Below are 124,840 nucleotides of genomic sequence, written 5' to 3' on the forward strand. Positions count from 1 at the left end.
CGAGAAGAATCTTTTTTTGAACATTGGAGTTAAAAATTGATCAATATTCGTCCATCTCTATTTTCGATCACTCCGATTGAACAAACATCACCACTCATTCAACATACTTTCGATTTTTCTTCATCGCGAATTTCAAAATAAATTATTGATGTCCATTTATTTTCACAAAAATCTCAAAATAAATAGAGAATAACGGATGATATGAGAATGAATTTGAGCCGAAAATTTTTATTTTTGTTATGTTCGTTATCAATGGAGAAATTGATGGCTGCTGACAGGGTTCACAGGGTAAAGGAAGAAGAAAGGTCAAAGGGTTAGGTGGGGGAGATTTTATTTTTTAGTCCTTTTTGTGATTATTAAATAAAGTCGGGAAAGTATTTTTCATTTTTTAAAATTGAAAAATTATATTTTATTGCTAGACTGGGTCCATGTGCATGTGTCGGAATTTTATTTGTGCTTGTTTTAAGACAATGCGTGTGAATTACACGCAGAACATTTTTTTTAAAAGTTTTCATTTCATGTTCAATAAATACATATCAACTTTAAAAGGACGTTGATGACTTAAACCTACTAATTATAATATTCATATATTAATGGATATATAATTAAATAATTTTGAAATATAAATTATTAATATCAAAAATAAAATAAAGAAAATAATCCTTGTTACAAACATATTTATACTATATAATGAGGATGTTAGCTGACCTTATTAGTAAGAATTCAATCCCACATTGTAATCTCGTTTCTATTTCGTCTTCCCTACCCCCATTATTTTTTATTTTTTTTTATAGTGAATGTTTATTTGGTAGATTTCTTTAAAAAAAAGTCAATTTGCCCCCTTAATAAAGAGGTTTCCTTATCATAAAAAATCTCTCGATTACTAATCTTTTAAAGAAATAAGAAGTTTTCTCTCTACTTTCTCTTTCTCGTTTTTAACTGGAGAAAGAGAAGTAAAAATCTACTGTACTTTTATTTTTTCTAGAGTAACTTGCAGTAAAAGTGGACTTACTAACCCAACTGGCCACGTCCCATCACGTCCCATTTTTTTGTGAAAAAGGTTTATATTTTTCTCCTTTTTTTACGGTCAAAATAGAACTTTTCATATCTATATAATATAATAAATATAATAAATAATATAGTACTATTTGTTTATTAGTAGAAATTAAATATAAATACTTACTCCAATGATGTTCATACCTTCTCCATTCTTTAATCTGAGTAACAGAATCAGTAGGGGCGTGCGCAAGTTAGCAACGATGAGTTTGACGTCTCATTCTTCTACTTTCCTCCTGCCAAATCTTCCCACCGACGACGGACCTGCTCTAACGTACGCTCTCGTTATCCTTAACCAAAGCCTCCCGAAATTCACTCCTCTGCTTTGGAAGCACGGTAATGGACTTGCGCTCTTCGTTTTTTCAACGTTTTTCGCAGTTTTCTATATTGTTATAGTCTAAATATGGTATATGTGAAGTGGTGGTCTCTTCGTAAAATCGGATATTTTATGTATATATTTGGCGAAGGCTAATTGGTGAAGTTGATTGAATAATAAGTTATTTAGCTTGAGGACTAGGTATCAATTTCCTCTTGATATATTTTTTTTGTACTTTTTTTTAAGTAGTTCATTTGGCCCTGGGATTTGTGTTTTTTTTTTTTTTGCCTAATATGTTGAATATGTTGTTGTGTAGAACAGCAAAGGTTCATATTTGTGCTGACGGTGGAGCGAATAGGGTGTTTGATGAATTGCCTGGCATGTTTCCTCATGAGGAGGCTTCTGAAATTCGTAAGAGGTGAGTTTGAATTTATTGAGTGATTTTTAAGGTTAATGAGTTTTGTAGTGGCTTATTGATTTAATTTGATCTGTTTTTTTTAATGAGTTTTGTAGTAGTTTATTGCTACAAAAGAAATTTTATAAGCTTTGAACTGTTTAGAGAGGAACAACTTCTTTTGTAGAGAAAAAGACTAGACATTGTTCTGTGATTGTGATCTCATGGATCGTTTTCCCTATCAATAATTTCACTCTTTTCTCTTTTCCTTTCTGTGTTTTCAATGTGTGAAATCTGTTTTTGATTCCATTGTTTTCTCCATCTTTTTTCTGTTTGCCTTTGTTGTTGTTGTTGTTTGAATTGTTTGAAATACCTTGCGCAAAGTTTTAGCTCCTAGAGAGATTTTATTCTTAATCTATGTTGCTCAAACTCTCCAAAAATGCACTACTTTGGGAGTATGTGACATGCACCCATAGACATCTTTGAAGAATCCAAGCAAAAATGCAACGAAAAATCAACAAGGGTTATGTTGGAATGGTAACTACTCTTTCATCCTTAATCGGAGGTCTCAAGTTCAAATCCTCTTCGTTATGAAATCGCCTTTGCTAGGGATCGGAGCTTTAGTCTTGGAATTCCAATTCATAATGAACGCATCTATAAAAATAAAAGATGTTCGTCGATTAGTTACGTTTACTACACTTCCTCATGTGCGAGCCTCATTTATTTTTCCTTGGACCAAGATGGACTAAACGAAAGCTTAACTTGGATTTCTACATTAGGGAAGAATATTAGTCACTATTTGAGTTCCCTGCTAGCGCGGATGCTTTGTGCACCGGGTTGCCTTTTTCTAATAGGATTGAACTTTAAATTAGCTAAAACACAATCTGACTATATATAAAAGCATTCATATTTTATCTTTTTGTTTGGCCAAAGCACATTTTCTTTATGTTTGGAAAAGTTTAGTCTGTTATCATAGATAGATTGAATTAGACTAAATCATGATCTTATTGCAGGTACAAGCCATATGCTATAAAAGGAGATATGGATTCAATCAGAACTGATGTTCTTGATTATTATAGAGGCCTGGTAAGTGCTTATGGTGGTCCTGTAGTTGCTCAGCAAATTTCTTTTCGAATGGGATATTTAAAAAAAAAAATTGTGTAGGGATAAGTCTAAAATTTAGAGAACATCTAGTTTTAGAGAAACCCTAGTTTGCCTTAAAGGAAAAATTATTTAGTATTGAAATTAAATGGAGCCTGAATAGTGTGGCTGAAAGGATACAGAGGATTGATGTAGCTGGTCTCAACTAATTTGGGATATGAGACCTAGTTGATTGGTATATATATTTCAAAATTTGTCCCTTAAGACTAGTAGGATTTATCCTACTTTAATTGAATCATCACTTTGGGTTAAATGCTTCCCTCCTGGGAGGATCTCAAAGAATTTGATGTTGAAAATTGCCTTGTATCTTTTTAGAGAAAGGTAACACAGTGAGTCTTTTTTCCATGTGGTGGATCAAATTGGATATATTATGGAGTGGGACACCATGTGACAGGTTACTAGTGTATTATGTGTTAAGGGCTTCCCTGTTGGTCTCAGAGTTAAATGATGCGATAACATTAAATTACAACCCAGTTAGGAAAATCAGAAATCCAAGTAGCTTTTATGTAGTAACAAAATGAAAAACTTTGCTAAATTGTGTGCCAGAGTGAGAAATTTGCTTACAGCACAGTGACAGTCTGGTAGAGAGATGCCTACTTTGTTAACACCATGAAGTTCCCAAATTTATTGTTGAGTTCAAGCTTTTGAGCTGCATAACGACCGTTGTTATACTTTTAGTTACTAGTTTTTGTGTGATGATTACATCAAATGTATGTGCTCTTGTCTAAATGTCTTTCTAGCCTATTAAACAATTATACATGTGCATTTTTCTCATTTTGAATCATGTTAGATCTCCAATTTTGGGGATGATTAGCTAGCTGTCTACATGTGTATTTCATTTTCCAGCATTTCATTACAAAGCATGTTTGAATCACATTTTGAAGATCCAACGATTTGGGAAAAAACATATTTTGAAGATTTGCTTGCTAACCACATGCAGGGAACCATGATAATTGATGAATCTCAAGATCAAGATACTACAGATCTTAATAAATGTGTTACATATATCCGTGACTCACTAAACCCGGAACATCCAAATGTAAGTTAAGCTTTTCAGCATAGCTCTGTAAATTTTCAACCTTTTTCCATTCGTTATAAATATGTGGTATTCTAGTTTATATCTGTTAAAAATGTCATTTCACTATATAGTTTCTCAACCAATATCTCCATCATCTCCTTGTGGATATTTGTGATCTAATTCTTTCGCAGTTATAGTTACTCCAAATAATTAAGATATTATTCTTTTAGAATGGATGCTTGAAATAGTAAAAATTTTGAGCTTTGCCCTAAATGGATCATCATGCAATGTCAAATTTTGGAGTTGACACATTGGGTTTTGGTGATATACATTTTACAGTATGGCATAGTCATTATAAACATGAAAATGTATTAAATGGTGCAATATATATTATATATTTTTTGAGAGTAAATGGAGCAATATATTTGTTGTCTTTTTATTATTATTTTGAGTTCATTACTGCATCTACTGACATTGGAACTATTGTGAAACTTAAAAGTCCAATGCAGTATTACAAGTCAACATATTGACTTGAATATAGGCTTCCATCACTGGAAAGAATGTCCTAATGGAGTTTCAGTGGGATTAACTTTATCTCTGTGTAATTACAGTTGTGTATTCTAGTCACTGGAGCACTTGGGGGAAGGTTTGACCATGAGATGGGAAATATTAATGTCATATGCTGTTTCCCCTCCATGCGGATTATTCTTCTCTCTGATGATAGCCTAATCCAACTTCTTCCAAGTAAGCATCATCACAAGATTCATATACACTCCTCAGTTGAGGGCCCACATTGCGGACTCATACCCATTGGAATGGTTGCCGGAAGAACCAGTACTACGGGTCTCCAATGGAATCTGGGTGAGTAGCTCCATCTACTCTTTCCTTATAAAATTTTATGTGTGGTTTAGATGCCTACCTACTTCATTTTGTTATGGGCTAATGCTTTATGCCCGGAACATCTCTGTTTAGCTATTGGTTCATTTACAAGAGGGATACAATTCTCGCCAGATAGCCAATGCTAACATTTTTTCTGGTAACCAACTTTAGTTTCATTACTTAAGTGATGCTTTACAAACCATCTGAAGGGGGAGTACTTGTTGGACACAGTCCCCTCAAGTACTCCGTCAAAAATACATAAGCTAACATCAAGAGCAATAGAGTCAATCTAACTACCAGAGCCTATAATAACAAGTCATAGGCAGTTATGGATAAAAGTTGTGATCTGTCAACCATCCTCCGAGCTTTGCAACTTTTCCTGCTTTAATATGGATTTCATGGACCACTTGCTTGATCATCATTGTTGTGGACTGTTTCTTGTTTTGGAAAATCCCTGAGTTCCTTTCTCTCCATAAAATATAAACTCCTGCAGCCAGCATCATCCTGTATATCTCAGTTTTGTGACTTCTGCCTTTTGCATATGCTTCAGCTCAAAGTAATTCTTCATTCCACCCCATGGTGGCTCTGTTAATATCAATCCATATTAAGAGTTTTATACCTGAGTTGATATTGTTCAAGCAAAGAGCAGGTGGTTTATAGACTCATTTTCCAGCTCACACAGTGCACATTGTTGTTGTGTTGTCACTCCCCATTTAAATAATCTGTCTCTTGTGTTCAGCCTTCCCAAGGCAGCCAGTTTGAGTATGAAGATCCATCTAGGTAGCCCAAAGTTTTTACGCTCCATCTTCCTCCAAGTTACTTTGTGGAATTGCCCTCTAGGTCTCAACTACATTTACTTGATTGAGGAGGAGAGTGCATCTGCAATATCTCAGCAGCCACAAAGTATCTACTAGCCTTCAGGATATTTTGAATAATCCAAGAAGCTTGCTTAGGTACCTCAACAAAAATATTCCTGTTTCTCCCATAGTAACAATGAAACTGTTTGACTCATAGTTGATGTCGTTGTACTTGTGATTATCTAGTTTTCATGCTTGACTCTGATTTACCTTTACTTGACTTTTATTCAGATAATACCGAAATGAGATTTGGTGGCTTAGTCAGTACATCTAATATTGTGAAAGAAAACATAGTTACAGTGCAATCCGATTCTGACCTCCTATGGACAATTTCTATCAAAAAAGATTGAATGATGCAGTTTGCAGATGACATGATTGAGAGACGATCAACGAAACTTTGTTGGATGAATTGTGGACGCTAACCTCCATTTTCTGAAACAATGGGGTTATTCTTTACTACTTTTTTTTTTCTTTAGGAAAAAAGCATCCCTTTAGTCTATTTTGTGCTGCACAAACAGATCTCTTTGACATCAGGTGCCTGCATTGCAGTAAAGTCTTATGGAAAAAAATAACACGGAGGCTAAGAGTGAGAGTACGCTCATTGTGGGTTGACTTTGATCGTCAACTTCTGCTTATGTGCTATAGGAATTTAGTAGCGCGTTTTCTAATGTTTTGCATACGTTATTCTTTATCCAATGTAATGAAATAAGGAGGAGATTTTACTATTAATTAGTATTATTAGAGAGCATTTATTTATACTTCCACTGTCAAAGTTTAACATTTCGCAGTGATACAATAGTTATAGTATGTCTGCAGTTGGTTGTTGGTTAATACGGAAGAAGATTTTCAATATAAATGAGCAAAAGTGTTCACTCCTTCAATGTCTACGTTTAACTTGCCGCATCAATCACAACGTACAAGTGATCTTTTGAAAGATTGTTTGTAATTGCGTTTATACATCTGCCTGACCCATGTATATCAGCATGCATAAGAAACAATTAATCTATTGTAATCCCACAAATGGGTTGCGAGAGGATGATATATGTGCAAATTTTACCGGCTATGTACTCTTCTCGAATAGGATCTTGGCTCTGTAGTGTCATTGAAGGGACACCCTCGTTCACTGCACCATGACCACCAATCGCCCATAGATCCTTGGCTGAACAAATAACATGTTTAAGAGGAACGACTAAATAAAAGAATTCTTCTTCTTTGACTTTAAGTTCCAACCCTTTAAAAAGTAAAAAAATAAATAAAACATGTATGGTATGGCGTTGCCCGGACTCGAACCATAGATCCTTGGCTGAACAAACAACATGCTTTAAAGGAACGTCTAAATAAAGGATTTTTCTGACTTTCAGTTTCAACCCTTTAAAAAAGTGAAAAGAATAAAAAAATAAAAAATAAAAACTTTAAATGTATATGTCTGGCGTCGCCCGGACTCGAACCGGAGACCTTCAGTGTGTTAGACTGACGTGATAACCAACTACACCACGACACCGTTGTGTCCATTTTGCTCCCAACTATTAACCTATATCTTCAAAAACGGCTTTGTTTTGGCGGCAAGCAAGTGATTTTTCTGAAATCTGAACAGCAATCGAATTGAAACCATAGGGTTTTCGTTTTTTTTCAGAGTGAATCATTCTTGTTTTGTTGAAGCTCCACTAGCGCACATAAATCCCTGAATTTCTCAGCATGAAGTAGTAAACTTAATACCTTACAGTTACCGGCATTTCCCCTACAATCGAGCGAGCGCCATTGAAATGGACGGAGCAGCTTCTTCACCGTCGACTATTAAACCCATAAACAAGAGCGTAGTGCATAGAATTTGTGCGGGTCAAGTTATTCTGGACCTTCCCTCTGCCGTCAAGGAATTGGTTGAGAATAGCTTGGACGCCGGAGCTACCAGCATCGAAGTCTCCCTCAAAGACTATGGTGCTGAATCCTTCCAGGTCATTGATAACGGTTGTGGCATCTCGCCTCAAAATTTCAAGGTGTTTTCCTTTCTGTTTTCTGCTCAATTTCTTTGTGGATGCAAAAAGGTGTGCATGTGGGATAATAACTATAGTTGAGTGATCGACCCTAAGTCTTATTGTTGATTGTTGCAAGTGAAGAAGCTAGTAATATTGTGTGTGTGTGTGTGTAAGCTTTCCATATATATATTTGTATATGTATGTGTAATATGTATGCACAGACAGACACACACACACACACACACACACTTATACATGTGTAATGGGTTTGTAAGCTTTCTCTGTACTACTTTATTTTCAATCAAAGTTGTGTCCATGTGTATATAGATGTGTTAATGTGCACATGTAGACTAATCTCTATTTTCAATAGCCACTTGATGCTAATTTCTACTGTTTGTTTATGTTTCTTCGTTTCTGTTGATTAATTAATTAGTCCATAGTAAATTGGTCTAATTTGTTACTAAGTGGTGTGGGTGTTTTTGTATTGAAGGTACTGGCGCTAAAACATCATACCTCAAAACTATCAGATTTTCCTGATCTTCAGTCATTAGTGACTTTTGGATTTAGAGGGGAGGCTTTGAGTTCACTTTGTACTTTAGGGGATTTGACGGTTGAAACAAGAACGAAGAATGAGCAAATTGCGACACACTTGACTTTTGATCATTCGGGCCTTCTGATAGCTGAAAGGAACACAGCTCGCCAAGTTGGTACCACTGTCACTGTTAAGAAGTTGTTCTCTACTTTACCGGTGAGAAGTAAAGAGTTCCACCGCAACATCCGGAAGGAATATGGAAAGCTTATAACATTGCTGAATGTATGATCCCTTTAGTCTGTATTATCTTACTCGTGTTTGGCTAGTGATTTCTTAAGATGGTTTGATTGTAATGAATCTTAAGAATTGAGATGGGAATGTCAACTGGTGCTGTCAAATCTATAGGGCTCTTTGTGATGATATAATCCAATTCAGTTCAAGTTGGTTCGAACTTCAAGCATCAATTTGTGTTACAGTAGCTATCTTGTTCTTTGTCCTTTTGGAGGAAATTGTTTTCTAAATTTAGAAATTTGTTGATCACTATTGCTACCTAAAGGAAAAAGAAAGAGGTAAAAACGAGAATTTCTTCACCATATTGAAATTTTCATTTTATGATTCTACTTGGAGTATCTCGGTTATGAATATATCACCTAAAAGACACTGTTGCACATGAATTTGTAAGTCATAGCAGTTATGCTGTATTGGTGCTGTAGTGTCTTGTAGGAGATTCTTTAATATCTGTTAATTCATTTTTTATTCAATTGGAAAAGCTTAAAGTAAGTTGGAAACCTACCTGACTGAATTTGAGCCCCTTTATAAACTCAAGCATTACAAGGGGTGAAAAATACAAAATCTTCCTAGGAAAGTGAGGTTTCTATCTAAATTGTAGTTGGCGCAAATTGTGGACCAATATGTAGAGAATCATACTTTTATGTAGGCTCTCCACTTTTTTTTTTGGGTATACTTTTTGTATAGGGGAGATTTCCCTCTTTAATGAAATTGATTAACTTCCTCAAAAAATATTTTTGCTTCTGGTGATTCTGAATTGCATTGTGCTATAGTTAGGTGACCTTATCATCCATGTTAGACTGCTTTATAATTTGTTCTTGTCAAGATTCTTAATCTTAAGTGAGTATATGCATGGTTTCTGCTGAAGAAGTATTTTAATGCTTTTGTTGTTTAAGTTATTTAGTTTCCTTTTCTTTTGTTGGTTGCACTTCTAGGCCTATGCTCTTATTTCTAAGGGAGTCAGACTAGTTTGTACCAACTCAGCTCTAAAAAATGCAAAATCTGTAGTTCTGAAGACTCAGGGAAGTGGATCTCTGAAAGATAACATTATAACAGTATTTGGTATGAGTACCTTTACTTGTCTGGAGCCTCTGAAAGTATGTATGTCCGATGGTTGCACTGTTGAAGGATTCATTTCCAAGTCTGGCTATGGTAGTGGACGCAACTTAGGAGATCGACAATATTTTTTTGTGAATGGACGGCCGGTGGATATGCCAAAAGTTGGCAAGCTTGTCAATGAGTTGTATAGAGGTGCAAACTCTCGGCAATATCCCATTGCAATCATGAATTTTGCGATCCCACCAAGAGAATTTGATGTCAATGTAACTCCAGATAAAAGAAAAATATTTTTGTCTGACGAAAGGTCCATATTGCACTCTTTGAGAGAAGCTTTAGAAAAGATATATTCATCTAATCATGCTAGTTATGCTGTTAATAGTTTCCAAGAGGTTGAAGAAAAACATACATCCACTCCTTCCCATCTTGAGGCCTTTCAGTTTCAACCCAAGCAATTACTGTCAGATATCAATGATGCTCAGGAAGGTGACTGCGTTGGAGAACTACATAAAGACGGTCATTTTCTCAAAAAAGCCCAGGAATTAAAAGATATGTCTGTCACAGAGGTGATGCTAAATGAGGGAAACAGGTCAACAGAGAAAGACTTCAGTCTTCGATTCCATGGAAAAAAGAAAGACAATAACAGTTCCAGAAGTTCCCTGCAAGAGGTCGGTGGTCTGCCTACTGCTATAACCGACAGACATGCACTCACCCCATGCTCAAAAGATAAAAGCTGTATTGATAATGCACGTTATGTCGATCGTGCAAGCATTGTCCAGTCATCACTCACCAAATTTGTTACGGTAAATAAGAGAAAGCACGAGAGTTTGAGTACTACATTATCTGAGGTACCTATCCTGAGAAATGGATCGACTGTCCACCCATCAGGAGAAGACAATACTTTGAAGAATATTGCATCTTTAAGATCTCCAGATAATCCAGTTAAGGCTGATAAGTGTGATGAAGTGACCATTAATGACTCTGGATCTTCCGAGATCTCAAAGATAGACAGATTTCTTCATCAAATGAAGCACTCAAGAATGGGTAGAGTCCTTGATCAAACAAATGATTTTTCTCTACCTGGAAATAGTATACAAAATGGAAGATTTGAACAGGTAAGATAAATTTAATAGAAATCACCTTTATGAACGGTTTTACTCTCCTTGCTTTGTTGTTCAGTTGAATTTGATAAGGAATGATAGTTGCCATTGAAAATTTCAATTCGTTCTCTATACTATTTTGGTCAGTCCTTTTAGGTTTGAACCATTTCATTTTCAGGAGCATGAAGTTCAAATGAATGAATTATGTGTAACTGAACCAGTGCCTCTTGATTCTACTTGCAACAACATCCATGATGTGTCAGAAAATATGGTAGATGCTTCTTCTTCTGAACAGCCTGCTAGTCTGACTCTGGATGCTCCTAAGGCTTCATCTAATTCAGAGATTGCTTCAACATTGCAATTTAGTGTGAAAGAACTTATATCAAGAAGGAACCGGAGGCTGTCAAGATTGCACCTCCTTAATCATACATCTCAAAGAATGAAAACAAAGAGGTACACGTGGTAATTTCTATTGGCTTGGCAGAAAGAGCTTTTGGTCTTTGAATTAGTTAATAAAAGTTCTATAATGTTTTCTGAAGGGATTATGCTGCAGCAACCCTGGAGCTCTCCGGATCAGAAAATGAAGAGGCGAAGGCAAAGGCATTGATTGATGCTACCAATGAGTTGGAGAGACTTTTCAAGAAAGAAGATTTTACTAGAATGAAGGTCCAAACTCGTCCATTTATTAGCATTCCAAATCAAACCTGTTTTATGATTTTGATTTGCCAATAATTTTATTTCCTGATTCTGGCTGGAAGGTAAGATTGTCTTAGGATCTCCTTGGGGATTCTTTTCTTTTATCCCTACCCCTATCTTAATAGACCTTGTCTCTAATCCAAAATTTTTAGTTTTCTGATTTTTGTTGGCATGTGAGTTTTACTCTTAGATCGTCTGTAGTTGGTTTGGTTGAGGATCTTGTGGTACTGGAGATGTTCCGATGCTTCATTATCTTTTTCCAGTCAACAATACTTATAAACTCCCCAGTGAAATTCTTAGCATTCTTTGGTCCCAAATTGAATTTGTCCTCCTACTTCTGTGTGATAAATATTGACATCTACTTCTTTAAAGGTACACTTTGATTGTACCTTATATACCCACTTCTTCTTTTTGAGAAATGCCTTATATACCCACTTTAACTGAACTTCTCCACTTCTTAATGCAACTTTTTCTTTTCTCTTTTATGAAGTTCAGTCTGAACATGTTCCTCATTTAACGCTTGATAATACTCATTCTCAGCTATTCTTTTGAGACTATCCAATTCATGACATGACAGGAGTCACTATTTGCATTGTGATTTTTTTAACTGCAGCATTTTTATGTTCTCTTCTTTACTCTCCTTACACCATGAAACCTTAGTATTCTGACTTAAAATATTGTTGTGAGAAATATAGGAAAAGAATATTATTGAATTGTTGTTGTTTACATTATTACATTGAGACCCTATTTATAGACCCTAGAGTACAATCCTTTACCAAGTAGGATACTATTTAGTATTCCTATTTCTATTTCTATTCCTATTCCTGTTCTAATAGGATTGTATAAACTTATTCTTATTCTAATAGGATTGTATAAACCTATTCCTATTCTAATAGGATTGTATAAACCTATTCCTATTCTAACACTCCCCCTCAAGCTAGTGCATACAATTCATGTACCTAGCTTGTTACAAATGTAATTAACACGAGGACCGATGAGGGGCTTGGTGAGATATCTGCAAGTTGATCACTCGACTTCACAAATTTGACAATCAATCTCAATGGGCTTGGTCTTCTCATGAAATACTGAATTTGATGCATAATGCCGATAAAACAGAGAGTGATAAAATTACAGTGTTGAACTTCCCAAACCAAGCTTGCAAAAACTATTTCAGACCATAGAGTGACTTACGTAATCAACATACAAGGCTACTAAACTCCCCCTGAGCAACAAATTAGGTGGTTGCTCCATATAGACTTCTTCACAATGCAACGGTCGCCGGAAGTGCTCAAAATCTAGTATAAAGTGTATGGATCATGTTGGAATCAATAGACGTGTCAATATTTAACAAGAAAGTCACCGAAAAATTGGCCGGAACATGCTTATATGCCGGAGTATTGATTTGATGGATAAAAGTGGTCACAATCTAAGAAATAAAATTATATGGGTAGGGTTGGAATGATGTCACGACCCAACTAGAAAATAGAAATTATATAGGATAGTTCGAATTGATGGAATGACCCCCATTGAAAAAGAGAAATAATATGGGTAGGGTCGGAATGATGGCACAACCCTAATGAAAAAGAGAAATTATATAGGTATGGTTGGAATGATGGCACAACCCTACGCAAATCAGATTTGGGGAGTCACCGGAAAGACGAATGGAACTATGCAAATCAAATCTGAGGAGTCACTAAAAAGACATGATGCTATGCAACTCAGATATGAGAAAGTAGTTCGGTAAAATCCACGGTACTACACAAATTAATTATGAAAAGTAGTCCGGAGAGATGCACGGTGCTACGCAAATAAGATATGCAAAAAAAGGTAGTCACCGGAAGGATGTCACGGTGCTACACAAATTATATATGAAAAAGTAGTCACTGGAATGATGGCACAGTGCTACACAAATTAAATATGAAAAAGTAGTCACCGGAATGATGACACGGTGCTACAAAAATTAGATATAAAAAAGTAGTCACTGAAAAGATGGCACGGTGCTACAAGTTAGATATAAGAAAGTAGTCACCGGAATGATGGCACAGTGCTTAAATAAATCAAATATGAGAAAATAGTCACCGGAAAGATACATGGTGACCCAACTTTTGCTAACATAATTGTTGGCCAGACGGGCGGCATATATGAGTAATAGCCGCCCGCCGGCAGCGGAATCACTTTGATCGTTTACCAAGATCGTAGAGGCTCTGATACCATGTGAGAAATATAGGAAAAGAATATTATTGAATTGTTGTTGTTTACATTATTACATTGAGACCCTATTTATAGACCCTAGAATACAATCCTTTACCAAGTAGGATACTATTTAGTATTCCTATTTCTATTTCTATTCCTATTCCTGTTCTAATAGGATTGTATAAACTTATTCTTATTCTAATAGGATTGTATAAACCTATTCCTATTCTAATAGGATTGTATAAACCTATTCCTATTCTAACAATTGTGACAGATTCTTTAGTCCATAATAAGTGATTTTTCTCGTCCTCTCTTGGATATGCCGATATAAACTCACTCTTTTGAACTTCTGAGTATTTCCAGAGCTGAATTTGTGCTATACATCTGCAATATGTGAGTTTTATTTGTATGCTATTTGGTTGTCATACTTCTAATGCTAAATTTAGTCAAGCACTAGTTTATTTACATGCAATTGGTAATTTACTTCTTGTCCATGTTTAGTTTTGTCATCAGCAGTTTCAGCAGAAATGTAGAGTTGTGTGTGTTTGGTATGGAGGAAAATGTTTTTCAATTTTCTCATGTTTCATTGGTCAAAATTTTGGAAACATTTTTCTCTGGGAAAACAAGTTCCTTGAAATGAGGAAAATGACTTCCCTAGAGGAAGCAGGGAAAGCATTCCATAAGTGACATTCCACACTATTTTACGAATATCCACCCTCCAGAACACCCCACCCATAATCCCATAGCTCCCATCCCAACCACCCCTAGCCTCCCATGCCAATACCAATAGTGTATGCCTAAATTTTATGCAATTTCTTTTGCAATAATATTTTTCTGCTTATTTACCAAACACAAGAAAATAAGTAAGAATTCCACTTACTTTCCAGAAAAACAAAATTCCTTCATAACAAACATACTCCTTGTATCAGCTTTCGAAAATTCTCAACTTCTATTTTTGTTCTGCAGGTGATTGGGCAATTCAATCTTGGATTCATTATAGGCAGGTTGGATCAAGACCTTTTTATCGTTGATCAGGTATCATTCCTTTGTTGTTGTGTACTGATCTGTCTGTAGTCAATAGTAAACTAATCTTTCATTTTATTTTGGTTTTTGAAAGTTGCTTATGTGATTTGCATTGGACTCTCTCTCTCTCTCTCTCTCTCTCTCTCTCCCTCCCTCTCTCTCTCTCATTTTGCTTTGGTTGGTCAGCATGCCGCAGACGAGAAGTATAATTTTGAGCGCCTGTCGCAATCAACTATCTTGAATCAGCAACCTTTACTTCGGTGAGGGTCTTCATTCTCCTGCTATGTGCTTTGTCTAAGGTTTTTTGAATTTATTATGTATCAAGATAGGTGCAAACTGCAAATTAGCTGGAAAGTGAAATGTTTTGTTAAGGTAAATCTATACTGATGTTACTTAATTCGATCAAAAGAATAAAGGGAATACCTCCTCTTTTTCCTTCTAAATAAGTTAACACACAGCAAAAAAGAGTAACATAATTGTTAAAAGCAAGGATTAGGAGAAGACTTAAGTTTTGCGCCTTTAACATGTGTTTGGTTTCATATTGATTTGTATGGGATTTGAGCTACTTTTACTCCAAGTGACTAAGTCAAATCCCATCTTGACCTTAGAGTAGTTGTTACTGGTTTGAGTTGGTGCAGCAAGTGCTGAATGATTTTATGATTATCTCGGCTTTTACCTTTCTCCTGTAGCGTGGGGAAGTCATGAGATGTTAAAACCAAGAAAAACTAAGAGATTATTAAAATTCTCTTCCTGGTGCCAAATGGCTAGAGGCTGATTTTGTTGATGTATGTCTTAAATTGGCCCATATAGATGCTAGGTCAAAATTAAAGTCCTTGTGATTCAATTTTCTCCATGTTTATCTAGGGCGAGAACTTAAGATCTAACTGGTCCTATTTTTTATCATCTAAAAATGATAAATTAGCATTTCAATTGGCCTCTCAAAATTGAGTACATAACCCTCAATTTCATTTTGGAAGGAAGGCTCAAGACTCTTATCTCTATTATTGGTCATGCAAGTTCTCTATATGACATACTCCATTGATATGGTGATCAATTTAGAGTCATGCAATCTGTTTGAACATTGCATGTTTATAAGTTATTAATGCATGATAATTAATTGCTGTGATTACAGAACCCTTATCTTTCTCCCATATCAGATGTTTTCTTCTTCTGGTGATACGGGTGAGTTGTGGGTGTGTTGTGGGTGTAAATAATATCAGTTATCTATGAAGGTGTGAGGCTATTAGAATTGTTGTGGATTGGACTACTATTGTTAGGTAGACACATTCCAGAATTTTTGTGCATTTTGCTATCGTTATGTAAACATATTTAATGAACCAAAAACGTGGAAAATTGAAGGGGTGATGAAGTTATAATATTTCTCTTCTGCATTACGCGAGAATTTTGTTCCTGGCTTTAAGTTTATTCTTTTTCTTTCTTAAATTTAGGCCCTTGAAGTTGGAACTATCTCCTGAAGAAGAAATAGTTATTTCCATCCACAGTGATACTTTCAGGTGCTTGAGAATCCTTTTTGTTCTTGTTTATTGTGAATTCTCTTATTGACATTTCTTTTCATTATTTGGTTTGTTTCTTCTTATATTCAACTTATGAGGTTAAGATGACATATTTTCAACCTTTGCATGTTTTTCTTAACCTTATCGATCTATTTGTGAAGTCAAAATCATGACTGCACTGATTCTTAAGCCAATCATTTAGTTGTCAGTGTTGGTAGTCCTTTACTTTCTATGATAATTAGTTGTCTGATGTTATGATTATCGTCTCTTCCTATTCTTTGCACCCCTCACTCACATTAATACACTTCTGAGATGTCTGTTGTCTTCACTTTTTTTTTTCTTTCCCCAACCCCCCCCCCAAAAAAAAAAAGAAGGAATAATTATGGGGGCATTCCGAGAATTGAACTCCTGTTGTCTTCACACTTTCACCAAAGTAGTCTATAAAATGTGAAGAATTTGGAGAACTGTACTTTTGGTTCTTTTTCTATATTATAGATTTAACTTCATTGTTTTTTCTGTTATCATGCCGTTAAAGTATGAAATGAGATAGCTGCCGCCCTCTTCTGCCTTAGTGCCCCTATACCAGCTTTGTAACCCCTAGCTAGTATGTCCTCCTCCCCCCTTACCGATGGATCCCTGTGTTCTAAACCTCATCAACCCCCCCACCCCCTTACCGATAGATCCCTGTGTTCTAAACCTCATCAACCCCAACCCCCCCCCCCCCCCTTACCGATAGATCCCTGTGTTCTAAACCTCATCAACCCCCCCCCCCCCCCCCCTAGCCCCCTGCAATCACCCTCCCCTAGGAAAGATTGAGCTATGACTACTCTCCGAACTCCCAGATTCCACCATCTTAAGTTCTTAACATTGGAAAAGCAATAGAAAGTAAAATCCTGTATACTCTCCATGGTGAATAAGGAAACCCGAAAAAAGGAGAGCAGAACATTTCAACTGAGAAAAGGAGTAAAAAAAGTCTGTTAAGGTTTAGTCAAATAGAAGTGCCAAAAACAAATAAACAGGTTCTTTATCTGCTTAATCAAATACTTTGACAACAAAATAAAATTAGCTCGTAATATAGTAGCAAGTGCAGTCTACAAAAACATCTTGCCATCTTGCACTTTTTCTGTTTGATGAACTACTAGTCTTATTAGCTTTAAACTATTTGGTAACATGTGTACTCTCTTAGATTGATGACTATATCATTTCTATCTTTGGCTTCACAGGAAAAATGGATTTCTCTTGGAAGAGGATCTGTGTGCTCCTCCAGGGCATCGTTTTAAGCTAAAAGCAGTTCCCTTCAGCAAAAATCTAACTTTTGGAATTGCAGGTAATCAGTCACTCAGATGCATTCCATATTTCTACAAACTTGAAGGTCCATAGGACATAGGTCATTGTTTCATCTTTGGGTCGCTACTTCAGAAATGACCACACAAGTTGCTAATCGTTGATTCAGGTCATCTACAAGTAGGTAGTTAGAGTCGGTATATCAGATCTGAACGTGATAAGATAGCTAGAGAAAAGCCTCATAGAAAAATAACTAAAGAGAAAACTTCATTATGTGGAATGCGCTTTGCATTACTGGACAAATTTCCCTTTGGTCATTCTATTGGTGGTTAGTTGGGCGGATGTGAGCTACAGAATGTAAGGGAGGATAAGTCGTGTTAACTCTTGCATCTGCACTGCTTTATTGCATTAAGGATCTTTGACTCGTATATTTTCATTTTGCTTTATTGTTCTTGCAGATGTGAAAGAACTCATTTCCATTCTTGCCGATAGTGAGGAAGAATGTTCCATAATGGGTGCTTATAAGAATGATACAGCCGATTCCTTGTGTCCTCCTAGAGTTCGTGCAATGTTGGCATCGCGTGCGTGCAAATCATCTGTTGTTATTGGAGATCCACTTGGAAGAAATGAGATGCAAAAGGTATTTTTGTTCATTTTTCTGTGTTCTTGGATGTATATTCATATCATATGGTATCTGAGATTTCATCCTCTCTACTTGGTACTTCAGCAATTGTCTAGTTTAATGTAGAATTTCTGCAGCCTCTGGCTTGCTTTATGATCCGAGTTTCTTTGTTTCAGATACTTGATAATCTCTCACGCCTCAAGTCTCCGTGGAATTGTCCACATGGTAGACCAACAATGCGTCACTTGGTTGATCTGAGGACTGTACATAGAAGATTAAATGCGGATGAAACCACCTTATGAACTCCAGTTGGCAACATCACCTAACTGAATCGAAGCAGGACTTCTTTTTGTAAATTATTAGACACCTGTAGATTAAAACTGCATTTTGTCTATGGAAATAGAATTATTATATGATTCATTGTGGTTAATTTAACATTCTTGTTTTCTGTTCGTGACATTTGTGCTATGCTCTAACCCTCCTTCCATCCACGGAGCTGAGCCTACATATACTCAGAGTACAATAAAAAATTCAGTAGCTGGAAATTACTGGCTTCCATCAGGGTATTCCAAAGACTAAGCTCTTGTGTGCCCTCACAATCTTATAAGAGCTCAAGACGGCATTTTAAATGAAGCAATGAATTAAGACACAACATTGATATAAGACACGAAGACGATATAAGGAATTAATAATAATATACAACATAATCTTCCATCCAAAGGAAAAATTGTTAATACGGAGAATGTCTGCCTTTTCTGCAAGTCTTGTCAGATTTCAGAGCAAGAGTAGAGATCCATGATTGGCTTGTAGCAGAACCATCAGACAACCAGCAACAAAGACGACCATCTTCACCACCAGTCCATCCAAAGATACCGTGGTTATCCATGGTCTGACCTGGTACGCCAGACAAGACACTCCTAATGATGCCTTCATGTCCACCGCATAACACTGCTTCTGGAGGGCCAATAGCTCGTGTCTCTTTATAAGTTACAGGGAAATAGCCCAAGGAACCACCATTCGTCCCACCAATTACCCAGAAACGGTCTTCCTCCACTGAATAGTGGCAATCAACAAAATAGTCAACCTGCCATCAAAATTTAAGCCGAAGTAGTCAGTTTATGCTCTATCTAACTCTGAATTATTGCCTTAAATAGCACTGCACCTCGAATACAACAGATTTTCCAAGTTATATGATAAATCTTTAATTTATTGTTTTAAAGAAAAATTGTAAGTGCAGAACATTGCAGTTGCCAAGTCTCAAAGATCACTGCCAACTGCAAAGCAGAAGTATGTCTTCCTTTGAACGCGTACACATATTAGATATTTAACAAGAACAGAGTAATGAGTTTCCCTGCATAGAGAAAATGAACAGATGTACAAGTCACATACGTTGTCCGCCATCCAGCTCTTGGAGGCCAAGGATCTAGCATCCTCAAAACGGACCTCAGTTCTTTCCTCTTTCCAGTCCCAGACACTGAACCAGAAAAAGACAAACAAAAAAAAAGGTGAGGATCAGATTTTTCCTCCAAAAGTAAAAAAGAAATAGCTTAAATCATGTTCAGAGATATCTACAACAAGGAGGGATGCACAAATCAGTATGGAGCTATGGAGCATATTAGGATGATCTAGGTATTATAAAACCTTATAGTTTCAATGTGTGTCAAACACCAAAGCTTCTGATTCTTCTCCCCAAGAAATCCCACTTTTCCAATAGAGGTTCCCACATTGAGTACCTGCAATTACATCTTGGTATAAGTAGCATACAATAAAAAAATACAGAAATCTACTTTATGGTAGATAGAAATATTGAAATATGAAAACACTAGAGTGCTCATTAATCAATAAAACTGCAATATGCCAGACTTTTTCTTCAAAGTTTAGCTAAACATCTGTACTGTACTGATGTCAGAACTAGCAACTTCAGATGTAAAGAAAAAAGAAATTCAAAATCATTGTGAGAACTGAGAAGAAGACAAGGTGTCGTATACTGAGCATGGATGGAAGTCGTGCTCTCATAACATGAGATGACGAAAATTTACTACTAGCATACACATGAACTACCTTTTTGTCTTTTTTGAGTACAAGTTAACTAAGATCAAGAAAGTTTTCAGTAGCAGTCTGATGTATCTCTATAGATATAACAGCATGGATTTCAGTAAAAGCATTAACAGTATGAAAAGACATAGGATTGATCTATAGTTAGTGTTTTTTCCATCCTAAGTGATCAGTGGGACTGCACCTTCTCAAAGTACTTGCAGTTATAATTTTTAAATGAAATAAACAGAAAATATGGACTGCATAAGTTCTTTTTGACATACCGATACCATTTGATCATCATCGTTGATATCTCCACCAGTATCAAATAGACACATCAATCCATCAACCGATGCGGAAATGAGTCTATCATCATAGCCTGGAATAAAGTGCACCTAAAAGTGACCACAAGCAACAAAAGAGACTTCAAGACACAATATTGCAGTATTTCTAAACAACAAAAAAAAAAAGTACTTCAGAAGGGCATGCATTTGGGAAATCATTAAAAGCATAACGAACTCTGCATCGCAACTAGGTCAGTCATTATATTTTCTCCTGTTGCTCAGATAGTTAAGGAAACATGAAATGAACACCACAATCTCATCTGTGAATGGTAGAGGAGCAGTAATCAGATCACTGAAAACCATAGCAGGTTCAGCACAACATCCAACTGCTTTAACGGAGTTGGAAAATTAGCAATTAAAAGTATAACTAAGTCCCACGCACTCAAACTTCAAAACAAGCTAATAATCTACAGTAAGATAATACCTAGTATGCCTATATGTTACGTTTCTTTTGTGTCATCATTAGAATACAAAACATACTATTAGAAATCAGAAAATACTCAAAGAACACCTCCAGTATTAAATAATAATTCAGAAAACTTGACCATAATAAAATTTTCTCTACAATCATGCGACTAGGAAAGAAATTTCAGATTATTCAGCTCTTAGAAAAACAATTTGAAATGTTGTACTAAAAAGGTTAAAAACTATTATTAACTTATAGAACATTGCTTTACACAATAAACTCAATGGTTTACAACCAACAATGCATGGGAAATGAGTCAATAAACTAGTAGAGTAACACACCTGAGTAACATCTTCCGTATGAGATTCCTCCAAGCATGCAACCTGACGCTTGGTCCTCCAATCCCAAAAGAGTATCTGTAGAAAGATAACCACAATGCAATGTCATTTGCCACATATCTCATACAACTAAATAGAGCCAAGTAATTTCATGTGCCTCGGTTAAAAGAATAAGCCAAAACACAACTATCATGTAATATGAGAATTCTTAGGAATTATATCTGGCATATTGGAATTCTTTTGTAGTTTCAAACAATTTGAAGGCTGGAGCAAGCAGAAAGTTGTTCACGACAGACCAAACTAACTACTTTCCAGGGTCAGATGTAGCATTGGGGCACCAACCAGCAGGTGTCAATCACTGTCCTTGCCTTGAACCATTATACCATGCATAGAAACACGAAGTTCACACGCGCTGCTGCTTCAGTGAGGTACAGAGGGCACCCACGAACTAAGATTCAACTAAATTTACCACTACTAACTTGCAACCACAAGGCTTCGTACCTGAGAATTACACCCGGCAGCAAGCAGATTATGACTAGCTCCACCAAAGGAGAAACTAAATATCTCTTGAGAAGGGCCAGCATTTACGGAAAACACCTGCATTCCATCTATTTGAAATCAAAACAAAATACAGCTCAACTCCTAAAGAAAGCACATTGAAGTTAAAAGCTGGAACCTGCTGAAAAGACCTGGTATCCCAAGCTCTGAGAGTTCCATCAGAAGAACAAGAATGCAGCACATGTGGCGATGAAGGATCCGGAAAGGAAATTTGATTAATCGTCGAAGAATGACCATTACATTCCCCAATGTACTGTGCAGTAGCTAAAGAGTACAACTTAATCGCATTAGTTGAGAGTGATACCGCCATTGATGTCCAATCATTCCTATAAACACGAACATTCAGTGAGAATTTTAGGACCAAAAATTACTACTAATACACAAAAATCAATGAAGAAATTGAAAGGAAAAACGGAGAGAATTACTTGGGAACAATTTGGAAAACGTAATCGTCGGCGAAGTTAGTCTGAATAGAGTTTCTGATACCAAATCGCTTAGAATTGTTGGATATTGGGAGCGCCTGCGATTGTCCTTCTATGTCCATCTCCTCTGCGCCCTCCATTTCCTTCTTCTGTGAAGAAACTGAAACTCCGGCCCGCAGGGTTTAGGGTTTGGACTATTTTTTATTATTTTACTTTTTTGTTGTTGTTGTTGATTTATTTAGGAATTAGGGTTATACTCTCTCACAAAATACAACCACCTTGATTCTGACTTGAGTTTTTTTTTAAAAATAAGGTGGTGAAATTTGTCATCTTAAATAGTTAAATGTATATTAGTAGAGTAGTTATACAAGCTTTTAATTGATGAAATGAGCAAGAACCATTTGATGGAAGACGGATGAACTTGTTACTTGTATGGCATTCTTCTTCATGATCTTTATATCTATTATTATTCCCCACACATTCTTCTTCGTGATCTTTATAGCTATTATTCTTCGAGATCATCTTCAATGCAATGTGGTACTCTGACTAACTGAATTACAATCCCAGGTTAATTAGATATAGAACCTAATAATTAACTTAGGTTTGAATTATTTAGTTTCATCCTGCCCTGCTGTGGGCATCCGACTGAGATTCTTTTAAGAGAACTAACTTTGATGATTATCTCGTTGTATCTAAACAAGTTAGATAACAAAGTTCGACGAATACATTCTTTTCTAGCCAGAGATGGAGGAAAATAGAATGATATGGACTTTCAACCAACGATGTGATAATCTGTGCTAGCCTACTCGACAGAGCTTATGTTTTGTAAGACTTCACACCAAAAAATTAACATTAACCCCAAGTAAATTAGTGGTTATGAACATAAGAGGAAAAATATGTTCAGCACTGATGCATGCATTTGTCAACCCCCTGAACCTGATATATAAAGCAATTTGAAACTAAGCAGACTGCTTGTTCACGACTAATTTCATCCACCTAGATAAATATTTTCGAATAATGAAACTTAGAAATGAATTGGAAATACGGGATCAGTCATCAAACATGTTTTTTCTAGTCTAGAATGTCAAACTAGTTCCGAAACAACCAGATAATTTAAGCAGAACCATCTAAAAGAGATACGCCAGGTCAGGAAGATACAGATATTTGATGCAAGTTGTGCAAACACCATTATCAGTCGAACTAAAACAATAGTACAAAAGTCAAACAATCTGAAGCATATAAAGGTATGTTTTTCGGCTCAGGTGGATGAAAATGATAATAATGTCCCTCATAACAAACTCCCATGGGCCATAAACTTCTTTACTTTCATGAACTGAAAAGGGACAACTTATAACCATGCCACTCTAGTGCATTGCTGAAAGCAAGCCAACAGGTCTTCAGCAACAGCGTCTACTTATGCACCCGAGCTTCTGCTTCTTGCCTATGCAGCTTCACCTTCTGCCTTAGGTTTCGCATCTACCACCTCAGCAGCTTTAGCGGAAGGCTTTATCACTTCTTGCTCTGCAGAAGAGAACAAAATTGGGTTTTTTACAGGCAGCAAACTAGGAGGGAAAATCTCACAACATTAATAAAACTCGGACATAATCCAAACGGTATTACACATGTGGGCACTCTTTTAAAGTTCAAATACAAATTGCCTATGGCATAACGATATATCAGGTGTAGTCACACAATGTTTGGGTCTAAGGAGGGTAGAGAGTAAGCAAACCTTACCACCCCTACCTCAGAGATGAAGAGGTTGTTTATCATAGACTTGGCTCAAGAAAAATCGTCCAAAGCAGTCCCGAAAAAGAACACAAAAATAGCATAGCAGATAATAACAAAATGGAAACAACAAAAAAATAATACAATAATCGAGGTACATAGTAATAGAAAAAAAAACTACAATGGCAATACTACAACTACTAATATGAACTGATAGAAAAACAACGCACTGCTACCCATGAACCTTCTACCCTAATAGGTATCCACACCCTACCATCTAAGGTCATGTCCTTGGTAGGCTGAAATTGCATCATATCCTCTCTCTAATCACCTACCCCAATACTATTTTGGTTTCCCTCTACCTCTCGTAAACCCATCCATAACGAACCTCTCACACCTCCGCACTAGGACATACGAGCATCTCCTCTTCACAAATTGTCTATGGTAAAGTATGTCATTACTTCCTTCAGGAAATATCCTGATTGGCATATCTACAACATGTATCTCAAACTTATCCGCCTCTTAACATCAACTTTTGGAAGGAGGCAAGACTAGGAATTGAACTTCATCCTGAGAGGCATACACTAATATCTACTTCTCAAGTTCTAGAATCTTTCTAGTTCTTGATTTCTCATCATAACAGTTTTTGAAATGTCATCAGATCAACAATTTAACATATAAAGTCAAGTACCTTAAATCTTATCAACTAAAAAAATATAATTATTACTCTTTGTATACCACTTTATTCTTTCAAAAAGAAGTTTAGAATCTATTAGTTGATCTTGCAACGGAAGGGTTATATTTTACAGACATGATTGGAGGTCTGAATTTTTTTCTAACGGAACTTGTTGGTCTTATTGAATACAATCAGAAACAGTTGGTACAACAAGGATTTGGCTAAGTTCACCAATTTCAACCATATCAATTTTGAAGAATCACGTATGATTCCAAACATGATTTATAACACAATACATAAATTCCTCATCATTTGAATACAATCAGAAAAAGTTGGTATAACAAGGATTTGGCCAAGTTCATCAATTTCAACCATATCAATTTTGAAGAATCACATATGATTCCAAACATGATTTATAACACAATGCATAAATTCCTCATCATATTTAAAACTTTTCTTTGCAAGCAACATGCTTCAATAGGTTTGCTATTGAATTCTTCCCCGCCCTGTGCATTACGGAGGAGAGAACAAGGAAAAGAAAGAAGGGCCAAAAGAAGAAGTGCAAGATACATAATAGTTGTAATCGTGAGGATGCAAATCTAACAACACATCATCATAAACAAAAAGCAACAATCTATACATGCTTCAGAGCTGTCAAATTACCTTCATCGTCACTCTCATCAAGGTCATCCCCCATATCACCCATCATTCCAGCCATATCACCTCCCATTCCACCCATCATGCCACCCATTCCTCCCATCATCCCACCCATTCCGCCCATTCCTCCCATTCCACCCATTCCGCCCATTCCGCCCATTCCACCCATCATTGAAGCCATATCACCTCCCATTCCACCCATATCACCGAATTTCTACAAATTACACAAGTGAATAGAAAGATCAAAAGATATTCCAAATCAAAAGAGCAACATATAGATAGAGTACCACAGTAAATTCTTACTGAGAAATCCATTGAATTCATATCCATATCCCCAGGACCTAAAAATGTTTGAAACAGTAAAAAAGTCAGTTTTTGCATGTGTGATAACAGCTACTGTAAGAGATTGACAGATCATGATAGAGATGATACCAGCATCAGGTTCATCATCTTCATCCACCCACTTGTCCCAATCTACCTTCACATAGTGTGGTGCTTTACCGTCTCCACGCAATAATTTAGTCCACCATTTTGGCTCTGCTTTTTGCAAAATGCAGAAAATACTTCTCACGCCGGTACTAATTTTGCTCTCCTTCAGAATGAAATTGCAAAATTACAATGCAATTCTATATAAGATGGATAAACAATTGTAGTGATTAAATAGGGCCCACTTAAATTTGTATGTTGATCTGACCCAGTTCCCTTCACCACTACCTACTATATTATGACAGCTAAATCACACAAACTACCATCCACTTGTTACTATTTGATGATTGATAAATCACCTACTAGTTGACATCTTAATGTAACTAGAAAATAAATTTAGGGTTTCAAATTGGTTCAACTACACTTGTGAATTGGCTTCTATAAGCATGATTTACAACATGACACTAGTTCTACCTAACCTTCCCCAATTGGAAATATAATACAGACAGGCATGATATGAGTAGCTAGCAAATTCAAATCAATCCAATGATGTAACCAAATCAAATAACTACTTCCTACCTCAACATTAACTTTATCCTGAAGCTCAAGCTTCAACTCATAGTGACGGTCTCCTGCCCCAGCACTAGCAGAGAAGTTAAACACTCCTTCTGGATCCAAGTTTACTTTTGCATCTTTAGCATCTGGTAGCATCACAGTGAGATACACCACATCAGGCCTTTGTGCCCACTTGACTTCTGGATGGAGGCTGTCAACCAAGAAAAAGTTTATCTTTAGCTAAAAGAGAGAAATTTTAATACATATGCAAGGGGTGTTGTGCAAATTAGATAAGTCACAATATAATCACATACAGAGGATGACAAAAGAAATTCTCTAAGCAGATAAACAATGTGGCATTCAGCACACAAATTTACAAACTAAAATACAAAGTCGTTCCATCATTTTAATATTTGGCTAGAGGAAATAATCTTCACCTTCTCCATTCAGGAGATAATATTTCACACGAATCCTACCAGATCATTTCCAGTTTGACTTATAGAGATATAGCAATGTTACTACTATTATTAGCTAATGAGCAAAAGAGAATCATTCACCAGAATCAGTGTGTAGTGTATCTCAGGAAACATGCATATTTGCTCACGACACCTGACACTAGTACCCGAAACCTATATTGCTCGAAATCTTCAAAAACACCACTCCTACAGTCACAACATTATTGAAGAGTCCGAGCAACATAGCCTGAAACTATGCAACTGCAAGAAAATCATAAAATATACATGGTGCAACTACTTGACCTGAGAACAGAGAATCTTCTCCAAATCACAAATACGCCCTCCGATTAATCCTAAATCAGAAGGATGTGCAATTATTACTGATACCACTTCAGTATCCCCTTAATAATATATATTAATTTCTAGCTTTTTAGCTTCTCTTTTTACACACAAGTAAAACTATTTTAAACAAAAAAACTGATGATTAAGTAAGAAAAAATTGCCATAAACCACAATAAACAAAATACATCAATATTTCTGCAGTTGTACCAAAATCACAGTCATACATAAATGGATAAACACAACAACAACAACAAAAACAAAATAACCAGTATAATACAACGAATTTTTTTTTAAAAAATCGCAAAAAAAAGACGATAATAACCGGAGATCTTACGAAAATATAAAGTGAAAGCAAAAAATAAATCAGTTGAGAATCGTACAGAGAGATATAGATTTACCTCATATTTGAATATACTTTTTTTCTAGAGCAGATGAGAAGAGTTAAAGGAAGAGAGACTGAAAAACCCTAGAAATAGTGTAGCGGCAGAGATGATAATACAGAACCCTTTAAGTAGTAGTTAAAACGTGTGAGAGCTCACTTCCCAATGTCTTCCAATTATACCCTCTCTTTATCTTTTTTTCTTTTTCTTTATGTAGGTTTAATTTTGTCTATCTTTTTACTCAAGTTATCTTGACCATTTCTTTTGACCAAATAATAATAATAATATTTCAGACTGTATTACCTATTGTTTCATAATATATTATATTGTGTTATGTTATATTGTTTTAGTAGATACATAGTTTGGATAGATTGTATTGTTCTATATTGTTATATAATGTTACACATTTATTATTTAAATAATAAATCTATCGAAAAAGTAGGATACAAGGAAGAGTTATTATGAAAAGATAGGAAAAAATATGAAGTATAATTATTAATAATAAATAAAGATAACTGTGAAGAAAATATTAAAGTAATGACGCAATCATACTGATTGATCAATACATGAAATGATTCTTTTCGTCGTCATCTAATGACAGATTTAAACGATACGATACGATACAATAATTCGAGAAAGACGTTGTATTTGAATTAACAATGCAATACAATACAAGTAGTAACAACCATCCAAAACAAGGTGTCAATGAAATCTCACAAATTGGATTTGGAGAGAATAAAATGTGCACAAATTTTACTGTTTACTTGTAAAGGTAGTAGGGAAGCTATTTCCAATAGAGTCTCGATAAATTACCCATAAATTTGTATTGAAAGTTCAATTACATACTTTAATTTTAGGAGTAATCTCTTCTTTTTCACTATTTTGCATTCCTTGTTCCATGATTTTTCTCAATTCTCTCTAAAGAAATCTTTGTAAATTGTAAATTTGTAATCACTTAATTTTATAAGTTTTTGTAAGATTTTTTTGTAATTACTAAAGGTTGATTAAGGACTTGGAGGAAGTCGGTTAATGCAAATATTGTTGATGGGTATTTGAAAGTATAATTTACCTAAATTGCATAGTGCAAAGAGTAAATTACATCATATCTCTATCTTTTTTTAAATTATAATAATCCCTTAAAATTTGTACCTTTCGAATACATAAGTCACCATCTAGATACATTAATTCTAATACAAGAAGAATCTTTCTATTGCGCTAAAAAGGGAATAAAATATGAAAATTAATTAAATCTGATAAATTACGCTTATGTTTCTTCTTACTCTCAATCATACAGAGGCAAATCCTATCAGAAATTCAAAATTCCAAATTGCTCCCCCCATCCACGAAGAAACCTTTCAGATTTGATTAAAAAACTTTTGTCGAAATTTTGGGTAAACGAGGTGACTTATGAAGGATACAAAAGAGATGAAATTGTTGTTGGACAAACGATTTCCTTTTGAATCTTCAAGTTCATCAAACATCCTTTCAATTTTGTAACGACTTGTTCCCGTCGTTATAGAAAAGCCAACGGGGGGAAATTTGGGGTCGGAAAACTTTTTCGTAGTATTTGGATTTTCCAAATCTAGTCCAGATTTGGACGAAATTGGAGTCTTTGAGGTGTAGGGAAATCTGGTAACAATCAAGTGAATCATTTATGATTTTAATTGTATGAGTAGTTAGATAACTCGTTAAGAAATCTGTACGACTTTACAGAATTGAATTCGGGTGAGTAGAACTCCCGAAATCGATCTTAGCGCCAAAGGTATTTTTTTGAGCGTCATAGTTGGAGGTGTGTTGTGAAATGAGAATTTTGGAATTCTCAAAATGGCTCTTTGTTTCTCCAGCCGCTTTGGCGCTGGATTTTACCACTCTGGTGGGGCCGCTACAGCGGGATGAGGGCCGCTGTGGTGGGCTCGACGCGACTTAAGGTCATTAATAAACCCATAAACAACCTTATTATGCACTTTTTGACTTTTAGAGCTAAGAAACGAACCCCAGGCGACTCTTAAGGTAAGCTTTTCACTTCCCGAATCCATTTTTTTATTCGTAGAACGTAATAGAATGGGTGAATATTGATAGGGGAGGGTTTTGTTATAGATTCTATGGTAGAAACAACCCTAAATTAGATAATTGGGATCATAGGTATGATTTAGGATTCATAAAATTGTTAGTAATTCGGGTAATTAGTGATTGTTTATTGATTCTTGTATTATATTGATTGTTTATAGACCAAGAACAAGCAGAACAAATCCAGAAAAGGAAGGATCAAGTTTATTAGGCTTTCAAGCTTGTTTCGAGGTAGGTGATGATTGTGTTTCTATGATTGTGTGATGTATGTTTGTTCTTGCTTCATTATGATACTTGTATGTATATGAATGTTGCATTATTGATCACACTTGTTGTAAATAAGTTAGATGAATTATCATTGCCATGAAATCATGACTTAATTGTATGATCTTAAGGATATCCTTGTGATTATGATTGTGGTGTGTTAAATGGATCGGTTGCCACATTTCGGCATAACTAACTAGGATCGGTTGCCACATTCCGACATAACTATGGGATCGGTTGCCACGTTTCGGCATAATTATGGGATCGGATACTGCGTTTCGGTATGCTAACTGTTTGGGTTTGGATTCTACGAGAGGACCAATGATTTGATATAATTGTGTATCATGAGAAATGTGAAGTTGTTTGTTGTTCGTAAATGTTGATAATATTGTATATGTTGATATATATGCATGTGATTATAATGTTGTCTTGACTTGCTTATGTTGCACTTAGTGGGATAGCCGCGTGATCCTATCAGTACATTGTGGCTGTGTATTGATACTACACTTGCTCTTATTTTTGTTAAGTACAAGGCATCTTCAAACGGCTACTGACAGACCTCGCTTAGGAGATCAGTAATCGTTCGAATTCAAGGGTGAACCGATTCTTCCGAGCTCCATGTGTTCTCTTTCATCTATGTCCACCATTTCCGGACTTAGACTATGTTTTATTAGTTATTAGTACATTAGATTGGGGTTGCATCCCTTCTTGTTTAGACTTGTTGAACTTTAGATGTTTTGGTACATTGACTTTCAGGTTCTAGGTTATTTCTTCCGCATTTGTTTAGTTCATTGTTAGACTTTTGTTGGAGTTTATGGGAACTCCCTATTTATTTCCTTAGTATTTAACTTGCTTCCGTAACTTAAATGTCTTGGTTTTTGTTTAGTTACTTGGTTTGGGTTGTAGTAATGGTTTTTCCATCAGAGAGTTAGTGTGGGTGTCAATCACGACGATCGGGGTCGTGACAAAGTTGGTATCAGAGCTTTGGTTCGTTGATCTCGATGTATCAAAATGAGTCTAGTAGAGTCTCGCGGAACAGAACGGGGACGCCTTTACTTTTCTTCGAGAGGCTATAGGACTTTAGAAAATTTCTCTATTTTTTCTTTTGTCTCTTTTCGTGCTATAACTTGATTTCAATTGGTATCTGTCGATTTAAATTGGTATCTAACCTTCTTCACTCTTCGGTCCGCAAATGGTTAACACTAGATTCAACGACATTAGGCCCGTAGCTCTCATCAATGCTCCAGCTGAGGAATCTGCAGCGAGAGGTCGCGGTCGAGGTAGGGGTAGAGGAAGAGCTAGGGGTAGAGGCCGTGGAAGAGTAGCGCTTGCTGGAAATGGAGCTCCTGTTGAAAATGCTTCTGTGAATGAGAACCTTCATGCGCATCATGAAAAGATTGAAGAGGAGAATGTTGATGTCGAGGGTGTGGGACAAGAAGAAAAGGTACAAGCTAAGACTATCGATGTTCCCTCATAGACCAGTGTTAGCTCGACAGATCATGTCATTCTTGAAAGGGTTGGTTGGTCCTGGAGTGCTTCCTTCTGCTCAAGCAACTCAAGCTCTTACTAATCTTCATGTTGCTAGCACTGCGCCCAATGTGGGTGGGACTGGATGTAATGATTGTTTTATTTAAAAATATATATAAAAGGAAAAATGACTGAGTTTTCGAAAAACCGATTAAGCTTATAATTTAAGAGAAATCGAATTTCCAAAAGGACAGAGTCGCCACTTAATTTTTTAATAAAAATCAAGAAAAAATACAAGATTTTCAAAAGATTTAAACAGATAAAATCAATTGAAAATAAAAGGGTTCGAAGTTCAATGTACATTCCAAGAAGGTGTTAGGCCCTCGGAATGCCCGCTAACTCGCGGTTGACCGGCGATTTGACCAAAATGATTTTGACTAATTTTGAAATTTTAACTTAAGTAAAAGAATTCATTTTATTTTAACTAATTTTTTAAAAAAATTGACTAAGTAAAGAACTCATTTATTTTAACTAAATCTTTTATTATTATGAAAGAAAACTTCAACTAAGTAAAAGAACTCAATTACTTTAACTTATTTATTCGTTACTATTATTATTTTTATCATTTTATTTATCTTAAGGGGGGATGAGCTAAAGGGGAATTTTCTAAAGGGGGGAAGGGGGGGGGGGGGGGTAACTTAACTATCGACAAAACTAAAATGGAGCTAAGTAATAAATAAGTTGTATATAAGAAAGGGTAAATATTTTAACTTTTGAATATAAAGAGAAACGACTATCCTCGAAAAATTAATCAAGTTAAAACCAATTCATATAAAGAGTTAGTCACTAAAATAACAAATAAATACAAGAGGAGAAAGGAGAAAATTTGAACTCGGGCTTTTGCCCAAATTCGGGAAAAAATAGACTTTGCAACTAACTTTGAAGACTAATTCAAGAAGAAAGGACGTAACAAAAATGAATCATTTAACTCAAATGTATTGAAATCATTTAGAAAGAAAAGTGAGCTTTTTCAAAATGGTCAAGTAAAGAAACTAATTAAATGAGACGAAATAAGTTATCATAATCAAAAGTGGTTCATCTTTAGGGGATTAATTAAGTTAAATAACCAAATCACATAAAATGGGTTAGAGAATTAATACAAATAAGTAAATAATGGCAATAACAAAGAGGATGCCCAAATTTGGGCCAAATCTGATGGACTTTAGGCCCATTTTCGCCCCAAAGACCTGTGTATACCAAAGGCGTATATCGATGTATATAAGCCATATTTCGGTCCGTTTTTGTGTATATCGGAATGTATACCGAGGGTATACGGCCTATCTTGACCCCTGCGACCTGCACTTCATTTTTGAACCTGTATATCAGTATTTTTGCCATGTATACCGGTGTATACTGCTGTATACAGCCTGTTTTCGACCCTTTTCGGAACCCGTAATTTCAATTTCCAGCTTTATTTCAACTTTCCAGACCTGTTGACTCGATAGAAAATATGGGATTGGGCCTATAGGGTCCAATCCCCGAAATGCAAGAAGAGGGAGCCTTCAAAGGCTCGAAAAGAGGCAATTCATGCAACAAAGAAAAAGAAAAGAGGCGAGAATTAGTATCCGAACCAAATAGAACAAATGAGATACAATTAAATCGAAGTAAAAGCTATCTAGAAAACCGAAAACCAAGAATACAACCATTCCAATTACTGGGACCCAAAAGCAACAAGTGACTAAAAAGAGAAAAAAAGACAAAGCTAAATTAACGTAATAAATGACAAAATAAAAAGCACAACACTAGAATACTTAACAGCGGCATGCATACCCCTATGAACTATAGAATCTAAGGAGCCTATATAAAAGGGGGTAAATAAGAACAGATTAATACACGATTCAACAATCCACAATGATTCAAAAATCGAGAAGAAACATGCTGCATAATTATTGAATAAAACATCTCATTCCAAAGTCAAAATTTAACTTTACCAATAGAACCTAACATTGCTATTTTTATTATGCTAAAGGACAAAATGCCATTAAGAGACAATAGCAGGCCAAATCACCTTTCTTTTTTTTTCTGTTTTTTAATAGGACTATTATTATATTTAAACAACTAGATACGGCAAACATTTCTACTCAACTTGTCATGCTTATACACATATGGGTAAAAAACCAACAAAACATTCATAGTGGCTGACATTGTTGATTGCTAACAACAAATAGACGAGTAAACTAAACAAACTAGTCATGCGTATTATAGATAATTTCCAAATTACACGACTATGAAAACTAAGAATGGCATGCTCATTATCATTCGAGATGAAGGCAAAACTATATTAAACCAAACATGAGTCCTAACCCAGAACTATCTCAATACTACCAACAACACAGGATAAACGGGATAAATACATACGAAAAAACTAAACACTAAACAACGATCATATCAGAATACCCAGCAGATTCATTCACAACAATAATATGAGAGAGGAGACAAGAAGTCACTAGGATAGAAACAATGGAGAAATAACATCATGACCGACTTTAGCGTATCAGTTGGCTCGAAACTCTTAGATTCATGTGAATGGCAATCTCAAATAGCAAAGAAGCATAACATTAGATTCAAAACCACAAAAAACTTTGTCTCGACTAAGACATGAAGTCATTTGGGAAAGCATATATAGTGTATTAAAGTCATACAACCACACAGGCAGAGAAACATATCAAAAATGGAAGAAGGCGAGGAGGAGATCGCAAAGGAAGCAATACCTTTCTTCGGGCAGCGAACGGAGGCGAGGACGAACTTGGAGCGATGACTTCACCACCACGCACAAATTTCGAGAGTTCCGACGAGCAGCGGGAATGTCTCGGAAAAGGAAACTAACTCCCGAATACTCTCTATAATACTTGATTTCTCAAGATTATATTTGCTTTTTAGCAAAAAAAAACCTATATAGCTCTATGTATCTTTTCGTTTTCTTGACTCCAAATATTTTTCTTTCCTCTGTTTTCTCTAACAAACGTTTCTAACCAAAAACTTTAAACTCAAAAATTTCCCCCCAAAATCTCCCTCCACTCAATTCTCCCCTCCTTTCAGAATAATAAGAATATATATAGGGGATTATTAGGGTTCCCAACTTGGGGGAAAAGGTAAGGTAAAAAAAACGGATCGGAACCAAGACCCATTCCAAATTTGAAAAATCAAAATCTTTCACCATTTTGAACAAACACCTTTTGCTGCAATTTTCACCCCACTCCGAAAGAGGAAAGGGGAATTCGACGCTTGGGATCAAAGACTTGTCCTTGGACGTCGGCGTGGCTCCATCTCCAGGCCACAAGGACGAAAATCGCAGGGCTTAGGACTGGAACATGACTGTTGTTCGTCTGCTCTGGCAGAGAGGATGCGGAAAAGCTATTTGCTTTCCATGAAGACGACGTGTATTGGCGTTGCTTTTCGTTTGGTTGCTGCTGCTTGGAATTGTGAATCGTTAGGGAGAAGGAGTTGGACGCCGTGTATCGCTCTGTTATTCACATCACTGGATTCTTTTTGTGGACTGGAAGTTGAACCGGGTCGGGGAGAAATGGGAGTGGGCTGTTGGGTTTTGGGAATATCTGGGAATGCAAAAGAGATGGGTTGACTGAGGGAATGGGCTGGAAAATATGAGTGGAAAATGGGTTCTTGGTGGGCTGTGTCGGTTTGCTGGCAAAGTTGAAGAAAAAGGCCCAAAATTTTGGTCTTAAAATGGTTTTAAGGGGAGGTTAAAGATGGATTAGATCTTGGAGTTTAAGAAATAGCCGAATTGAGTTAAATTAACCAATTCGGCTAAATCCTAAGTGAGATGAATTAATATTAATTAATTAACGAGCTTCTTAATTTTAACGAAATAAAATAATTAACTTGACAATAATATAATTAATTTAAACGTGAACTAATTAATTCAAACTCGTAATTATGATTTAAATTAAACTAAGTTAGTAAAACACTTAGCTAAAAAGAAATAAAAGTTTTTTGATATGATTTTCAAATATTTATAAAATATACTAATTAGACACATAATTATATAATAATTAACTTAATTATAAACTAATTAACTCGAAATATAAGTTATTAATTAATTTAAACCAAATAGCCAAATATTTGAATAAAACTAAAATCGTTTTGAGACAATTTTCGAATATTTATAAAATATACTAATTTGATACATAATTATATAAGATATCATATTTATTATTTTAAAAAATTTATAAAAATGGCAAAACTACTTAAAATGACTTGAAAACTATTTTGAATTTTATGAAGCTAATTATTTCAAATTGTTTAGATTTTAGGAATCTCGATGATTAATTTATATTGGGGAGGGTCAAAATTGGGTGTCAACAATGATGTTTTCTTCCGTCATTTGTTGGGTTCTGTTATGACTAGTAATGAGCATAAAATGTTAACTAAGTTTCTGAAGCTAAAGCCTCTTGTGTTTTCTTGGTTATGAGAATGAGAATGCTTATGAGTTCATTCTGAATTAATATGAGATGCTTCATAAACTAGGTATTGTTCATCAGCATAAGGTTGAGTTTGTGTCTTTCGAACTTCAAGGTGAGGCTAAGCAGTGGTGAAGAGCTTATATGGAATGCAGATCTTCTACTTTACCTCCACTTACTTGGATCCAATTTCATGCTCTGTTTCTAGAGAAATATTTGCCTAGGACTTTGAGGAATCTCAAGAAGGATGAGTTTATGGCTTTGGAGTAGGGTGGTATGATTGTGGTTGCTTATGAGGCAAAGTTTCATGCTTTGTGTAGATATGCTACTCAATTGGTAAGTACTGAGGAAGAGAGAATCTGGTTGTTTATTAGGTGATTAAATTATGAGTTGCAAGTATTATCTGTTCATATGACTTCTACAGGGAGGATCTTTAATGAGGTAACAGACTATGTTAAGAAAGTGGAAGGGGTGAGGTGAGACGGTCAAGCTAAGGCATAGGCGAAAAGGGCCAAGAACTCGGGTAACTTTCAAGGTTCTTATTCCAAGGGGTCCGGAAGGCCAACGCTTGCAGTCAAGCCAATTCAGTTTGTTATGCCCGTCTCTGCAGGTAGTTACTCGGAAACTCTATCTCATAATTTTCAGGACAGCTAGGGAGTTGCGCCTTCGACGGGCGGCAGACCATCTTTTGATCGTACTTGTTACAACTGTAGAGAACCTGGGCATATGAGGAGAGATTGTCCCCACCCACGTGTGTTGATTCCGCGCAGCAGTAGTCTAGAGCAGTGGTACCCTCGGGGAATAGTAATAATAGTAGAGGACATCCACAAGGTGGGTGATGAGGTAATCAGCGAGGCCGTAGAGGTAGAGAAAATGGTAATGCAGAAAGAGGTAATACGCAACCGGCAGGGAAGTGGTGCGTCAAGATGATAAGGCTCAATGTTATGCCTTTTCGGGTAAGAATGAGGCAGAGGCGTCTAACGCGGTGATCACAGGTACTATTCTTGTCTGTGACCGAATGGCTAATGTGTTATTTGATCCGGGTTCTACTTACTCTTATGTATCTGTGTAATTTGCATCAGAGTTTGATATGATTTGTGATATACTTGATGGCCCTATCCATGCTTCTACCCCAATTAGAGAGTCGGTCATAGTTACTCATGTCTATCGTGATTGTCCTATTTTGTTTATGGGTTTTCAGACTTGGGCTGATTTGGTGATTTTGGATATGACTGACTTTGACATAATCTTAGACATGACTTGGTTGTCCCCCTATTATGTTGTGCTTAATTGTAATACTAAGTCCGTAACTCTATAAATTCTGGGAAGGGAAAAATTAGAGTGGGAAAGGGTGTACAAGCCAAAGCGAACTAAGATCATATCCTTCATTCGGGCAAAGAAATTGATAGGGCAGGGTTGTTTGTCTTATTTGGCTCATATTAGGGATGTTGAGATTGAGGCTCCATCCATTGGGTCTATTCCTGTGGTGTCGGAATTTATAGAAGTGTTTCCTAATGATTTTCCTAGTATGCCTCCGAATAGAGATATATATTTTTGCATTGATTTAGAGCCTAGTACGCATCCTATTTCTATCCATCCATATCGCATGGCTACGACAGAATTAAGAGAGCTTAAGGCTCAAATCCAAGAGCTTCTTAATAAGGAATTTATTCGTCCTAGTGCTTCCTCATAGGGTGCTCCAGTTTTGTTTGTTAAGAGAAAGGATGGTAGTATGAGAATGTGTATAGATTATCGGCAATTGAATAGGGTCACTATTCGAAATAAGTATCCCTTGCCTCGAATAGATGATTTTTTTGACCAATTGCAAGGTGCATTAGTTTTCTCTAAGATTGATCTAAGATCTGGTTACCATCAATTGAAAATTAGGCCTGATGATGTGCCCAAGACGGCGTTTAGAACTCGTCATGGGAACTATGAGTTTTTGGTTATGTCGTTTGGTTTGACCAATGCGCCTGCAACTTTCATAAGTTTGATGAATGGGGTGTTCAAACCGTTCCTTGATTCGTTTGTTACAGTGTTTATTGATGATATTTTGGTCTATACGAAAAGTGAGAAAGAGCATGCCGACCATCTTCGTAGTATTTTGGGTGTTCTTGGGAAGCAAAAGTTATATGTAAATTTTCTAAGTGTGAATTTTGGTTGAAATCGGTTGCATTTTTTGGGCATATAGTTTCAAAATAAGGGGTAATGGTAGATCCCCAAAAGATTAAGTCGGTTAAGAATTGGGTTAGGCCTAACTCTGTGACGGAAGTTAGGAGTTTTGTGGGACTCGCTAGCTACTATCGTCGATTTGTGAAAATTTTTGCTTCCATTGCCACTCACTTGACTAACTTGACCAAAAATGACATACCATTTGAATGGACTGAAAAATGTGAGAAAAGCTTCCACAAGCTCAAAACTCTTTTGACCACAGCACCTATTCTAGCATTACCGATTGAAGGTAAAGATTTTATTGTTTATTGTGATGCTTCTCATTCTGGATTGGGTGTTGTGTTGATGCAGGATAAGAATGTTATAACTTATGCCTCGCGTCAATTGAAGGTGCATGAGAGGAATTATCCAACGCATGATTTAGAGTTGGCAGCAGTAGTGTTTGCTTTTAAGATATGGCGGCATTACCTTTATGGTGCTAAATGTGAAGTGTTTACTGATCATCATAGTTTGCAGTATGTTTTCACTCAAAATGATCTAAATTTGAGACAACGAAGGTGGATGGAGTTACTTAAAGATTATGATGTGACCATTCAATACCATCTGGGCAAGGCTAATGTGGTGGCAGACCTTTGAGTTGAAAAGCGGTGAGTATGGATAGTTTAGCTTGCTTGAATGTATCCAAGCGACCTTTGGCTAAAGAAATTCAGACCTTAGAGTCTAAGTTCTTGCAATTGGGCATCTCAGAAAGAGGTGGAGTGTTAGCTAGTATTGAAGTGAGAGTCACATTCATTGAGGAGATCAAGGCCAAACAATTTGAGGATGAGAATTTAGAGGAGCTTAGAAAGAAGACTGCAAATGGTAAGACACAAGAGACCACTCTTGATACGGATGGTGTACTCAATTTTAAAGGAAGAATTTGTGTTCCTAGAGTAGATGACTTGATAGAGAAATTGTTGGTAGAGTCTCATGGTTCGCGATAAACTATTCATTCGGGTGTGACCAAGATGTATAGTGATCTGAAGCGAATTTATTAGTGGTCGGGAATAAATAATGGCATAGCAGAGTTCGTGGCGAAGTGTCAAAATTGTCAACAAGTGAAATATGAACACCAAAGGCCTGCAGGTTTGCTTCAAAGAATGTCAATTCCGGAATGAAAGTGGTAAAGATAACCATGGATTTTGTGGTTGGTCTTCCCAAGACTTTGAGGAAGTTTGATTCTATTTGGGTAGTGGTTGATAGATTGACTAAGTCAACCCATTTTATTCCGGTAAGAATAGATTATAATGCTGAACAATTGGCTAAAGTTTATGTGAAAGAGATAGTGAGGTTGCATAGGGGTGCTCCTCTCTATCATCTCAGACCGTGGTAATCAATTCACATCCAAGTTTTAGAGAAAATTACATGATGAATTGGGCACCCAACTCACTTTTAGTACCGTCTTCCATCCACAGACAGACGGACAGTCAGAGAGGACTATTTAAGTGTTAGAAGACATGTTGAGGGCATGTGTGCTTGATTTTGTAGGGCATTGGGATAAATTCATACTTTTATGGGAGTTCTCCTATAATAATAGTTATCACTCCAGTATTGATATGACATAATTTGAGGCATTATATGGGAGGGGATGCCATAAAATGGTTTGAGGCTGGAGATGTGAAACCTTTGGGGGTTGATTTAGTGAAGGATGCCCAAGATAAGGTGAGGAGTATTCAAGCTAAACTTCTAGTAGCCCAAAGTAGACAGAAGAAATATGTGGATCATAAGGTAAGAGATATGACTTTTCAAATCGGTGAGAATGTTCTTCTTAAGGTATCACCCATAAAAGGGTGATGAGATTTGGTAAGAAGGGTAAGTTAAGTCCTAAATACATTGGTCCATTTGAGATTCTTGAATGTGTAGGACTGGTAACGTATAGATTGGTTTTACCTCCTAATTTATCGGGTGTTCATTCGATATTTCATGTATCCATGTTGAAGAGGTATCATGGTGTCGGGGATTATATCATTAAGTGGGACTCAATTGTGTTAGACAATGACCTCTAATATGAGGAGGAACTGATTGCAATTCTTGATCGTGATGTGCGCAAGTTGAGAACCAATGAGATTACGTCTGTGAAAGTTCAATAGAAGCATCGTCCAGTTGAGGAAGCTACTTCGGAGACCGAGAGGGACATGCGAGAGAAGTATCCCCAATTGTTCGTCGATTCAGATTCTACTTTATTCCTTCATTAGCCTATTTTCCTAAGTTGTCACTCGGGGATGAGTGATGGGTAAATTGGTATCTATTGTAACGACATGTTCCCGTCGTTATAGAAAAGTTAATGGGGGGAAATTTGAGGCCGAAAAACTTTTTCGTAGTATTTAGATTTTCCCAACCTAGTCCAGATTTGGATAAAATCGGAGTCGTTGAGGTGTAGGGAAATCTTGTAATAATCAAGTGAATCATTTATAATTTTGATTGCATGAGTAGTTAGATAACTCGTTAAGGAATCCGTACGACTTTACGGAATTGAATTCGAGTGAGTAGAACTCCCGAAATCGATCTTTAACGCCAATGGTATTTTTCTAAGCATTGTGGTTAGAGGTGTGTTGTGAAATAGGGATTTTGGAATTCTCAAAATAGCTCTTTGTTTTGTTCCAGCCGCTTTGGCACTGGATTTTGCTGCTCTGGCGGGGTCGACGCGACTTAAGGTCGTTAATAAACCCCTAAATGACCTTATTATGCACTTTTCAACTTTTAGAGCTAAAGAACGAACTCCAGGCGACTACTACATTTTTCACCATTCTTGAGGCTAAAGGTAAGTTTTTCACTCCCCGAATTCATTTTTCAATCCGTAGAACGTAATAGAATGAGTGAATATTGATAGGTGAGGGTTTTGTTATAGATTTTATGGTGGAAACAACCCTAAATTGGATAATTGGAATCATGGGTATGATCTAGGGTTCATAGAATTGTTAGTAATTTGGGTAATTAGTGATTGTTTATTGATTATCGTATTATATTGATTGTTTGTAGACCAAGAACAAGCAGAACAAATTCCGAAAGGGATGGATCAAGTTTCTTAGGGTTTCAAACTTGTTTTAAGGTAGGTGATGGTTGTGATTCTATGATTGTGTGATGTATGTTTGTTCTTGCTTCATTATGATACTTGTATGTATATGAATGTTGCATTATTGATCACACTTGTTGTAAATAAGTTAGATGAATTATCATTGCCATGAAATCATGACTTAATTGTATGATCTTGAGGATGTACTTGTAATTGTGATTATGGTGTGTTGAATGGATCGGTTGCCACGTTTCGGCATAACTAACTTGGATCGGTTGCCACGTTTCGGCATAACTATGGGATCTATTGCCACGTTCCGGCATAATTATGGGATCGAATACCACATTCTGGTATGTTAACTGTTTGGGTTTGGGTTCTATGAGAGGACCAATGATTTGATATAATTGTGTATCATGAGAAATGTGAAGTTGTTTGTTGTTCGTAAATGTTGATAACATTGTATATGTTGATATATATGCATGTGATTATAATGTTGTCTTGACTTGCTTATGTTGCACTTAGTGGGATAGTCGCGAGATCCTACCAGTATATTGTGGTTGTGTACTGATACTGCACTTACTCTTATTTTTGTTGAGTACATGGCATCTTCAATCGGCTACTGACAGACCTCGCTTAGGAGATTAGTGATCGTTCGAATTCAAGGGTGAGCCAATTCTTCTGGGCTGCCATGGGTTCTCTTTCGTCTATGTCCATCATTTTCGGACTTAGACTATGTTCTATTAGTTATTAGTACATTAGATTGGGGTTGCATCCCTTCTTGTTTAGACTTGTTGAACTTTAGATGTTTTGGTACATTGACTTTCAGGTTCTAAGTTATTTTTTCTGCATTGTTTAGTTCATTGTTAGACTTTTGTTGGAGTTTATTGGAACTCCATATTTATTTCCTTAGTATGTAACTTGCTTCCGTAACTTAAATGTCTTAGTTTTTGTTTAGCTACTTGGTTTGAGTTGTAGTAGTGGTTCTCCCACCGGAGAGTTAGTGTGGGTGCCAATCACGACGGTCGGGGTCATGACAAATTTTGATTCAAAATTGTTGATAATGTTTAGATTCAAAATTCTTCTCCTAGTTTATTAACTTGCTTCCGTAACTTAAATGTCTTAGTTTTTGGTTAGCTACTTGGTTTAAGTTGTAGTAGTGGTTCTCCCACCGGAGAGTTAGTATGGGTGCCAATCACGACGGTCGGGGTCATGACAAATTTTGATTCAAAATTGTTGATAACTTTTAGATTCAAAATTCTTCTCCTAGTTTATTGAAGATCCTTTCAATTTTTTTTGATTCAAAATTGTTGATAATTTTTAGATTCAAAATTCTTCTCCTAGTTTATTGAAGATCTTTTCAATTTTGATTCAAAATTGTTGAAAATTTGAAAAGATACATCATGAATATCTTTGCTACTTAGCATTTACTATTTATGTATCTTGTTTAAGTTGATAAATATTGTATTTATACTAGATACATTAAATAAATAATTGTTGTCCATAACATGTTAGATTTGAGATCGATACATTACCGTGTGGTAATTGCTATGCAATTGATACATTTAGTATAAATTCAAATTTACGTATCATATCTAAAAAAATAGTGCATGATACATTATTATTTATGTATCTCGTTTAAATTGATAAGTATTGTATTTATACTAGATACATTAAGAAAGTAATTGTTGCCCATAGGATCTTAGATTTAAGATCGATACATTACCGTGTGGTAGTTCCTATGTAATTGATATATTTAGTATAAATTCGATTTTAAGTATCATATCTACAAAATTAGTGCATGATACAATACTATTTATATCTCTCATCTAAATTGATAAGTATTGTATTGTTACGGAATACATTAAACATATAATTGTTGTCTATAAGTTGTTTGATTTGAGATCGATACATTTAGTATAAATTAGTATTTATGTATCATGCCCGTATAATTTGATGTAGCTATGTATCATATACAAAAAAAAATATGAATATGATAAACAATGATTTAGTTATAGAATAGTACTGCACATACATAACAAATATATGATACATATATATATATATATATATATATGAGTGACACTTTTATGATTTGTTTTTGTCCTAATTTTTTCCTTGATTGGTTTGTCATGTCCATGTAGGGGTGGTTTATATTGAGTCTACATTCTAATCATCTCTCTAACATTAAAAACACTTGTCTTTGTGTATGAAAAATTACCCCAATATTCACATGGTTTTCCTATAAAAAAAAAAAGAAATGGAAAGAAAAATAAAATAAAGAATTGCCTCTTGATTAACTTTAAATCATTAACTAGAGAGAGAAAATATTTAAAATTAAAAATAAAGGAGTGATGAAGGTAACTAGTGATATAGTGGGCATGAAAAAGGGGGGGAAATAGTTATGTATCTGGAAAGGAGATAATTTGTGAAAAAAAGAGGAATTTTTGTGATTTTTTAAAACGATAGGGAATAATAGAAAATAGGGTAAGAAAAAATATATAGTTAGGTAATTTTTCCTATTTGGTATAGCAAAATATGTGAATTATACTTGAGGTGCTTATGACTTCTTATATGTGAATAACAAAATATTTAAATTAACATATATTTAAAAAATGTTAATGGCACATTGAATGATTAGATATAATATTTATTAGGGATGTTTTCTCCTAATAAAAATCACTAATAAGAAATAAAAGAAGTTTTCTCCTAGTATTATTTTCCTCCAACTTCAACACTAATACATCAAAACATGTATAATAAAAGAAACTACGAGAATTATGCAAAATTAAAATGAAAAATGGGAGTCCATTTAGATATTTATTTAGGGCACATGCAAAACATATGACAATTTGTCGTTCTCATATAATCTCCCAATTTTAAAATAAATAATGAAAATTTACTTAGGAGTTTCATGTAAAAAATAAAAGATAATTTGTGCTCCAAGACAATAATGTAGTAATTAGTATGGTAAAAGTAAATTTTGCCCAAACTTTTTTTTTGGTAAATAAATGATTTATTAACCAAAAGAGCAATGAGATACAGGAATAAAAAAAAAATAATGTGTAATGGACATAGTCCCATTACTTCAGTAGACTACTATGCAATTCCTAGCCACTTAGCATTAGAGGTAACAATAAACTGTAGCATAAACATATGTTTCATTTCCTTTTACATAGGATAGAAATTATGATTCTCTAACCAACTATTCACCTTAACATGTCTAAGAGCTCTAGCATGAACATCTTGGATGATCAATTTTGTGAGAAGCTCTGTTGGCCTTTGCTGTTGTTGAAAGACACGCATGTTCCTTTCCCTCCAAATATGTTAGATGGTGACTTCAAGGACCATTCTGTAAATTTCAGCTCTACTACTCTTATATGTAGCATTTGCAGTAGCCCATGCTAATTCATAATTCCAGCTTGCAGGTGACCGAGAGATTCCAAGCCAGTTGATAATTTTTTGCCATACTTGAGTAGAGACTGTGCAAGCAAAGAACAGATGTAGGTGACTCTCATCTGCCATAGAACATAAAGGGCAACTAGGATTCACAACCATTCCCCATTTCAACAGTCTGTCCCTAGTGTAAAATTTATTTAGTGCTGCCAATCTTAAGATAAAGATCCATCTAGGCACTCCCAAATTGTTGCACACTAATCTTCTCCATTCAACTTTTTGAAAATCCTCCCTGAGCCTTAGGTATATCTGCTTGATTGAGAATTGCTTCATCTCATGTATGTCTACCATGCTAAATTCAGCCTTTTCCACATATTTAGCCTTTAAAATTCTTTGAATTATCCAAAATGTCTACGTTGGCACTTCCTCATATAGTACCCTATTTTTACCATTATAAATGTGGATCCATTTGACCCATAAAGTGTCCTTCTTTTGGAATATGTTCCATAGTAGCTTTACTATTGCTGCTTTGTTCTATGTATGAATGTCCAATATGTTTAGCCCCCCTGCAGACTCAGGCTGACAAACTTTGTCCCAGCCAGTAGAGCTTTCTTTGAGAATTCGACACCACTAATCCATAGAAACCTTATACAAGTAGCTTCAATGATTTTAACCACTTTCTTTGGAAGAACAAAGATTTGAGCCCAGAATACTTGAATTGAGAATAACACTGATTTTATCAATTGAGTTCTCCCAGCATATGAAAGGAATTTTGTGGTCCATGACTTTACCCTTCCTAAGATCTTTTCTATCAAAGGTTGGCATTGGACTACAAAAACTCTTTTTGTGCTCAAATGAACTCCTAGATATCTTACGAGAAGTTCACCTTTCGAAAAGCCAAGCATCTCTATGATTTCTTTTTGCACCTCGCTAGTTATTCCTCCACAATACACAGAGCTTTTGGTATGGTTGGCTACCAGGCCAGAGGACTTGGAAAAACACTAAAATTGAGTAAACAAGTACTTCATTGATTCATCTCTTCTACAAAACAAGAGCAAATCATTTGCAAACCAGTTGTATAAGATTCAACCTAGCACATTTAGGATGGGAGTTAAAATTTGGGTTCTCCCCATGTCTCAACCATTTTCTTGCTTCAAAAGGTTTTGCTGGTTTGCCATTTACAATAATAGTATTGGAATACAGTTTTAACACAAGTTATTACCCACCCCACAAATTTGGGAGGAAAGTTTAGACAAACCAAAACTTGTTCAAGGAAGTGCCATTCTACCGAGTAATAAGCTTTTTGCATGTCAAATTTGAGCATACACCTCGGAGAGATTCCTTTCTTATTGTACCCCTTGACAAGATCATCACTTAATAGGATGTTATCAGTTATAACCCTACCTGGTATGAAACCAGCCTGCCCAGGGTCAATTACACTGTCCACCACACTTTAAAGCCTCTTAGTCAATATTTTGGAGATTATCTTATACAGGGTAATACAACATGATATAGGACGAAACTCCTTAATAAACATAGATTATTGTACCTTTGGTACCAATGTAACAACAGTGCAGTTTATTGCCTTATACATCCAGTTGTTGTTGAAAAACTGCAGCACTGCCTCTATAATCTCCTTGCTCACCACACACCAAGTTTTCTTAAAGAATAATGTATTAAACCCATTATATCCCGGGGTTTTCAGATCAACAATATATTTCAATGCCAATAAAACTTTTTCTTCAGCAATAGGGGATATAAGATGTAATTGTTGCTCCCTATTTAGAATATACCTATTACTCATGATTTTAGGATCAACAACTGGTAATTGTTCAGCACATATTCCTAGTAGTTGTTTGTAAAAGAATGTCATTTCCTTCTCAATCGCCTCCCCTATTTGAAGGATCTCCCTTTGCTCTCTAAGACCAATCTAGTGATTTGATTTTGTGCAATTCTGCTCCTGATACTAGCATGAAAAAAGGTAGAGTTGCTATCACCGAGGTTGAGCCATTGAACCCTAGACTTCTCTCTTAGAATACTTTCTTCCACCATGGTCCATTTTTCCAGTTCTAGTTTCAGGTTCTTTTCACGATAAAATAATTCTTGATCATTCAGACTGTGTCGAAGTTTCATTTGGATTCTCTGTAGTTGAACCTTAGTAACTTGATCATCTGCTCCATTTTTTAGTATTCCTTCATGTTCAATACCTTCATAGCTTCCTTCATCTTTTTTAACTTACTCCATACTTTCACCATGTAGGTCCCTTTAGAAGGTAAATCCCATGTCTTTCCCACAATACCCATAAATTCCTTATGATTGCATAGGTAATTAAGGAATCGAAAGGCCTAGCCTGTGTTTCTGGTGGTTTCTCAATAGTAACACTCAACAAAGTATGATCATAGAAGTGTGGATCTTTTGCTTCTACTTCAAGATGTGGTCATGTGCTCATCCAGGTAGGGTTAACGAGGGCTCTGTCAATTCTACTGTGAATATGATGTTGGGATATACTATTAACCATGTAATTGTGTTATAGTATTTTTTTATTTAATCCCTTGTAAATATTTTTTATATTATTTATTTAATATAATAAATTTTTGTTTAAATAGATCATTATGTATATATGTGTGTCCATTGCTTATATAGTAGACAATTTTGTGTATGGAGTATTTTAACTCATACACGGAAGATTAAAATTGTTGGTGCATATAAGTTATAAATTTATGTTCACGACCAAAGATGAAGTAGGACGAACATCTTGATGATCGTAGCACAAGATTAAATATAATTTGATCTTAATTATGAGAATGGTTAAATTCAACTTCTTATGCTAGTACATTTTGTATGTATTGAACGGACCAATTAGAGACATTTGTTTATGTTCTGAATATTTATAAATAAATTCTCTAGTCCACTACATGTACTTATACTCTCAATCTTGATATAATTAGTATGATCTATGTAATTTATTTTATTGTTTTAATCTATTAAAAGGTGAGACTTTTTGATGAGTCAATAAATTCCTAATAGATTAGCCAAAACTCCATCAAAACGACTCCGAATGGCCAAAAAAGGCCCTTGGTCACAGCATAGCTGTGAGTATTGCTCACTGGATCGTTTCCAATCAACCAACCAAATTTGAGGCCAATCGGAGTTTGTCAGAAAAAAACTTTTTCCAGGCATGGCATGCTGTCCGTTTTGTTTTAAAATTTCATTGAACTTTAAATATTTAGAATCCATGCAATATTTAAAAAACCTTACTCAAACTATTAATTCAATGAACATGAATCATGAATTCGTTATACAAGATCTGTTGAATGAACAATTATCAACAATACATGAAACATTCTGTTTTTAAACTTGAATTATAAACAGTGATTTATTTCAATCTTATCATTGAACAGAATATCAAATCATAAATTCATAAACAGAAAATAACGTATTTAGGATACAACGAATTCATATATGAAACAGTAACGCATCATGTCTATATCATGAATTATCTTATTACATTATTTAGTATATGTAAGAAGACTCGTGATACCAATTGTTAGAATAATTTCGTTTTCATTTAGTAGTTCTAGACTTTTAGTTTTGAATAATGTTTTATATGTTCCTTCTATAAGAAGGAATTTATTGTCTGTTTCTAAACTAATGGATGATGGTTATGATGTTCACTTTGCGAATAACTCTGTTGTTATTAAGTGTAATAACTTTTTTATCCTTAGTGCTCCCAAAATACATGATTTATTTGTGTTTAAAATTTTCCATAACATGCTTCAACAAACTGCACTAAATAACATTGTTGTTTCGAATAAAAGAAAACATATTTCTCAATTGAGTCCAACTTATTTATGGCACTTACGTTTATGTCATATTAATATAAATAGGATTTCACGGTTGGTTACAGATGGACCTTTGAGTTCATTGAAAGTGGAGGCATTACCAACCTGTGAATCTTGTTTAGAAGGTAAAATGACAAAGAGACCTTTCCCTTCTAAAGGAAATAGAGCCAATAATAAGTTAGAATTAATTCATTCTGATTTGTGCGGCCCAATGAATATACAAGCAAGAGGTGGTTTTAAGTATTTTGTGACATTCACAGATGATTACTCCAAATATGGATACATTTATTTGTTGCGACGAAAATCTGAATGCTTTGAAAAATTCAAAGAATTTAAGATTGAAACGGAAAAGCGACATGATAAACATATCCAAACATTACGATCTGATCGTGGTGGTGAATACCTTTCTGCAGAATTCATTAAGTACTTATCAGAATCAGGAATTACTTCTCAATATTCTGCCCCAGGAACACCTCAACAAAACGGTGTGGCAGAACGTAGAAATAGAACTCTTTTGGAAATGGTTAGATCAATGTTAAGTTATTCTGATTTACCTTTTATCTTTTGGGGATATGCCTTAGAAACTGCGAATTATATTCTGAATTTGGTTCCTTCAAAATCTGTACCTTTAACCCCATCCGAATTGTGGAATGGGCGAAAGCCTAGCCTACGGCATATTCGAGTTTGGGGTTGTCCAGCTCATGTGCTTAAAGGAAAAACAGATAAGTTAGAATCTAGAACAGAAGTATGCATTTTTATTGGATATCCAAAAGGCACTAAAGGAGGTTTATTTTACTGTCCTAAGGATCAAAAGGTAATTGTATCGACAAATGCCAAGTTTCTAGAACAGGACTATTTAATGAACCATGTTCCTAGAAGTAAACTAGTGTTACAGGAACTGTCCAAAAGAATAACGGGTAATGAATCGACAGAACAAATTCCATACACAGTTGTTGACATTTCTTTACGACCACGTAGTGGGAGAAATGTCCATAGGCAAGAAATTGCACCTGAGGCTGCGCAGGAGGTTGCCCTAGAGCAAACTCAAGATATTTCACTACCTCAAAGTAGTGGGAGCAATGTCCAGCAGCCTGAGGCTGTGGAGGAAGATGTTCAGGATATTCAGGATTTAGTTCAAGAAGTAGCACATCCTGTAGTGGCTATTCGTCGTAGTGGGAGAGTTATTAGAAAGCCTGAAAGGTTTACGCTCTTGGGAGAGTCATATGATAGAATCCCTGAAGAGCTTAATACAGAACCATTGAATTACGCCGAAGCAATACATGATAAAGATGCTGAAATGTGGATTGTTGCTATGAAATCAGAAATGGAGTCTATGTACTCTAATCAAGTCTGGGATCTAGTAGAACACCCTGCTGATGTCAAACCTATTGGTTGTAAGTGGATCTTCAAGAAAAAGAGAGGTGTGGATGGAAGAGTGAAAACTTTTAAGGCTAGGCTTGTTGCGAAAGGGTTTACTCAAAAAGAAGGAATTGATTATGAGGAAACTTTTTCACCGGTAGCTATGCTTAAATCCATTAGGATTCTCTTGTCCATTGCTGCTCATTACAATTATGAGATTTGGCAAATGGATGTCAAGACGGCTTTTCTAAATGGAAGCCTTGATGAATGCATCTATATGGCACAACCAGAAGGTTTCATAGAAAGTGGCAATGAACACATGTTGTGTAAACTTAAGAGATCCATTTATGGACTAAAGCAAGCATCTAGAGCATGGAATATTTGTTTTGACAAGTCGATTAAGACTTTTGGTTTTGATCAATTTGAAAATGAATCATGTATCTATAAAAAATGGGAAGGAAACAGAGTAGCAATTTTAATTCTATATGTTGATGACATTTTGCTCATAGGAAATAATGTGAGCATGTTGAATTCAGTTAAGGAATGGCTGTCATCGCGTTTTGATATGAAAGACTTGGGAGAAGCGGCTCATATCCTTGGGATCAAGCTTATGCGAGATCGTAAACAAAGAATATTAGGCTTGTCTCAAGCGCTTTACATTGATACTATTCTTGCAAGGTTTAACATGCAAAATTCAAAAAAGGGATTTCTTCCTTTTAGACATGGAATTACTTTATCAAAAGATCAGTCGCCCAAAACAACTGATGAGATAGAGAGAATGAAGGCGGTCCCTTATGCATCTGCTGTAGGGAGTCTCATGTATGCTATGTTATGTACTAGACCGGATATCTGCTTTGTTGTTGGCATGGTTAGTAGATTCCAGTCTAATCCTGGGCAAGAACATTGGACAGCAGTTAAGCATATAATCAAATACCTGAAAAGGACTAGAGATTACATGCTTGTTTTCCATCCTGGAAATCTTGTACCTATTGGGTATACAGATTCAGATTTCCAGTCAGATAGAGATTCAAGAAAGTCAACCTCAGGATATGTATTTACTCTGGGAGGTGGAGCCGTAATATGGAGGAGTATCAAGCAATCTTGTGTTGCTGATTCCACCATGGAAGCTGAATATGTAGCTGCCTCTGAAGCGGCTAAGGAGGCTGTTTGGCTTGGAAACTTCCTAAAAGAGGTTGGAGTGGTTCCTTCGGTTGAAGCACCAATCACACTTTATTGTGATAACAGTGGTGCAGTTGCTAACTCGAAAGAACCGCGAAGCCATAGAAGGAGTAAGCACATCGAGAGGAAATATCATTTGATTCGTGATATAACTCAAAGGGGTGATGTGAGTGTATTGAAGATTGAATCGAAGAACAATTTGGCGGACCCATTTACAAAAGGCTTACCTCAGAAGGCTTTTGATAAGCATGTGGAAGAAATGGGTGTTAAAATTATGAATGCATGGTTATAAGTCTAAGTGGGAGATTGTTGGGATATACTATTAACCATGTAATTGTGTTATAGTATTTTTTTATTTAATCCCTTGTAAAGATTTTTTATATTATTTATTTAATATAATAAATTTTTGTTTAAATAGATCATTATGTATATATGTGTGTCCATTGCTTATATAGTAGACAATTTTGTGTATGGAGTATTTTAACTCATACACGGAAGATTAAAATTGTTGGTGCATATAAGTTATAAATTTATGTTCACGATCAAAGATGAAGTAGGACGAACATCTTGATGATCGTAGCACAAGATTAAATATAATTTGATCTTAATTATGAGAATGGTTAAATTCAACTTCTTGTGCTAGTACATTTTGTATGTATTGAACGGACCAATTAGAGACATTTGTTTATGTTCTGAATATTTATAAATAAATTCTCTAGTCCACTACATGTACTTATACTCTCAATCTTGATATAATTAGTATGATCTATGTAATTTATTTTATTGTTTTAATCTATTAAAAGGTGAGACTTTTTGATGAGTCAATAAATTCCTAATAGATTAGATAATGACAAATTACATTAGTGAAATAATAATTAGTTGATAGAACCGTGTCTCGGACCCGAGTTGAAGACACCCCTTTATGGTTACTTATAAGTTTTCACGTGAAAACCCTGCAGGTGGATTTTAGATCCGTCACGTGAAATAAGTTAAGTAAATATAATAAAGGATTAATTTAGTCAATGAATTAAATTTTCAGATAATTTTGATTTAATTGATTGGTGTCGGTAATTCTAACACGGGGGGTTAAATAAGATGTAGTGGTAGATTTCGAAATTAAATCGAGGAGTGCAATTACAGAATTTTAGTGGAATACTTTGTAATTTATTGCGATATGGTTAATTCGTTCATTTGAGAATTATTATCGTAGTTGGAAGCCTCTATTAAATATATCTACGGTCCCTACTATGCCTGATTAATTGACCAAGTTTGAAAAGAAGGACAAATTAATTTTATTGTTGATCTTCTTTAAAGGATGAATTATTTGAGAATTAAAGATTGAGTTAGTGACAAAAATGTTTGGCCTTAAATGGATGAAAACGTTTTTTTTTGTTCTTATTACAAAAACGTTTGGCCTTTAATGGATGAAAACGTTTTTGTTCTTATTACAAAAACGTTTGGCCTTTAATGGATGAAAACGTTTTTATATCAATTTATTCTCATGATCCTCTTGATTGCTAATTAAGCTTGGAATTTATTTGGACGTTTTTCCTATTCATTCTTGAGTTGGAAAACTAGATAAATAGGCTGAATGTGGCATGAAAGAAATCATCCTTTTGAAAAACAAGTAATACTTGCCCACACAAGTAATTTGGTAGTAACAGTCAATCAGGAAATAGGAGAAGATCGTAGCTCTGGATCCTTGGCATCTGGACGACTTTTGTAGAAGTTTCAACAGGTTAGTGCTCTTCTAAATTCGTTTAATGTTATATTGTTTAGCCTATATGTAAGATTTGTGATCCTGAATATAGCTTCCGTTGTGCATATTCTAACATATGAGAATTCGTCCACGTTTAAAATTTTCCCACAGTCTTGAGTATTGTCCACCCTGTATTTGTCAACAATGTATTAAAATTCTTTACTTGAGGTTCTTGAATCTGTCTCCCCAACCTATCATCAGGATTCAGTACCGCATTAAAATAACCCATTACGAGCCATGGATTCTGAATATTGGGTTCCAGTGTCTCAATGTCTCTTTACATATCTTTCATGTCATCAATAGTATGAAGTCCATACACTTCACTGAACAAAAACCCAAGGTCTTCATTCTTTTTCTGTATTGAGCAGTGTATAAGTTGTGCACTTGTGCTGAGTACAGTCAGGTCTACAATATTGTGATCCTATACCAACCATATCCTTCATTTATCTTGGCCAACATAATTATTTGTCGAGCTCCAGTGAGGAAAAACCTTCCGTATTATGTTTGGTGCTCTTTGCTTAGTTACTCTATGCTCTGTAATGGCTAGGACTATAAAAATTGATGGAAGAAACAAAAAACATCCTTAAACTTCCAATTATTTTCAAAGTTTTTTTACAGATTGTCTATATTTCAGAGTGATCTTTAATTTCATCCTTAGATATTATATTTTTTATTGTTTGTCAACTATACTCATTTAATGGGAAATTATATGGTTAAATACCTTTATTTATGACCTAATTTTGCTCGATATACGTTTAGAATATTTTTGCCTTATTTGACTTAAGTTATGTAAGAATTAAGTTATTGGCATAAGTTGTGTTGTATCTCATTCCCTCAATGTTTTGTAGGATTTAAGATAAGCCTTTTAAGGCTTAGCTTGTTATGTTGTTGAATGCATAACTTGTGTTATATTATAATATGAAAATATAAATTTATGCCGAGTGTTTGAGGAATTGACATATATAGACAAGTGTTGCATACAATTGGTAACATGTAACCCAATATTAATTAGCAATTAATAAACAAATAAAAAAAATGGTACATATTTGCCTAAAAGTAATATCCACATTTTAAAAATTATTTTTAAAAAAAATAATAAAAGATATTTAATATTATCTCTCTTCTAACTTCCAACCATTACTCCTTAAAACTAGCAATTACTCCCTCCGTCCTTTTTTATATGTCCCTTTCTATAAATAGCTAGACCACAATACTTGTCATTTTATAAAATTTATGCATAAATTATTATATTTTGCCTATTATACCATTGATAGAGTAGTTAATTAATCTTGTCATTTATTAATAAAGTTGACTTAAGAAAACATTAAATAAGGGTAGAGGGTAAAGTTACATCATTTCTTAATGCAAGTGTAAAGTAAAAAGGTGAAATATAAAAAAGGGACGGAGAGAGTATTTAGAAATATCTCTCTCCTTTCAAATTACTACGTATTTTTAAAATAATAAAAGAAAATTAATTCCATTTCTCTTCTAACTTCCAAAAGATTATTCAAAACTCTCTCCTTTCAAATTATTTCGTATTTTTAAAAATAATAAAAGAAAATTAATATTGTCTCTATCTTCCAACCATTTAACTAGCAAAATACTGTTTAGAATTATATCTTTTCTTAAAATTAGCAAATAATATTTTGATTGTGATTATCCTTATTTCAAAGGTATTCCTACGAGTTCAGTATCTGTCAATTATTTTGTATAAATTTGTTTGCATTGGTATTCATTAATCCATATTGGATATATTCGTTCATATTCATAATAAATTGGTATACATTTATATTTATTTGCATTAATATCTCTCGAATTTTACATAGGTATACATTTGTATTTGACACATTCGTCCATATTCATTTATAAATTGGTATACATTTGTTTGCATTACTATCTTTCTAATTTTACATTTGTATTGGATACATTTGTTCGTATTCATAATAAATTGGTATACATTTATTTGCATTAATATCTTTCAAATTTACATAGGTATACATTTGGATTGGATACATTCGTCCATATTTATTTATAAACTAGTGAATTTGTCCGTGCTTCGCGCGGTTATAATATATCAATAAAGTGTTTAATTAGTAGTTAGCCGAATTTCAACAAAGTCATAAATTACTATTTTGAACTAATGGAAATTGTAAATTACAATAATCAGATATTCATACAAAATACAAAATAAAGAAAAATCACTAAAACAACATACAAAATAAAATAAAATAAAATAATACAATATTATTTTTACGACTTTAATCATCAAAAGTAGAAAAAGAAAATACGACATCACAGCATCACTAACATTTTTAGTAAAAAAAAAAAAGTAAGAAGTACAAAACAAACTTAAAACGGAAGTCTTGAAACATCTCCCCTATTAACAAAATATTTATATTAAAAATTGAGTGATCGATTAATTCTAATTTGGTCTGGTTAGTATATTTAATTAATTAAAGAATATATGAATAACACAATACATGTGTCTTGTGTTTAAATTTATTGTTCATTTTATTTAATCCTAATTAAATTATGTGTTTTACTTCATTAAATCACATAATTAAAATTATACACCGAGTGTGAGTAAGTTTTCACCGTTTGAGATCTAAACGTCTTCTCAATACTTTGTAGTTTCTCCTCCATTAATTCTCTGCTTCTTCCTCAAATCATTTAAATACGCACATAAGAATTTGAATACAAAAAGATTTATTAAAATTATTATTATTTTACTAAAAATAATTTATTCTATTCATATTTTCTTGTTTCAAATATATTACAATGATAAGTGCTTTGCTACAATCAGTTTATCTTATTCATCATAGGGTCTAGAATGGACAATATCTATAATATTATCGAGATAAAAAAATAGATCCTTCTCATTAATCATTTTAAATATTATCAAATTAAGGTTTTATCATAAAATATATATAGTGTTTACATTTTTATTTTAAGAAAAGGTCTACAAGTGTTTACGCATTATGATCTAGTATATTTAATGAATTTAAAAACAAAATAAGAACTTGCCTTCTTTTTGGTTTTTTACAAAAGGATAGTAATATATTATAATTTAATATGCATCAGTACAAGACAATAACATCGCATGACTACGCTATCATGCGGGAAGGAGGGGGGCTGATGACATAGAGTATTCGTACTACTGGGCGTTAATCGCCTAACTTATGTTTGATCGGTTGGTAGATGAACGGATAAATTTATTCAGTAATCATTTTGAGCTTAAATCTATTTGTTGTTACAAAATAAATTAATACACAATTTTATAGCATATAATTGTCATAAATCAATTAGTATAAAATTTAAAACTCTATTCGAACTAAGCAACCAAAAATGGGGGAAAAATAAAAAACCTTATTAACTTAGCATATTTGAGATCGAGAAATATCTTAAAATAGAATTGTATATTACACACAAGTCTTGATACAATTGGGATGTCATTTCCCATTAAAAGAACTTATAATAACTAACCGACATCAACACATATGAAATAAGGCGAGTCTAGATGAAACTACGCCAAGGATCTTTGTGTCCCAAAAAATTTTGGCTGCAAATCTCTATCATCTGAAATTAAAAACAACCAAATATGTTAGAATATGTTTATGAAATATTTGCATAAGATACCACTAATAAAATCTAATTTCACAAAATTACAAAAACGAACATATATAAAAGGATGCAAATCATCAAAATTGTTCTTCACTCAATGATGAGACAATGTCATCAAACAATACTTGCCTCATCCGTATGTAGAGGATGAAGGGAAAAAGTAGAGACAAATTTGGAAAAGGTAATGCAGCATTTTAAAGAAAATTATACGTGGTACTATTTAATATGAGGAAACAGATTAACGTTAATTAGTAAGTATAATTAATAGACATGATAGTGGGAGGAAAAAAAGTTGGGGAAAAGTGTTTTGATGAACCGTTACATCTTTTATGCATTTGACTGCATAACTGTTTTCTGGCTTCTCAAAAGACTTACTTTTAGAATTTTAAAATTAGAAAAATAACTAAAAAAAAAAAGGAATCTAGCCATTAGAGAGCGCCACATCACCGTTTTGATTTGATATTCAGCTTTATATATATATATAGATATATATATATAAAATTGGTATACATTTGTTTACATTAGTATCTTTCTAATTTTACATAGGTATACAGTAGCTTGCATTACTATTTTGGAATGCAATTAACGAAGTTCATTAACAAATTTAGATAATTCTACATTGTTATGTGTTCATTAACAAATTTATATACATTTGTTGGAGACAAAATAAATATTCATTATCAAATTAAATCAACGAAATTCAATATTTTAAAAAAATGTCATAAATTTATTAATTAATTATTTATTAAAAAATAAAAAAATGTCAATTTCATAAATCACGAAACGTTGCAATATTTGGGGAAGAAAATGTTGTAAAATTATAATACAAATACGAAAATTTCTAAAAAGAAAAAATCTTACATCCAACTACAAGATAAAGAATGTAGAAAATCTCAACTTTATTTAAAATAACCCAGACAATCAATATAAAAAAATTGTATGATTTGAGTTACTTATTGTGAAGAGTTACTGTTGTGATTGATCTATAATGGAAATATTTTAGAGAAGAAGATAGAAAGCCTAAATTTGAAAGAAGGAGAAAAAAAGGGGAAGAAAAAGAGAATTGAAAAATACGTAAAAAGAAAATTGTTGACAAATTATAAGTAGGGAGAAAAAAAGGAACAATAAAAGCAAACGTGCTAACTGCTAGAAAATAGAGAGAAAATCAGGAAAAAAATTAATTTTCATAAAAAAAAAATGAATGTGGCTATTTAATGTCAAATAAATATTTTAAAAAATCCTTCTTTTGCTAAAAAGTTTAAAGTCGATAATTTATTACTAATAAAGTTTATAGGTTGTCATACTATGTCATTTTTTTCAATTGGGCTAGTGTGGCCTTTTAGCCCATGCAGCTAGTTCTTCTTCCAAATCTCTTTCTCTCTCCTCCACTTTGTGGCCCATTGTGATATAGTGACCTTACTTTCAATCTCTTTAAAATATATTATATTTTGCACTAATTAATATATAATGTTTTAAAAGATTCTGATATATATTATTAGTAGTAAAAATTATGCAGAATAGCAAATAAGTAGCCTATATTTGGTATTATAGCTATAGTTTAAGAAAATTATAATTCGCGACTATAGTTTCCTCAAATTCTTGCTATTCGCATAATTTGTATAAATCCATAATTTGAATCCTGATTGTATGAATCTAGAATTTTGTATATTCTTACACGTAGCTATTTGCATACGATTTATAAAAAAAATCATAATAAATCACCATGTTTGTATGTTCACAAGCGAAATATACAAACGGAGTTTTGAAAAATTAAATGTATATATATATATATATAGCGAAATATACAAACGGAGTTTTGAAAAATTAAATGTATATATATATATATATATATATATATATATATATATAATTTGTGCATACTTACCCTATTTGTATATTTGCAACTGAAATATACAAACGGACAGAAATATACAAACCGCAACCTCCATAGAAAACATAACTATATCTATGGAGCACAATTATCGAAAATATAACTATAGATCCTTATTATATCTATTATGTTTGCTATTTCTGAAATTTTCTTATTAATATATAAAAAAATTTAAAGAATCTAAGATATATTATTAGTATGTATAGATGGAATAAAGCATATTATTAGCATTCATGTTACTGCATAGCTGAAATAATATGTATAGGTAATGTAAATAAACATGTATATTACCCATTTATTTGAGATATACTGTGTTAGTACACATATAATGCATATCATATACATATCCACTTTCATATTCTATCAATAAATTTTGATAAAACATCAATTTTAATTAGTGAGATTTAAGGATACAAAATGAAAGACAAGGAAAATGTGGGAGAAATTCAAGGAGATAGGATGAAAGAAAGAGAAAATGAAAGAGGAAAATTATGTGTTATATGTATATGAGTAAAAAGAAAAAATCTTACATCCAACTACAAGATAAAGAATGTAGAAAATCTCAACTTTATTTAAAATAATCCAGACAATCAATATAAAAAAATTGTATGATTTGAGTTACTTATTGTGAAGAGTTAATGTTGTGATTGATCTTTAATGGAAATATTTTAGAGAAGAAGATAGAAAGCCTAAATTTGAAAGAAGGAGAAAAAAAAAAGGGAAGAAAAAGAGAATTGAAAAATACGTAAAAAAAAAATTGTTGACAAATTATAAGGAGGGAGAAAAAAAGGAACAATAAAAGCAAACGTGCTAGCTGCTAGGAAATAGAGAGAAAATCAGGAAAAAAATTAATTTTCATAAAAAAAATGAATGTGGCTATTTAATGTCAAATAAATATTTTTAAAAATCCTTCTTTTGCTAAAAAGTTTAAAGTCGGTAATTTATTACCAATAAAGTTTATAGGTTGTCATACTATGTCATTTTTTTCAATTGGGCTAGTGTGGCCTTTTAGCCCATGCAGCTAGTTTTCTTCCAAATCTCTTTCTCTCTCCTCCATTTTGTGGCCCATTGTGATATAGTGACCTTACTTTCAATCTCTTTAAAATATATTATATTTTGCACTAATTAATATATAATGTTTTAAAAGATTCTGATATATATTATTAGTAGTAAAAATTATGCAGAATAGCAAATAATTAGCCTATATTAGGTATTATAGCTACAGTTTGTGAAAATTGTAATTCACGACTATAGTTTCCTCAAATTCTTGCTATTCGCATAATTTGTATAAATTCAGAATTCGTATAATTCGAATCCTGATTGTATGAATCTAGAATTTTGTATATGCTTACACGTAGCTATTTGCATACGATTTATAAAAAATTCATAATAAATCACTACGTTTGTATGTTCACAAGCGAAATATACAAATGGAGTTTTGAAAAAAAATTAAATGTATATATATATAATTTGTATATACTTACCCTATTTGTATATTCGCAACTGAAATATACAAACGGACAGAAATATACAAATCGCAACCTCCATAGCAAACATAACTATATCTATGGAGCACAATTATCGAAACTATAGCTATAGATCCTTATTATATCTATTATGTTTGCTATTTCTGAAATTTTCTTATTAATATATAATTTTTTTAAAAGAATCTAAGATATATTAATAGTATGTATAGATGGAATAAAGCATATTATTAGCATTCATGTTACTGCATAGATGAAATAATATGTATAGGTAATGTAAATAAACATGTTTAATACCCATTTATTTGAGATATACTGTGTTAGTATACATATAATGCATATCATATACATATCCACTATCATATTCTATCAATAAATTTTGATAAAAAATCGATTTTAATTAGTGAGATTTAAGGATACAAAATGAAAGACAAGGAAAATGTGGGAGAAATTCAAGGAGATAGGATGAAAGAAAGAGAAAATGAAAGAGGAAAATTATGTGTTATCTGTTGTGTTTGATTTCATAATATATTTGTTGCTACTTTCACCTGGATACATTTTTATGTTGAACACCAATTTTAGGTAAAACAGACTTATTTAACACTTTAAAGAAAAATAAAGTGAAGGCAATTCCAAAGAGATGAAACCATTTGCATTTCAACTTGTATTAGCAACAATTACAAATATTATGTAGTTTAGAAATTAAATTGATGCAAGTTGATTAATTGATCACAAAAAGATAAACACAATAACTTCTATATTTGCATAGAATTATATATAGCTTCTCAATATGAAATATGTGACAAAAAAATGATGTAAATATTCTTGTTTATAGCAACATGCAACTAACACTAAGGAGATATTTACCAATCGTGACAAGAGATTTCCGTTTACCAAACATAGCAAAAGTTAACAAATACGAAATCACAAAGTTGTTCAAGGTTTATAGTTCCGCTCACAATTTCGTATATAAAATTAGTATGAAATTAATATATATATCATTGTATAAATTTTGTATAAAGTTCATATTAGATTTCTATATCTAATATGAATCTTGCTTAAGGATTCAAATCTCGCTCACTATGCAATGTATAAAATTTGTATGAAAATATGTATATAACTATGTAAATTTTGTTTAAAGTTTATGTTGATCAGTTTCTGAAAATTTAATACAATTCTAACAACGTTTTCATATAATATTCTTACAAATTTAATATAACTTACAATAACTTGAAAACTTAAAATACAATTTCATACAACTCAACATATAATTATAATACAACTTTTAATACAATGTGGTACCACTTTATATAAACTTGTTGCTAAGATTTCTCAATAATAAGAAACTCAAAATAGTGGTTGATTTTGTTATTGGCCTTTCACAACATAGAGGGGGACATTACATTAGATAATGTGATTATTATTAGACCATCTCCAACCCCACTCTATTTTACTCTTCATTCTCTATATTTGGAGAGTAAAATAGGGAATGAGCTCTCCAATCACTCTTTAAATAACTCTCTATTCTCCATTTATAGAGAGGTGAATAGTAGTTCTCCAATTTGGAGAATTACTATTCACCTCTCTATTTCACTTTTTTTATTATTTTATTATTATTTCTATTTTGTAGTTAACATATTATTTTCCATATAAGACCATTAGTTAAATCTCTAATATTAATAATTCATTTTAAATGTAATATAACATTTTAAAAGATATATTATTTAATATATACTACTTTCATCTCGAATTAATAATGTTTCAATTTTTTAAATTTTCCTCACTTTAATATAGTTTGATTTCATTATTAATTTTCACTATGAAGAATGCACAAAATTAAAATGATAAGATGAAAATTTTAATTTAAAAATACAATACATGCCATAATAATTTAAATACAAGATAACAATACATAACATAATAATTTTATCACAACGATAATTTAGTAATCCTGTAGGTCATTTTTCAGATTTAACAACATTCGGAAAAAAATAGTGTATGATCCACATAATTAGTGTAGTTGTGATTGCGGTTGTGCTTGTTGATTTATTTTTTCAATTATTCGTAGTTGTTCTTGTTGGATGAAAATCTCTGATTTGAACAATCTTTAGCTAGACATAAAATAATTAAGGATAAAAATGCTCATTTTGAAGTCCGTAATGCATTAATAGAGCATTTATGGGAGCAATGCAATAATCTTGAAAGTAGAGTATTTATGTAATTATATTTTATTAATAATTATACTTTTATTTGAATTGTCTATTAATTTGTATATTATTTAATATTAACTAGAAATTTATATTATTTATAAATTTAGGAAAAAATAAAATTTTATATTAAGTATAGAATTTGAAAAAATAAAATTTTATATTACATCAAAATTATATGAAGTGATTATTTGGAAAAAAGGAAATAAAGGGGGTATATTATGAAATAAGAAAATAAGAATGAAATAGAAATAATAATATAATATTGAGGAGAGAGAAAAATATTCTTGTTTAGAGAGTAAAATAGAGAATTGGATTGGAGTTGGTTGTCTGAAAAAATAGATAACTCTATTTTTGGAGAGTAAAGTAGAGATTAGGGTTGGAGATGGACGTGTTCTTGGTTCAGTTTGGATTGTTTATTTGTTAAAATAAAAATCAAATCAATCTAGTCGGTTTTAAAATTTCTAAAAGGAAACCAAATCAAACAAAAAAAATAATCGTCGATTTGGTTCGGCTTGGTTCGTGTTTTTCTGATTTTTTCGGTTTGGAAGTAATATTTTTCTTGAGGATATGTGTATCTCGATAGACACAGACACCTAATCCATGAACAATCCATAGGAAAGTTACCGTGGATTGAATTAAGTAATTAAGCAATATAGTACAATTATTATTATCTGAACAAAGTGATTTAATTAAGAGAAAGTGTGACTATCTTATGCGAGGTCGGATAGGTAAAGACTAAAGTAATGGATTTTGATGGACTTGAAATTAGGGTTGTAATGGTTGAGCTAAAATTACCTAACTACACATCTTATTTTACTATAATCTCTAAAATTTCCTACCATTTTTTAAAAAAAATTAAAAATTCCCTCTCGGATACATCACTCCCCTCCCACTGATACATTCTTATCTCCCTCTCGAATACCTCCCTCCCCTCTCTGATACATCTCTCCCCTATGTATTTGGATGTCTACTGATGTATCCGGAAGACCAGTGATGTATTCGGAAGTCTAGTGATGTATCCAGAATTCATAAATTTTAAGGGATTCTTGTAATTTGGAAAATAGTAGGAAAATCATGTAATTATCTCTTAACACTATGAGATTTATGCAAATTATACTAAAATTTAAGTATTGGGCTTGAGAAAACGGTAAAGTTAAAAATTTAAGTTAATTAAAATTTAACAAAATATTTATATTTTATTTATGAATAATATATAAATAATTATAAAAGCAATATATATAATTTCTCGGTTCAATTTGGTTATTTTTTTGATTTTTTTTAGTAAAATCAAAACCAAACCAAATAGTATCGATTTTCAAAATTTAAAATCAAACAAAACCAAAACAAACCAAATATCAATTTTCTAACCGATTTGATTTAAATTGCACATAAAATAATTAATCCCAACTTAAATAGCACAGATATAATATCTAATTGCATTTTATATAGGGGTGGGGGTTGGGGGTTGGACATTGGCCTCTGAATAAGGATATAGCTAACTTTTAAATACTAACTCAACTTTAATTTATGTGGCTTACATTTTTTTATTTGTTTAAAACAAATAAAGGAAGGATTTTAAAATTCTTGGTGACAAGTCGTAACATGTGTTTCTCATTAAAAATAACATTTTAAATATAAAATATAAAAAAAAAATTAACTAACTAGTATAAAATCGATATCCTAGAAATTAAAGCAGAAAAAGTAATTAAAGAAGCAACCTCTCTTAAATTAAAATTTATTAGATATTACTTGATCAATAATCCAATATGCTACTTCCTTAGTTTATCTTTATTCATTCATACTTTATTTTATACACATCTTTTAAGAAATAATAAATATAATTATATTTTTTTTATATTATTCTTCTTAATTACGAGGGGATATTTATTGCCAATGAAATCTATATTATATATAAAATATACAATATTTTCTTAACTAACTAATATAAAATTGATATCACAGAAATTAAAGCTGAAAAAGTAATTAAAGAAGCAAACTTTCTTAAACTAAAAAGGCCAAACACATATGTAGACCCTTAAATTTATCCCTAAATTTCATTTTGACACTCCAACTCAACCTTGTTTCATTTTAACCCTTCAACTCCAATTTTTATGTTCCATTTTGACACTTCTAAGTGATGTGCCAGAGTGTGTGCACCACACTTTCTCTAAGAGAATGAAAGACAAAAAAAAAAGTATTTTTTAAAAAAATAATAAAAGATTATCCTTCAACTCTATTTTTTTTATGTATCATTTGACACAAAATACTAATTTTATGATTTCTTTATTTCTATATATGTTATTCAGGTGCAATTTTGCATTTTAAAAATCGGCATTCATCCGTTAGTTATTGTAAAAAAATAAAATTGACGGATGATCATTGATGTTTTATTAAAAAGTAACAATTTCTTTTTAAAAGTTTTTCCTATATTTTTGCGTGAAAAATAACCAACGAAAGTGCGTCGATTTTCTTTCTTAAGAAAATCAATGACAACCCAACAAAGTCTATCGAGTTTCAACATTTTTTTGTAGTGTTATTAATTAGCAATGAACATGAGCTTTTTTTACTCGTATTTAGTTGAATGAAAAATTGGAAAGCTGATATTTGAGTTAGTCCAAATAGACTAGATATGAAAATAAACATGTGGTGTTATTTAATATAATTAATTGTTTTTAAAAAAATAACACTTTCGTCGATTATTTTTTCACACAATAATGTACTGAAACTCTAAAAAAATATTACTTTTAAAAAAAATGATGTTCATCCATTTTTTTTTTTAGGGAAAAGGGTTAAAAATGCCCTTAACGTATCCCAAATGGTTCAAAAATGCCCTCCTTCCACCTTTTGGTTTAAAAATGCCCTCAACGTTTTTTTAAGGTTTAAAATTGCCCTTTTTTAACAGCCGGCTGACATGGCAAATGCTGAGTCATTAAATTAGACAAATGGCTTCATCTTATTGGTCCACCTATTTGTTTAAATCCATCCCAACGACCCGACCCATCTATGCTAAAAAAGACAAAAACCCACCCACAAACCCATTTACACATTAACCTAACATATCCTTGAACTCCATTTTAGCACGATTCTCAGCCATTTTTTTTGTAGCAGCCGCCGAGGATGAAGGTTTAGGGTTGCAAATCACAACACCTTCTAGTTATGTTCTTCAGATGATACTTTTTTGTTTCTTCAATTTTTCGCTCAGTTGATTTCATTACTCTGCGACTAAGGTAATGTTTTCCTCTTTTACATTACAGAGTATATGTTAAAAATCATGTATTTTGAATCTTTTCATGCTTTGTTTACGTTGTGTTAGTTGCAGTGGTCCATGTCCCTTTTCTTTTATTTGTCTCTGTTTTCATTAATTTAGAGTTTTTAACTGCTAGTGGGGGTCCATGTCTTTTCTCGATTATATGCTTTATTTATACGTATTATATTTTATATTTTATTACACTGAGTATTGTCTGATGTGGGCTCTCTCCTTTTTTTGTTGTGATGCATATTGACTCGATTCAAGAATGGTTGAACATGTTGATCTGATTTTTAATTATGGGGGACAATGGTTTCGAAAACCACAACTGGTATACCATAAAAAATTGATTCACCTATGGAGAGGTTACGAAGTTGACTTGTTGTCTTACATTGATGTCTGTCGAGAATTTAAAGAAAAATTAGCTTTTAGTGAAGTACAACAGCTTCTATTTACAGCCCCATCTGGTGGTTTCTATGTGATCGAGGGGGATGAAGGCATTAGAACTCTTCAGAATTTATTATCTGACAATTTCAAGGTAGTGAACTTTTTTGCAGTAGATAACTATGAAGAGGAGCTTGGGTTAGTTCCAAACATCATTCATTACCATAAATGTGACAATGTTATAGAAGTTGGAACAGATTGTGATAGTAGTGAGGAAGAGGAAAATGGTGAAACTGTGTCTAACGACTACGATAGTGAAGAGTTGAAGAGTTATAAAAAGCAAAAAGAACTTGATATCAATGAAAAATTAGACAAGTACAAGGATTTGGAGTATGGTATGACCTTTAGCAATCTCAAGGAAGCTAAACAAGTTATAGACTTCTATGTTGTTGCAAATAAGAGGGATATTAGAGTAAAGAAAAGCGACAAAGGTAGAGTTACTTATTATTGTGTTCTTGATTGTCCCTTTCGATGCTCGATTTACAAGGATGGGAAAGATCAAGGTTTTAAGATCAAGACCTTAAATCAAGAACACACATGTTATGAGACTTCTGAGAACAGGAGAGGTAAAGCTGGGATTTTATCTCAATATTTTAAGAAGAAAGTTCAGAATAATCCTGCATTAAAGATTAAAGACATGAAGGAGCACTTGGATTCTGTTTTGGATCTTGAAGTGAATGAGTCAAAATTGAAGAGAGTTAAGAGGCTTGTCTTAGACAAATTAGATGGTAGTTACGCGGATGATTATAACAAGTTGGAGGCATACGCACAAGAATTGAGGATGAGTAATCCAGGAACTGATGTAGTGATCAATTTGTCAAGAGATGCTATGGAAGAAGGCAAAAGAAGATTTTTAAGGCTGTATATATGCTTTCAGGCATTAAAGGAAGGCTGGAAAGGAGGTTTGCGACCTTTTATAGGGCTAGATGGCACCTTTTTAAAAGGAAAAAGTAAGGGAATAATGTTGGTCGCAATGGGACAAGATTCGAGTAACCATTTCTATCCACTTGCTTGGGCCGTAGTAGATAAAGAAACTAAAAGAACTTGGAACTGGTTTCTAGAGCTGCTGAAACATTCTTTGGATTTAAAGTCGGGTGAAAATGTCACTTTTATATCAGATATGCAAAAGGTATCTTTACTTTAAGTTCATTTCATCTTTTCTTAGCTAGTTTTCATGTACATTATTCTGCAACTAATCTGAATTTATGTTTTTGAAGGGTTTATTGAATGCTGTTACTAATGTATGCCCACAAGCAAATCATCGATGGTGTGTTAGGCATATTGAAGCTAATTGGAGCAAAAATTACAGAAGTGGGGAGTTGAAAAAGCTTCTTTGATGGTGTGCTTGGAGTACATATGAGGAGGAGTTCAAAGATCAGCTGACAAAAATGGGTGAGTTGAATAAGAAGGCTGCTAAGTCTTTGGTGAGCTATCCACCAGAAAAATGGTGTAGAGCATATTTTGACACCAAATGCAAAAATTTCATGGTTGACAACAACTTCACGGAGTCCTTCAACTCATGGATTGTAGAGGCCAGACAAAAACCAATCATAAAGATGCTTGAAGAAATAAGGGTGAAGGTTAGAAAATTTAACCGTTTAAATTCCATAATAGCTGATTCCAGTAGCGTTTATAATGAAAAATTAATCCATTTGATCGCGCTTTTAATCTACTTTAAATCAAACTGCTAGTTTAGAGTAATAATCAAAATTTTAGATATTTGTTTTAAGGTGTTTTAAATTTCTGTTTTTTCAGTTCATGCAACATTAGTTGGTTCATTTTTTTTGTTTTCTATTATTGTTGTATAGGTAATGATCATGTTAAGGAAGCATGAGGCCGAAGTTAAAAGTTGGAAGAATGAGTTTTCACCACATGCAACGCATCTCTTTAATGACTACATGATCATTGCCCAACGATGTAAGGTTGAGTTTAATGGGGGCTGTGGATATGAAGTGACCAAGGGTGTGGATAGACATACAATCAATATAGAACTTAAAAGATGCTCATGCAGAGTATGGGACTTATCTGGAATACCATGTCCTCATGCCATCAAAGTATTTATCCATAAAAAAATTGACCCTATTACTGAAATACACTGGTGGTATTCTAAGGAAGCATATTTGATGGTATATAAGCACAAGATCGAACCTGTTAGAGGTGAAAATTTTTGGAAGATAGAGCCGCACCATGCCATGGAGCCCCCTACTTTATCTAAGATGGTTGGTAGACCAAAGATGAAGAGAACAAGAGAGAAGGATGAGGCTAAAAATAGGCAGGGGGTTTGGTCAGCTTCTAGAAAAGGAATGTTAATGACTTGTGGTTATTGTGGTAAACCAAATCATAACAGAAGAAAATGTCCATTGGTAACAATCGTAACTTCATAAATGTGTTCCCCTTTTGTATCTAACGATCATCATTTAATTTTTTTTTCTTTATGCAGCTCAATGATAAACACGAGGACGTCTTTCAAGATGAAGAAAACTCTCAAGAATCTCATAATGTGCCCTTGACAGAATCAGAAAACACTCAAGAAAGTGTATGTTTCTTCATTCCTGTTCCTGGTTCAAGTCAGATCTCTAGCCAGACCTCTATTGTAGCAGGGCATGATTCAGACCCTACTTTATATCCTAAAGTGGTGTCTGAAAGTAATTTTAGACTTCATGAAAGACTGAAGAAGATAAATACTGGGACAAGAAAGATAACTTTCCAGGGAGATCACGATGGTATATCAATACCGACCAACCTTCCATATTCACCAAAAAAAGTAACTTGGAAAGGGAAAGAAGCAATGACTTCGAACCAGTTACAAGCTACAAGGGAGAGAAAAATTGGCAAACTTAAGCCTATAGGGGGCAAGGGGATGTAGGATTTGTTTTGTATTTACTGTCTTAAGTGTTATGTAAGGAGAAAATGAAACAATGACTCCAAACAACTAGTGTTTTTGCTGATTTTTGTACTCTTAATGATTGTTACACAACTATCGTAATGACTCTAAAGAACTGATTCTTTTGCTGATTTTTGTACTCTTAATAGTTGTTAGACAACAATCGTAACGACTCCAAAGAGCTACCTTTCTAATATCAATATTGTTTAATTGTGACAGTTGTAGATTTGGTTTAGTTGTGTGTATTGTTGATTTGGTTTACTTGTCAAAAGTGTATTTTAGTATTATTATGTTATGTGGTTGAAAGTTGCAGAGAACTTAAACAATTAGGCAACCAACACTTTGTTCTTTGTTCTCCTTGTAAATCTCCTTTTATGGCTGCTCGGTGATAGAAGGTGCATCAGTCAACTGATAATACATCACGTAAGCCATATAACGTTGATCAAGACTTTGAGGCTCCTTTGGTAATAGTATGATCCAAGAATGAATCTGTCAACATTAGATGAAATCAAGATTTTACCAGTGAAGCATCTCCTCCTCTGTCAAAGTTTAAGCTATTATATGTCTTTTGTTAAATCTAGGTGTTTACAGAAAGAACCTATATGCATTGTGTATGGAACAGAGATTTCTCAGTTTGTCGAATGTGAGAATTTGAAAAAAACTGCATTGCTTCTTATATCATCACATTTGTTTTTGTTTTCCGTTATCGTTGGTTGAGAATGTACAAATCTTGATTGCCTGTCAAGCTCTAAAAGTGCAGTATTTACTTATGCATGATAAGAGTATTTAATTTCATTGCTAAGTAAGAAGTAGTTTAACCCCATCTTTTCTTTTACTTTTTAGATCTTGTCTAGTCTTACATGGATAGTACAATGACCAGACTACTTGATATGCAAAGAAACTAATGATGCAGTTCATCACACTGAAAACTAATCTTTGAACCCCTTCTAGTTGCCTTATTGAAGAGAATTTATTTTACTAGAGCGAACAATACTTTGAAGACTAAAATTTTCAAGAGCTCAGTCAATGAGGACAATTAAATGCATTTTTCTATGGATGGTCAAAGAAAATTCTAAATGAATGACAGTAGAGTTTTGATACTTTGAAGCAGTAAATATACAATAGGAACTTCCAAAAATTTCACTGCAAAACACCTACTATCAAATCCAAACTGTAGAGTACATTGAAAGTTGACATAGAGTCGAAAGTATATACATTTCTCATCTTAACACAACACATCTTTACAGTAACTAAATTTACGAAAGGAACTGTTTTGGGAAGTCATAAACAACTGTGTGACTAATCACACCTCCAGCTGACAACCAGAGGAGCACTTGAATAATCTTGATACTGAATGCTGTCACCTTTTCTCGCTAGTCTTGCTTCGAAAGGGAGATAACAAAGAGAGGCGAGTTGTATGCAAGTGTAAACACCTCAGTTCCTCATTCATCAATATAAATAATAAACATGTAAAACTTGCAGATAACATGAAATCTTACACTTCTGTGAAACATTGCCAGCAGTTGGGGTTTCATCTTGGGAGATCAAATTCTTCAAAGTGAAAACTGGAAGAGACAAGGTATAAGGTCAGTTTATAGATATTGACGAGCAACACGAGAGAACAAATTATTGTGGATTCCACACGTGAGGCGGCGTGTTGAGAATATAATAAAAGTATGTAAAAGTGTGCTCTCTCTTACAGCTTAAACCTTTAGATAAGACGGTCACACACTTTAACACATGAATTTCAATTGTGCAGATGGGATTAGAGCTAAGAATTCAGGATTAAATCAAAGTTGTCCATTGAGTCATCTAGAGTACATACACATCAAAGAAATCTTCCCAAAACTGTGCATGATGTTGAAAGACATGCCAGCCAAGAACTGCATCCCCCATTCTTCTCAACTGACAACCCAATAGTACTAATCCCCTACCCCTACACCACTCCTTTCCAATCACAAACAGTTCTCTATTAAACTCGTTTTCTTCTCTTTGTATATCTTATTTTACTTGTCCTCTTGTTCTCTGATTTTGATGCTCCCTATTTGGCAAAAAGTAACACGCAGTGCTAATTTAAGAATTTGGTGTCTAAGACCAAAACCAAGCAAAGACACCATCCCTGCCTGGCTGCAGGCTCAAATGATAGCTGGTCATAAACTTCATTTTTGGATTTATAAGAAAACTAATGTTATATTTTTGGATAAGAACATCTTTATAATGTAAAAAGGAAATGTGTCAATCGATGTTTTCCACTACGGCTATCAAATTAAGAGATCTTAAAGATCGTTACCTTCACTAGGCAAGGGAGCATTTGTGGCACTATCATCCTGCTTCATGCTATTCATGCTTGCACCATTTGATTCTGCTCCTCCAGAGGTGTGGTTCTTTTTTCCAAACCTCAGGAGGCGTTTAAAACCTTTTGGTGATTCCTTCACTTGAGTCCTTTCTGCAGCTTCTGGATTGTTATCTACTATAACAGTGTGAATATCAGGTGCATGAGCTTTGCCAATTTCTTTAACTGTTGATCCTATGTCTGAGCTAGATGGGAGTGCTTTAGCAAACTCCAAGTTTCTGGTACAAGGGTCCTCTACAGATGAGACACAAGCATACGGAGCACGATAAACAGTACTTCCGATATTTGCAAACTTGGGTGTGTCATCTGCACAATTCGTCCCTGTCTGCAAATATTAAAGGTGGAAGATTCAATTTCTTCTGTTCCATATGCACAGCTAATTCTTCTTTTCTTGTTTTTGAGAATGACAAATCTTGATGTAGTTTCTCCATCTTTTTCTTCCTGCAATTACCTAGAGAATGGAAAACATATGAATTGAAGGAGAAGAAAGAAGAGAACTAGAGCTAATGGAAACAAAAGACCCAAAAACGATCGGGTCAAATTTTTTCGAAATGGGTTTTTAGACTAAGTGGGTCATATATTTTGAAATGGGTAAAGAAAATCCATGTCACATTTGCCATGTCAGCCGGCTGTCAAAAAAGGGCAATTTTAAACCTTAAGAAAACGTTGAGGGCATTTTTAAACCAAAAGGTGGAAGGAGGGCATTTTTGAACCATTTGGAATACGTTAAGGGCATTTTTAACCCTTTTCCCTTTTTTTTATTTATTTTTAAATAAAATAAAATATGACGTTGATTTTTAAAATGAAAAAGTGGAAATGAAGAAAATAAATAAAAATAAAGAAACCATAAATTTAGTATTTTGTGTTTAAATGATACTATATAAATTAGAGTTGAAGGATTAAAATGGAACAAGACTAAGACTTCATTTGTTTGCACTTAATGGAGGTCTGAATCTTAATCATTCATATTCAGCCCAATAAGTGTGTTTGGTTTTTAGGTTTGAACCTTAATGATTCATCTTCAGCCCATTAAATCTATTTGTTTCTTTTTTCAAAAAGCTTCTTAAAAGATCTGAAAAGTTCTGAACGAATTAGATTTGTAGGAGAATCTTAACAACATTCAAACTTATTTAATAAGTTATAAAATAATACTAAATCGTTTCTCTCGGTTTTTGCATAACTTTTGCTCCCACAACTACAAACTTTCTTCCTCTCTTTTCTCAATCAAACACCAATATTTTCCTCTTAAACTGGTAAGTTTTCATAATCTTTACAAGTTTTTTTTTTATATTAATCATTTTCTTAGAGTGTATTGATGTTTGTCAAGAACACGTATTGCAATAATATTTTAGTGTATTGATGTTGATCAAGATTTTTGAGTGAAAAAAATACTATCCATAACTAAAAATAATAATTATGTATACATATTTGAGGTATTTTTTTATAATTGTCTTAGGCCAATAATTTTATTGAGACTCTTCGATAATCAAATCTATTTGTGAGATAACACTAAAATATTATTGTTGTTGAACTAGTTGGTGACAAAAATAGTGGAGCTCCTAAAAAAATTTCATCCCAATCTTCAGTTTCAGCTGGAAAAAAAAATTAGGGGAAGAAAAGAAAAACCTATTCGTCTCAATTGGAAATTGATGGATAATGCTTACTGCTTTAGAGTTATTGATTAAAAAAATAGTGCACCCACATTTGAAGAATAGATGAAAAAATGAGATGGACTTGAAATACATGTGTTATGGGAAAGTGACAGCTACAAAAAAGCATGAATGACGTTAAAGGATCACAAGTTAGAAAATTGGATTAAGGTTGGAAAAAAAGATAGGAATTCTTTAGTTTTTCTAATTCGTTAAAATATATGTTAGGCACTGATAATGTGATACCTTATTTTTTAGGAAAAAGGTAGAAGTACCTCCCTAGACTATGACCCAAATCTCAGAGACACACTTTAACTAAACTAAGGTCTTATTACCCCCTTGAACTCATTTTTTCTTGTAATTTTGTACACTTTTTGGCTTATGACATCTAAATATCTCCCACGCGCCTCAACTGCGTGGAGTCACGGGGTGTGCCACATAAGTCAAAAGGTGTACATTATTATATATAAAATGAGTTCAGAGGGGTAATGGGACCTTAGTTTAGTTAAGGTGTGTCTCTGAGATTTCGGTCATAGTCTAGAGGGGTACTTGTGCCTTCTCCCTATTTATTATTTTTCAACTAGTATCTATCATACTCATTGAACTGTTTGATATTATATTGTGCTTATAAAATATTATTTATTCGTGATTTTTTTTTATGTTATGTTGGATCATGATATTTTTTTAATAAAAAAGTAATATTTTTTTGTTGAAATGAAATTTTTATAACATTTTATCAATATAATGTTTGATTTCATATGCACATTCAGATACTAAAAACAAATAATCTTAATCATTCAGAGTTCAGATTTAAAGACAACATCTTAATATTCAGATGTGTATTCAGATCTAGACACTTAGATCTCAATGCAAATCTTAATATTCAGATATGTATTCAGATTTGGACCTCTTAATCTTAATGAAAACAAATGAGGCCTAAGTTAGCATGACAAAATGAAAAATATGGGCAAGTTAGAGGAGTTGTGTATGTGTTTTTAATTGATTTTTGTGTTATGTCATGACATGTGAAATACACACATCCCACTTTGTTGATTATTTGAAAAGAAGTGTCAAAATGAAACATAAAAACTGGAGTTGAAGGATTAAAACGAAACAAAATTGAGTTGAAATGTCAAAATAAAATTTAGGAAAAAGTTTAAAGGTCTGTATATATGTTTGACCAATTAGATATTAGTTGATAGTATGATGAATAAGTAAAACGTGAACATGTGATGACCCAATCTAACACGTGAATTGTGACATGGGGGTGGGCGTGGGGGGGGGGGGGGGGCGTTCTCAATTTAGTAAGCAAATGTCCTACATGTAATGACTGCATTTTGTTGGAATAGTAATATATAGGCCGCCTAATAAATATCCCATCTATTTTTGGCTATGATTTTGTTATTATATACCGATTGCGTCTAATAATAGTTGTCAATTATACTATTTTAAAATGTTCAATAATATTTATCTGATTTATGAAATTAATGGATAATTCTACATTTAGTTCCTAATTTATTTTTATTATATCTATTATATTTTTAAGGACATTATATTTATTATATTCAAAGGGTGATATAGTAAAATTACATTTTTATTTATAATTTTTTAAAAAGTGTGTAAAGTTAACAGTTGACAAATATTATTGGACGGAGGGATTACTTTTTCTTATTATAGAATTTTTTGATGATTTTTTTTATCGTAAAGCATGATAGCTTGCACGAACAACTATAGACACGATTGATAAATATTGTTCTTCTTACCCACATGATTCACTTTTAGTTGTTTTTATATCTTGAAAAAATATTCTAGTATCTTACAGGTAGAGGTAGAGTCAGTATTAGAAATTTGGGATTCTAAATTTTAGGATATAAGATAAAATATTTTCGAACTCAAAACACTAGTGTGGAAAGCATTTATGTGGCTCATTCCTTATCATTGAGTCGTCAATCAATTTTGTTACGGGTTCACAAGAGAACACACACACACACACACACACATATATATATATATATATATATATATATATTTCTAATACAAATACAACATAAAACTATTGAATTCGTTCGAACCTACGAACACTTACTTACTCCAACTCTACTCGCATGCATGCAAAAGGGGAAAAAAAGTGTAGAGTAATTTATTTATTTTCTTTTTAATCTTAAATTATTAACGATTGTGTAGAGATTTTGATAAAATTCATTCACTCATAATAGAGATTTTTGATTTGACCATAAATTTAAGAAAAATTCTAATATAAATTTGAATTAATCGATCAAATCCCAAATAAAATACCACTGTGAAATATATATAAAAAAAATAACGTAAGCGGTGACGACTTGAGGTTAAGAGTAGTTGGCACCACATTCGGCGGCCTTCAATTAACTTGTCAACTTTGGTCTTTTTAGACACAATAATAATTGTTTCGAATTTGTTTTTTTTTTACTGTGTTTTATTTGGTGCAAATCTATTAATCAAATTTTAATATAAATATTAAACATTAAATAAATAAATAAATAAAATTAAGAAAAGACCAATGATCATCACGATTTAGACGAGAGGGAGTTGCGAGTTCGAATCACCAAGGAAGCAAAAAGGGTGGGAGCTCCTAGGGGAGGGTTAAAAAAAATAAAAAAAATCATCACGATTTATGATTAAGGAGAGACATTGGGTATCTTTTTTTTGTTTGTTTGAAAAAATGAGATTGTAATATAATATGGCATGTCAACTAGAAGAGAATGAAGTTTTCATGGTTTTTAACATTTCTTTTAGGATAATAATAATAATAATAATAATATTTGAATTATAAAAAGAAATAAATGTAATTTTAGATAGACTTCACAATGAAGATTTAAGAAATTAACTCATTATTGATTTTAAATTGAAAGAGTGGGTTTTTAAATGTGTATATCTCTAACTTTTTCATACTTATTTTTCACACACTATTCAAAACACTAAATAATTATAATTTCAACTCCAAGTTGGAAAATTGTTTCGAACATGAGAAAAAAACACTTTTCTCTCCTTTTCTTTTTTTTGCAAAAATATTCAGCCAAATATAATTCGATATCTTCAATTTTAATTTCATAAATAAAATAAAAAATATTTAAAATATATAATCAAACGCCAACTAAATATGATACTGTAGAGAATGAGATTATGTTACGTATAAAAGTTAACAAATAATTTGTCCAAAATAATAGTCTACATTCAACAGAGCATAGACCACAAAATTGGAACTCGTTTTTAATCAAACGTCACTTCACTAAAATTTATTAATTTTATTTGTTGACAAGTCTTAATGCATTTATACATAATTTGAAAGTGAAGATGAAAGAAACTTTGTGGAAATTGTATGCGTTGTATATTACTTCGTTCGTTCCTTTTTATTTGTTATCTTCATATTCTTGAGAATCAATTTAACTAATTTCAGAATTGAACTGAATTTGAATAATTTTAAAAAATTTAAATTTATATATTCAAAAACTATATGAAAATTTTCATAAATTGCAATCTTTCTCATGTTAATTCAGCACTCTCGAAAACTCTATGAAAAAAAAATCAATATTTTGAAATTTAAATGTTAGATTGACATTCGAGAACCGAAATGTGACTAATAAGAAAATATAGAGGGAGTAATTTATTTCTTTTAAAGAATTTATTTAAAAGTTGAAAATTTGTGACTTAATTATGACTTGTGAGTAAAAACACGTACTCACAATTTTAAGAATAGCGTTGATATCTTTATTATTTTCTTATGTCAAATAAAAAAATATTACGCATAAAAACTGCTTCCAAAATGAAGGAGACTAAACAGGAACGAGAGGATCCACCAATGATGGAGCGGATAAGTAAACCTTATTGACTAGTTACTATCAACCTTGCCATTGCGACGCTGTCTTTCTAAAACACGTCAATATTTTCGTAAATAGAGAATAAAAAATATCAACAAACATATTTTTTTTAATAAAAAGAAATCCTAAATTTATATCTTACTATTCCCTTGATTAAAAAAATATTATTCTTTCAAACTAACATTAATCCATAAGTTATTTTAGTCGATATTTTATCGTCATTTTTTTTTTATCTTGTCTTGCTTATGAGCGGAATAAAACAAAAAAAATGTTTTTTTTTTAAGTAAACATAGTCCTTACGTTTTAAAAGAGTTAAATAGAATGAGTGGGAGTATATAGCAAAAGTAACGTAGGCAATGACGACTTGAGTAGTATCATCGATAATAGAGATGGATTTAAAATTTTAAATATTTTACATCAATTTTATTATATTTTTTATGTTATGGATTTAAATCTATTATTTGTTTCAATTTTATTAATTTTTTATTTTTTTAATTTAAATAATATTAAAAATATTGAGTTCAAATAAACTCAATAAACATATGCCTTGCTAACCAAATCTTGCATACGGGAGACATTATTTTGACTGGTACCGATTGCACTAAAGTATTATTAGTCATTCTGATAATTGTGTTCAAGCTCTTACTTCGAAGTAAGCCACTTGCCAAATGTTACGTACGATAGACATTGTTTTGACTTGTATTACTTCCACAAAAGCACTATTCAGAATCTAATTATTGTTTCTAAATTTTAAATTTTTAAATGTGTACCTAATTTAATTTTATTTATTTAATTATTAGATTTCAAAACATTTAAAGGACTTAATTATTTCTGTCAGTTTAAAAAGTTTTTTTTTTTTTTTAACTTTATTTCTCATAGGATATCTATATTCATATTGAAATTCCGACGTATGAAGGAATCTTATTTATTCTAATGAAATGTTTTAAGTTAGAGCGTTCAAAATAATCTCTAGCTTATGGAATACCACAGTAAGATTAAAATAATAAGTTTCCTTACAAATGAGATGTTATTGCTAGTCTATACAATAATTAATAGATGCGAAGTCAAATATGATCAAACAAATTTGGATTATAAAAAATTAAATTATTTAATTATTATAAAATGATTTCTTGCGCATATATAACAAATATTGATTTTTAAAAACTTTTTTTTGTATTTTTACTTCTTTTATTTTGTTTTTTTTAATAAATTTTTTTAATTCTATCACTAAATTAATCAAGGCTATTAGACCTTGAGGAAGTTGTCATTTTCACTAATATATAAGTGGTAAGCATATATAGTCATATTAGAGAAAAATACCTTGTGAATTTGGCAAAATATTGGGAGAACATGTGACAAATATAATTGACTTATTCGATAAAGTGCTCAATTCAAAGGTTGTTGCAAAGTAATTATGTAATCATAGAGAAAAAGGTGAAAACTTGTGGTCCAAAGAGAGAAAAGGATTTGTGTCTTAGTAACGTAACGAAAAGATAAAAGGATAGATATATTTGTGTGATATTATTCCACCAATAGAGGAATATATTAGCTAGTATATATGGATGATAGTATTCCACGTATAAGATGAAAATTAGATATAGTACTTTAAGGTTGTAGTGGAGTTTTTTTTTATTGGTTATTAGATCATAATAATCTGTAACCTATAAATAATAGTTATTAGATTCTAAACAATACATATAAAAACAACTTCATGTTTGATATTGATAACGTTAAGCCTTTGAACATCTCGAAATTCAGACATAGACCATCACGGTTCTATTACTCCTTACGATTCTTCTTACTCACTTTACTATTTTCATTTAATTTCATAACGAATATATTTAAGTATAAATTATAAGAACCACATATTATAAGTACTAAATAACATCCTATCCCTTTTAGTTTTCTATTTACCAAAAATCCCTTAAAAATGATGTTTGCGGGATACATAGTGTTGTGCACGGGATACATTAGGTTTGATACATTCCACATAGCGGGATACATAGGTAAAATAAGGAATTTTTGAAATAAATAGGGATAAATGGATATCAAGGTAAGTAAAAAAGTGTAGTTAAGTAGTTTGTCCTATATACGTTAATAATCAAATTTAGTGAATTAAATTGAAATATGTGTTTTTATCCTAGTACTATAAAATATAGTAAGACAATAAGAAAGAAAAAAACAAAGAGTCAATGACAATATAGTGTGTGATTACTACGAGTCATGAATTGGCAAAATTAGGCCCTCTAGCTGTCTGGTTATTAATTTTGTGTATGTACCTAAATTAGGTTGCCAATAACTCCACACCTTTCTTCAAGTGTGCCATTGATTTCTGTCCATATAAATATATACACATTATCAAGATATTGGTACTCAAGTTATATCGGCGATAAATCAGATGATAAAAAAAATTATAATATGTTAATATTTTATTTATCAAGCTATCTATATATATATGATACTATTATAAAAAATTATTTGTTGAGAGATAAAAAAATTTCTAAATAAACTATATAAACAACTACATTTGGCGTAGATGTCATTGTGATTTTGGTATGAGAAGAAGAATCTTCAATTTATAAAGGTCCAAACCTTTCCTTATATGAAAGACACGAATAATTTTTTCTGGGGAAAATTAAAAGCAATTTTAAACTTATAGCAATAATTTGACTTTTCTTTAAAATAAAATAAATTCAAATATAATTAGAAACTCAAAGGCCAAAACTCTTAACAATTTTTCGACATATCCCACCCACTTCATGACTTTTTTTGTTGTTGAACATACCACACATTTTCCTTCCTTGGAGAGAAAGCATATTTGCCTTTGTTGAAAAATCTTTATGTTTTTTGATTTGATAGATTTTGAATTGAGGTTGAAGGAAACTTTTTGGAAATATTTGGGGTTGCATGTGAGCTATATTTGAATTTAAAAAAAAAACAATTAGTAGTCGTTTGACTATGTAATTTAAAGCTCAAATTTGAAATTTTGATTTATATATGTGTAGTTGAAATTTTATAATAACATGTAATTATAAATATTTATCTATAATTTATATTTTGGTATAATACATAAATATGCCCTTTAACTTGACCTCGTTTCACATTTATGTCCTTCAACTTTGGATATGCACAAGTAGACACTTAAACTTGTATAAACTTGAACAAGCAGACACATGAGTCCTACATGGCACAATACACATAGGACACCACGTAGAACAAAAAATGACATGTAGGATGCCATGTAAGACATGTGTGTCTATTTGTTCAACTTATACAACTTAAAGGGTGTGTTTGGTATGAAGGAAAATGTTTTCCATGGAAAATGTTTTCTTGGAAAACAAGTTGATTTTTGACTTATTTTCTCATGTTTGGTTGGTGAATAGAAAATATTTTCCGGAAAAGATTTTTAGTGTTTGATTTATGAATGGAAAATGTTTTTGAGAAATATCTTTTATTTTTTCTAGAGTAGAAAATAATTTTTGAAATTGATTTATTTTTTAAAAACAAACTTACATTTTTTTGGGGTGGGGGCTGGGGGCTGGTAGGGGGTGGGTGGGTTGGGGTGGTCGAGGGTAGGGGTGAAAAATTAAAATTTTGAAGTTGAAAATATTTTTTAAAAATAAACATAATTTTTTTTGGGGGTGGGGGGCTGGGTAGGAGTGAAAAAAATGAAATTTTAAAATTGAAAATATTTTTGAAAAACAAACTTAAAATTATTTTTTGGGGGTGGTGTGGGGGTCAAGGGTAGGGTGAAAAAATGAAATTTCGAAGTTGAAAATAGTTTTTAAAAACAAACTTAATTATTTTTTTTGGAGAGGGGACTGGTAGGGGGTGGGCTGGGTGAGGGGGGGCTGGGTAGGAGGTGGGGGGGGTCGAGGGTAGGATGAAAAAATGAAATTTTGAAGTTGAAAATATTTTTTAATAACAAACTTAAATTTTGAAGTTGGAAGAGAGTTTTGGAAAATGTTTTCCTTAAGTTTTGAAGGGAAGTCATTTTCCTTAAATTTGAGGAAAATGAGTTGATTTGGAAAACATTTTCCAAAACATTTAACCAACCAAACATGAGAAAATTGGAAAACATTTTCCGGAAAATGTTTTCCTTCATACCAAACACACCCTAAGTGTCTACTTGTGCACACTCAAAGTTGAAGGGTATAAATGTAATTTGAAGCCAAGTTAAATGACATATTTATGTATTATACCTTATTTTTTATTGAAAATATGAGATTTATCAATGCGACACTTTAGGATTTATCAAAAACATGCAATTGTGTAAGGAGTGAGTAATGCATTCTCCTGCACGACTCTCTCTCTCATATGCAAAGCCAGAAATTTTTTCAATTAGAATTACGGTAAATTAAATAAGATTCTTTCATTTTAAATTTAAAAAATTTGAACTTGAGTCTTGATTTTGATTTTTTTTTTAATTAAAAAGTGATTTTTCTTTAAATAAATTTTACGAGATATAGATCATCAAAATTAATCGAAGTCAAATGTGGTTGGAGAAAAATTCCAAAACATAAGCAGATACTTGTGTAGATTCTGTGATTCACATTGTATTTCCTAAGTCAAAGAAATAACAACCAATTCCCTAAGCAGCTAAGATTTTTTTTTAAAAAAAATTGTGTCCAAATGTGTTTTTAAATTTTTGGCTACAATCGTGGCTACAATATTCACTTTCAAGACTTGATAATTCGAATTTGCAATCGAAAAATAATAATTTTTAGATGTAAAATGTCTGATTAAAAATAAAATAATATTTATTATTAGTACAAATTACAACTTATCACATCCTTTGGTGATAACAAGGAGTCGTGATTGTAGAAATCATTCAATCTAGAAGTTATATATTATTTTAATAAAACAATGTTTATTAATTACAAATTACATCTCATCGCATTTATTGGTATTCTCCCCGTCCAACAATAATTGTTCATTATACTAGAAACAATTATCTAACAATATTTGTCCAGTTTAGAAAATTAAGAGATAATTTACCTTTTATGACTATTTTACCCTTGTTATTAAATACTCCACTGTTTAACATCTAACACATTTCTCAAAACATAATTTAATAAAATCAAAGGATAAAATAGAAATATTACCCCTATTATTTATTGTTTATTAAAATGTGTGTCAAATCAATACCGATTGTTGGACAGAGAGAATACAATATATAAGTCATGTATTAAATATGCTAGAGTCTCTAATTAAAAATATTAGGGGTAGTGCTAAATGACTAGAAAATTTGACCAGAAATTTTAAAAAAACTATAATTTTTATTTTATTTTAAAATAAACTGATTTTTTTTTTCATTTTTTAGTTAAAATATATTAAAGGTAAAAAGGCAATAATATTTAAAAATGTAAAATAACGTAAAATACCATTCTGGCCAAATTTTCTGGCCAAAAGAAAAATTTCAAATATTAGTATTATATTAAATGAGACGAAGGACATAGATCTGAACACGTCTTGTCGTGTTATTATTAATATTTGGCAAAGAAAGCATCTGACCAACATACTAATTAAAAACAAATTTGATTACTATTAAGTCATAAGTAAGAGTATATAATTTATTTGTGTTTTAACAATTACAATATTATTTATTTGCTCTCGAATCTTGAACTAGATTTGCTTGGAAGATTTTGGTATCCCCAAGGTCCCCATTTCACCAAATAAAGATTTTCGAATCTTTATTTACTTGTCCACTTTTGAATTGACACACCTATTAAAAAAATAATTAATAACATAATGAGCTTACCATTTTACTCCTATTAATTACGAAGTGAATGAAAAGTTCTATATTTTTCAAAGTAATTAGTCATTTAATTGAGGGTATAATAGGTAAAAAAATAAATTGTTCTTTCTTGATTTGTCAAAATGGGCAAGTAATTAGGAACAACTATAAAAGGAAAAATGAACAAGTAATTAGGGACAACTATAAAAGGAAAAGTGGACAAGTAAAAATTGGATGTGATTACCAAACAAAAATAAATAAATCAATTTTTTTTATTTATGGGTCTCTTTGTAATATTATATTTTGCAAATTTCTTGTACAGAAAGCATTAGATGATTCGTTGAAATTTTCCTGTCATAGAAATTACTTTTTCCATTTAAGAATTTTTTTTATTCTTTTAGTCCATTTAAGAAAAAAATTTCCTGTCATATAAATTACATATATCTTTAATTGAAAGTTATAAGATTACAAAAACTCTCTTAAATTAAATGGAAGGAGTATATTTTCTACGCCGGCTTAATCATAAAGCACCATGGAGTCAAATTTTATTATTCTAATAAATTATTATATTATACTATATTTTTTCATTGAAAATTTAGGTGATTGATATTTTCTACATCATAATTTATAAATACGACTATATTTCCAAGAAAATAAATTATTAGAACAAGTCAATTATAAAGTAGTAAATCAATAACTTTACATAATAAAATATAGAAAAATATATTTAAATAAAAATATATTTGACGATCTTTCCTTTGAAAAAATAATAATTAAGGTCTCAAAGTTTGGCTTTAAGCCATCAATCTTGTTGAGTCGAACCGATACTTACACTTATTAGTGTCGTGTAAAATTTTTGAAAACATTGTTATTTTTTTTATTTGGAGAAAACCCCTGCAAATTGCTACTTTTCAACCGTCCAATAATAGTTATCACATTTTTTTATATGCGATTGGTTTAATAATTCAAAGTTAAAGTAGGAATCTGAAGTTACTTGGGATTTGTTTGTCCTATTCATATAGGAATAAGTTCTCCAATCCTAGTTTAATTTAATTTCTTATTATTATAAATAGATATGTTGCGAGTTATTCTCAATATACAAAATAGAAAGAACTTGAAGTAAGATTAAAGAATTTATGAGATTATAAATAAATATTTTCCTTCATAAGCTTTTTAAGAAATTATAAATAAAGGGTATTTTTTATTTATCAACTTATCCATAATATTTTTCAATGTAATTAATATTATTTAATTTTAGAAGAAAAAATTAAAATAACAATTAATTATATTTAATTTTATAAATTTACAAGTATTTTCGGGATGGGAACATGGAGAGTAATAAAAACAGTTACTCCCTCAATTTATTTTTATTTGTCACGGTTTGACTTGACACATCTATTAAGAAAATAATTATTAATATACGTATTTTATCAAACTATTCCTATTAAATGATATTTAGTATTAGATTTTGAAAAATAATTTAAAGAATATGTATTTAATATTGAGGATAAAACATGAAAAAATATAATTGTCTTTTCTTGATATGTCAAAAAAAGTAATTAAAAATGAAAATCTATTTTCGAAATAAATGACAAGTAAAAATGAATAGAGTAAACTGAAATTTTCTTTATTTGATATTCTTAAATCTTACAATAAACACACGCAGAGGATGTCTGTCAATGTTAAGTACTCCAATAACAACATTTCAAAGGTTAATAATTAAGTGCATTAAATTCTAATTAATCTTGCACATGCTCCACAGTCCACAGCATTAATTTTTAAGCCTTCAAATACCAAGTAATATGCTTAAAGTCAATTGCATTAAATTCCAATCAATTTGTGAAATACTAATATGTTTCAGATTAGTTGATCATTTTCATTTTTACAAGTGAATTAAGCGAGTCAATAATCATTTAAACTTAAACAAATTAAGCGAGTCAATAATCTACTAAACCTAAATAAATTAAGCGAATCATATTTTCATAAGCTAATTTTATCATTACTAAAATTTTGAGTAAAATCAGGTCAAGTATGATGACTTGAGTAGTTGCCATCCAATTTACTTCCTCTATTCACTTTTACTTGTCACAATTTGACTTGACATACTATTAAAAAAATAATTAATGATATAAGTATTTACTAAACTATCCCCTATTAAATGATGTCTTGAAAAATGATTTAGAAAATAAGTGTTTAATGTTGAGGAGGGTAATTTTTTTTTTTTTTTGTATTTTCTTGATATGTCAGATAATAAAAAAAAATCTTTTTTAAAAATAAATAATAAGTAAAAGTGAACGGGGACCATTTTTTTTGTCCACAAAAGAAATATCACATGGATGGTTGGAAAAGTAAAAGGAAAAAAATATATTTATTTATGTAATGAACTAGATATACTATTTTTAAAAAATTAATTGTAATCTAAGAAAAATTATGAATATTTATGAAATTATATTATTCAACTTGTACAATTAACTAAAAAAAAACAAATCATCACACAAGTTAAAGTAAGATGATATTTTTTGGGACTCAATTTTCTTTCTAGTTCATTTAAAAAAAGAATGTCATATTATTATAATTAAAAATAATTTAACTTAAAAATATCCTTTCTATCCTAAATAAAATGAATTATAACTACACAAATATCTAAATATTATTTTAAACCATAAATTAAAAAAATCTTTCATTTATTCTTAAAACATTAATACACATCAAACTCCATGATGTCACCTGAATTAAACGAAGAGAGTAGCATATAAGACATAATAATAAAATTTTAATTGATATGGAATCATTGTTTCATTATTTAAATTCATATCATATCATATCACCATAATGATAAATAAAATAATCATACGTTAATTTTTTTTTTATCTTGTATGCTGTAGCTATCACCAACTATTAGATCTGCAATCACAATTCACAATGATTATTTTTGACTGGCCAATAAGATTGTACTTTAGAAGATTAAGCTATAATTTTGTCATAGATGGAGTAATAAATGCGAAATAAATTATACTTTTATCATTTTTAGTTTTATCAAATTATTATTCGATTTCATTTTACTTATTCATATTATTTAAAAAATATATATTTACTTTACTTGTTTATTTTAATAATTTTTTTTTAATTCTTTCCTCTTTCAATAATATGACACTTTAAAAATAGTGCAAAAGTCGACTGAAGGGAATCGACGAATTGAGTTGGTTCAAAAAATTAACGGGAAATCAATCCATTTTTATTTTTTTTAGGTTTTAAAATTATTTTAAAGAAAATCTTCGAACTTAAGAAAATACTTTAAAGAAGAAACTAACGGAGTATTTTTTTAATTAATGAAAATCGAGAGACTTCATCAATATAGTTGAAGTGCAAAATTGCAATTAAGGAGTATAAATAAAAATGATGAAAAATATTTTGTTAAAGAGTATATATGGTCGAGAGATCCCCTAATTATACAGATAGAATAGATGTTCATGGATAGATAGACATTCCATGGATTCTTAGTTTTTGGGCTGAAAAAACTCGTCGATCCAAATGAATCATTGATAAAATTATTCAATATCATTGTAAATGTAAATACCTAGGTTGGATTTCAAGTAACTACACTCTTTATGTTATATTTCTTATATACCTATTATATTTGTCTTGTTACAATACCGCATAAAGCTAAAGATTTTTGAAACTTTATCGTCCTTATGGTAAAAAAAGACTCGGTAATTCTCATGAAATGAAAAAATATAATTAAATTCCATGAATTTCACACCAATTTTTTTTTTAAAAAGATGACTTTTTTTATAATATATTGTTCATAAAAATCATACATACAATTTGTTCATTCACTTCGATTCAAATTTTCTATTAAAATCAAAACTAAATCAAAGTTAAGAAAATATCAATTAATTTTAATTTATGATTTAAATTAATTCTAAACCAAATTATGAATGCGTATTATTTTTTTTAGAAAACACGTGATAATAACTAGTAGACAAATCAACAATGATTGTGATAGAATAATAAATGCTCCTTTATTCTTAATTAGAAATATCAAGCTCGAATCTTCCATAATACGAAATCATCTCAATATAGAACTTTCTAATATCGAATACTAATTGAAAAAATAAAAAATAAATACTATAGTAGACAAACCAAAAAGGAGTGGAGAAAAAAATGAGTGGAGAGGAACTGTTCGGTCAGTTTAATAATTAGCGGACAAATTTGTCGATATATACTATGATTTATGCCACAAAAACGTCATATAAACGGGTCGTACTTTTCCACAATAAATATACAATAAATATGGACCATTTTTTATTTTACGTACAAACATTTCGTATCCACTAAATAACAAATTTTAAAAAAAAAACATTTTGACAAAAATGGAAGCTTCTATCCTTGAGAAAAATATGAACTTAAATAATAATTTATTTAATATTATTAATCTTTCTTCATATTTATTACGATCAAATAATAATAAAATAAATAAATAAAGTTAATTTTCTAAAAATAAGAAATATTTTGAATTAATTTTTTTTATGGTGACCATGACAAATAGTGGCAAAAGTTGATTTTTTTATTAAGGTTATCAAAATATGGAAAATAAAAATACAGTGAAATTCAAGGGATATAGTATATAGAGTAGGAAATTAATCGTTCTCTTTATTATTATTTATAAATTGAATACAAAAATGATTTTATGGTTATCAACAATCAACATGCCTGCTTTGTGAAAGGGACAATTTGGTCATTTAAAAAAATACAGCTAGAAGTTTTATATTTTTTTCTTTTTAATTTGTTTATATTTTTTCCGGTCTATTATATATTTGAAAATTACGGATTTTTTTAACTATAAATTACAAAATTTTACTAGTGTTATATAAAGTAGGACAGAGAAAGTAACACATATTATTTGAAATAACTAAAAAGTACTATAAATCACATTAATTAACAACTTAAAAATTTAAAAGACACTCAAAAAATTCGATTGACTCTCGAAATTCTATCAACACATAAATTGAGATAGAGAAAGAGTAACATATCTTATTTGAAAATAACGTAAAAAGTATTATAATTGATAATAATTAACAAGTTAAAATATTTAAAAGACACGAAAATTTTAATTGACTCTCAAAATTCTATCGGTGCCACATAAATTATGATATAAGAATAAACATATATTATCTGAAACTTATGTAAAGAATACTATAAATTATAATAATTAATAATTTAAAATATTTACAAATCATAAAATCAAATCAACATTCAAAATTTCATTTCTATCACATAAATTTAGACAAAATGAATGGAGTAACATATATTGGTTTTGTTCCGACACAGACTTCAATATCAAATTTAGAGAGACAAAAATATGAGTGAGATAATTTTTAAGTCACCTATGTGATATCTTTGAAATTAAAATATTAATTTTATATTTTTTTATTCAGTCTATTAAATGAATAAATTTTCAGATTTTTCTAGACGATAAAGTTAAAAGTATATTAAACGGCGAAAAGTATATAGTATATATTTTTTAATATTATTAATAATGACTATTTTAAATAAACGACAAACAACAAGATGTGTCTCCGCCTCTTTTATTCCACTGCCTCATGGATTTCTTCCCAAGAAATTGCTACCTTTTTTATTCATCAATCAAATCCACTTTTCTTTTTTTTAAATTCATGTAAAATAAAAAAATTATAGTTATTTTTTTAATTATGTAAAATTATTTAGATATATCGTTATCATCTTAAAGTTGAAAGTTGAAAGTTGAAAGTGAATGGTGCTTATATTTTAAACGTAATTCTCTCTTATTTATGTGACAACCTCAAACAGGTAGAGACGTAAAGTTATTATGGGCTTGGGTATATTTGAATATCATATGATAAAAAATATGTTATTTATATATGATAATTTTGTTTTTATATATATAGTATATGTTGAAGTCTCTTCGACTACAATATTAGTGTGAAAAATATTTTTATAGTTTCCTCCTTATCATTGAATCGTCAATCAATTTTATTGTGATTTTATAAATTAATATACATATATATTTATTTAATTTTTTAATACAAATATAAAATTTTATAAAAAATTATTGAGTTCGATCACACCTAACTCGGCCTCCAAATTGAAAGTACTTATTAAATTGCATGTCACTCTCGTTTAAATCATTTCGCATCTTTCAGGATAAATTGTGGTTCTCAAAAAATGTTAATGCTTTTTAAATGTCTGAAGTCTGAACAGTTTTATAATCATGAAATTCTATCATAAAAATAAAAATATAGAAGTTGAATTTCAAAATTAAGTTATTTTTAAAGGAAAAGCCAGAATATATTTCTCGGTATTTAAAGTTGATATATTTTTGTTATAAAAAGGACATATAAATATCCACTTTATAACTTTGATAACTTTTGAATCAAGAGGTTTCGAGTTCAAGTTTCTTTTACTCCCAATGTGATTTTTTTGGACGAATTTAAATTTAATTAGAGCTCCAATATAAATACTAGACATCAAATAAGGAAAAAAAACTATTGAAAATTAATACAGTAACTTTGATGAGAAAAAGAATTGTACTTCGTATTTCACACTTTGCCGGAAGACTACATTGTCTTTGTCGATGACTTGTTAAAATAAACTATATAGTATAATGACTTTTGATAACATTAGGAGTGGAAAATTAGAAGCTACAAAGAAATAGACTTCTGTCGATATTGAACCAAATAAACCAAATGAACTAGCTGTTTCTTGTTCTTGAAATATTTACCCTCTTTGGCTTTCTGAGCTGGTGAGTTTCATTCATAAAGATTATTTAAAAATTTTTTTTTTTGCTTGAAACCCAAAAAGCATCTATCTTTATGCATGACAAATTATTGAGTTATTTTTTTTGTGATGATGAGATTGGATTATTTGATTTTGCCTTTATGATTTGACTCTATAAAATTTAGAAAAAGGTATGAACTTTATGCCAAAGAGAGCTTTTGCTTCATAGCTGTTAAATTTTGCTAAAGTTGGTTCCTTTTTTGTGTATATATTTTCTCTACATGAATCTTTTGTTGTACAATGCTTCATCCTAGCAGCTGATAATTCTTTTTGGTTACTATGGTCTATGAGTGGTCTCTTTCTCCTTCATTACACACTTTTCATGTGGATTTCTTATCTTTTAGTTCTTTATCTTATTTGTTACTATGGTTCTTTTCCACCCTTTTTCTCTTTTGTTATGGAGGGCTAATATATTTTCTTGATGAATAAAGAATCATTTTTTTTTTTGGATGTTTGTGTGCAGGAAGTCAGGGAATGGAGATTCAGTGAATATAGAAACATAAAGGATGAATCTTGTATGGTTTAAGATGGATATTGGAAAAAATATGTCTTGGTTAACATCACTCTCTTGTTCTGCATCCACACTAGAATCTGATTCAGGAGTGGTTGAATGGCTAAGATTCATTTTCCTCTCTCCATGTCCTCAGAGGACTATGTTATCTTCCATTGATCTGTTGCTTTTGCTTATTTTCATGGTGTTTGCAGTACAGAAGTTGTACTCAAAGTGGAGGTCTAATGACCATCCTAATGACTCTGGCATTGACAAGCCTCTCATTGCACACAGCAGGGTTTCTGTAAGAACCAATCTTTGGTTCAAGTTGTCTTTGATTTTGTCAGCTATTTTAGCTATATGTTCTATAGTTTTATGCATTTTGGTTCTTGGGGGAAGTAACCGGTCGCCTTGGAAGATCATAGATGGAGTATATTGGTTGTTTCAAGCAATTACACATGTTGTGATAACTATACTAATAGCTCATGAGAAAAGATTTCGAGCTGTTTCACATCCAATGTCCCTGCGTGTGTTCTGGATTGTAAACTTTGTAGTTATGAGTTTGTTCTTTGGTTGTGGGGTTACAAGGTTAGTTTCATTTAAGGAAATTGATCCTAATTTAAGAATGGATGATATAAGTTCATTAGTTGCATTTCCTATTTCTGTTGTTCTTTTCATTGTTGCCATTAAAGGCTCGACCGGAGTTGCGGTAATTAGTGATTCTGAAACTCACATAGAGGATGAAACCAATGGGTATGATGAATCACTTGTGGATAAATCCAGTGTTACTGGTTTTGCTTCAGCCTCTCTATTATCAAAAACTTTTTGGCTTTGGATGAACCCTTTACTGCAGAAAGGTTACAAGTCACCTCTCAAGATTGATGAAATTCCTTCGCTTTCGCCACATCATAGAGCAGAAAAAATGTCTCTACTTTTCGAAAGGAATTGGCCTAAACCTGAAGAGAACTCGAAGCATCCTGTCCGAACAACATTGCTGCGTTGCTTCTGGAAGGAAGTTGCATTTACTGCCACCCTTGCAGTAATTAGGGTCTGTGTGATGTATGTAGGGCCAACACTCATAAATAGGTTTGTCGATTACACCGCAGGAAAGCGGACATCTCCTTATGAAGGATACTACCTCATAGGAACTCTCTTAATAGCCAAATTTGTGGAAGTTCTGACCTCTCATCAGTTCAACTTTCACTCCCAGAAGCTTGGAATGCTCATTCGATCCACACTTGTCACTTCTTTGTATAGGAAGGGGTTAAGGTTGTCATGCTCAGCTCGGCAGGCTCATGGTGTTGGACAGATTGTAAATTATATGGCTGTGGATGCTCAGCAGCTGTCTGACATGATGCTACAGTTACATTCCATTTGGCTCATGCCACTGCAAGTTTCTGTGGCTTTAGCCATCCTTTATACCAGCCTTGGTGCTTCAACTGTTGTAACACTAGCGGGACTTGCAGCAGTCATGGCATTTGTGGTGTTTGGAACTAAAAGAAACAATAGGTTTCAAAGTAACATCATGAAGAATCGTGATTCCAGAATGAAGGCAACAAATGAGATGCTTAATTATATGCGTGTTATAAAGTTCCAGGCATGGGAAGAACATTTTAACGAGAGAATTCAATCCTTCCGTGAATCGGAGTACACATGGTTGTCCAATTTCTTGTACTCAATAGCGGGTAATATTGTCGTCTTGTGGAGCGCGCCGCTTCTAGTGGCTACACTCACTTTTGGAAGTGCAATTTTGTTGGGAATTCCACTTGATGCAGGGACAGTGTTCACTGCAACTGCTCTCTTCAAGATGTTGCAAGAACCAATCAGGGCCTTCCCTCAATCCATGATCTCACTTTCACAAGCAATGATATCTCTTGAAAGATTGGACAAATATATGATCAGTAAGGAGTTAGTGGATAAATCAGTGGAAAGACTGGAAGGTTGTGGGAGTACAATTGCTATGAAGGTGAAAGATGGAACTTTTGGTTGGGATGATGATAACAGTGAAGAAGCTCTGAAAGATATAAATTTTGAGATCAGAAAGGGAGACCTTGCAGCTGTAGTAGGGACAGTTGGGTCGGGAAAGTCCTCCCTTCTCGCATCAGTACTTGGTGAGATGCACAAGTTATCGGGTCAGGTATGGATCTTATCCTCGTAGCTTATTCTTCTGTGTGATTGATTTATACAAATGTAAACAGGTTACCAATTACCTTTTGCTTCTTGTTGATAATCTGCATAGCCTCTATCGTGTTATTAAAAGATAATGTAGACAAATGTGTAGAGTGGAAGTCTTTTATGAAGAACAATTACAATCAAACTAGTACCTATCAAAATATATTTTTTCTTATAGGTTCACTGATGCGTTCTCATTGGTGTATCGTTTGATCTCCACTGAGTCAGGACTGTTACTGGCCAATCAGCATCAGACTAATGTGCTTCACTCCTTTTGCACCAAAGCATAATAGTCCTTGCTTCTAATGAACTTCAAACATGTAATGTGAACACCTAAAGCAAGATCTAAGAACCAAATATTATCATTTATGTCGCATTTGCTGATTTGTTACTTTCCACTTCATATTTTACATTTTTTGCTTGGTTGTCTATCTTCTGGATTAACAATCTTGAATGCAAGCACAGCCAATGCTGATCAATTAGTTTGTGTTGTCCTCTGTTTGTCCACTCTGCTGCCTCACTGAAACTATGCGGGAGATTCATACTTAATCTACAAGAACTAATTCTCCTATTTCTTAAATTATTGAGTGATATTATAAGAGAATAAATGCGTGAATATCTAATCATCTGCTAACTTGCTTTCGCGAACCCTTGTTCGACAGGTCACAGTTTGTGGTTCAACTGCCTATGTTGCACAAACATCATGGATTCAGAATGGCACGATAGAAGAAAATATCCTGTTTGGTATGCCCATGAACAAAGACAGGTACAAGGAAGTAATCCGGGTCTGTTGCTTGGAGAAGGACTTGGAAATGATGGAGTTTGGAGATCAGACTGAAATAGGAGAGCGCGGCATCAATCTCAGTGGTGGCCAGAAGCAGCGAATTCAGCTTGCAAGAGCTGTTTATCAGGACTGTGATATTTATTTACTTGATGATGTCTTCAGTGCAGTTGATGCTCACACTGGCTCTGAAATCTTCAAGGTTAGAACTCTTCAATGTCATACCTCTTGGCGATTTAACTTAAAATGGAAATTACACTGTTCCCTTCTGCTAATTATATGGGCTATCAGAGGAAAACAGAACTCTGCTATTTATGGATTTTGGATGACTAGTTTCCCCAGTAAACACATCTCATTTTTCTTGGAGGAAGATGTGAAAGTGGCAAGCTATAAGCCCAAAAAACACACCCGAAAAAGATTATTTTCAAGTTTGGCAGGCTTGATTCATGAACTCTTGCTACTTACTGTCCACATTATTTTAGGGACCAAAGAATACCGTCTCCTTCTATGTTACGCTTTAATATGTATCGAAGGAGGCAATATGATGATTCTTGTTATCTCTCCCCCTTTTGAAAATTCTTATTACTACATTCATTTTCCGTGAAATTGACAATTCATATAATGCTATATGTGAATACTTTGATTCTTTGAGTTGGTGTCTTATGTATTTTCAACCATCACACTTTGAAGCTCCGACTTATTTTCTCTTATAATGTCCATCTGAAAATTTCATGCTCTTTTGCAGGAATGTGTGAGGGGAATTCTTAAAGATAAAACCATTTTGCTTGTCACGCACCAAGTGGACTTCTTGCATAATGTTGACCTGATCCTTGTAAGTTTTGGAGTGTGGTTCTCGTCTTCCTAAACCTCTTCGGAACCAAGTGTCAAGAGTAGTGTTGTTTGGTTTCTATAAAACCTGAACTTTGTGAACTTTTTTTCTTGAAGGTCATGCGAGATGGGATGATTGTGCAATCTGGCAAGTATAATGAGATACTAGAAGCTGGCATGGATTTTAAAGCGCTAGTAGCTGCACATGAGACCTCTTTAGAACTTGTTGATGTGGAAACCAACAATGAGAGCACCGTTTCCCTCGAAGTATCAAAATCTTCTCGTGGATTATCTAAACACGGGGAAGAAAATGGAGAGGATAACTCTCAGCAGTCTACAGCTGATAGGGGTAACTCAAAACTTATAAAGGAAGAAGAAAGAGAAACTGGAAAAGTTAGTCTTGGGGTGTACAAGCAATATATTACTGAAGCTTTTGGATGGTGGGGTGTGGTGCTAGTTTTGTTGTTTTCTTTCTTGTGGCAAGGTTCTCTAATGGCAAGTGATTATTGGCTGGCATATGAAACTTCAGCAGATCGTGCCATGTCCTTCAATCCTTCTTTGTTCATTGAGATATATGGTATTATTGCACTTGTTTCTTCTTTGTTGATAGTGGCAAGGATGTATTTTGTGACACTCATGGGGCTTAAGACTGCCCAAATATTTTTCGGGAAGATTCTTCACAGCATACTGCATGCTCCTATGTCTTTTTTTGACACAACACCTTCTGGAAGAATTCTGAGTCGGGTAACTTTCTGAAAACGAGTTTGTGCATTTGCATGTAATTTTCAAAGTTTGTTGCTTAGATGATCAAATGAAGACAAGTATCCAGTGCATGTTTTACTGATATCATATTTTTATATAGAAATTTATTTACTGATGTCGAGATGTTTTGGTTATTTCTGCAGGCATCTAATGATCAGACCAACATTGATGTATTCCTCCCGTTTTTTATGAATCTCACTTTGGCCATGTTTGTCACCCTGCTTGGCATCATCATCATCACATGCCAATATTCTTGGCCAACCACACTACTTTTGATTCCTCTAGGTTGGCTAAATGTCTGGTACCGGGTACGAGCATTCCCTTTCTCTCTCTCTCTCTCTCACACACACAGTCTTGTCTTTTTTCTTGTTTGAACTCAAATCCAAATCCATTTCTTAACCTTCTTCTAAAGGCAATCAGTTCCTGAGCATTTTGCCTGAAAGGTAATGTTGATTAAAAGGGAAACTTCTTTATTTGTTCTGTCCAGCTAAAACTTTTTATTTCAAATGTGGTTAGCTATGTATTTCAGTAGTAATTTTTATTATTATTTGCAACTTTGATCAAAAGATGTGAGGCGTGCGTGCTGTTTCTTGACGACTAGATACTAAGCTCACATCTACATTGGTTGGACTATAATTTTCAACTTTTTATTCACAAGAAAAAGCTTTGGGCAGATAGACTATAGTCGAAATAACAGTAAATTCATTTCTGGTTTACAGGGATATTATCTTGCAACATCTCGTGAATTGACTCGGCTCGACTCAATTACAAAAGCACCTGTTATTCATCATTTCTCTGAAAGCATCTCAGGTGTTATGACTATACGTTGCTTTAGGAAGCAGGATATGTTTAGTCAAGAAAATGTTAACCGAGTGAACGCCAATCTGCGAATGGATTTCCACAACAATGGATCCAATGAGTGGTTGGGCTTCCGACTAGAACTGCTTGGAAGCTTGCTTCTCTGTGTTTCTGCAATGTTCATGATTGTCTTACCTAGCAGCATCATCAAGCCAGGTATGACACCCGTCCAATGGTCATTCATGGATTTTCAGGAATGCTAGTTTTGATAATCCTTTTCTATTTAGATCTACCTCCTATAACGAAAAAGGAAATGAGTATGAGTAAAGAGAATACACGTTCAGCATAGTCTTTCTATGAATAATTTGCTTGCTATCTACTTGTTTCAAGTCAAAATCCTACTTCTACCTCCGGGCATTTCATTTTTTTTTGTATCCTATCCTAATTGACAATCAGATTTTGTCAGCAAAAGTTACACGTACCTCCTTCACCTCACCTATAAATATAGAAAAAGTTCACTGTTACCCAATCTATGGGAATCACTTATCTTGAAGAACCATATCTAGAGATCTTTTCCTTCTTGTGTGAAGTAATGCATATACATTAAGAGAACGCGGAGTTGCTGAATGAAATATAGTAGATAAATCCAAGTGATGTACCTTTAACTAATTCTATGGTGAGACTGAATATAGTGGTCATAGAATTTTTTTCTATCTTAGCGATCAGGATAATCCATACAAATGGACAAACATTTAGTCATGCCTTCATCTGTACTACAAAAAGTCAAAAATTATCAACCAAGAGTACAAGAAACTTCTAATTTGGACAAGGAAGGCCAGTGGACCAACATGATTCTAGCTTCATCTATTCTTTCCTTCAGTTTTTCGTTGTACTTATCTCCGTGTTTTACCTGGAGCTGAAGTAAACTAATATTTTTCTTTTTCTTTTTGCAGAGAATGTTGGCTTATCGTTATCATATGGTTTGTCCCTTAACAGTGTGCTATTCTGGTCCGTCTTTGTGAGTTGCTTTGTGGAAAACAAAATGGTTTCTGTTGAAAGATTAAAACAGTTCTCATGCATACCATCAGAAGCTGAGTGGCAAAAAAAGGATTTTGTCCCACCTTCAGATTGGCCGAGCCATGGCAATGTTGAGCTTGAAGACTTACAAGTAATAATTCCAACTGATATTCACTAGCCTACAGATTCTTAAATTTTAAATATGTTACATTGAATCTCTGTATTGTTTATTCTACTGGTGAACAGGTTAGATACCGTCCAAACACTCCTCTAGTGCTTAAAGGAATTACTCTCAACATTAGAGGGGGAGAGAAGATCGGTGTTGTTGGTCGTACTGGAGGTGGAAAATCAACACTAATTCAAGTTTTCTTCCGTTTGGTGGAGCCTGCAGCTGGAAGAATAGTCATTGACGGCATTGACATATCCAGGCTCGGGCTTCATGATCTTAGATCTCGCTTCGGAATCATTCCCCAAGAACCAGTTCTTTTTGAAGGAACTGTGAGAAGCAACATTGACCCCATTGGACAATATTCAGATGATGAAATTTGGAAGGTAATTTAACTTGCTGAGCGAAATAGTTTACGAACTACCTCAAATGATAACGTAAAATTAGCCAAAGCATGTCTAGACTGCTGAGATTTTGGATTATAATTCTGTAAGAGCAACATACTAGTTGTTAATGAAAAAAAAGCAAATACTCCCATACATTGTTTTGTTATCTTCGAGGAATTCCTCTAACATGAAATCTTGTTCATTGTAGAGCCTCGATCGCTGCCAACTGAAAGATGTGGTGTCTTCAAAACCCGAAAAGCTTGACTCACCAGGTAACTTTTCCTCCTCTATGTCATCGTTGTGATTCTCTGCTGAATTATGCAACCAACTTTGATGCTCATTGAATATATGTATACTGATAAGTGAATACTGTTATTGGGAAATTATAGTTGTTGATAATGGAGATAACTGGAGTGTCGGGCAGAGGCAGCTTCTTTGCTTAGGAAGAGTGATGCTAAAACGCAGCAGACTTCTATTTATGGACGAGGCAACCGCCTCTGTTGATTCACAGACAGATGCTGTGATTCAGAAAATCATCCGCGAGGATTTCAACGCCTGTACTATAATCAGCATTGCCCACAGAATACCAACAGTCATGGACTGTGATAGAGTTCTTGTTGTAGATGCAGGTTCGGATTTCTCTCCTCTTACTTTGTACCGTATTTTGAATCTGGTAAATGATTATTTTATCTTTATGTGATGAACATTTCAAATATAGCATAGTCAGTAAGTTCTTGGCCTATTTGGTTTGAGCTTTTCCTTTGCCTAATTTTGTGAGTTTCATACAACATCAAGCTAGAGGCTTATGGTACACTGCCTAGTTCTTTTTTCCCCGTAAGTAGCATTTTACGCTGATTGTCTCCTTCATGCCCCCAATCCCCGACCTCCTTTCCCCGCACTATCTTCATTCCACCGTATTTTACTTACTTACCAAACACTAGAAAATAAGAAAACTACGCACACACACCCTTAGGGGGCCGTTTGGTAGCTAGTTTGGAGCGAGTTATGCAGATACTAAATCCTACATAAGTAATAGCATGTTTTATGGCTGGTTAGGAAGTAAGTTATTCATACATAAAATTAATATGGTGTTTGGTTTGCAATATACAAACCAACATAACTAATATCTGCGTAAAATAATACATAGATTCCCTCATAACTAATCCCTGTATTGTTAATACCTACATTACTCTTAACAAGCTATCAAAACGACCCCTTGATGTAGTAATTTAACCTACTATAGCCGGTTATCTGTCTTTTTTTTTTTCAGCGTTGTCTGTGTATAGAACTTAAACTCTTTTCTTAACCCCAAACATCTTATTTTCATGCAGGAATAGCAAAAGAGTTTGACAAACCATCTCATTTACTGGAAAGGCCTTCACTTTTTGGGGCTTTGGTTCAAGAATATGCCAACAGATCATCTGAGCTCTAACCACACACCATTTTGGCTTTTCTTGGTGTTTTGCTGTAGTTTGCAAAATACCTATCCAAATATTTACATTAGATTCCCAAATAGTATCATCTCCTACTAGTCTATTTAGTATATTTTGTTGAGTTGTAACAATATTGACATTAAAACTATTGTAGTTGCTGTTTCCATTAATAAAAAACAACTAGGTTATTTTATGTAGGCTGATTTTTCATCTTCCAATCCGCAAACTGTTAGAGTTGAAGATGGAGTTGTGTGTGGTTATACTTTTGCAAAGAATATTTGAAATAATGTTTTTGTTTGAATGTATCTAAATATAACTTCAAAAGTGAAAAGTGAATTGAAACACAGGTTATAAGCGTTCAAATTTTGGAGAAGTTTTTATGCGTGTTTTTAGCGTCAGTTACGTAAATAAATTGATCATAAAGTATGCTATTTTTTTTTATTATACTCATTAGTCTCAACAAGGCGTAAACCTCAACAACTCCTTGTCCTTTCCATCCGGAGGTGGCGTTGATCCAGCTAACGAGCAACTGCTTCGTCTTTACCCACTTAGTGTACTTAGGATTTAAGGACTTCTTTTCATCGTGAATTGGTTGGGCTGAAGTGAGAGAGAGCTTCTCGGTAGACGTAATCAAGCTAAGAGCTAGAAAGTTGCAATTCAGTTAAAAGCTAGTAGCACGATAGCTGTGCTGGCGCATGCGGCAGCGCCTCTGGAGCCAGTAGGTTTTGAATGACCTCCCTCTCCCTGTAGGTCGAGCTTAGTTTCAATTAAGGTCAAAATGTATAATTAAAGGAGGTGGTATATTGTGTATGGTTAACTTATCTGTGTTATATAAAAACACTTTATAAGTTCAAATGCTCAATTAAAAGTTAAAACATACTACATTTGAGTAAAAGCCCTTAACATGAATAATCGATCCTTGACCCCTCTTATGAGATACCACCTAATGCACCAATTCAACCATCTTTACGAGTGTAAAATAAAAGAGTCAATGATAAAAAAAAAACACTTAAAATATTTAGGTTTTTTCGAGTTTCATACCTGAACAATCAAGTGTGTGAATTTCCTATCTAAACTATCACCAACTATTTACCAAAATACACCAAACTATCGTTATTCTTTTTTCTCCTTGAAAATATCACCTTCATTCAGATAGATTTAAATAATTATACTAATTCAAAAAAGAAATTCACGCACGTGATAGTTAAAAGTATGAAACTCGAAAACCCCCCGAAAAAAGGTCATTACCCTCCCTTTTATATTTATTCTGAAATTTTATAAATTAGAGTTGTCCAGACTATCAAAAGGGTTTATCAAAGCACAATCCCTTTAAACCCTAGCCCCTCTTTTTCACAGAGATGGGTGGTTCACGGCGAAAGTACAAGAGATCAAGGACAAAAGTGAGAGTTGGTCTGCCGAAGAAGAACCCTAATGTGTTCAAACCGGCGTTTTCTCTTCCACCGAAGCTCCGGTCACTGGTCAACTCTCATTGGGATGATAAAGGCAGCGTAATCGACAATTACAAGTCATTCGGCGTCGTTTCGAACCCTAATTTGCTTGGTGTTCGTTGCCGGACCTCTCATATGATTGAGACTGACTCTCTTCAAGTTCCGCCGCCGAAGAAGCTGCCACCTACCTCTGATGATGATGATGATGCCGATGCGTTTGAGGATCTGGATGATTCTGGCAGTGAGGTTGAGGAAGACGGTGAGTCCGTTTTACAGTACTTTTAGTTGCTGTTTACGGTAGGAATTCAATTGTTTTAATTAACTGTGCCGACTCAATCTCAGACTTTATACCTGTTTTACTCCATTTTTTATTAATATTATTGCTAAAAATTTAGTCTTTCGGGAAATTGAGGGTTCACTATAACTAGAGGCTCTTAACACTGACCTAATGTAAGTGTAACGATACAACAACAACAACATACCTAGTGTAATCCTACTAAGTGGGGGTGTGGGGAGGGTAGAGTGTACACGGACCTTACCAGTTAGTAGTACCTCGAGGAGGTGGAGAGGCTGTTTCCGAAAGATGTAAGCTTAACGATAATTAAGCATTAATTCCTGCTGGTTGGTGTTGCAATTTTGTTTACACCAGAAAAGTTGTGCTGAGCTAAAAGTTCTATGATGTAGCTTGATTATGATTAGACTGGGTTATTGCTATAATGCTAATGTTGTTTGATATATTAAATGCATAGATTTGAGACTGTTTATTGAGTATGAAGAGCACTGACAAGATATACTATCTGGGTACTGAGATAAATATCTTTAGCTTGGTTGTTGAGTTCGTTGGAGCGTTTCTGAGCTGTGGGTTACCATAGTGGCTGGGTTTATTAGATTATGAAAGCATATGTTTTGTATTTTTTTTGCTTCAACTTCATAACTTGTGTCACCAGAAAGAAAAATACTACTATAATGAAGGGGAGTGCTTTCCTTCTACTAAAGAAAATACCTTTAGGTTGTTTTTTCCTGCTCTCTTTGAAAGAAGTCACTTTGCTATGGAACCTTTACATTGTATCTGGAATGGTATCAAGTGATAGTGGGAACTTCAATTGGAAACCAAAAGCACTATGCACAACTTTTACGTCATGGAGAAGAAGCTTCCAATTAAGTTAGTAAGGAGTTAATCTATGGAGAAACGGGAGCGAGAGGGGTTGCTAGAGGCTGCACATTAAAATGCCATTTAAATAGTCTTTTAGGATGAATAACAAATTACTTTTGCAGAATTAAGATAATGTTTGGATTCCTGTTTTGCTCTTCCAACTGCATACAGGCATGATGAATGATATAGTTGGTGAAGCATTACCTATTTTTTTTTTTTTTTTGATAACCGAGAAATCCGTCTGTGACCTGCCCTTTGGAAGCATTACCTATTATATTTATTATATAGCTGTTATATATATATTATATAGCTGTGAAGATGATCGAGTCTGATCCTTGTGTTTCTGTTTTATCATATGTGATATTTTGATTCTTGAAATCTAGATCTTAAGTCGGCACTTGGGAAGAAACGAAGGGATGGAAAAAGTGCCCCTCTGCAACCACTGACTACCATACAACGAGTTTACATTAGCAGGCTTGTGGAGGAATATGGAGATGATTATCAGGTAATAATGGGAGATTTATAAAATCATTTAGCATGTATTTGCTCTGTTGTTTTCTCACTGGAGACTGTTTTCCCCCTCTTTGCAGAGCATGTTCATGGACACAAAACTTAATAAGATGCAGCATTCTGTAGCAACATTAGAAAAACTCTGCAAAAGATATCACATGTACAAGGATAAAAATCCATTACTTGTTGGCACTTGAAGACAATCCAGGATAAATTCACATGACAATATGATATTAGCTATAAGATCTAAGACTCGGTAGGGTCACACATTCATCAGGGCTGATCTGATGGCTTTCCTTTTTCTTTTCTCTTCGCTTTTTGATTTATAAGTTTTGAATGGAAGACCTGGCGGTTGGTGTGCTTTGTTAGCCAATCTTTGCACATCAGAGTTCTTGTATTAGACTGCATTTACAGAAGTGACGGAAATGAAGTGAGCTCCCCCGATGCAGTATTTAGCTTATTTTCCCTTTCTGCGGTTGAATCTTGTGGTTTCATTGTAAAATGAGATAGAAATCGGATGGTGGCTGTGTATTATTTATAACATTACTCTCTTTTTCACCACATTTATTGAGGGAAGTTAATAGTTAATTAGTATATCTTAATTTTTTAAAATGACAATTATTTTTTATTGTTTATTTTTAATAAGCACGATGACTGGAACGAACTGGAAAAAGTAGGAGCCTCTACAAGTTTTATGAGTTCCTTTGCACTGCACAATAATTGTTCATTCTTTTCAAGTGTGATTTTTTATGTTATTTATAGCTGTGCGCTCATGACGAAGGGCACTACATGTTTTTTTAAAATTGTACTACATGTATTTTTATGATTGCTTTAATCTTTTTGACATGTTTAGAAGGAGATATCTAACAATTCAACTATAACTTCTGAAGATAAAATCATGTCACTTGAAATTTCGAAAAGGTTAAATCCTATCTTTCAAATTTTGGCTTTAAGCAGAACTATACCGTGCTGCACTATGCTCATTTTGCAAGTGAAAGTAATATGATTGAGTTGATCAACATGGTACAACTATGTTGGTTGTTAAGGGGTTGGAGTCGGATTTGGACTAGGCTATGTAAGTGTAGTAGTAACACCTCTGCCCTTGTAATTACCAAGCCTAGTTCTAGTCTGACTCTAACTCCTTAACAGCCAATACTATTGTACTTGATCAACTCGATGCTTATCTTTAGCTTAGTCCTTATCTTCAACAATTTCTTCTCTGCTCCAACTTAAAATGGAGTTATAAATGCTCAATATTTATTCTTAACCACCAAGGGATATTATGAAAATATAATCTTGTCATCCGTAATTAAAGTTTCATATTCAGAGAGAGTGAAAAAGTTCTTAATAAGAAGCGATTGATGTTGAAGAATCAACGAGTGAGCTAATAGTAAAGGTCCAAAGCAGGAGCATTAAGGTGGGCAATGGCCGCTTCCTGCCTTGCTGGTGGAATTTAGCAATTTACCGAAAATCGACACCACCCCCAAGCAAGAGTTGTGCTCTCGCAGAAAAGAGGAAATTGAGAGGAAAAAAAAAGAGAAGAATTTATAAAAGGTATGGAGATCCGAGCTCTAAAATATGTCATAAACATTTACGTGACTATGATATCATTAATGGTAAGTTGAATATTTTAAAGCTAAATTATTACTGAATAGAAATGTTGAAATTCTTTTTTAAACGAAAAAAAGAAGAAAAGAATATTAGATAAATTGATAGGGAGGAGTAATTGGAGAGTTTGAGTTCCACAACAAATGTTCTAATAAAATTAAGGCTTAAGTTACTTAATAACCCTACCAGCTCAGCAACCTGGAGTGCTTCAACTCAAAAACACGAAATGTGACAAAATTATGCAGTTATTTACAGATTCTAGCACTTTTTCAGAGCATGAACAGTAGAACCATAAAGAAATGTAAGAAAAAAATCTATGTTCTTCTCGAATTCCTCAAAAAGGGAACCACACTCATTTCGGATCCTCCATAAATATTGCTCTAAAAATGCAATATTTTTGGAGGATCCGAAATGGGTACAACAACATTTTGAAGGATCCTAGCAACATAAAAGAAAATGCAGGAGAAATAAATGCTACTCTTAATTCTAGAGTCACCATGAGACTAATATTATCGTTCAGACGCCCATAAATGCCCGACACAGAGATTCCCAATGCTCCTTAGCAAGCCGAAGTCTCTCTACTCTCTCGGTCTGAAGGCGCTCTTTCCAATACTCGGGGCAACTGTTCAAAAATGTGGAAGTGAATTAGAACTAACAGAAGCAACAAGAGCGGAAAACGTATAAACTACTCTGGAGTTGATAGACCTAATCTGACAACACATTACGGAAGAAAGAATACCTTCTACTCAGTAGAATGTTAAGCTCTTCCAGATGCACAGCACTTTCATACACTCCTTCCTGAATCACACAACAAAAAAATATGAGATGAAGGTTATATAATACTAGCACAAGTAAATCACAATTGCAGAAGAATAGCCTTTGCAGAGAAGCTAGAAAACAAAGAGATCAACCATAACCAAACAGATACTATTGAATGTTAATTTCTTTCCAACTTATGTTGATCACTAAAATAATGTTCCAAAATTTCTTAAGAACAGTATTCTTTGCAAGCAGGCACATCTTCGTATTCCTCATGAGTTAAAAAACATGTTAACTTTTACTTGTTTCAGTGACTGGGGCGGGAAATCTGCTATATATTGTTAAAAGAGGAAACAATTCCAGAGGAATAGTTTGATTTAAGTAACTTGTTCTTGTTTATCCTCTCTGACGTGAAATATCACTCAGAAAACTTGTGCTCCTAACATATTATTCACAAGTATAAAACTATGCTAAATGTTCAAGCCACTGATTAAATACCAAAAGTTTAGCTAACCTCTCGGCAGAGAGGGCATTTTTCCTTGTGATTTGCCGCTTGCAGTCCATCAACTATGGTCACTGATGCAACTTTGCAAGCACAGATATAGCAGAAGATATGACCACAAGTGAGAGATACTGGGTCAAACACGGTATCCTGCATAAACAGATGTATTTACAGCACTGTTAATCTCCACTTTATATATCCAGCATGCTAAATGGATGATAAATGATAAATTGATTACAGACTAGAGAAGAACCATTTGTCACTGTCGCTAAGAACCAGCTAACACAAAATAACAGAATTTCACACTATATTGACAGCATATGCAAAGGTTTCGATTCAATAAATTTGAAGTCTGATGATTTCATATGCAAAGGTTTCTAATCGTTAAGCAACAGTAAGATAATTTCTCTTTATTAAAGCAAAAGAGACGTGTCTTAAACCACACAGACAATCAAGTTAGCCTTCTACAGTATTGTGTTCAAGCCAAATTTTGAATGTGATACTCAATTTATAGGGATTTTTTTTCCCGGTGCTGGTGATGGGAGTAATACTTGGCTGATAACATTAAAGACAAGATATGGAAAAAGAGAGAGCACGTACCAAGCAAATAGAACAGGTCAAATCAATATCAAGCTTGATAGAATCAAAGAGCTCACAAGTGAGGGATGGTTTCCCTTCATTGAATACCAGGAAGCAACCATCAAAAAGTGCAAGAGCCTTCCCATTTTTGGCCTTATTTTCTCTCAAATTGATGTGAAAAGCCATAAGTTCAGACAGCCAGGGGGACTGAAGGATCTCAACGTGCATCCTTTGAGCTTGTGACTTGAATGCCTGGCCTTGCTTAGAATAGTGAATCTACAGATAGACAGGAGTAGTTAATAAAGGAAGCAAAACTCAGTTAATATGTTGAATTAATTGTCCAAAAGGGAAATACCTTGTCATATTTCTTAAGTATCTTACGCACGGCAATTGCGTTGATTATAGCATAGGTGACTAGATCTTTTCCTTCTTGAACTAAAGTAATATGGTTTCCTTGAATTTTTTCTTTGAGCAAGATAAGATATTTGCGGAAACCCGATGAGAGATGCAGTTCAAGCAATTTCTGCGCACGTTTATTGAAGCTGCCAACCACTTCAGACATCTCCTTAAGGAGAGATGGAAAAAAACTTCCATCACAAACTACATAAGACAGGAAAATTTATTAGAACCTTGTAGTGATGACTGATATGAGATATATTAACAAAAATAAAGACAAAATTGTAGATTTTACAAGCTTTAACATTGTTCTGGTGCATAAATTGTCAAAAAACTTCAGAAGCTTGGGAATATCTTTGCTTCTTTTTCACCAAAATCAAGCTACACTGTATTGAGTTAATCTGAATGTCGTTCTACTGCAACTATTATCAAAAACACAAAAGATAGCAAATTCATTTACCCCTTTTTTTGGGTTGCCAACTTTAAGCTACCACATACAAAATCATTTGAACATGCAACAATAGATGAAACTAAAACAACGAAGGTACTCATCAGAGATGAATCAATTTTATCTCAACATATAAACATGTATAAGCAAACAAAAAATTTATGCACTTACCAGTTTTAAAGTTGTCTTAATGCATGTATTGTCAAAAATCTCAAAAAAGGGGCAAATTAATTTACTTTTTTCTTTTACACCAAATTTAAGCTATTCTTTTTTCCAGTTTGTGCGCCACTAATTCCATGGAATACCTTCCACCCCACCCACCACAAATAGCAAGTAGCTCTAGTATTTCGTCTATGCTGGGATTTGAACCCGAGACCTAGTAATTCTTAACCAAATTTAACCACTTTGCCAGACTAATTCACAGGATAGCTGCCACCTCCCACCAAATAGATGTACCAGAAAATTCTGTCCATCAAAACTAGGGAGAAATCAGCTACTCCACTGTGATTTAAACCTAAGAACTCGTGATTCTTAATCAAATTTAAGCTACTCTATACAAAATCATTCGAAATCAACCACAGATTTACATAAATTTAATCAATCACATAACTCAACATAAATTTAATCAATCACAGTATAATTCAACATAATTTTAATCAATCACAGTATAATTCAACAGATCAAACAAACCAGAGCATTGATGCTGTGAACAACTGGAGCTATCATGAACATTATTGTTATCTGCAGACAGACCAACAACGCTTCGTGATTGATGACATTTTCGACATTTCTTCAAAATTTTCTTCAATTTCTTCAAACCTACACGCGGCAACTTCTTATTCTGGCATTGCCCTTCCATATACTCCTCATATTTCTTGCAAAACTTCATTTCCAAAATTCAAAAATTGTTCCAAATCTGAGAATTTTCCAAAAAAAGTGCGAGCACTTAATAGTGAAAAAAAATACTGAAAAATCTCCGTTTGTTTTTCCTCCCTGTTTATCTACCTGTACCCTTTAATGGCGGAAACACGGACTGTATCTGTATCCTTTAATGGCGGAAACAGGGACACATGACATTTGTGATGATCACAAATTAATTAAATTGGATGGAAAAAGAGAAAAGATTTTCGAAAGTGTGAAAAAGCTGTTAAACATTGCGGTATTTATGTAAGGGAGGTGGAACTTGTGGGCTTTTCAAGGTGGAGTTTCGATTTAAATTCGATATGATATTATAAAGGCAATTTGCCAAAATAAGTATAAGTATTTAATTATTAATTTAACAAAGTCAAATAAGTTTGTTTGGATTATCTGAATTGAAGTAGTTTTGAAGTATAAGTAATGAAAATTAGTACTTTTTAAGTGTTGGAGTTGATTTTTATAAATAGGTGTTTGATCATATTTTATTATGAAATTCATGGTCAAATATTATGAGTATGTTTGAATTCTCTGAATTAAAAGTAGCTTTAAAGTATAAGGAATGAAAAAGTATTTTTGGGCTATATTTTAATTTAATTTTTGTATTTGTGAAATTTATTGGGGGCATTTATAATAAAATTTACAAGAAAAATAGTGAAAAACAAATTTGACCACCAAAATAATAAATCTAAATCAGTCATTGAATTAAAGAAGTAAAAAACAATATGTGTGAGAATGATCAAATATATCCTTGCATGAATTATAATTTTTCAGTTAGAGAAAAATGATATATGTAAGCTATTTATAATAATAGATGTATATATAAGTCATTTTTATAACGACTAACAAGAGGTATATACTATATATAAGTCACTTTTATAACGAAGGATATATCAACTCTAAATAATGAAGTTAATGATTATATCAAACTCTTTTCCCAATTAAAAAAAAGAAAAAAAGTACTAAAATAGGAAATATGTCATTTTAAAAAAAAATTGATTTGAAAGAAATGAGTATCACCTTAATTGAGCTGGGGGATTAGTTTTTAACATTGTGCACCAAACAATCAATAAAAATAGTTTTTAAATAATAATTAGTTTTAGTGTAACTAATTCTAATTTCTACATTAGTACTAACTTTGTAGTTATCTCATAAAGTTTAAAAAGTCGGTTATTGTCCAAATACTTTCTTTTGGATGGTGACAGTGTCAAAATTATATAAAATATTACCTCTCTATTTGAAGGCTAATTCAAGATTAGGGGTCAATTAGTAGTACTTGATATAGTATATAGTACGATTAAAGAAAAAGTACTTGATATTAGTACAATGAAGGGTCGATTATATTTCATAATATGAACTCAAAAACGTAAAATTTAGATTCAATTTTTTGTGAGATAAAAAGAATGTTAATTGTGTGAGAAATGTGATAATTTTTTTGTATCATTAATTGTTTATAACATGTTTGGTCATTTATTTGGAAGTCAAAAGTGCATTTTTCCCCTTCAAAAAGAAAATCGAGTTGTTTGACAAAATAATTAGGAAAAAAATTAAAATGTTTTAAGCTATATATATATTGTTTTCAAAAGAAGAATACTTGACTCTTTCTCATAAGCATTTTTGGAATATTAGTCAAGTACAGTTCTAATATTGACAAAAATGTTTGTCAAATTAATTAGCAAAACATAAAATGCTACTCTTAATTATTTTTTTCAAAAACATTTTGCAATAAACATTATTTAGAAGTTTGACCAAACAAAAAGAATTTATTAGGTTAGTTATAAAGGAATTGTAATATATAACTTATTTAATAGATAAATAATATTAAAGTTATTATATAAAAATAAAATATAAATTATTATACAAAAAATGAATTATGCACAAATTGTTATTTAGGGATTATTTATTGTAAGTGCATTTTTATTTTCAAATGCCCTTATTATCATGTTAACATACACATTACCTATTTCATCTTATATTTGGTATAAAATAATATATAATTTTTCATATATTTCATTCTTATATTAGTTACTAGACACAAGTGTCAGTGCTAACACGGGCCCAATATCTATTATTTTTGTTTCATTTTATGTGACATAGATAAAATTTAGAGAGAATTAAGTTTTAATATGATTTTTAAATATTTTAAATTGTTAATTATTGTAATTTATAGTACTTTTTATGTAATTTTGAAATAATATATGTTAATTTTCTTGTCCCAATAGATGTAGCACAATAGAGTTTCAAGAGTCAATATATTGTTAATTATTGAGATTTACAATACTTTTTACGTAGTTTTCAAATTAAATAATACATGTTACTTCTTTTGTCCCATTTTATGTGATACATTTTTAATCAATTTTTTTTAAGCAATTGAATTTTTTATGTGTTTTTTTTAATAATATTTTAAGTTGTCAATTATCATGATTTATAGTATTTTTTACGCATTTTTTAAATATATATAAAAAATAAAAAAATAAGACAAACAAATTAAAGTAGAGAGAAAAAGTAGACAAATGTATGTGTAAGTGTGGAACCACACAGGTGAAGCAGGCATGTTGACCGCCACCTGTGTGGTTATCCACACTTATAGTTAAGTAATAGTGGTGATCCATGTTAGCATGAGCCCAATATTATTAAACATTTTTTTTAAAAAAAAGTGAAATTAGAGGAAAAAAGTTGATGCATCTAAGGGTGTATTCGATATAGAGAATGTTAATATTTTCATATTTGGTTGGTGTAAATCTTTGAAAAATGTTTTCTTTAGGATAATAAGTTTTTTTGTTCTTTCCCATTTAACGTTAACCCATCTTAGCTTTACCTCATCCCTTGAACTTCCCATCCTCATCCCCACCACCACTACATTATCCTCCATCTAATTCATCTTTCATAGTATTTGTCTAAATTATATACAAAAATTCTTAGAATAATTATTTTTACTTGTGCATGATCAAATACAAGAAAATAAGTAAGAAACTTACTTATTGTTCTAGAAATCATTTTCTAAAAAAATTATTTTCATCGTACCGAACACACCTAAGTAGTTACTGATCATATACGCATGGTTTTGCATACGTAAAGTTGAATAAATTCTTGATTCATGAATGGTGGATGATTGCCAAATGATAAATCATTTATATTAATGAAAACATTATACCATTAGCTACTAAAAATGGTACTTATACGCATAAAGTATACTATTTACGTATTGATGAAAAATGATTCATTTTTCTAAGAACGATATTAATTAGTTCATTAAATTACTTAATTATAATAAACTTATACATTTCAAATACTCTTGGATATGAATAAATAATTATCCTTCATGAGATTCAAATGAAAAATATGTGGAGTTAATTAGAGTAAAGTGAGTAATTTAAACACTTTAATCTGAATTTTTATACATTATACAAATAAGTAATTACATTTCACCAAATTCAAATGGAAATGAAAAATATACGAAGAAAATTACAACACAAGTGTTATGTGTCAGTTGGAAAGCTCAATGTAGCATATTCCATGACATTTCACTTTTAGGGTATGATTCGTAATTTAAATGAAAATGATTACTTTTTTTTTTGGAGTTAGTAATGAGGTCTAAATAATTATACATAGAGGACAACCCTCTTAAGCAAGCAAATCTTGCAATAGCATGTCAAAGACCATGATATCCTCAAATTTTTATTAATGACTAAAAACTAACATGTTGAAACTCTCCTTTCTAATATATAGATATAGATTTATACGACATTTGAATTTCACGTTAAATTTGTATAAGTTAATAGAAAATTGTATAACATAATTAAAATGTATTTCTTATATTTGATGCTAACTTTAGGTACCAATTTATTATTTATTTCATGAGCTCACCTTTTTCTTCCACAAACAATATAATAATGACTATTTAACTTTGTCAATCTAATACTTAAAGATCTTGCAATAGCCATGTTCTATTTTAATAATAATTATTATTATTAAATGCTTCTAAAATGATAGTGGTAAGAAAAAACAATTTAATTTTTTTTCTTTTCTTGTGACGTTTGTGCAATCAATTAAAATCATGATAAACAAGGAAAACTATTGGTGGCTTACTTTGACCCAAAATATAATATGCTTAAAGATAATTAATGTAACAAGACATTATAATAAAGTTTTATAAAATAGAAAACAAAATGTAAGACCAAAGTTTAATAGGATGCCTGAGATGTCTATCATTGTTAATTTGTCATCATAAAATGAATATTTCTTACCCAAGAAATGCATTAGAAAGAACTATTTGCATATATTTAAAGTGTTTTGCATTTTATGTTTTTAGTCAAAAACTTGATGAGAAAGTAACTAAAAAAAAAGGTTGAATCCATGAATGTGATTTAATAGTCAATGAAGTCCGAATGTATTACGAGATCTCAAATTTGAATTAAAAAAAATATTAGATGAAAATTTTCAATGAATAAAATTACTTGACATTTATACTGATAAGAAAAAAATCAAAAGTCTCTAACGAGACTCGGAACCGCAAAAATGTGCTACACATTAAGCCATTCGGCCACTAAGCTATTGTTCATATTGTGTTAAAGGAAATTTAAAACTTACAGACTATTTGTTGGACAAAAAATATCTATATCGATTTTTACGTTAAATAATACTTAGGAGTATTAATTTATCATGATTAAGTAAAAACAATTAAATATATTGTATATTTATTGGATTGATATGAAACCACGTATGAACCAAAATTTTCTTATATTCTAATTTGGCTTTTTTCCAAATGACTTAAAAGGGCGAGAAGAAGTGTTGGCATTTCTATCCAATATTAAAACGATTTATACCAAAAAAAAAAAAAAAAACCTAATTTGAAGTTTATCTAGCTATCTTTTTTTAAAAAAATAAATAAATTGGTGTTTGGTATTAATATCGGAGATCAATTATTCTGAATTTGCGCGGAGTAGAATTTTAATATTCTGAATTTGTGTGGCGTAGAGTTTTATTAAGAGAAATCATTTTTTATCAAAGTTTTTTTTTATATCCAAAATTCAAACGCAAAAACTCTGATTAAAAAAGTTATCCTGTCCATCGAACATTAAATAAATAAATGAAATGTATAGGCAGTTGTGTATACGCAAAGTTGCAACCGTAAGTAGTGCGTGAAAGCACATTGTTGACGACGTCTCAAGGAAATCCAAAAACACTTTACTTTTAAGTACATTCAAACATGAATATTACTCAAATTTTCAAATATAAAGCCAAACGCCTAAAAAGTTTGTACACAAATCTAACTTAAAAAAGACAGTTCGATGTATAAAATATTACGCATTAGCAGAGTTTAGAGAAGGATTGCACCAAAAGGTTGTGATGTAAATAACCACCCTAATATAAACATTAATAATTTCTTTCACCACTTGAACTCATGACCTATAAATTATACGGAAACAATTATATAATCCGCATAAATAAAATCAAAATAAAATGATAGATTCACAGTCTTGGGAGAAGTATATGACTATAGCAAAACTAGTTTTAGCGGCAATAAATATACACATTAACAAAGAGTGCTTACATTATTACATGCATTAGTTAATTGTCGTTACATCCAATGTCACTATAGGCTTTAGAGACATTTACAAAAAGTGCTAATTACTGCTAAAAATACATATTTAACAATAATTAAACTATATATTATCGTTAATTAATTGTTGTTAAAGATCATTTTTGATGTAGCGAGAATCCATTAATAATTAATTAATTATATATAGATTGTTTTTTTCCAAAAGGTTGCACGCAAAATCCCCATCTAAGGATTATGCTTTTTGACAAATTGGAAGAGTTGTTGATCACCTTTCCACCTCAGTTAATGGTGGCTATTGATTCCATATGAATTTAAGGAAAACAATTAAAATGAAAGAAGAAAGGCATTCGTCATATCACGTCAGGTCTTATAATAACGTATGCAAAATTTTATAAATTACATAATTTATATTATATGTTGATGAAGCTATGAAATGATGAAAATTTTAAGGCTTTATTCTTATCTTCAATTGATGTTTATTTTTATATAATTTTCAGACGATAATGATATATTGTATATATACATATTATTTTAAAAAAAAGATATTTACGCTCATATAATATCTACTATTTTTGTTGTTGTTGCAAAGTAGTGCCAAACATCCCTTAATATAGAGTGTCTCCACGGGGAGATTTGATTTTATAGTTTTTTATAAACATATTTTAAGTTTTATGTCATTTTTACAAGAGATCAGATATTATTTCCACGGTTTATTTAAACACATATATACTTTTTTAAAAATATTATATTTTATAGTGATTATACTTGTGAATCTAGAGATATTAATGGTTGGTCTGATAATTGACTAGATCTTAAATCAGATATGGGTGGTTGAAAAGCAACATTTTAGTGTTGAAATTGTTCCTTTCATCATAGGCTAGGGCTATGGCTATGACTATGATTAATGGCCTAAACTATATTAATCCCTTTAATTAAAAATAAAAATAAAATTTAAAAAAATATTAAATTAATCTGAATACAAACAGACCATTCTTGATGTGAAGTCCACTAAACTTGGTGCCTCCCAAATTTGTCTTTAAAAGTCTTTTATTCACCTCTTCTTCAACTTGCAATCATTTACTCAACTACGATGGTGCTAAAATGATTAAAAGCTTCTTATCCTTTACTACTACAAATTTCAAGTTTGAGTTTTGGATATGAAAAATTTCTATTAGAAAGCCTCCCCTTAATAAGCCTTATACAATACAAATTCAAATTAAGTAGAAATCGAAAAACAATCAATAAATCTATTTAGAAGTAGCCAATATGATTTCTTTCTAAGAATTTTTTGAGTTTGGATGTCACCCGAGAGGTGGAGCTAGAAGTCCGGATATGAATTCGGACGAATCCATTAGATTGTTTAAATAGTGTATTTATATTAATAAATTCATTAAATATGTAAAAATATTAAATTTAAAATTCGATTATTGTCACTTAAAATTGTTATTATAAATTTTAAAATTCATAAAATTAAAATCATGACTATGCCTCTGTGTCACCCAACGGCCAATTGGATTGTCCGATCGATAAGACAAAATTTCAAACTTACGACTTTCATTTTTTTCAAAATCGTGTGTAATAGGTCGAACTAGATTATTTTTTCCTTTGTTCAGGTGTTACCAATACAATGGCTATTTATTTGGTGTGTATAATAATATTTTGTTAACGTGAGACTCTTTTTCTAGTGACGTTTGTGGAATAGATTAAAATCATGATAAATAAGGAAAACTATTGGCGGCTTACTTTGACCCAAAATATAATATGCTTAAAGATAATTAATGTAACAATGCTGTAAAACAAGAGAAAAATATAAGAATACACAAATAATAAAGGGAGACAAATGGTGATGGAAAGTATAGAGTGGAGAATATTATTTAAACTCTTCAAGCGTGTTTCACAAGGGTGAAAGACTACCATTTAATAGGATATTCAAACCATTTTTTTACAATATTTGACAAATACATTAGTATAGTGTCTAATTAATATAATAAATAGATACATTACGTTAGAATAGATCAAGAGAAACATCCACAGTTAAATGGATTTGTAACACTCCCCCTTGGATGTTTATAGATAATGTGCCTCGTTAAAACCTTACTAGGAAAAATCGAGTGGGAAAAAGAGTACACACATCTTGTAATACGCCTTGAGTGATGCATCATTAAAAACCTTACCAGGAAAACCCAATGAGACAAAACCTTGGTTAAGGGAAAACAAGTACAACATGTATTTTACTCCCGGCCCCCTGATGAAAACTTTATTTGATATCTCGGAGACAACGCATTCCAATCTTATATCTTAACTTCTCAAATGTTGACGTTGGCAATGCCTTAGTGAATAAATCTACAAGATTATCACTCGAACGAATCTGTTGAACATTTATCTCACCATTTTGTTGAAGATCATGTGTGAAAAAGAACTTAGGTGAAATATGCTTTGTTCGGTCTCCTTTGATATATCCTCCCTTTAATTGAGCTATGCAAGCAACATTATCTTCATACAATATTGTTGGAGTCTTTGTTTGCACAGAAAGACCGCATAATTGCAAAAACACAATCTCGACTGACTTCATGAATGACTATTATCTCTGCATGATTTGAAGAAGTAGCAACTATTGTTTGCTTTATCAAACGCCATGATATAGCTATACCTTCATATGTGAATAAATAGCCTGTCTGAGATCTAGCTTTATGTGGGTCAGACAATTATCTTGCATCTGCATAACTGATCAATTCTGACTTGGATGCATTAGAATACAACAATCCCATATCAATTGTTCCTAGAAGATATCTGAATATATGCTTAACACCTTTCCAATGTCTTCTTGTTGGACATGAGCTGAATCTCGCCAATAAATTTACTGTGAAACAAATATCTGGTCGGGTATTGTTGGCAAGGTACATTAGTACCCCAATAGCACTGAGATATGGTGTTTCATCACCAAAAATCTCTTCATCATTTTCTTGAGGTCGAAATGGATTTTTATTTATATCAAGAGATTTCACAATCATCCGGATACTCAATGGGTGTAATTTATCCATGTAAAATCGCCCGAAAACCTTTTCAGTATATGTTGATTGATGGATAAATATTCCATTTTTCAAATGTTCAATCTGAAGACCAATGCAAAATTTTGTCTTACCAAGATCTTTCATTTCAAATTCTTTCTTCAAACACTCAACAACTTTTGAAAGCTCTTTAGGAGTTCCAATGATGTTCAAGTCATCAACATAAACATATATTATTACATATTCATATTTTGACCTTCGTATAAAAATACAAGGACAAATAGGGTCATTTTTATACCCTTCATTTAGCAAATATTCGCTATGACGATTATACCATATTCGCCCTGATTGTTTCAATCCATATAATGATTTCTGAAGCTTTATTGAACAATTTTCCTTTGAATTTTTATATGCTTCAGGCACTTTGAGTGCTTCGGAAATTTTCATAAAAATATTGTGGTCTAATGAGCCATATAAATAGGCTGTGACAATGTCCATTAGATACATTTCAAGCTTTTCATGAACTATCATATTTATTAGATACCTGAAGGTAATTGCATCTACCACGGGTCAATGTCAGGCCTTTGCGAAAATTCTTGTGCCACAAGTCGTGTTTTTTATCTTATGACTTTACTATTTTCATTGAGTTTTCGCACAAAAACCCACTTGTACCCAACTGGCTTGACACCTTCAGGTGTTCGGACTATTGGTCCAAAAACTTTATGTTTTTCAAGTGAAGCCACTTCTGTTTGAATTGCTTCCTTTCATTTTGACCAATTATTTCTCTGTCTACATTAATTGACAGATCTTGGTTCTAAATCCTCATCTTGTTACATTATTTCAACTGCAACATTATAGGAAAAAATATTATCCACCACAATATTATTTCGATTCCACCTTTTGCTCGTCGAGACATAATTTATAGAGATTTCCTCATTCTTATTATTTTCAGGTACATGAACCTCCTCTGTGGTATCATCATTTATTATGTCTCGAAGCTCTTCATGAGTAATTACCTTCATATTATGATCATCTTGATAATTTATTCCTTTCTTTTTTTGAGGAATTTTATCCTTGAAATCAATTGATCTACCACATTTTAAGCGTGGTCCAGACTCATTTGCCTTAACATTTTGTCCTATCGGGACATCAACTTGAACTTGAGCATTAACAGCTGGGATATATGATTTAGTAACTCGTGGAAGGTTAGTAAATGCATCTGGCAGTTGATTTGCAATATTCTGCAAATAAATTATCTTTTGAACTTCTTGCTCACATTGATTTGTTCGAGGGTCTAAATGAAAGTGAATTTCAATCTATCTCATTTTGCAACTGCGTTTGTTCTCCCTCTAATTAATGTTAGGTATACTGATTCATCAAAATGACAATCACCAAACCTTACCGTAAATAAATCTCCAGTTCTAGGTTCCATTATGATAGAACGAGATTCATACCCAACATATATCCCAAACCTTCTTTGGGGACCAATCCTTGTGCATTATGATGGAGCAATTGGAACATATACCGCATAACCAAAGATTCTAAGATGGGAAATGTTTGGCTCCTGACCAAAAACCAATTGTAATTGAGAGATGTCATGATAACTGGTTAGCCTTATGCGCGCGCACAAGTGTCACTGCATGCAAAATAGCATGCCCCCAAATCGAAACAAGCAACTTTGTCCTCATCAACAATGGTCTAGCTATCAATTGAAGACGTTTAATCAATGACTCTGCTAAACCATTTTGAGTATGAACATGTGCAATGGGATATTCAATTGTTATTCTAGTGGACAAACAATAATCATTAAATGTCTAAGATGTAAACTCACCAACATTATCAAGACGAATTGTTTTTATTGCATAATCTAGAAATTATGTTTTTAATCTTATTATTTGAGCCAACAATCTCGCAAATCATATTGTGAGTTGATAATAAACACACATGAGACGATCTTGTAGATACATCTATCAAGACCATATAATATTTAAATGGTCCACATGCAGGGTGAATAGACCCACATATATCACCTTGTATCCATTCCAGAAATGTGGGAGATTCCACTCCAACCTTAGTCGTTGCTGATTTGGTAACCAGCTTTCATTGTGAACAAGCAACACAAGAGAGTTCCTTTGATTGAAGAACATTTTGGTTCTTCAAAGTATGCCCATGTGAATTCTCAATTATTCTGCACATCATATTATAATTGGGATGATCCAACCGGTCATGCCAAATGATAAAATCATTAGAACCAGTAAACCTTTTATTTACTACGACATGTGATTCAACCGTACCAATATTTGTATGGTACAACCCAAAAGAAAGTGCAGGCAATTTTTCATGCATAGTTTTCTTCTCCGCATTTATCGTAGTAATATAAATGTATTCCACCTTTCCTTCATTTGCAGTCTCAACATTATAGCCATTTTAGCGAATAACCTTGAAACTTAACAAGTTTCTTTGAGACTTACTATAATACAATGCATTATTAATTTCCAATAATGTTCCTCTAGGTAGTAATAAAGCCGCTCTTCCTGAGCCCTCAATCAACTTTGTACTACCAGACATTGTATTAACATATGCCCTTTTCATAATCAAATGAGAGAAATATTTCTTTTCTCTTAGTATTGTATGAGTTGTGGCACTGTCCAGAAGGCACATATTTTCATTACTCGTCTTGGATCCAACTGAAGACTGAAATTTTTTATTTATCTTCATAAAAATAACATAATAAGAAGTACGAAACTTAACAAAAGAAAATTTAAGTACATGAACTTTAAGTAAGACTTTACAAACACAAAACAACATTATTCATTTCCTAGTTCAATTATCAATCTTCAATTGCGATCCCAAGAGGAGGCACCATATTTATTTCCTTTCCCTTTGAAGGAATTTTGATACAGCCTGACAAAATGCTCAGGTGCCCGACATTCATTTTTTCAGTGACCTTTAAGACCACAACGATGACAGTGATCGCCCTTTCCTTTAGAAAGATTATTTTGAGAACCCATATTGTTCTCCCTTTTGTTATGACCACCACCTCGATGATTATTATATTGTATTTTGCCCTTGCCACACCCACACACATTATCATGGCCCCGATTATTTTGTCTTATTTCAGATTGGCCGTGTGCTTCTGCCCCGTGTGCCTTCGGTAATGGAGCACTTCTAGCAGGACGAGCTTTATGATTTTTCATTAAATGGTCATTATGCTGCTCAGCCACCAGAAGGCATGCGATTAATTCATAGTATTTTTTAAAACCCTTTTCACGGTATTGCTGCTATAATATCATATTGGAGGCATGGAAAGTAGTTAGTGTCTTTTCCAACATGTCCTTATCTTTTATAGTTTCCCCACATAATTTTAATTGGGAAGTGATTTTAAATACATTAGAGTTATACTCAATTACGGTTTTATAATCTTGAAATCGTAAGTGCATCCACTCATAATGACCCTTGGCAATACCGTTACCTTGAGGTGGTCATACCTCCCTTTCAAACCTATCCACAATTCAAGTGGATCTTTCACTGTTAAGTATTCAACCTTCAGGCTTTCATCAAGATGATAACGAAGGAAAATCATAGCTTTCACTTTATCCTGACTTGATGCCTTATTTCCTTCGATTATACTATCACCAAGACCCTTAGCGATAAAATGAATTTCAGCATCAAGTACCCATGACAAATAGTTCATTCCAGAAATGTCAAGTGCCACAAATTCAAGCTTTGACAAATTCGACATGATGAAAACTGTCTCCAAAAGAAAATTGATTAGCTTTTAGCAAAAAAAGATAATCCCGAATTAAGTACGTCTCAATTGGTTAGAGACTCGTGCTGATAACGTGTTGTAAAACAAGAGGAAAAATACAAGAATACACAAACAATAAAGGGAGACAAATGGTGATGGAAAGTATAGAGTGGAGAATATTATTTAACTCTTCAAGTGTGTTTCACAAGGGTGAAGACTATCCTTTTATAGGATATTCAAACCATCCTTTTACAACATTTGACAAATACGTTAGTATAGTGTTTAATTAATATAATAAATAGATACATTACGTTAGAATGGATCAAGAGAAACATCCATAATTAAATGGATTTGTAACAAACAAGACATTATAATAAATTTTTATAAAATAGAAAACAAAATGTAAGACCAAAGCTTCAGGATGCCTAATTTGTCATCATAAAATTGAATATTTCTTACCCGTTACTTCATCCATTTTTTCATTATTTTGATATAATAATCATATTTTTGTTTTCAGCCCAAATGACTGTTACACATACAACTCTATTCTCTTCTTCACTATCATTCTAACACACACTCTTTTTTTTGCTTTACTCTTTTTTTTCTCTCTTTAAGAAGAAAATGACAATAGCAAACGCAGCCACAAAGCACTGCAACAAGGCGATGAATCCTCTAAATGTTGAATTTCCCAATTTTCCTCTCAATTGTACTTCTTTCTGGATTAAAGAAATCAAGTTTTTTGTCTGTGTATGAAGCATATTGAAACTCACACCATAAACGAGAGAAATGAAAGAGAATTCTTATTTATCAAAACTGTAAAATGAATACAATTATGCACTGCTGTTTATATGCACTTGAACAATCTACCAAACTAACTACTTAGTTGTGCTAACTAACTCTGACACTTCTAACTAACTAATTTACACGTGGATAATTAGCTACAGGTTAATTAACTAACTGTACAGTTAACAATGTTATCAGCCAATTCCAATAAAGCAAGACAGTGGTGAAGATGACGGTGGCGAGGATAAAATTGGAAAATGAGGAGAGACATTGCTGCTTCTTGAATCCCGTCTGGATGCCACGACTCGTATTCAGGTACTTTTTCTCATTTTCGTAATTAACCTCTGACTTAGTTGATTGATTGATTAATTGAATAGTTTATATGTTACCTCGAAATCAACTTGTAGGAATGGGGAATTTGGTATATCAAGCCTAGTGGTTAGCTCTCTCTTGTTACCCCCTTATGAATCATTTAGCTTGAAATTACATAAAATTTTGCTTTGCTTCAAGATTATAGCTTGAAACATAGCCTAAATCGCTCTTCCCCAAAATGCTTTACACAAGTCACTATCACAGCAAAGGTGTTTACCACCGAGATTTGAAGGCTTGCAATTGCTGACGGGAAAATCTATTGTGAAGTTATCTATCTTAATCTTTTATCTATTGATCCTTGTTCCCCAGCCTGAAAATTTGCGTATTTAATCTATGACTTAAGTACTTTTTCCCATTTTTCGTATTTAACCTCTGACTTAGGGTTGGGGGCTTAGTTGATTGATTGATTAATTGATTAATTGAATAATTTATAAGTAACCTCAAAATCAACTCGTAGGAACGGGGTTAGCTCTCTCCTGTTACTGCTTTATGAATCATTTAGCTTGAAACATACAATTTTCTTTGATTCAAATCTCTAACAAGGAGTCGAGCTCCTCCATACCACTTGTGGGACTCCAAATTGTGTTGCACCTCGGTATGATGCATATGTAGTTTAAATCATTCAATTACTTCTTTAGTAGTTCTTATGAGTGTGTCTTCTTGTTTTGTACATGCAATTCCCGTCTTTCTTTATTTGATTGGCCTGCTACCCCCAAAACCCTTTTCTCATTTATACTTTATATTGTACTTTTACGTTTGTAGTCTTGATTTAGTAATTAGTTGTTATAAGGAATCTTATTTTCCTTAAGTAGTAGTAACTTCATTCATGACATTTTCTTATCATTAATATGTCACTTGTACCAGCTATATTATTGCTTGGTTCTGCCTAGATAAAGTCATTGGAGGATGAGTGTGCACTTTTTTGTCGTGGTGTCTGTAGTGAATGTTGCATGAGTGAGGCAAAGCGCTCAGATTGTATTGCACCTAACTCCAGATTTTAGCTGCCAAAGAGAGGCTTTGACAACACTATGCTAAAGTTAACAAGTAGTGATTTCTCTAATGTAATTTTTTTTAAGTGGTTTGTTAGTTTTAGTACTTGTCAATTCCACATTCTCCTTTGTCTTTTGCTGAAGGGTTGTGAGGCTGTTACCACTTAACAGTAACAACTCCTTCATGACATAAGTGCTTCCCTGCAATCCTTATCACACTTTATTCTTCCTAAATGCTACAGTAGCAAGATATGACTATTATTATTTGGTTCTTTGTTTGTTTTTATTAGATTAATTGGGGCTTTAAAAGTAACTTGACATTACTTGTACACCGCTTGCTATATGCTAAAGTTATTGTTTGTTCTTATGTGTAGCTTACTATATGTTTAATGTTATAGTTTATTTTCCATAAATTTCTCATTGCTTTTAATATTGACACAGATCAAGGTGCGGAATTTTTCTGTCCATTTTAATTTTCTCCTGGTGCAACATCGTTGATTCGAAAAATCATTGATCCAAATCCTCAAACCGTAAATGCACTGATATTTTCTTATGACATTAAAGTTGCACTAGAAAAAAAAAATCCTTCATGATGGAATATGAGAAGCTTTGTTTCACAACAAGGGTGTTTACCGCCGAGATTTGAAGGTTTGCAATTGCTGATTGGAAAATCTGTTGTGAAGATTATCTATCTTAATCTATTAACTATTATTCCTTGTTCCCCAGCCTGAAAACTCGCTTCTTGATTTCCAAGGGAACTTAAAAGTTTCCGACTTTGGGCATTTACTCAAATCTCTGCCTATGACTGGGAGATGAGTGTGTACTTTCGTGTCATGGTGTCTGTACTGAATGATGCCTGAGTGAGGCGAAGCACTCAGATGGTATTACAGCTAGCTCCAGATTTTAGCTGCCAAAGCGAGGCTTTGACAACACTATGCTAATGTTTACAAGTATTGACTTCTCTAATGTAATTTTTTTTAGTGGTTTGTTAGTTTTAGTACTTGTCAATTCCACATTCTATTTGGTCTTTTGCTAAAGGGCTGTGAGCCTGTTACCACTTAACAGTTACAACTCCTCCATGACATAGTGCTTCCCTGCAATCCTTATCACTCTTTCTTCTTTCTAAATGCTACACTAGTAAGACATTTAAGGAATAAAAAAAGGAGGTTTATATGAGAATCAACTTTGAGAAATTTCTGGACTTAGCAAGACTCGGTTCTTTGCAATGTGAAAAATTCCAAAACCAATACCATGCTACAACTCGGCTTTGGAACCAGTTTTGCCTTTTCATATTATTTATATGCTTTCAAAATGAAGTTCCTATATGTTCTATCTCCGACTTTCAGGTTGATTGATTAGAAACTTTAGCCCTCTTATCTATTTTCCCATTCCTAATGTCCACATTAATAAGCAACATATGTATTTGTTTATCTGCAAGGAGCTTGAATCAGAACGAAGCTAAGCAGAGTGTGGTTGTCCTCATTTTAATTCAATGATCCCTTTTAACTAGAATGATCAGTTTGCTTTTGCTAATCAGTCATCATTAGAACTAAAAACATATCAATGAACCTTCTTTCCCGAATCTTTGTTGCAAATCCGTCAAAGGTAAGTCACCTTTGTATCATATCAATGTTGCATTCATTTTGTCAACATTGGAAAATAAAAAAGCATCACTTTAGAACATTCACTTTCTTCATCTTAGTGTTTCTATTTTTAATCATTTTGTCTACTGATTTGTCCCACTATTTGTGATTGATTCTTAGGTCTTGCAAAACAATGAAAATCTGATTATACAACTTATACTGTTGAATGATTTAGCATCTTGCTGTTTAGATTGCTTTGAATTAGTATGATACAGCTGATACTTTTGACACATAGTTTACACAATATGTTTCAGTTTTAAAATCAAAATTCTGATGTGATTTCATTCTCTTTGTATGTGACACCCGCATTGAGACTCACTCATCCAGTCATCTTTGAATTTCGAGTTGGTTGAAACCAACCTGATATTCATCGAGTCAGCCTCATCTTATTTGAGTGAAAGGGAAGCAAGTATGCAAGAAATGGAGTTGATATACAGCCGACATACCTACCTGTTTTACAGGTGTAAAATGGGTTGTATATGTCCAATATACAGGAGAAGTAGATGATATACACTAGTATATACACAGATATATAGTGATGGGCCAAAGCCCAAAGTACAGCAGCAGAGATCCAAAACCTTAATCTAGCCGGCCCAAACCCTCAGTACAGCCCAAAAAATGTGATTTACTTCTTTATTATTTATTGCTTTAATTGTAATTAATTGCATAATCTAGCTTTAGCTTTAGTTTGATTTAATTAAATTCTCCTAAAGATACCAATTTTCTTTTTTACGTTGATTTACTTTACCTAATAAATTTAATCAAATGCTTTTAACTTAACTAAGCAATATGACTAAGTTTATCTTATTTTCAATTTTTTGTCAAGGGACACAAACACTTTTCTTTACTTTAAATAACTTCTTTTAATAGTTGATCAATATTTTCAGTCAATAACTTAAAGCATTTGATTAATATAACTTCTTAGTATTAAGTAGACTTTTTTAAAAATATTTTTCTCAAATTATTTTATGCTTAAAATATTTCAGGTGGGCACGTCACCAGGAGGAGGGGTGGGGGACCTCTAGGCAAGGCGCCTCGAGGGTGGGGGGCCTCGAGGCACGACGCCTCGAGGCTGGGGGGAGGGGTGGGTGGGTGGGGAGTCTCAGGGCTTATATGGGTCGGGCTTATGAGCCTTAGTTTTAAATGGACTTGAAAAATTCTATCCCAACCCTACCCTAATAACGGGTTTAGTTGGGCCGGCCCCATGGGCTAAGCCCGTTTTAACGGCTCTAATATGTGGTGGTTTCCCAACTCATTATGGAGTTCTTATAAATTTTTTGAGAAAAACATTTTAGGAGCTTTGGGGCGCCATATCCATGGGCATTTACACACGAAAAATTGAATGTTTGGGTATTTCTTAAAAAATGGCCTGTAAATGCGGGTATAGGTCTTAAAATTTTTTGTGAGTATACGTGGTGGTTCCTCAACTTATTACGGAGGTCCTCAAAAGGTTTTTGAGAAAAAAAATTAGGAGCTTTGGGGGACCATATCCATGGGCTGATACACACAAAAAATTGAATATTTGGGTAATTCCTAAAAAGGGCCTATAAATGTGGATATAGGCGTTAAAAATTGTGTGAAAATATATGTGGTGGTTCCTCAACTCATTATGGAGGTCCTCATAAAGTTTTTTCACTAAACAAGTTTGGCTGTTCAGGGGCGCCAGATGTATAGGCTAATACGTACGAAAAATCAAGGAATTTGAGTAATTCCAAAAAGAACCTATAAATGCGAAAATAGGAGTTAAAAATGGTGTGAGTTACATGGTGGTTCCCCAACTTATTAGAGAGGTGCTCCATGACACCAAATCTATGGGCTGTAAATGCGGAAATGCGGAAGTAGGCGTTAAAATGGTATGAGTATACGTGTTGGTTCCACAACACATTACGGAGGTTCTCATAAATTTTTTTGAGAATAAAGTTTAGGTGCTCCAGGCGCCAGATCTATGGGCTAATACACACGAAAAATCGAGGAATTTGGGTAGTTCCTAAAAAGGGCCTGTAAAAGCAGAAATAGTCGTTCAAAAAAAGTGTAAGTATACATGGTTGTTCCCCAACTCATAACGAAGGTCTTATAAAGTTTTTTTTATAAACAAAATTTGGGTGCTCCAAGCGCCAGATCCATGGGATTAACACACGAAAAATCAAGAAATTTGGTAATTCCTGCAAAATGACATGTAAATGCTGAAATAGGTGTTAAAATGGTATGAGTATATGTGTTGATTCCAAAACAAATTATGAATGTTCTTATAAACTTTTTGAGAATAAATTTTGGATACTCCGAGGCAGCAGATCCATGGGCATTATACACACGAAGAATCGAGAAATGTGGGTAATTTCTAAGAAAGGGTCTGTATATGCGGATATAGGCGTTAAAAAAATGGTATACGTGGTGGTTACCCAACTCATTACGGAGGTCCTTATAATTTTTTTGAGAAAAAAAATTTGGGTGCTCTGGGGCGCTAGATCCATGGGATAATACACATGAAAAATCGAGGATCTGAATAATTCCTAAAAAAGTGTCTCTAAATGCGGAAATAAGCATTAAAAATGGTGTGAGTATATGTGGTGGTTTCTAGCTCATCACGGAGGTCCTCATAAAGTTTTTTAAGAAAAAATTTTTGGGTGCTCTAAGGCGTTAGATCCATGGGCTAATACACTCGAAAAATCGAGAAATTTGTGTAATTCTTCAAAAAGGACCTATAAATGCATAAATAGGCGTTAAAAATGGTGTGAGTATAAGTTGTGGTTCCCCAACTCATTACAGAGGTCCTCATAAAGTTTTTTGAGAAAATATTTTTGGTGCTCCAGGGTGCAAGATCCATAGGCTAATACACATGAAAAATCGAGAAATTTGGGTAATTCCTTAAAAAGGGTCTGTAAATGCAGATATATGGGTTAAAAATGATGTGAGTATACGCGGTGGTTCCCAAATCATTACGGAGGTCCTTATAAAGCTTTTTGTGGAAAAAATTTGGATGCTCCGGGCACTAGATCCATGGGCTAGGCTAATATACAAGAAAAATCGAGGAATTTGGGTAATTCCTATAAAAGGGCATGTAAATGTGGAAATAGGTGTTTA

General features: G+C 32.7%; 9 protein-coding genes, 1 long non-coding RNA gene and 1 other non-coding gene across 12 annotated transcripts; 5 read left to right on the forward strand and 6 right to left on the reverse strand.

Annotated features, from left to right (window-relative positions):
* The first annotated feature begins 1,169 nt into the window (after positions 1-1,169).
* Positions 1,170-6,409, forward strand: LOC125808219 (thiamine pyrophosphokinase 2). 2 transcript variants are annotated; one of them, XM_049487943.1, is made up of 6 exons: positions 1,170-1,392; positions 1,694-1,790; positions 2,780-2,852; positions 3,868-3,966; positions 4,557-4,806; positions 5,913-6,409. In XM_049487943.1, the coding sequence occupies exons 1-6, from the start codon at positions 1,188-1,190 to the stop codon at positions 6,029-6,031; spliced, it is 843 nt and encodes a 280-aa protein (XP_049343900.1). In that variant the 5' UTR covers positions 1,170-1,187; the 3' UTR covers positions 6,032-6,409. The 2 variants fall into 2 exon arrangements, with proteins under 2 accessions (XP_049343900.1, XP_049343901.1); XM_049487944.1 differs by having other exon boundaries at positions 1,201-1,392; positions 1,689-1,790.
* A 699-nt stretch (positions 6,410-7,108) lies between these two features.
* TRNAV-AAC (transfer RNA valine (anticodon AAC)) lies at positions 7,109-7,182 on the reverse strand. The gene has a single exon. It is a non-coding gene; the product is annotated as a tRNA-Val (tRNA).
* Positions 7,183-7,359: 177 nt separating this feature from the next.
* Positions 7,360-18,350, forward strand: LOC125808208 (DNA mismatch repair protein PMS1). Its single transcript, XM_049487929.1, has 11 exons — positions 7,360-7,675; positions 8,145-8,468; positions 9,410-10,645; positions 10,809-11,083; positions 11,170-11,296; positions 14,486-14,554; positions 14,729-14,802; positions 15,991-16,056; positions 17,280-17,383; positions 17,799-17,980; positions 18,139-18,350. The coding sequence occupies exons 1-11, from the start codon at positions 7,445-7,447 to the stop codon at positions 18,262-18,264; spliced, it is 2,814 nt and encodes a 937-aa protein (XP_049343886.1). The 5' UTR covers positions 7,360-7,444; the 3' UTR covers positions 18,265-18,350.
* Positions 18,351-18,550: 200 nt separating this feature from the next.
* Positions 18,551-22,209, reverse strand: LOC125808214 (WD repeat-containing protein GTS1). The gene is made up of 8 exons (XM_049487937.1): positions 22,068-22,209; positions 21,761-21,968; positions 21,586-21,681; positions 21,088-21,162; positions 20,281-20,391; positions 19,604-19,695; positions 19,352-19,436; positions 18,551-19,046 (listed from the first exon to the last, which is right to left on the reverse strand). The coding sequence occupies exons 1-8, from the start codon at positions 22,202-22,204 to the stop codon at positions 18,693-18,695; spliced, it is 1,158 nt and encodes a 385-aa protein (XP_049343894.1). The 5' UTR covers positions 22,205-22,209; the 3' UTR covers positions 18,551-18,692.
* Positions 22,210-23,210: 1,001 nt separating this feature from the next.
* LOC125808248 (uncharacterized protein Os08g0359500) lies at positions 23,211-44,083 on the reverse strand. Its single transcript, XM_049487965.1, has 6 exons — positions 43,991-44,083; positions 26,128-26,343; positions 25,555-25,714; positions 25,426-25,463; positions 25,129-25,336; positions 23,211-23,585 (listed from the first exon to the last, which is right to left on the reverse strand). The coding sequence occupies exons 1-6, from the start codon at positions 44,081-44,083 to the stop codon at positions 23,506-23,508; spliced, it is 795 nt and encodes a 264-aa protein (XP_049343922.1). The 3' UTR covers positions 23,211-23,505.
* A 98-nt stretch (positions 44,084-44,181) lies between these two features.
* Positions 44,182-46,046, reverse strand: LOC125808249 (uncharacterized). Its single transcript, XM_049487966.1, has 3 exons — positions 45,723-46,046; positions 45,432-45,593; positions 44,182-44,295 (listed from the first exon to the last, which is right to left on the reverse strand). Exons 1-3 carry the CDS (start codon positions 46,044-46,046, stop codon positions 44,182-44,184), a joined length of 600 nt encoding a protein of 199 aa, XP_049343923.1.
* Positions 46,047-65,481: 19,435 nt separating this feature from the next.
* Positions 65,482-68,198, forward strand: LOC125808213 (uncharacterized). The gene is made up of 4 exons (XM_049487936.1): positions 65,482-66,338; positions 66,427-66,789; positions 67,018-67,572; positions 67,650-68,198. Exons 2-4 carry the CDS (start codon positions 66,598-66,600, stop codon positions 68,073-68,075), a joined length of 1,173 nt encoding a protein of 390 aa, XP_049343893.1. The 5' UTR covers positions 65,482-66,338; positions 66,427-66,597; the 3' UTR covers positions 68,076-68,198.
* Positions 68,199-69,163: 965 nt separating this feature from the next.
* On the reverse strand, positions 69,164-70,821 carry LOC125808227 (uncharacterized). Its single transcript, XR_007441715.1, has 2 exons — positions 70,384-70,821; positions 69,164-69,658 (listed from the first exon to the last, which is right to left on the reverse strand). It is a non-coding gene; the product is annotated as an uncharacterized LOC125808227 (long non-coding RNA).
* An 18,144-nt stretch (positions 70,822-88,965) lies between these two features.
* On the forward strand, positions 88,966-97,532 carry LOC125808205 (ABC transporter C family member 4). Its single transcript, XM_049487926.1, has 11 exons — positions 88,966-91,129; positions 91,827-92,147; positions 92,691-92,777; positions 92,891-93,517; positions 93,679-93,843; positions 94,255-94,549; positions 95,287-95,501; positions 95,597-95,902; positions 96,111-96,174; positions 96,292-96,531; positions 97,234-97,532. The coding sequence occupies exons 1-11, from the start codon at positions 89,009-89,011 to the stop codon at positions 97,332-97,334; spliced, it is 4,542 nt and encodes a 1,513-aa protein (XP_049343883.1). The 5' UTR covers positions 88,966-89,008; the 3' UTR covers positions 97,335-97,532.
* A 1,087-nt stretch (positions 97,533-98,619) lies between these two features.
* Positions 98,620-101,040, forward strand: LOC125808221 (uncharacterized). Its single transcript, XM_049487945.1, has 3 exons — positions 98,620-99,042; positions 100,320-100,441; positions 100,527-101,040. Exons 1-3 carry the CDS (start codon positions 98,694-98,696, stop codon positions 100,641-100,643), a joined length of 588 nt encoding a protein of 195 aa, XP_049343902.1. The 5' UTR covers positions 98,620-98,693; the 3' UTR covers positions 100,644-101,040.
* Positions 101,041-102,223: 1,183 nt separating this feature from the next.
* On the reverse strand, positions 102,224-105,858 carry LOC125808216 (probable E3 ubiquitin-protein ligase BAH1-like 1). Its single transcript, XM_049487939.1, has 6 exons — positions 105,429-105,858; positions 104,250-104,494; positions 103,916-104,170; positions 103,328-103,465; positions 102,794-102,852; positions 102,224-102,676 (listed from the first exon to the last, which is right to left on the reverse strand). The coding sequence occupies exons 1-6, from the start codon at positions 105,625-105,627 to the stop codon at positions 102,571-102,573; spliced, it is 1,002 nt and encodes a 333-aa protein (XP_049343896.1). The 5' UTR covers positions 105,628-105,858; the 3' UTR covers positions 102,224-102,570.
* Positions 105,859-124,840: the final 18,982 nt, after the last annotated feature.

The sequence above is a fragment of the Solanum verrucosum genome, unplaced genomic scaffold (genome assembly GCF_900185275.1).
Source record: "Solanum verrucosum unplaced genomic scaffold, falcon-dt-bn FXZP01000234.1, whole genome shotgun sequence".
Lineage (NCBI taxonomy): Eukaryota > Viridiplantae > Streptophyta > Magnoliopsida > Solanales > Solanaceae > Solanum > Solanum verrucosum.

What these genes read in the sequence shown, in the direction of transcription:
- LOC125808219 (XM_049487943.1), top strand. Translation starts at nt 1,188, where the DNA reads ATGATGTTCATACCTTCTCCATTCTTTAATCTGAGTAACAGAATCAGT. An exon ending in GCTTCTGAAATTCGTAAGAG is followed by an intron (nt 1,791 to 2,779) that starts GTGAGTTTGAAT and finishes ATCTTATTGCAG; the next exon opens with GTACAAGCCATATGCTATAA. An exon ending in GGGTCTCCAATGGAATCTGG is followed by an intron (nt 4,807 to 5,912) that starts GTGAGTAGCTCC and finishes ACTTTTATTCAG; the next exon opens with ATAATACCGAAATGAGATTT.
- LOC125808208 (XM_049487929.1), top strand. Translation starts at nt 7,445, where the DNA reads ATGGACGGAGCAGCTTCTTCACCGTCGACTATTAAACCCATAAACAAG. An exon ending in ATCCACAGTGATACTTTCAG is followed by an intron (nt 16,057 to 17,279) that starts GTGCTTGAGAAT and finishes TTGGCTTCACAG; the next exon opens with GAAAAATGGATTTCTCTTGG. An exon ending in TCTAACTTTTGGAATTGCAG is followed by an intron (nt 17,384 to 17,798) that starts GTAATCAGTCAC and finishes TTGTTCTTGCAG; the next exon opens with ATGTGAAAGAACTCATTTCC.
- LOC125808214 (XM_049487937.1), bottom strand. Translation starts at nt 22,204, where the DNA reads ATGGAGGGCGCAGAGGAGATGGACATAGAAGGACAATCGCAGGCGCTC. An exon ending in ATACCAGGTCTTTTCAGCAG is followed by an intron (nt 21,682 to 21,760) that starts GTTCCAGCTTTT and finishes GATGGAATGCAG; the next exon opens with GTGTTTTCCGTAAATGCTGG. An exon ending in ATGATGATCAAATGGTATCG is followed by an intron (nt 19,696 to 20,280) that starts GTATGTCAAAAA and finishes ATGTAATTGCAG; the next exon opens with GTACTCAATGTGGGAACCTC.
- LOC125808248 (XM_049487965.1), bottom strand. Translation starts at nt 44,083, where the DNA reads ATGCGTGTCTTTCAACAACAGCAAAGGCCAACAGAGCTTCTCACAAAA. An exon ending in AGATGATGAACCTGATGCTG is followed by an intron (nt 25,464 to 25,554) that starts GTATCATCTCTA and finishes AAACATTTTTAG; the next exon opens with GTCCTGGGGATATGGATATG. An exon ending in TGATGAGAGTGACGATGAAG is followed by an intron (nt 23,586 to 25,128) that starts GTAATTTGACAG and finishes TCTCTTCTGCAG; the next exon opens with AGCAAGAAGTGATAAAGCCT.
- LOC125808249 (XM_049487966.1), bottom strand. Translation starts at nt 46,046, where the DNA reads ATGACATTCTTTTACAAACAACTACTAGGAATATGTGCTGAACAATTA. An exon ending in TTGTTACATTGGTACCAAAG is followed by an intron (nt 45,594 to 45,722) that starts GTACAATAATCT and finishes GACCCTGGGCAG; the next exon opens with GCTGGTTTCATACCAGGTAG. An exon ending in ACTTCCTTGAACAAGTTTTG is followed by an intron (nt 44,296 to 45,431) that starts GTTTGTCTAAAC and finishes GTTCTATGGCAG; the next exon opens with ATGAGAGTCACCTACATCTG.
- LOC125808213 (XM_049487936.1), top strand. Translation starts at nt 66,598, where the DNA reads ATGGGTGAGTTGAATAAGAAGGCTGCTAAGTCTTTGGTGAGCTATCCA. An exon ending in TTGAAGAAATAAGGGTGAAG is followed by an intron (nt 66,790 to 67,017) that starts GTTAGAAAATTT and finishes ATTGTTGTATAG; the next exon opens with GTAATGATCATGTTAAGGAA. An exon ending in ACAGAAGAAAATGTCCATTG is followed by an intron (nt 67,573 to 67,649) that starts GTAACAATCGTA and finishes TTCTTTATGCAG; the next exon opens with CTCAATGATAAACACGAGGA.
- LOC125808205 (XM_049487926.1), top strand. Translation starts at nt 89,009, where the DNA reads ATGAATCTTGTATGGTTTAAGATGGATATTGGAAAAAATATGTCTTGG. An exon ending in CAGATGATGAAATTTGGAAG is followed by an intron (nt 95,903 to 96,110) that starts GTAATTTAACTT and finishes TGTTCATTGTAG; the next exon opens with AGCCTCGATCGCTGCCAACT. An exon ending in CGAAAAGCTTGACTCACCAG is followed by an intron (nt 96,175 to 96,291) that starts GTAACTTTTCCT and finishes GGGAAATTATAG; the next exon opens with TTGTTGATAATGGAGATAAC.
- LOC125808221 (XM_049487945.1), top strand. Translation starts at nt 98,694, where the DNA reads ATGGGTGGTTCACGGCGAAAGTACAAGAGATCAAGGACAAAAGTGAGA. An exon ending in CAGTGAGGTTGAGGAAGACG is followed by an intron (nt 99,043 to 100,319) that starts GTGAGTCCGTTT and finishes CTTGAAATCTAG; the next exon opens with ATCTTAAGTCGGCACTTGGG. An exon ending in AATATGGAGATGATTATCAG is followed by an intron (nt 100,442 to 100,526) that starts GTAATAATGGGA and finishes CCCTCTTTGCAG; the next exon opens with AGCATGTTCATGGACACAAA.
- LOC125808216 (XM_049487939.1), bottom strand. Translation starts at nt 105,627, where the DNA reads ATGAAGTTTTGCAAGAAATATGAGGAGTATATGGAAGGGCAATGCCAG. An exon ending in TGACCTGTTCTATTTGCTTG is followed by an intron (nt 103,466 to 103,915) that starts GTACGTGCTCTC and finishes CTGTTTATGCAG; the next exon opens with GATACCGTGTTTGACCCAGT. An exon ending in AATGCCCTCTCTGCCGAGAG is followed by an intron (nt 102,853 to 103,327) that starts GTTAGCTAAACT and finishes TGTGTGATTCAG; the next exon opens with GAAGGAGTGTATGAAAGTGC.